This window comes from Melanotaenia boesemani, chromosome 7 (assembly GCF_017639745.1).
Source record: "Melanotaenia boesemani isolate fMelBoe1 chromosome 7, fMelBoe1.pri, whole genome shotgun sequence".
Lineage (NCBI taxonomy): Eukaryota > Metazoa > Chordata > Actinopteri > Atheriniformes > Melanotaeniidae > Melanotaenia > Melanotaenia boesemani.
This window is the reverse complement of record NC_055688.1, coordinates 23,709,521-23,823,746: the sequence shown is the minus strand read 5'-3', so window position 1 is coordinate 23,823,746 and position 114,226 is coordinate 23,709,521. Positions and strand designations below refer to the sequence as shown.

Below are 114,226 nucleotides of genomic sequence, written 5' to 3'. Positions count from 1 at the left end.
ATCATGTCAGGAAACACTAGAAATATTTGTGTCAATCAAATCAGTGCTTCCCAGTTCTGGTCCTCTGCCCACTGCCCTGCATGTTTTACACATTCCCCTGCCTAAACACTTCTGATATAAACTAATGCATTCTTAGCAAGTAAAACTAGATTATGTAAGGTGATGTGTTGCAGCATCAGAATCAAATGGGCAAGCTTTCAAAGAAATGGTTTAAAAAACTGATGTGTACTCAAACAAATTTAAGTTAAATATGGGGTTTAAATATGTACAACTTGCTTCATTCTGTTTTTCGACACATTACTGTCAATTTACCACATTCCAAATTCAGAGAAGAAATATAAACTCGTCTCCTGCTTTAAACTTGATATCAGAAATGTATTATTTTTGAAGATGAAAGAGGTTGAGCATATAAGAGACACGGAGCCTAGTAAACATTAAATCAGTGAAAGGAACAGGTTTTTTTTCTTATTTTTATTTTCCTGTCTTTTTTTATATGAAGATGTCAGGGTAAGATTATATGGCTACTAATTGACTTTTATTGACTGTATATTTACTGTATAATGACACTTCCAGCACCATCATCCACCTCACTGCCTCCTTCCATCAGCTGTTGTTGTCCTGTTTGTAAAAGCACCACCTCAGTCTGAGCACACACACACACACACACCAGCCATTCTCCTTTCAAACCCTTAATATGGAAATGACTATTTCTGATGATGCACCATCTGTGTGATGATCTTAGGGTAGTTACTAAAATAAATAATAAGGTTTATGATACATAAAATCTTTTTGATCACTTTGATATATTATCTACACTAAAGTAATTATTTCATTAAAATAAACTAATTCATATTTTGCCATGTTGAACTCCAGTCATTATGTTTCCCATTTTAGCAGAAATATGAAATAAACTTTTTCATTAAATCTAATGGTTTTCCTCTATAGTGATTAGAAACTATCTCACACACAAGCTTGATGTGAGGAAAACAGGTTAGTTACTAAAATTAGATCTTTCAATGTAAGTCTGATCATTTTGCTTGAATGTGTGGATCACTGTACACAGGATCAGGTACACTTTTCTTCTTTAGTTAAGTTTCTATTTGGAATCATGTTTAGCTTTGTTTCACATATTCACTTTAAAATGTACCATCTGTCATGTAGTAGTTTGGGACTGTGTTTAACAATAGTTTTATATGCAGTATATTGTATCAAAAAGCACTTTGTAAAAAAGCATTTCCAGGTATTGACCAGTACCATAAGTTGCACCAAAGTTTTTCAGAAGTGTAGAAATGGTGGATGTTGGATTGTACTGTATATCCTACCCAGCTGTCTAGCAATAAATGCAAAGGTTCCCCATTTAACATTTGGATTTACTTCAAGTAGTGGCATCAGTTTTTAATTAAAACTCATCTAAGTTTTGTGAAAATGTTATTTATTCTATGTCCATGTTTTGGGTCGATTCATGGGCTTGAATCATGAAAATAATTAAACAAATAAATAATAAGTGGGGAAAAAAAATCTTTCTGAAATGCATTTAATGTGACATGATTTTTTTCTTAGATTTTGGTGCTTAAACCTCACTAAATGGCTACTTACAATCAAGGTACAACTAAATGTAAAACCTACAAAAAAGTAAACAAAATAATCTTATTTTCAAGTAAACTAGGGATAAAAATTGTGAACATTCTGACTTTGAAAAAATCTTTTTTTTTCTTGTCTTGAATACTTGCAGACTGTAAAGAACAACCCAAGAAACATGAATCTCACCATTGCAGAGCCTTTGTTGTCAAACTGGAGTGTGACTGAGAGAACTTCACTGTAAGTCTATGACATGAGCAAAGACTTTGTACTTGTTGGACCTTTTAAGTGATCTCTGAAGATGGAGAGCGATGAACCTCTGACAACATAGACAATAACTTCAGGCAGCAGCCAGAAAACCTGTCACCCCTTTCCCTGGAAAACAGAGTGTAGATTTATAATAAAGCCCTTCTGTTAATAAGATTTATCTGTTCTGTTGCTGGGAAACTGAAAGTGACTGAAGGTTGTAAATGTGTTTACATCCACCGCCACCTGATAGTTTGTGCTGTAGTTGCTGTCATTGGTCTCCTAATCTCTGTCATCTTGTGAGTTTTTGACTCTCTGTTAATAAATGACTATTTATTCTCTGTATAACAGGTCTGCATCTGTGAGGATACAATGTGTGGGGGATGAACACGATTGCAAACTCAAAACTTCAAAACAAAATTTATATGCTAGAAATTCAAATATTTACTGTATTTTATTATTATTATTATTTACCCCCCACCCCCCTTTTTTTTGTTAAACTACTAAATTAGAAGAAGGAAAGACTGGGTCTCTGTTGATGAGGGTGATCATTAGTAAGACATTTGTATTTTTTCCATCTGATATTATTACTCTGTTTTATATATGCCACAATTTTAATGGACTTGGGTGGCATAATGACAGAAAGGTAAAAAAAAAAAAACTTTAACCTGTTTGGATGTCTAGGTGATCATCAAAGTGTTTTACCAGAGTTTAGAAAGGAGGATTTTCCATTTTTTTTTTTAAAAAAGGGTGTATTTTTCTTTTTTTCTTTTCTTTTTATTTTTTTTATCTTCATTCATAAGTTCTGGTTTTCCTCAGATAATAGTAGAAAATCCTTGATCCTAAATAAAGAAAGAAATTTTAATTTAATTCAATTGAAATCTGAGCTGAAGTAGGACAAAAATAAACAAATAAATTAATAATAGCGTAACCAAGAATGTGGGACATGTTTTCCTCCTTCTATGATTTAGGAAATATGCTCTGATTTCTTTTTGTGAGGCCAACAAAAATTTCCTCACAACTTCCAACTGTTTGATGTTTGGTGGATGAGCTCCAATCATTGGGACTGAGGCCTAGATTTCAGACTGGATAGTAACTGTATTCATGTATTTAAGATATAAAGTTTTATGTTATAAAAAATGCAGACTACAGGACAAAGATTCAGGAAAACAAAATGACATCAGCCATGTTCTGTACAATGCAACCCCTCTCTGGACTCAAACATGTTTTCAATATTTTTTTAAGATAAATAAATTGTTTGGAAAATTGACCTTGAACCCAGGATGTGTATCACAAAGAAAACTAATGAACAGTTTGCTACTGCAGAATTTTAAATTGTAGTCAGACTCGCCAGCTTTGTGACATCAGGCCATGCAGTTATATGGAAAGTTATATTAAAGAAGTATTTAAATAAAAGTAAAAAAGAAAACTAACAAACTCAAATACCTTTGTCCTGTCATGATTGAAGTCATTTTCTTTTGCAAGTAGACCATGTGATAACATAATACCATTTTTATATTACATTAGAACTACATACAGTTTCAATATATGCATCCTTGGACAGTTAGAAAACAACACAGTCTGTTGTGTTTTACACAAAATATCATATCAAAAACAAAATATAATTTTTCAATGCATGTTAATTTACAATTCCTTCAATAAAATGCTAAATTTAAATACTTTATTACACAATTTCTGAAAGCAGATCAAGTTTCAAATGGATCAAATATATTATGTTCATTGTTTTCAATAAAAGGAAAATAAAAAAGGAAAATGATCTTTTAGATTAGTTATATTTTTAAAAAATGGAAAGTAAAAAGTAGTTGCTTTAATGCAGAGACAATGCTCGTTTTAGATGGATTTCATCTATTACACTGTATTATGTGCGTCTCTGCGTGTGAGTGTGTGTGCGCGTGTGTGTGTGTGTGTGCGTGTGTGTGTGTGTGTGTGGGTGTGGGTGTGTATGTGATATGTTGGGACACTAAAGAGTTAGACCTCCTGCACTGTGAAAGTAGTCTGCTAATTAATGTCTGTGGTGTGGGAATGAAAAGAGTGAACCAGTTCATGACAGAAGCAGATGAAAGTACTGCAGTGTCTCCAGCAGCACTTTGAATGAGGAGATTCAGTAGAAAATGTAGAATCCAACCAGGGATATATGACACATGAAACTCCGATCAGCTGGCAGTCAGATGTTTTTACAGCTGAGGTTTGAAGTAATCATTTGCCTCTGTCAACACATGCAGCTGCTGTAGTTATGTAACTGTATCCTAATACAATTTAACCATGATGCCACTTTGAGTTTCAAAGTGGGAGGACGAGGAAGTTAACTCTTATTTATGACCAACAAGCACTGCTTTTTGATCAAGTTCCATGTTAGGAACCGTAGCTTATTTATCTACTATATCTGGCCAAGTATTTATTATTATAAAGGTTAGATAACGTCCCCTTTTGATATTTTTAATCTATTCAACTATAAATATGTGTGAAATCTGAGTAATTTCAGGGGCAGGATGAGTGAATTAAGTAAAATAAAAAATAAATTCAAAAAATGAAATGGACAAATGATTTTTTTAGGAGAATGACAACAGCAATTCTAAATAACAAAGAAGTCAACCAGCATCAAACTCAGACTATTCCACAAAACTGTAAAATCTAACAAGCTGGCTTAACTAAAAAACTGCAAACTCATTGCCTCAAAAATGTTGTGTTTTTGTTACTTTGAGTGACTGAGTACAATTAAGTAGAATGATTTGAGTTTGAAGATTTTTTATTAACTTGGTAAATCTACATGAGGTTGTAGAGTAAACTCTGTGTGACAAACTCCAGATAAATTAGAAGAGATGATTTACAAAATCTTGTTTTTATTTTCAACACATGATCATTTCAAGCTCACTTAGCTTAAAGTAATTGATTAACTCAAAACTGTTATTGCTTTGCAGCAGGAACTTGGTGTGGATATGGGTTTTGGCTAAACTGATGTCAGACCACAGAAGTCTCTTTTTTATCATTTTACTTTATCATTTTTAATTATTTATTTTTGTAATTTTTCAGCAAATTCTCTCACTTTAATTCGTACGACCTGTAAGATAAGCATCAGTACCTTTACAGATCTGTGCAGCAAATGTTTCTGGCCTCAGCTGGCATTTTACCACTCTTACCATGTCTACGCTTAATTAGCATGTGGGTATACAGAGAAATGTATATGGTGAAGAAAAGACAACATGTAATATTGCATCTGCACTGCAGCTAATGAGAATTTTTACCAAATTGTAAATTTAAACTTCAGAAATCCAACCAATCACAAGGCACTTTTCTTAAATCCTTTCACATTCTGGAAAAAGCTCTGCATCATTTTTAAATATTTGGAATTCTAATGTGTGTATAGCTAAGCTAAGAAATAAATGAGTGGAAATGATCATGCCAGGTCCACTTTGACTTCCACTTCCCTCACCATTACTTTAACATCTTAGGTGCAAAAGCTACTTTACAAGGACTTGCTTTTTGTCTCCATGAAGAAAATGTTTCCCCATATTGTGACTGTAAGCAAAAGGTAAGCAAAACTAAACAGAAGAGGGCATTTGCTGCAGAAGCAAAATGGGGGATTAACCTTTAACACACTATATGCAGTCAAGAGAGGATGCTTGTCTTCCAGAGGTGAGAGCATTAAGAGCCTCAGATATTTCATCTATCTGATTGAGATCAATATGATCGGATATTCCAGCTAACATGTTTACATGACGCATTTTCATTCTGACTGGACATTCATTTGGATCAGAAGTGCTCCATGTAAATGTATAATGTTAGCTTTGAGCTAAAAGCCGGCTATCAAAACAAGCTGGAAGAATATTTGTGTTATTTTGCACAAACAACGACGATAACTGAGGGTAAAAGAGTGAAGGACATCCAAGCTGCATCTACAGCCTGAAGAAAAAATAAATAAATAAAACATCAAAGAAACACTGAAAGACAGTCATATGGTTTTGGAAGATGAGAAGAAAAACAGAATAATCAAGGAAGTGACGCAACAGGAAGTAATGTGAATGGAATAGATGTGATTACTAAGAATTTACAGGTAAAAATCAAGAAAAAAGAGGAATGAGTCATCTGCCCAATATTGAAAAGTCCTGTCTTGAGGGGGGTGATCCTTTCTAAGAACTCTGCCCTCATCTTAACATACTCATCACCCCCTCTGTAAAAAACCTGGGAGTAGTTATATGACCTTAAAAGAGTCATTAGAGTATATCCTGCAATCATTCTGATAACAAAATGTAATGTTGGACATTTGCAAATGAGCACTGAAATAAGCCAGAAGCATTTTTATAAACCTGCTATGGACAAAATCTTACAGTAATACAAACCTTTTACCAAATTAAAAAGGCAGAAATCCTCCAAACAAGAACTGAAAACTCTTAGTTCACTGTAATATGTTTCGTAAAGCTTTTACCTGTCAAATATTTGGCAATGTAAGGTGCTCAAAATTTTGTTGGGATGAGTTTGAACATTTAAAATTGTATAAGATTAAAATCCAGAAGGTGATTTAAGTTTTAATATCAAAACAAGTGAGTCAGTTATCAGTTTATACCATTTAGAAATCAAGGCATCTCTTCCTCACCTCGTCACTCCCAGTAACAGATGATTAGCCTGTTACAGTTTATCTTACATCATGAAATGATTAGAACAGATGTGAGTGCCCCAGTCTCTCATCATCACCATGTGGTACACAACAAAACTCAGACTGAGGAAGAACAGCTCATGCTGTGAATATTAAAGTGCCTTCAAATTCTTGCCAGACCTTCACACTCAAGAAGCTCCATAGACAAAAACATGTGATGTGTTGCTGCTGCTGTTGTTTTGTATCAGAACAGCAGAGGTGTGCTCAGGTGTGTCAGTCTAATAGTACTGCATTTAAATATTTAAAAGTGTAAATATAATATAAGGAATCTGGGTTCCTCTCTATCATATATGTACAAAATGATAGTGACAATATCTGTACCCTACACATAAAGAGAAACATAAACATACTTGTGCACCATCTACATAAATATCACATTCACACACACACACACACACACTGTGCACAGTGGGAGTGCAAGTGAGACCAGATTGTATGTTCAGACTAACAGACTTTTTCACTCAGCATGCAGATGATGTTTATTATTACAACTATGGATTAAAAAAAATAAGTAATTTCTTTTTATTTCCACTATGAACAGGTCAAAGAAGTTATATAGAAAGGGAAGGGCAGCAAAGTAATGAAATCCATGAAAAAGTTATAGGATGAAGCTCAACCTTATTACCATCCAATATGGCGATGACCTCTGCCTGCTGAACTGCTGGCCCAGCGTTTTTATTTAAAAGAAAAATGAAGATCGTGCTGTGTGGGTGGCAGGTGGATTATGGGTGTGTGTTTAAGGTTGGTGGGTGGGATTTGGCAGCCAAATGTTATTGCTTCCTCCACACATCAGCTTTACAGCCGAGGTGCTGCACGTCACCTGAGACAATTACTTCTTTTGATTCTTCTTCATGTTTTCTCCCACCAACCCTGTAATCTCCTGGAGAAGAAGTGAAGAAACAACCAAGGTGGGTGTCCTGGTCCCCTGCCTGGAGTTCAGGTCCAAACCATCTCAATCCATCTTCAAAAGGAACATTTGTTGTCACCTTTTTTCTGCTCTGTTTTTTGTTCTTTGTTTTAATCAGTGAAGGGGTGCAGTTCTGTCAACTAATCGCTCAGTTTATTAGTTATCAGTCTTCCACTGTCATCCAGCGTAAACATCTCAGCAACTCATGAGCTGAAAATCAAGACATTTAGGTTGTTCTAATGATGGGTCCTGATGGTTTTGATTATTCTGTGACTTATGCTAGTATCAAGTCATTCAGACTATGTTTTGTTACATATAGACGTGGACAAAATTGTTGGTACCCTTTGGTTAATGAAAGAAAAACTCACAATGGTCACAGAAATAACTTGAATCTGACAAAAGTAATAATAAATAAAAATTCTATGAAATTTAACCAAAGAAAGTCAGACATTGCTTTTCAACCATGCTTTAATAGAATTATTTAAAAAAAATAAACTTATGAAACAGGCCTGGACAAAAATGATGGTACCCCTAGAAAAGATTGAAAATAATGTGACCAAGGGACATGTTAAACCAAGGTGTGTCCACTAATTAGCATCACAGGAGTCTACAATCTTGTAATCAGTCAGTGGGCCCATATATATGCTACAGGTAGTCACTGTGCTGGTTGGTGACATGGTGTGTACCACACTCAACATGGACCAGAGGAAGCAAAGGAAAGAGTTGTCTCAGGAGATTAGAAAGAAAAATATATACAAGCATGTTAAAGGTAAAGGCTATAAGACCATCTCCAAGCAGCTTGATGTTTCTGAGACTACAGTTGCACATATTATTCAGAAATTTAAGATCCATGGGACTGTAGCCAACCTCCCTGGATGTGGTTGCAGGAGGAAGATTGATGACAAATCAAAGAGACGGATTATACAAATTGGAACAAAAGAGCCCAGAAAACCTCTAAAGAGATTAAAGGTGAACTTCAAGCTCAAGGAACATCAGTGTCAGATTGTACCATCCGTCGTTGTTTGAGCCAAAGTGGACTTAATGGGAGACGACCAAGGAGGACACCATTGTTGAAAAGAAATTATAAAAAAGCCAGATTGGAATTTGCCAAACTACATGTTGACAAGCCACAAAGCTTCTGGGAGAATGTCCTACGGACAGATGAGATAAAAATTGAACTTTTTGCCAAGGCACATCAGCTCTATGTTGACAGACGGAAAAATGAAGCATATGAAGAAAAGAACACTGTCCCTACTGTGAAACATGGAGGAGGCTCTGTTATGTTCTGGGGCTGCTTTGCTGCATCAGACACGGTGTCTTGAATCTGTGCAGGTACAATGAAATCTCAAGACTATCAAGGGATTCTAGAGAGAAATGTGCTGGCCAGTGTCAGAAAGCTTGGTCTCAGTAGCAGGTCATGGGTCTTGCAACATGACAATGACCAGGAACACAGCGAAAAACACCCAAGAATGGCTAAGAGGAAAACACTGGACTATTTTAAAGTGGCCTTCTATGAGCCCTGACCTAAATCGTATTGAGCATCTTTGGAAGAAGCTGAAACATGCCGTCTGGAAAAGGCACCCTTCAAACCTGAGACAACTGGAGCAGTTTGCTTATGAGGAGTGGACCAAAATACCTGCTGAGAGGTGCAGAAGTCTCATTGACAGTTACAGGAATCATTTGATTGCAGTGATTGCCTCAAAAGGTTGTGCAACAAAATATTAAGTTAAGGGTACCATCATTTTTGTCCAGGCCTGTTTCATGAGTTTATTTTTTTTAAATAATTCTGTTGAAGCATGTCTGAAAAGCAATGTCTGACTTTCATTGGTTAAATTTCGTAGAATTTTTATTTATTATTACTTATTACTAACTGGGAATTTGGGATGACTATTCGTGTTGTCCAAAGGAGGAATCTTGACTTTGATAATCTGTGATTTTTTTTTTTTTTTTTTTTTTTTTTTTTCATTTTGAATCACCCTGAAGTCAGATATATTGCTCGTGTCAGCTCAGCTGTGGACGTTTTGGCCCACAGACGAGACTGGCTCCATGCTATCAGGGCCAATAATCAGTTTATACTGTGCTCTAAAAACATTTTATTTTACAATGTTGTAGACAGAATTTTTATTCCTGAAATCGGTTCACTTTAATCAACAGATCATGAGAATCAACACTGTGATGCACCAACAATCCATGTCAGCTAACGTTTCTGCAGCTCCTTTTTTATTTATTTATTTATTTTGTTTTCTGCAAAGCAGTCACTGTTGTTGTTCCTGCAGAGTCACCGTGAGCAAGGTAGCATGTTAGTAAATCCTCACAGCCTTATTAGCAGGTTTGAATCCCAAAATGTTTTATTAGCTTAAATGTGCTTCACACCTTCTTTTTAAAAAAATGTTGTTTCTTATTGTTATAATTTTCTTCACATTTTTAATGTTTTATAGTTCTCTTTCACCCTGAAGGCCTCTGAAACAGACCAATGATGTATTTGTTTTTTCTTTTTCATTATTCAAAGGTTTCCGAGAACATATTTGTGGAAGAGGACACTTATGCTTACACAGTCTTTTCAGATTCCTGTTTCTGTTCGATAGAGTTGCAACTAAAAATTTCAGCAACACCTTGAATAGCGTCATTCTTGGCCAACTCATCCTGATAAAAGATCTAATTACTCTAAAAATTTTTAAAGCAGCAAGTAAAACTCTCCATATTTGCTCCATTTGGCTCACAGTCATGGAGCTGTTACGGATTAAATTTGGGGATGTTTTTCAGCTGGAATAAACATTAGTCTGGCAATTCAACTTTTAAGGTTTTATTTATTTAAGTATTTCTTTCCCGACACTTTCATCACCGTAATAAGCTATGATTCATTTCTTTAAGTGAGGAAGAAAAGGACAGCTTGAATGCTAATGTGACACCCTGCCAAATGAGACAGAAGTTCTGGCTTTGGCTAGACAGGGATTCCTGTCATTCATCAGTCTTGTCTCTGTCCGCGAGCCTTGGGCATGTTCCGACAGAGGAGATAACTCTTTACATGGCTCTGTCTGCAGATTGCAACCAAAAAAACACAAGTTTTACATGTGAAACATGTAAATCCCCCTGAAGAGATAAGGCAGCCATAATATTCATATTCATGGATCACTCAAACAAGTGAGCTCAGACTTTGCAAATATGGACACCAGTCTGCCAAGTGATGATCATGCCAAGTTTCAAGGGCAACCACAAAGAAGGGAGACCTCTGAAATTATTACAAGCAAGCTTCAACCAAAATCTGTAGCCTAAACAATACAGAAAGAGAATCATACCTAACCCACAAACAAAACAATACTCATAGAACCCTCCATCTAATACTGAAGCTGTTTTGTGCCAAAGCGCTCAGGAACCAAGACAAAAAGGATGCAGGTTACACTTCAGATAGCCTTCAGATGACAAATGAAGTAGATATTTTAAATATTATTTTTCACAGACAAGTTCACAGACAAAAAAACACAAATACATGCTAAAATACCCACAAAATACCAGAAATATCTACTAGAAAGCAAACAAAACACATAAGACAATAACAGCACGAATCTCCCTTCTTCTGCAGCGAACACGAGGAGATGTGCGACACATAATCCGCAGACATGAAGTAATCTGAGTAAATGTGCATTTGGATTATGAGTCTGGAACGATCTAATCTGAAACACTTCAGCTGGTTGCCTGCAAATTCATAACAGAGCCTCATCCACGTAGAGATGTTACATAATAAGTATCAGTCTAGCCATGATGAGGGGCAGAAGATATTTTTCTGACGTCTGGGGCTCAACAAGGAGGTGTAGATTCATGCTTCAATCTGGTAACTTGTTCAGCAATAGCTTTAGTTAACTTTGGTTCTACACGAGTCCTGCAGCTGCTATTTATAGCTCCCTTTTGGCTGCTGCTGCACTTTTATCTGTGAACCCGATGCATTTGGTGACAGCTGCTGCAACGGATCAACCAGCAACCTCGTCTAATTTTAGATGTATAAATGGACTTTTCTGTGTTAAGTTTACCTGCTTGCATATTTTATTAAATATATAATTGCTTTCAAGACCCACTGAAACCGAATGTAGTAGTTTCTCCTGCTACTTGGCTTCATAGTATGTGAAAGATAAAAATAAAGGTAAAGTACATAATGTATACTCTCTCATTAGAAAAGTGTGCTGTTCGGTTAATTTGCTCAGCATCTTCAGAAATAGTTGGTAAAGTTGGAACTGTTGAGTTGCAGTTATGATGAAGACCTAAATTAAAACAAGCAACAAGGTAAGATGGAAGGATAAATGCTTGAGGACTTGGGAAAACACAGCTGCTCTGCAATGAGCACCTGACCACACTTAACACTAGGGCTGCTTCCTGTCTGTTTCTGTCTGCATCTCTCTCAGATCCTGTAGATGGCCTTTATTCCCAATGCAGATAGACGTCTGTTCAGTCCTTCAAAAAGCTTGCAACACATAAGCGATGATGTTACACTGACTGGGTGAAAGCTTGAGTCGGAAGAGGCCGACATACAAAACAACAAAATTAAAATAAGATTTATTTGTCCAGAAATCAAATTAATACGTAACATTAGTTGTTTATTTGTAAATTATATTAGTTGCACAGCAGAATTTTATCACCATTATTATAATTTTTTATGAGTGGGAAGCCATGAACTGCCACCATCCTCTGATGGCCAAGATCTACTTGCCAGCAATGTGGCACTGGTATGTTTTCAAAAGTGCTCATATTCTGATGGTGCAAATGCTTGAAATCCTCTGTTGGACTCTGGTTTTTAGCTTCTTTTAGATGGGTGTGTTGCATATTTTAAAGTTGTCCTCTCCGTGCAGCAGCAGTTCAATGGGGACACATCCTGTTTGCTGATGAGTTTGTGGATTTTTAGTCAACTGAAATGTAGCCGTTGCATGTAAAACAGCATCAAACCAAATTAACCAGTGAAACCAAATTCATCATGCAGCAAATGACCCCCCCAGCAAAACAACCCAATTTAAAGCAAGCATGCACACCCATCTATGCATGCACAGAAACACAGGCACGCATTTTACTTGAGAGTGAACATGGAGACTTACACGCAGCTGCTCTCACATTGTCTTAATAGCAACTGACATTTACTTAACAAGCACTGTAATGGTCTTGTGTTTCCATTTGCTAATGTCCCATATGTATTCACCCCTTCTGCCTGTCCACATTCTCTTCAATGGGTCACAGAGTGTCGTAGATAAAGGGAAATCCCACTCTAAAATATTTAGTATTTTAGTGTGCATCTAGTATTTATCAAAAATTAGATGAATGTCAGTATTTGATGAGACCACCAGCCACACAGTAAAAAAAATCAACCCACAAATTTCAGGGGAAAAGAGAAAGATCTTGCATCCTGCTTATTTCTTTTAATTTGCACAACTTTATATGTTTTTGGTATCTGTGTGGAAAACTGAAAATTTATCTGACACTACTTCCAAAAACATATTAAATTAAGGTGGACATGCTTGCATAAAAATTAGAAGCACCTTAAGAAAAACCAACCACCTTGTCTCTCCTCAGGCTATGGGGGTTGACTCTAATGAAGTCTGGGGGCTGCACACTAAGATAATCTTCCATAATAAAAAGCTTGATAGTTTTCTAATTATTTTTATATCATTCAGCAGCTCTCAACATGCAGTTTTCAAGAGGATACTGTTCGTGCAACTGCAATCAATGCAAAGCATCGCAGATCAGAATTCACCTTCACGTGTTAAAGCATTAAGCTCCCCTGAATGTGATTACAAAATGTCATATCAATATTTTGAAAATTACATTTACTTTATTTTTTACCAAAATTTTTAGGTGACATTTAAAATTGAAGATTTAGCTAAATTTTTTAGCATTCAATTAAACAAGAGTAAAATAAACAAACCCCAAGCCAAGATGCCCTCCTCAGCCAGGACTTGAAGCCAGTGAGAAGAATTAAGGTTTTTGCTCTTGAAAAGGTGAACACAAGGCTTTCCACAGATTAGAGGGCCACCGCTGAAAGGGTCCTGTCACATCTGATTTAGAAACTGGATCTAAGAAACCCAGTTGTAGACTTCAGTAGTCCAGCTGGAGTGTGAGGTTGTCAAAGGCCAGACAAATCAGGGAACCTCTTAAAAAAAGAACTACTGTTTAATTTAATCATTTTGAAATGAACTGTACAGAAGCCAGTACAGGTATGATGTGATCATCCTCTCTTTCCTGTTAGCTGTTTCCTTGTGTGTCATGACGTGTGTCCTAAGAACACAGTGTATTGTATTGCATTGTATTGTATTGTATTCTGTTTTATTCTATTCTATTGTATTGTATTCTATTCTATTCTGAATAATGTAGGGAAACTGCAGACCATAAATTAGACTTGTCTGGAGCCTGCTGTCCTGCCTCCTTTAACAAGTGATATGAGCCATGGAGGTCATGAGGGTTGGGTGCTTAATGAGGACCTGTAATAGTACATGAGCAGTTTCATATAACACTTTATCAAGGCTGTAAGTTCAGGACAGACTCAGGGAGGAACATGTTTGTCAAATGACCTTTACTAACGTCAGTGGGCTCAAGTTTTAGCAATTTGTCTCATGTTCTCTTTCAGTGTGTGTGTATGTGTGTGTGTGAGAGTGTAGCAGCCGTATATAATCAGAATGACTTTCAAACTGAATAACTTTCAGATTGTCCTGATACGGAGCCACAATTTGTGATTCTAAAAACTGACACAAGTTCACTATAGGTCTGTTCATGTCTATGCATAACACTTCCATACACACATCATAGAAAGTTATCTTCAGTAACCTGTAGCTGTGTTGGACTTGTATAAGTTTAGATGGGAAACTTTGGAAGAAAATGTTGCAAAACAAAGGCCTGAAGTAAAGGACAGCGATTCATCTCATAATTATGTGGAATCCACTTTTTTTCCTGCATTTTTATATTAAGTAACATATTAAGTAAAAAATGTTGATTTTGTTTGAAACATCTCATTGCATTATCTTCTTCTTTTATGGGTATATGATCATACTAATATTGTGTTTTCAGGTCCTATAGTGTATATTCAATATCTACTATGAAATAGTGAAATAGTGCCATCTAGTGGTGATATACAATACTTCATCAGGAATACAAATTTTTTTTTTATCTCTGCACACTACTTCATCCCTAAAAGCAGTGCCTTAACCGTTTAAAATATGAGCATGAGGTATATTGGTTATAGGTTAACCTATATATATATATATGAGGTGATAATAAATATCTTCAAGTAAAAAATTTAAAGATTTTTTCCACAGTTTATTAAGAAGATATGTGAAAGGCTTGGGAAAGCTGTTTACCATTCAAACTTAAAATAATAACAAAGTGCACTTTCAACCAGTGAATACTAAACTGAACACTTACCATAAAATTCAGTGTTGGAAGATTGTTTCATTAGAGGTACTGAACACAAACCAGGTCAATTTACTGACATCTATAGAACTGAATTATTGTTAATTAGTCTGAATCTCTCCACCATAAGACACGAGTCAAATAAACCAGTGGGAATTCTTAATATGAAGATAAATGTACATATTAATAATAGTATAACACAGTGGGAAAGGACTTGAATTCTGTTGCCAATAAATCCAAACAGGACCCAATAACAAACACACACAAAAATAAACATCTCATACTACCTTATTATCTCCTTCATGTTTCTTCACAGTTTTTAAAGGCTAAAGTCACATGTACTGTACATTTGTACACAAGGATTGTCAATTCTGTCTGCCTGAGAGAGACTTCAACATCAGTCATGTTTGTTTTAGTTCTACATGCCAAAACTGGATCTGTTAAATTCATGTGGAATCTAAAAATGTGATCTCAGGTAATTCTGACAAATTTTAGTATTAATGCTCAGTTTCTACCACTTTTTGGCTGCACAGCTGTAGATCTAATGCTGCGTGTCACCATACATGAAAAAAGGCTGGAAACAAAGAAAAAAAAAAACAGAACAGAGAATATTTTGGCTGCAGAAGAACATATTCAGTCATAAATGCATCTTGCCATCAGACAATCTTGTCTGTAACATGTTTTTGCTTTTCATTTGTCATTTCCTGCCTTGTCTTTGCTCTTGTCCCGTGGTACGCGGCCCATGTTGAAAAATTCAAGGTTTGGCCTCATGTCTGTGAGGTGGGCAAGTCTGTTGGACATGGCAAAAAAAGCAGCGATGGCTGCAATGTCCCAGGCGTCCTCGCGATCAAAGCCAGCTTCCTCCAGATGCTGAAAATGCTGCTCTGTGATGGTGTCACAGCGACACACAGCCATCGCAAAGTCCAGCATGGCGTGTTCCCGAGGTGTGAGCTCAGCATTCTTGTAGTTCACAACAACCTGAAAGTAGAGAGACAGCTTATTAAAAGCTGCTTCCTTAAATGCATTGGAGTCCTAAAAAGTGGTAGAGATGTTGTGGATTGGTGGCATGTCCACATCATCTCCTGTGGACTTCTTGCTAAGATCTTTCCACTTAAACTTCTAGTAAAATCTCTGGGATATCAGCAGGTGTACCAGATACATGAACAAGTCAGTCAATATTCTTGAGGATTTGCAAAAGCTGTGCTGGTGGGAGTTTGTCCTTTCTTCTGACCTTTCTGCACCTTTCTCTTTGCTGTTGTGGAAACATGGAGACAAAAGCAGCACTCACGTCAACACAGCAAGGAGCCATGTCTGCTATTCTCAATGTGTTGTCTGGAAAACTGTTTCTACAGGATCATTTCTGCACCACACACTGCCTCTTGCACACTGTATTCACCCCAGATCTCCTTCCTCACATTCACAGCCTGGAGAGCACATCTCTAGCAGAAAGCCTCCAGCTGTGATGTGCTTGTGTGAACATCAACTGTGTAAAAACTCTCGAACAACCATCCAGTTTCCCTGAAAACCTCTGGTGTTCATGTGTGGAAAAGGCTTTAGTTATTCAGTAAGTCTCCATAAGTATGCAGAGATAATAAGAAAAGATGGAGAACTATACAAAGAAGAAAGTGAAAAACAAATTACATTGTATGCTGGAAGTTTCCTGTATTGTAATGGAACTGTATGTTGGAGAAATCATTCTGAGTTCAAGCTGTGGAGATTCTGGGTTGCTGGTAGGGCTCAGGAAGTTCAATATAAACCATTTTTGTTTTTTCTAAAGCAAGTATTTAACAAAATAGAAAATAAAACACATATATAAGGACAAAATTTGAGAGTATGAATGAGAGAATGAGAGCCGATTTCTTTCTGAAAAGACATAAATGCCTTAACTGCATCCTACAACTCTATTATAATTAGTAGTGCAAATGTAAGTTGTGGAAGTTGCTAAAGGATTATACCTGATCAGAAAGACTGGGTTTCTTCGAGTAGATGCGATGCAGCGCGCTGTGTGAGACCACACAGTAAAGACACTTGTTGTGGATACTGGTTGCCACTACGATCAGCTCCCGGTCTGCCTTTGTTAACCTGCCTGGAGGACAATACATCCCGGAGCAATAAACACACATTCACACAACTTTTAAGTAGCATACATCAAAGCTGGTTGGGATCTAAATGCGCCATGTTGTTTCAGGCTAAGTGGAGTTCTGTTACATTAACAGGATTTTCCTCATAAATCCCCCATGCAGGGTGTTACACAAGCTTTCTGCACTGAAACAGATCCCGAAAGATTTTGTTAGGGTTAGTGGCTATGTTTTGTTTTGTTTTTTTTCCCCATATTTGTTATAGCCAAAGTTTATACTATGATACAACAAATATATATTCATTCATTCATTTGGGTCGTGGGTAAGCTGGAGCCTATCCCAGCATTTTACCAGGTGATAGGCAGGGTACACCCAGGACAGGTCACCAGTCCATTGCAGGGCCAACACAGAAGTAGACAAACAACCATTCACACTCACACTCACTCCCTACGGAAAATTTAGTGTCACCAATTAACCTAACCTAACATGCATGTCTTTGGACATACATATATATATATATATATATATATATATATATATATGAAAACATGAAATTCTCATTAAAAAAATTAACGTGCCAGAACAAACTTACTGAAACAATGTCTTATTTAGTCAAAGCTAAGTGTTTTGTCTTTCTTTTATTTTTTTATCGCTAGACAGTGTATCAAAGTGCTGATGTGGAGTGTGACTACTGTTGTTAAAAGGCTAGGTAATTTCTGAAAGAAACTAAAACGTTAATTCATTCAGTGCAAATTCAAAATGCACATCTGTCCAAACTCACACACAAACACACAAGTAGTTGGCAGTGCAATAAAGAAGAAGATATTCTATTCTATTGTGTTGGATTGCTGTAAAAACACACACCTGTCTCCTTGTTCATGAGTTCATTGTAGTACGCGAAGAAGGCTCTGAACTCTGCTGGTCTGTGAGAGAGGACTTTGAAGACATTGGGCAAAAAGCCTCCCTGTAAGAGTCGGTTTGGTAGATTATGTCAATCTGCACAGTCAAGTTAAATGCATCACTTATTATTATTTTACCTTTGACTCCACTTCCTCCATAAGCTCTACTATATCATAAGGCAAGTCTTTCTTGTAGGGAATCGGATAGCGACTGATTTTCTCCGGAGGAGGCTCGCTGGAAGACTGTCTGGTCACCGTCAGCACAGCCGCCTTTCCTCGAAACAGGCGGCCTGAGCGGAGAGACGCCTGCACACAGAGCAGGAGAGTCGCATAAATCCCCCTTGGACAGAAGCACAACGTGGAACCAGTCCAAACACCACAGAAATCTAACAAGAACAACGGCAAATGTGTTCATCAGCTTACAAGTTGTGTGAACGCAGAAGGACGAAGCAGTTTGGAAACGATGTTACACGCCATGTCAGTCAGCTGAAAACAAGACTGGTTGGGGATTAATTTTAGCCTCAGTCAGCGCAGACAGTGTATACCAGAATTATTATTAAGGAAGTCAAACAAATCCTTTAGAGCGTGTAAATAATGCTACAGCAACAACAACAAAGCTATACATAAAGCCTGCCAAGTTTAAGACGCCTACGGGTTACTCCTCTTCTCTGTAGGTTATCGTAAACAGTTTATTTCCCGTCTTGAGTTAAGTATGTTGCTTTTGCTTCGTTTGTATGTCAGATGTTAAGAGTCGAGTGAAATTGCCCAATGAAAGTGCAGCATCGAGTCACGCCTGTTGTTGTGCGTTGAATCCTCCTCAACGCCAGAGGGTGCTATGTGTGACCGACTACGTCCCTGTGGTTGTCATGGGTCGTTTATGATTGTTTATTAAACTGTTAACAGCCAGTAAGCGGCGTAAATAAATTAATTAACATTTAAGATAGTCAACAAACAAACAAACAAACAAAAAACAACAATTGGAAAAAATTAATTTAAACAAAATTCTACAATTCAATTCATTCAACGAGGAAAATTTTGAGTGGGAACAAAAGTTCGCCAACACTGGTTTGACCCGGAAGAGACTATAACGAGCAAAAAGCGACAGGCTTTAGCGAGTCTATTCAGTTTGTGAAAAGCCGTTTGGATAATATTAAAAAAAAACATATTAAGGAGAGCTTGAGGACTGCGGCAGAAATGTTTTACCATGTTAGTATGTATATTATTCTTTTAGTATTGACGGGGTAATTTTGATATAAGGATGCTTTATTTATTATTGTTTATGTAGCATGGTGATGTTGATGGTGACAGTCTTGCAGAACTTTCCTAATTTGCCTATCTTTGCTGCCTTTGTAGTGCTACAGAAAGAAGATAAATTGTTTGTGTCTTTCAGTGTTGATCTTCCGGAATATTCCCAGGATCACAATAATTATTGCTTATTGAGATGGACAGCGTTGCAAAAGTGTAACGTTGTGCTGCTCATTAAAAAGGGAAACTCACTAATAAACTCGTTCATTTCTGTTCATAGATTTCTTTGGAACACGAAATCCTACTACATCCAAGATATTTCGGTCCCAACCTACTCAACACCGTGAAGCAGAAGCTTTTCACAGAAGTGGAGGGTACCTGTACTGGAAAGTGAGTAACTGCACCTCAGTTATATAGATAATACTAACTGCACGTTTTTCTTGCAGATCAGTTTGTCCTGTTTTAATTTGGGGCTAAAACGATGAGTTTTGTGATGACAGTTTACATCATATTTCACAGTTTAAACATAAATGACAGTCTCCTTTGTTAACAATATTATTTTCCTTCTTACATAGAAAAATTTAACATTATTTGTCGATTCTTTCTATTTCCCAGGTATGGCTTTGTCATTGCAGTCACCACTATTGACAACATTGGGGCAGGTGTAATCCAGCCAGGCAGAGGTTTTGTCCTCTATCCAGTCAAATACAAGGCTATTGTGTTCCGCCCATTCAAAGGAGAAGTGGTGGATGCTGTAGTTACTCAGGTTAACAAGGTGAGACTCATTATAGCACAGGATTGCAATATAATTCAATTTCTTTTAAGCTGGAACAAGTTTGTTTTAATGATGATGATTTGCTGATTCTCGCTGTGGTCTTGCTGCCTCATCTCACTTTGTCTTCTGTTAAATAGGCAATGCTGTGTTTAATTTTTATTTAAAAGTAAGAGGTTTGACAACATTTTAAAATGTCCTCAGTGCCCTCTTTGTTGCACCATTTCTGCCCTCAGAGATCAGTATTATTAACTGATAATTATTTGACATTAATGCAACAAGTTCAAACACCAAGATGTTCAACACCTTTGGACTATTGTATGATTCACACTGTAAACCACACTTTTCTTTTGATTATAAGTTTTGAAGTCCAATCCCATTTATTTATAGAGCAGTTTAAACACAACACTGACCGACAAGCTGAACAATAAAACGAAAACATATCATATACAAAACACATATATGTTTCAATACACTAAAACTAAGTCCTAGTTAGTTGCACAGTAGAAGATTATTTGCCAGACTTAATGCCTGATTTGTGTGACTAATCCATGTTAACAGTTACAACTTTAAGGCAGACAGCTGTCTCTCTCATCATTAAATTTACACCATACATGATACTGCGCATGGTTATTCACTGTTTTGCTGAGCTGGTTGTTAAAAAGAACTTGCAGTTTCTCTTTATACCGCTTCTCTCTCTGGAGTCTGCCACAATATCATACACTGGGTACTTAGAAGATGTGTGGATGTTCTCATCAAAGTTCATCCAAATTCTGTTCAGTTTCCCAAGCATACTATGGCATCTTACCATTCTCTCTGTCTTGTTTGCTTTATGCTTATTTTCCTTTTCTGGATTTCACCCTGTATGTTGTCCTCTCATTGGCCACAGTGTGCTTGCTCACACATAATGATTGATGACCACCGATGGACCTGTGACTGTGCTTCATATCTGAGGCATTTGTCTGCAGTGTGAAATGGAGCTTAAAATCTAGTAGAGTGAACTAGATTTTAGTTAGCACATTTTCCTATATATTAATAGAAAAACACTAGAGCCCAGTAACTTGGAGCTGGCAGTTATTATTTTTTTTATTATTATTGTTTTGCAACAAGACTGTGGCAATAAAAACTGATGTTAGCAATAATTTAAAATTCATAGTGACATTAAATGAAAATAAAAAAAATTGATAATAAATTCTTGATTAGATATTATTTTCTGACGGTTTATTATAAAATAAAATTTCATGATTGTTACAACAGTGGAAATTCTCAATGTAATTAGCCAAAAAAAGACAAATATCAAATGAACATTCTGCTGGTTGCACCACAAAAAGCAATAACCAAGAAAAAGCTCTTACAGGAAAGCCCAACCCTGCATGAATAGTATGGAAAAGACAACCGCTTTTGTCAGCTTTAAGTTGGAGCTAATCTCTTCCTACTGGACAAAATGGATTCAATGTGTCTGATTTTGATTTTACAAATAATTTGATTCATTTCAGAGAAAATGATAATCACTACTTGTATGTTGTTTTTGTTTTTCCTTTTGTATAATTTGTTTTATTATATTGTTTTATTATATTTCATGTTATTTTGGGTAAACCCAATAATAGCTGAGTGCATGTGTTGCCTTGCCTTGCCTAAAATGCATAATGTGGTGAAAAACATGCTACATCTCAATAAACAAACAAAATTCTCTGTGTAAGTGCACATCCTTGAAGTAGATTTTTTCTGTAGTGATTTCTGACAAATCTTTCTGAATGTATTTTTTCTATCTGTTTCTTGTAGGTTGGACTGTTCACAGAAATAGGTCCAATGTCTTGCTTCATCTCTCGTCATGTGAGTGAGTTTATCATCTATAGCCAGACTTCATTTACCACTGTCATTTTTTGTATACAAAATTAAGTTTTTATTGTATATCAAATGTGTTTTATTTAATGAGTAATGTTCTTTTTGCAGTCCATCCCTTCAGAAATGGAATTTGACCCCAATTCTAACCCACCTTGTTATAAGACAGTTGATGAGGTATAAATCTTTTCATATTAATGATTTCGTGTCATTAGTTGAAATAACCATCTTACTAGTGTTTCCTGAGGAATATTTCCTTGTTTTTCTTAAAATTTTAAATAAGATGAGCAGTTATCTAGGAATGATAATTTCACTTGCATTAGCAATAATATTTTTAAGAAAACAAACATGCATCATAGAAACATAAATGTCATCATGTTCCTCTCTAGTTGTTTTACTTTGCTAAGTCTGGAATTTATTAATGTTTTCTTCTCTCATTTTAAAGGACATTGTAATCCAGCAAGATGATGAGATCCGTCTAAAGATTGTGGGAACAAGAGTGGACAAGAATGACATTGTAAGCGTCTTAAAACACATGCTGTAGATCACAAAACCATGTACAAAAACAGCAAAAAAAAGTTTGTTCCTGTTTGCCACACTTCATGTAATACTAAACAATCTAACAAGTTGTTCCTTTGTTTTTAGTTTGCCATTGGATCTCTCATGGATGATTATCTGGGTGAGTATTTGAATGAGACCACAATACACCTGGACAATCTGCACAGGAACAACTGTGGTTTTTATTTTTATTTTTTGTGTAATTTTTTTGTGTAATTTTAAGTGTAATTTTCTGTTGTGTGATTGGCTGTTGAACTTAACCTTCTATACTTTATTTTCAGGTCTTGTGAGCTGATTGGTCTCAGTGAAGTATCTCAACGGGGCATTTTATGATGTAGCCTAGTTAAGTCCTTGTTGAAATTAATTTTTTTTCTACATTTACAGATATGGCATGGTAATTGCTAGTAAAGCACCATAGTTACTTCAGTTTTTTTGTAATGTATTTCTTTTTTCTTTTTTGTAAACAAATGACATTTCGAAACTGATGGCAAGAGGATATTGCAGAAAAGAATATTTTAAAAAATTCTCTTCATGTAGCACCTATGGTGTAAGACTTTTTTTATGTGTTCTGTAATAAAGCATTTTATTTGTTCTTACGGTTTTGTCTGTAACTGTTTAATTATCTCGAAAATGAAAATCAAAAGGACACATCAGACTGCTACAGCTGTTCCAGCTGAAGTTTACTGATTTCTAAATGAAACCTGTCTCCATGAGGTTAAATGTGAACGCGGAAATTTCAAGAGCGCGCACGTTTTGTGGTCGTAAATACGTCACTGAAGCACGCCGTCGTTCTTTCTTTCTCTCGTCCTGAAGATGGCGGCAGGGGTGAGTAAGATGGAGATATGGGCAGCTATGGGGCTTTCTTCAAAGTTTATTGTTGCAATCCGCGTGATATCAGAACCATCTGAACTCTCTCCGAGTCCTCTGTAAAGCAAATAAGACTATCTTGATGTTTTGTGGGCTTTGTAGGGTTTATTTATGAAAAAAATGCCATGTAGTCTTCAGTATGAGGTTAGCTTTGCTATCCTTACAATGCACTGGAATGACTAGCTTTGAGTAGTGCCACGTTACCTTACTTGTTTGAGAATATTACATCGTGTGTCCACATTTAGAGACGACTTTGTCCGACTTTGGGACGGAAGTCCTTTTTATTTGTATTCAAGTATGGCCTGTCAGTTTAAAAGAGCTGCAAGTCTCCAGTTTAATAGCCAAAAATAACGACTAGTTAGCGTTTAAAACAAGTTAAAATCCACGTGAACACAACTCTTAATTGTTGACACATTAAAGTAGAATAGTTAATGCAAAGACACATTAATCAGTTTATTTTGCTGACGTTTTCATTCTCCTTTGCGTTTCTCCTTTGCACAGTCATCCATATATGGTGGAGCATCTCTATGGGGTGGCTTTATTGGTGAGGACCATTGAAGCCACGTTGCTCCTTAACCGTTTTAAGATGTTAGATTGACTCCCATTCCGGACATCTGATCCTGTTACAAAATTTCAGCAGTTTTTGACCAGATTAAATATATTTGTATATAATAGCCATTGCCACAAAGGCATTATCAAGCCACATGAGCCTTCCTTGAGGAAAATTTAGGAAATTTATGTGTTGAGTAGTTTGCTATGTGTTTTGGATTTGTAAATAGTTTTGTTTCCTTTCCTTTCAGACTCTGTTCACATATCCAGAGAACTGGCGGGCCTTCAAGGCCCAGATTGCGGCCCAGTACAGTGGTGCACGCCTCAAAGTTGCCAGTACCCCCCCTGCCTTCACCTTCGGACAGACAAACCGTGCCCCTGCCTTCCTCAATAACTTCCCTCTGGGCAAGGTGAGCGAATTAATCAATACCATTGTCGCTCAGATGTTGTCAGTTACAAAATACAAAAAGAGAATCTTATTTTTGTTTAACAAACACATTTGCCCAGAAACTGCTTGTTTCTCTCTGTAAATTTAACCAAAACTCTGTCATTGTTTATAGGTACCTGCCTACCAGGGAGATGACGGCTTCTGTCTGTTTGAGAGTAATGCCATTGCTCACTACTGTAAGTCTCATTCTGTTCCATATGTTTTGGGTGTCCATCCAAGAAACTGAGTTAGAAGTTGTTAGATTAACAAGGTTTAAATTTCCCTTCTGAAAGTTGTGGTAAAAGAGCAACAAAACATTCAGTTTAAACATGTTTGCTTTTTTTTTTGGGTGCCAATTTAAATGAAATTTAGCCCTTTTGACAGGTTTAAATGTTAAAAAAAATCAAAATGTCAATGTCAATCAAAAAATAAATGGGTATTTTTCTCTAGCCATTTATACAGTTTCATCTTACGTTTGTCCTGAAATGAAAAGTTCATGCATTAAGTTCTTTCTTTACCATAAAATGCAGAATGATTTATCAATTGGTTTTGCTGATCTTTAAAAACATGACGTTTTACTTTCCAACCACAGTGAGCAGTGATGCCCTGCGTGGCTCCACTCCTCAGGCAGCAGCACAGGTACTGCAGTGGGTGAGCTTCGCTGACTCTGAGATCATCCCACCAGCCAGTGCATGGGTCTTCCCCACTCTGGGAATCATGCAGTTCAACAAGCAGGTATGCAGCTCATTGTTTTCTTGTGGAAGTAAAGGCCGCAGTGATTATTTGTTAGGTGTAAATGAAGGTAGACGGCAGGCCAGAGTAGAACATGTTGACGTGGCTGGATTTAAAAGTTTTTTTTTTTTTTTTTTTTTTTTTTTTTTCCCCCCCAGGCTACAGAGCAGGCCAAGGAGGATGTGAAGAGGATCCTTGGAATGCTGAACCAACACCTGAACACCCGCACTTTCCTTGTGGGGGAGAGGGTCAGCCTTGCTGACATTACTGTGGTCTGCTCCATGCTCTGGCTTTACAAACAGGTTTGACATTCACACAGTGGACAAATCATGCAAACAACCAGACACTGGGTGGTTTTGACATTTATTAAAGAAAGACATGATTTTCTCCATAAGACACTCTCACTTTTCTATCCCGTGTAGGTCTTGGAGCCTTCCTTCCGTCAGCCATATGCCAATGTGAACCGCTGGTTTGTCACCTGTGTCAACCAGCCTCAGTTCAAGGCTGTTCTTGGAGAAGTTAAACTGTGTGAAAAGATGGCCCAGTTTGATGGTGAGTCACTAGCAGTAAGATCAGGAGGAGCACTCATCCAAGTAGTGGTCCCAAGAGCATACTTAGCAATTTCAAAGTACATGTGTAGTTGCTTTATATCACAATTAACTAGTCGTTTTAGCATCTGAGATTATGTAATAAAATGGCTCAATGTATTAACTTTGCATGTATGCAGCCAATTTGCAAACACAGACTATTGAGTGGACATGTACAAGAAATGTGAGTGTTGGTATATCTGGGTGACTAAGAAGCCTTTTGTAAAGCACTTTGTATAATTTAGATAAAGCTTAAAACATTAGTGAGCTGTAAGTGTGCAACATTTTAGGTTATTGTAAAATCTTAAAATGTTTTTTCTAGCCAAGAAGTTTGCTGAGATGCAGCCCAAGAAAGAGGCACCAGCCAAGAAAGAGAAGGGAGGAAAAGAAGCAGCCAAGCCCCAGGAGAAGAAAGAAAAGAAAAAGGAAGAGAAGAAACCTGCTGCAGAAGAAGAAGAAATGGATGACTGTGATGCTGTTTTGGCTTCAGAACCCAAAGCTAAGGACCCCTTTGCACACCTGCCAAAGAGGTAATATACAAGTCTCACTCCTTATCTAAAGAACACTGAAACTTTGTGGGTCAGGGCTGGGCTGGGTATCGTCACTGATTTCCTCAATCGATTCGATTCACAACAGCCCATTTTGATTCCGTTTTGTTTAAATTCGATATCTATTCATTTACAGCTAATTGTGTAACACCACCTGTTTTTCTTAAATATTAAAGATGTTCTCAGATAACTTTTATAAAACACTGGGAATAATCAAATTACTGTAGTAATCTGATCTGATAAATCTACATTAATTTTTCTTAAATTTCTTTCAATGAAGGTAGATTCAGCTTATTCAGCTGTGCGCGTTGTCGTGACGACTGTGACGCTATCGGAGCAGGAGAAATACTCCCATCTGCTTCTCACTGGAGCAACATGCTTCCATCTTCAGCTTCCTAAGAGAATTTAGAAAAACTCATATTTTTGTCTGATTTTCAGCTGGTTGACATGTTTTCGGACACATGCACTCTGTCCTGACTTAAACCTGAGTGTGCGCGCACGTGTCTGAGTATGTGCTCACTGCCGTGGACACAGATAGAAGCTATGACCTGCCGTCATGTAAATCGGATAAATAGCGTCAGACTGTTACTGTTGGATAAAAGGATGAAGTGGAAACATGTTCTAGAGAAAATGTGGCTTTAAATGACCATATTGGATTTATTTTAAGCTGCTTGCGTGACGGCGCCTGTTCGCGTTAGTTGCTAGTATAAGTGCCGTGGTCTCAGTGTTAGTTGCTAATGTGAGCGCTAAAACGCTGAACTTGACATTATCTTGGCAAGAGAAGCTGATTTTGGCCCGAGGTGACACAGAGGAAACCAGGTGTGTGTATGCAAAGATCTTGCCGAGTCACGGGAGAGTAGGGTCACAATAATGGAAATGAGGACATTTAAAAAAAAAAAAAAAAAAAAAAAAAAAAATCAGTCTCCCAAGTGTTATGACTCAATATTGGATTTATTTCAATTGATTTTTATAACCCAGCCGTAGGGTCAGTAATCTGCAAGTTCTGATTGGTGCTAATCACTAGGTTGTTTCCATGATAAGCTCAACCTCAAAGTAGGTAAAAACTGACTCCTGTGGTGCATTTGAAGCTTTTCTTGGTATATTAAACTGGAAATCTAAGTGTAGGGTGTGTGTGTGGGGGGGAGATCATAGATTGGATGGAAAAAGTATTGGATTCCACTAGAAAATTGGCCTATTTCCCTAAAGGGAAAATAGGACCCCTGTCATTGGGCAAGGCAGTGTCCACTCATGGCACCAAGTCTTAATCAGACGGGGGAAGAGAAACTCTGGACCATATTCATCCCAGTCGTCTCTGATTCAGTGAGTAAAAGGCTGGTTCATGCTGTGGCCACAAAATTCAAGAGCACAATAGCTCGCTGGTGTGCAAATGTTACTGGGAGCAGTGCTTCAGTAGTTTGTTATAAATACTTAGGTTAAGACTTTATTCTCTAAAGTCGACTTTTAATGTTGTGACAGCCAGAAACTTATTTCATTTTGGGAGATTCTGTAGGTGTGCTCCCAGAACGGTTTTAAAGTTCAACCCTGCATGACCTGATTCATGTCCTGAACTTTCTGTCCTGGGAAAAACTTTTTTATTGTTTTTGTTTTGTTTTTTGCTTTTCAAGCACATTTGTCATGGATGAGTTCAAGAGAAAGTATTCCAATGAGGACACCTTGACAGTTGCCCTTCCTCATTTCTGGGAAAACTTTGACCGGGAAGGATACTCGATCTGGTATGGTCAGTACAAATACCCAGAGGAGCTCACGCTTACCTTCAAGAGCTGCAACCTTATCACAGGTAAGTCAACCATTTTTCTATTAACACAATATGTTTATTATCCTCCTCCCCTTTTTGTGCAGAGTTTAAAAGAATTCAGAAAAACTTTGTGTTGGCCTCTTTTTTTGTTACAGGAATTATAAAATCTCGTAAGGAAAATGAAAAATGGACTGTGGGGGGGTTCTAAAACCAGCATTTGTTTAGAAAGTAAGCAAATATTAAACCATCTTGGAATGGTCACCAGGAGGGAAAGTACTTAAAGAGACAAATGGAAAGCGAATTTTTGTATTGTCCATTTTGTACATCAGTGTTTTTTCTTATTTAGAATTGAGGGTGGATCTCATGGAGCTCTCTGTTCAGTGATGGTGTTGCAGCAGCCCTAGAAAAATAACTTGTTTTGCAGTATATTTTTCTCCAAATGGGACAGTGCTGTAGCAGATATGTACCATGTGATTGAGAGCAGGATTTGTTTAGGAAAAAAATTATTGGTTGCAGATCTTCTGGGGGGAGAAAGGGATTATTTTTCTAAGGGTACACAATATTGTTTGTATTAGGTGTGCTTTGCATTCAGATGAGGGAAATTAGGAGAATAGCAGGCATCCCCTGTCATTGGGCAAGGCAGTGTCCCATCATGGCACTAAGTCTTAATCAGATGGGGGAAGAGAAACTAGAACCATATTCATCCCAGTCATCTCTGTTTCAGTGAGTAAAGGGCTGGTTCATGCTGTGGTCACATTAAACTTTAGACTTCTACTATTAAAATCTGTATAAATAATGTACACGTGCTTCAGTTTTTGGCTGCGTGTGACATTGGGTTGGCTCATCACTAAGATTTGTCACACTAAAGTCGATTACAAGCTTGAGACACGAGATTTGTTAGCTTTGGATAAAGGTTGTGACTTTTCACTGAATTAAGGACAAAGCTGTGGTGTTGATAAAATACCCATCATGTCACTGGTCTTCACAGGAATGTTCCAACGCCTCGACAAACTCAGAAAGAATGCCTTTGCCAGTGTCATCCTTTTTGGCACCAACAACGACAGCAGCATCTCTGGCATCTGGGTCTTCAGAGGCCAGGATCTGGCGTTCACTGTAAGTATAAGAAAGTGCAAACATCCCTTTTTTGTATTTATTTATTTTTTTTTATTTTACTTTTTTTTATGATCCTCTGAAGCTGTAAATATTAAAATCAAACTTTAACCTGGTCTGGATTTGGTTGGTTTTTAACATCACTTTAAAAAAAAAAGAAAACAGGTGTACATACAACAGCATTATAGAGTAAAAAGGAAAATGGGATTAGATGCTTATTATAAAACTGGAAAGGACATTTTTAATAAATCTAAACTTCATCTGATTTAATGATTTTACTCTGCTTGTAACAGACACTGAAGCAAACTTTTTTTTTTAGGAATAGACTTCCAGAAAATTAGACCAGAATGAATGAAGGCTCATTTAATTATTCTAGTGATAGTGCAGAGACCATCTTACCAGCAAATGATCTATTCTGACAGAATATCGTATCTGATAATAGCAAATGTAGTCAAGGTGCGTTGCTTAGTCAGATTTCCAGTGTAATCCCCTGTCATTGGGCAAGGCAGTGTCCACTCATGGCACCAAGTCTTAATCAGACGGGGGAAGAGAAACTCTGGACCATATTCATCCCAGTCGTCTCTGATTCAGTGAGTAAAAGGCTGGTTCATGCTGTGGCCACAAACTGGATTCAGTTTGACAATCTGCAGTTGCTGCTGGGGTTTTTTGTAGGTTATGAAAAGTAGAATGTGTGGAGACGACAGCAATTAGTTCAGGTTGTGACATAGTTCAGTAGACCCCCCCCCCCCCCTATGTGTAACAATGTGCAAGTTCAAGATCTAAAATTCAAACTGCAGATATTGTAGGTAAAAAAAAAAAAAAAGTTAACTGTTTTGGGTCTATATCTTTGGCTGAATTAAACAGGTACTTAAACTTGGTGATATTGTACTTTTGGATGCGAGTCCGGCTAATGCAAAGTTTCCCAGGCTGGGATTAATAAAGTACGTCTGAAGATTTGCTTACAGATTTAGACGCTTGGTTGTTTTTCTTTTTGCAGTTATGTGAAGATTTGTTCCTTATTAAGGAGGTTTGGTGGTTGCCTTCAAAGATTTCTGGGTCATCATTTATTAACTGTGCTTATGCACAGATTTGTATTAATTTCCACATGAAAGTGTGGAGTTCACCTACTTGCACTTAGGAATGTGCGCAAGTTATTTAGTAATGATGTTTCTAAACAGACCTGTAGCCTAATTGTCTTCCGAACTTACAAATGACACGATCTTGTTTTTATCACGCTTTCTCACAGTGCACTCCGCAGTGCACGCACCTTCAGAGCTGATATGCTGCTGTTGAGATCATAGTGACTTCTGATCAGATGATGCTTCCAAGAAGAGATCCTGTTAGATTTTAGCATGATTTGAACTAGTGTTACAGAGTTGGACTAACTTTGCAAATTATTCCAGTGCAAATAGAAATGGGTTATTGGTCACCAGGAGACGGGTCAGGCATTTCCTAACAATCACTGAGCTGAATTACACAATCTTTGTTGGATGCAGTCTTTTCTCTGTGCCCCAAATGCAACAATTTCCTCTGAAATAAAAAGGGACGGAGCTGCATCTGCAGTCATACTGGAAATGTACGTGTGCGAGTTTTGTTGAATCATGTCACTTTTCACATAGTACGTTTTAAAAGCAGCCAAGGTACACCAAAGAGCCGTACAGAATAAAAATAAAACGTATAAGGACGGAAGTTCAGTTTAGGTTTTGTCCTCTAGTTGCGGCTGGGTCTCGTCTATGTGCTGCAACACTATATTTTCTTAGTTCAACATCAATTTATTTCTTTAAAATTTATAACGGGGATCTTTCCTTGATTCTAAATAGTTCACTGCATTTCTGTCATGCAGTGTTCATCTTTTTTTTTTCCTTACTATTCACTATTGTTTTAGAGATTGTTAAATATTTCTTAGACTCTTAAAGTTTTAAGTGTGCTTTAAATCTATCGTCATTTGTGTAAAACACAGTATGGCATCATTTATGGCATGAACCATAAATTTATAATTAAGTTAACTAAACAGATGTTTGGTTTGCCTTCAAACTCTAGCATTTCTGGTTTTTCCCCTTTCCCTCACTCCTGGGAGGAACACAAAATCCATTGAGGGCGTTTCTGAATGCAAATGACCATAAATGGGTGTGAATATGGTGCTTTGGAATGTAAGATCAACAGCATACACTTGTGAGCATGTGTTAGCCTACACGTTTGATAAATTTAAGATGTTATTGCACTTAAGACAATTTTTAATTTTATTCATAGAATAGAATTAATAGTTTCTATGAAAGGTTGATAATCTGCTGTTCTGTCCATTTAAGACCTTTTTTTTTTTTTTTTTTTTTTTTTAAAAAAAAAAAAACACTTTATTGGAAGGGGAGGAGAAGATGGATCTTCAACTTTAAATATAAGTTAAGTGTTTGTGCTATATAGCAAGATTGATCCAGCCGGAAAATGTCTTCCAATGTTTTCAGAGTAGCAAAGTCCCACCAGTGTGGCAGCTGCCAACCACACCAGATGTCAAACAAAAAACAGCCGTACATGTTTTATTGGGTGGCTTCTGTTTGGGTGTAATAACACATCCGTCTACATCAACACACTTAAAAGATCAGTATAATAACATTGATCCAAAGTTAAGATATTGACTAGGCATCAGTATATTTGTATGATTTGCTTTTTGTTGTACTTATGATAGACTGTACTACCGTTGGTTTTTATAACGAAGTTCTAAAAATATTTTATGACCACGTTTTACACTATCCTGCTTTAACAACGCAGAAAAGCTACTCGTTTGTTTTTACATTTCTGACTTTGCTCATAAAACAAAGTACTTTTTTTTTTCTATTTGAATGGAAGTGATTGGGTTAAATCCAGCATGCGACATCGTCTCATTGGTCGTTTAGTCTTGAATCAAAATTGTTTCGTGGCAGTATTTAATATTGACAAACATTCTCATTGTTCATTAAATTATATAATTTTTTAAAATTAAACTTGTGATTTGCATCCCCAGTTCTGTCCTCTGAACCTTTTTAAATGAATAAATGGCTTGTGTTAATTCCCTATCATAATTTATTACACTTATACAGAATATTATGTGGCACTAAAACTTATATTAATGCCAGATTCATAAAAAGAAAAATGCAAAAGGAGGAAAACAAGCATTCCTCAATATTGAAGGACAGTCTTATTCTTATTGTAAACATGGTTACATTTGTCCTGCTACTTGAATTTCTGTAATGCAGATTTTTATAACTTATTGGTGCTTTTACAGCCCCATACATGCTTTATAAGACCTGTTCTATAAACCATAGCTGTGACATTGGGCTGTGGGATCCCACAGATGACTGTGTTAAGTTTTAAGTTTGTCCTAGATTATTTATTTATTCGTTCAAGTTTTATTCTTGGTCCTGGTGACATGCAGTCTCTCAAAGCAGCATTTTTGTGGCACTTTTCTAGATGGAATTAGTTTTTCCATGGAGGGATGAAGGGAGTTGGTGGTCTTTCCTATATCAGTTCTCTTGACTAGTCAAGGTATTTGACAAACTCCGCAAATTCTCCTCATCCAGTTTACAAAGACTTCTTTAAATAAGAGCAAGATAGGGCTTCTGTTACAGCAGGGTAGAAAAAAGTTGGAAAGGTTTCAGATGCGAGGAGATGTTCAGTAGAGAGTGTTTGTGTGCATCTAGCTGACACTGGTGAGAGGGTTATGATTAGAAAATAGCAGCTAGTGTAATGTGCTTTGTTAGGGTGGTAGTGTTTTTCACCTTTCACCTGAGATGCGTGGCACAGCTTGCTTTGCTGCATTTGAATGGAAACCATGTGATGGTTGAGCTGCTGCCTGCAGAATGGGGTGAATCAGTAATCTGATCGGTAGTTTTACATGCTTTGCTTATACAAACTGAAGTTTACACAGTGTGTTTCAGTATTTTTTTTTTTTTTCCTTTTTCTTCCCTTCTAGCTGTCTGAAGACTGGCAAATTGATTATGAGTCCTACGACTGGCGCAAGCTGGATCCAAACAGCGAGGATTGCAAGACCATGGTAAAGGAGTACTTTGCCTGGGAAGGAGATTTCAAAAATGTTGGAAAAGCTTTCAACCAGGGCAAGATCTTCAAGTGAGAGGACGCAGAGACAATCGAACTAAAGCACTCTGTTTTCCCTCTTACACTTTAAATAAGGACTTTCAGCCACATGTGCTTGCTTTGCTGCAAAAATGACTTGGAATGACGGTGTTTGAAGACGAGTGAATTTTGTCTCAGTGGCCCCCAAACTGGTTTTCTGTTGTTTGATCTGCGAAATAAAGAACTTCCCTCAAAGCCTTTTAGGGGATTTAACTTGTGTTGTGTGACGTCAGTAAATGTTTTTCATGATTTGTATTTCATCAATATACAGTTTAGTTTCCATCCAAAAGTGCAACCTAACTTTTTATCATTTAGATGAATACTTTATTCGGTCAGATTTTCCATAGAAATGTTAAGTTTTGCACCTTGAATCTAAAATGAATAGACGGTTGAAATAATTGCAGTGGATTGGTGTATCCGACCTTTTTTACTCAAGACTCAAAGTGTTTGTCATTTGCCCAGTAAGGGAAACAAGTTTCCCTGAACAATGAAATTCTGCACTGAATGCCATAAAAGCTTATAAAATAGAAGAAAACAACTTTTAAAAAAAGATGAGTAAATCTATGTACATAAATGTGCACTGATGAGCTGATATTTTATCATACAAGCAGCAGTACTGATGGATGCTGAAACTTTCAGAGCACATCTGTGAAATGGTTTTAATCTAAAAACGTGCAATTCAAGTTCCTCTTTGAGTAGAATTTGGGCTCTAGCACCAGTGGGGAAACTATTACAGAAAGTTTATATAATTTTAGAGTTTTACAGGAAATTATCAGTTACTTGTTTCACTATCCTGTAATCCCTGTAGGGGGCAGACAAAGACTTCACTTTAGTCTGTTTTGAATGGGGCGCATCCAACACAAAATTAGCCAGAGCTCTGTTAGTGCAGATCCTAATTTCTTCTGCTTAGAACCACAGATTTCTGATTTTGTAAGAAGAAGGCTGGGAAAAAAAAGCTCAGGTTATTTCCATGTTTTTTTTTTTTAAAGATTCCTTCTATTCAGATATTAGAAAAACAAAAGTGTCATAAAATTCACCCAAGTCAAGTCAAATTGATTTGAAATAATTTTATTAACTAGAAGCATTCGGAGCACAGACCTCTGCCAAGCCATCAATTTTTTTTTATCTTTTTTGCCAATGATTGAGGGCATTCTCTTTGAGTTGGGGATAATTTTACAATTAGAGCTATTTCCCCCACAGTGAAGAATTCTTCACCCCAAAATCTAATCACTTGTTCCTCATTCTATTTCCTGCGATTTGCTATAAATTACATCAAAATTCGCCCCTAACGTTTCGAATTATGTTGCTGACAGACAAACCAACTTTGCCAAATACATGACTTCCACCTTGTCACAGGTAATAACCACACATTGAATATTTAATGGTGATTGGTGGAGTATGTCCACTCTAAGCTATGGAAATACTTTGCTGCAATGGTGGGCTGATTTTCAAGTTTAGCCACTTGTTACTTTTCTAGTCCAATTTGTATATAAGCAGTTTAGTTTATGGATTTAAGAATCATTTATACAAAAGGTTGCTAAATAAACATGCATGTGGCAGCCACACCCTACCCTGAGCTGTTTTAGATCTTACTTCTGCAAGTTGGATTCACTTAAGAGGAAGGATGCATTTCTCTTAAGGGGCACATCATGCTCACGCTTCCTCTTTATTGTTTTTTTTTTTCCTTTTCATTAAGTGTTTTCTTGGTCAAACGAATATTTAAAAGGTAAAACTGGCCCTTTGTGAAGATGATTGCTTCATATAAATATTTGTCAAGACTTTGTGCTGTGCAGACAAAGCTCTTCGTTTCATTAGACACACCCAAAATAAATCATAAGTAGGTTTGTATAAAAGTTTGAAGCATTTGTTGTTCACTGTTCCCACACCTGCCCTGGCTTATCCTAGATGTTTGCTTGGTGCTTCACTGTTTGTTGTACTATGGCTACAGGTAAAATAGAACACCTGGACTGCCTCACGCAGTCAATGTAGAATTCACATGATCTTTGAGCATCAGCTTTCCATGCTTTGCAAAGTTTATTACATATAGCTGTAGTTTAACCACTTTCTCTGTTAAATTCTAAAGTTTAGAAGCTTTTGGGTGGGTGTTGGGGCTTTCTGTTGCTTCACACATCCCCACAAAGATGAGAGATGCACAAGAGAGAACTGATCCCAGAGTGAGTCAATGTCATTTTTTCCTACTTACTAAGCGTGATTCAAGATCATTTTGGCGCAACCATCTCCCACCACAGTGTTGAATCAGGGAAGCCATTTTAGTTTGTTCTGTGGTCTCATGGAAATCAGAAAATGGAAATGTTCCCACAACAGCCAAGCGCTGAAGTCCTTGAACACATGACTCACCCATCCTGTGGATCACGGTGGAAGAGGGCTGTAACTTGAGCAAATAACTTCGACTTCACCCACAGCTTTGCTGCAGTTACAACACTGCTGGTGGATAACCCTTGAATGGCTGAAGTAGCTGCGTTACACAAGATTCTTCATCATGCAACCAAACATGAGATGAATGTGAACAGGTCTCGTGCAGTTTTAATCTTTTTCAGGATAGTTTATTGAGCAAAATCAGATAAAGTTCTTGTAATATTCTGCCTCTTGTTTGTAAAGAGGAGCTTCACAGTTAAATGGCAAAACTAAAGCAAGACACAAGAACAATAAGCAGTCCTCTGCCAACAGCAACATTTTCTCTTCGTCTTGCCAACCTCCCTCCCCTGGTTTTCAATTCTCTCTTCGCCACACACTCGCTACGTTTTCCTTCCTCTCTGATCCTTACTCTGTGGACATTCTTCTATGTCCTTCCAGAAGAACGGGGGTGGGGGACTTAAAAGTACTTGAAGCGCTGGTGAGAGTTGAACACAGAGAGGGTGTGTTGTTTCGCCACACAAGGTCCCTGTGTGGCTGTCAGCCCTCAGTAGGAGCTTTAGGTATGGCATGCATGTGCCGAGCATCTGGTGGCACAAGACACACATCTGGAAAAGGGTGAGGAAGCCAGTGAAGGGCTTGGAAGAGGGAAGTCAGTCACTGAAATCCAACATGGTGTTTTCTAAATAACCTTAATGCACTGCATATGAATAACTATTTTGGTGCTTTCTTAATTTACACATAATTTACACATACATGTGTATGTATATTAGTAAAAATGATCCAGAATGATTATCATAGATATTTTACATCATGTCTGGTATAACAGGATGAATGGAAAATCATTAAATTGTTAGATATATGTACTTCGATGTGTAGCATTTATTTAAGTGGAATTTAAACTATTTATGTTACAGTACAAACTGGAAGCACAGTGTTTCTGTTCCAACCATCCAGTTTCTACATGCCTTCAATAACAGTTTTATATAATAAATTCCACAGTCTTCATTTGTGTTGTAAATGCTGCCTTCTCCTTCAGTACTCTTCTCTGCCCACAGACTGCACTACTGCTTCTATTGCATTGCATTCAATTAATTTGATTGAATTTAATTTATTTTAATTTCAATTAAACTTCATTCTATATCTTATCCTATCTTAACCACCATCAGACAAGACACAGAGTACCTGTTGGAGAGGTTACCAGTCAATCACAGTGCCCATGCAATAGACCAAACCAGAACTAGTACCCACTGTTCCACATACAGAGGTGGTATATAACATCCAGCCAATCACTGACAAGCAGACAACGGTAACTTAGTGGTCTTGTGTGAAAAATAAGAACTACTCATCATACTCGGGTGGTAACTCATGCAGCTATTGGTCATTCATTGCCTTGGCTCTGGGTTAACATGGAGAGGCTAACCACTTGCATCTCTAAGATGGAAACCCCTGGAATAGACAGACCTTTATCTAGGCAGTCAGATTTCTAGGCTGGCAATCATCATGCCAAGGCTGACAAGTTACTAAACTGTTTACTACTTTGGCTACCTGGTTTAGCTGTTGAGTTTGCACATTTTCTATTTAGCAGGAGATTGTATGGGACACTTCTGACATCTACTGTCAACTTTGATGTAACTGCACATCCATTATGAAACTTGAATTTATTTTTGATGTATTTATCATACTCAAGGCAATGGGGGAGGGAAATACAGAAGGAAGTGTTTCGCAAACCTATTAGAGATCACAGAGTCCTGAAGGAATGACTGGACAGTTGGATGACTCACATGTGGAAATGAAGCATAACGGGCAATTCAAAGAGTGTCATTGTTATCGGTTGGTTGAAGGGGTGTTTCTAGGCAGATAGAACAACAGTACACAACTACATGGTCCACCTCTAGCATTTTATGGGATTTCCCTTGAGCCCAACTCAAAGATGGTAGTTAACTCTAGATGCTTTAGATCCTTCTAACACATGCAAAATAATGGCAAAATGCATCCTTTACAGTCAGCTTCTAAGGGCTACTTGTTTTTGCATGTCTTATTGCATTGGAGGTATAGCCAGGGACATGAATACTAAACTAAAAATCCAATAAAGGAAAATTTATGACACACAGGAATTATGAGCCTTTTAAATGCATATCTACTACAGTATGTCCAAGTGCTTTAGTTGAGAAAAATTACCTTGGACATTTCTTCCCATTAGTGTATTTAAAGGGTGTGAGCTGCACATTTTTCCATGGCACTGAAACATAGCAAAGTAATTCAGTACTGGAATGGAATGAGGGAGGTCAAAGGTGAGGCTGCTGAGGGGAAATAGCTAAAGAAGGCAAGGGAAGAAGAGATAGTGTAATATCAGTAGTACCAAGCAGACATGGCTGCACCTGCAAGTAACTTTCAAAAGCTGATACAGCTGTTACTATGAGGAGTGATTATTAAATAGTATTTTATTGGTGAGTTTTCATAGCTCTGACACAAAATGTAAATGTGGGAGTGGAGTGACATAACTTGAGGGAAGAGAGGAGTAAAAGCACAGAGGGAAAACAGGCAGCCCCTGCACTTTTGGGTATGAAACCCCAGAGTTGCATTTGGCTCATGTTACCAGAATCTGGAGGTGGGGCATGCATGTTGTCAAACTAAAGCAAAACTGTAACAATGCACTCCCATGATTACTATGAGCAAAATTACTGATCACTACCCCTAAAAAATACTGATCCACTGCCCTTAAAAAAGGTTAACAATTACAACTAAAATTGTGTCTGTCCTACCTGCAAAACACACATGTTGGTTAATATGAAATTGAAAAAAAGTAGGCTTTCACTACAATTACAGTTTGGGTGTGTATGAAATTGCCTTAAGCAACTCTTTACCTTCCCATAATTGACACAAGTATCGGTGTACCTGCTTCACTTCACTTGTTTTTAAAGCGTTTTATAGACAACCTCTTGCAATGCTCTGTTTGGAAAGAGGCCGTTCAGACCTGACAGAGGTTTCTGAGCAAATAGGTACCCCAACCTGACTTCATGTATTGACTTGCTGGTGGTTTACATCCCACACATAGAAAGAACTGCAGTGTTGGGACATTTATAGCTATGACTGGAATGTACCGTTCAGGAACATATCTGCTTGTGTTGAAGTGCAGCAGATGGGAGGTCACAGGAAGGAGAAGCATCTTATCGCTTCAGTTTGATCAATAGTTCAGATCAGTAATTGGTCGTAAAGAAATAGTTCACATAAATGTCAACAAAGAGGTATTTGTGTCTCCATAAATTAACACATGTTTGGAGTTCTCTTCCTGGGGATAACATGTTAAAACTAAAATATAGCTTCACTTCAGGCATATTTAATTAGCCTTTTCTGTATTATTTTTATTTTATGTCTTTTTTTTCTGGTCAGGGGGTCATTCCCAAAGGATACATAGCAAAGAAGTTACATTCAAAAAGAAAAAGATGAGCTGTAATCTTCTGTTTCATAAGAGCAGCCTGGATAAAGCAATTGCCTAACAGTAATATAACTTAAATTGATTACTCAGTTTGCACAATGTTGCAGCAATGGCAAGAGCTAACCTGTGAAAGGTGTTCCAGCAGAGTCTTGTGTGCTGACTGTTCACAGCAAATTACACAGACAGGAAGGTTGGAGGGGATCATCCTCTCCAAAACAGTGACAAACCTTTTGAAACAAAGTAGAGTATATTTCCTTACTATATTACAAACTGCTTAGTAGCATGTGATATTTATCCACATACACACACACACACACACGCAAGGCATTACTATGGAAACATTCATGCTCCCTTGCCTTGCTTATTATGTTGCTATAGCAGCCATCCACATCCCAGAATAGTCTCTTCTTTTTTTTTTTTTTTTTTGTTCACTCCCTCGTGTTCCTGACTCACAACTTGCAGTGGAAACCACAATTCATCTGCCCCTCATTCCCCTTTTTTCCACTTGCATTGTGTTCTGTACCAAAGGAGTAGCTTGCCTGTCTGAATCATTGGCATATGCTTTTTTGCACGCAAAATCTGTGTGCATGAGTATGCAAGGGAGCACGCGCTATGGGAAATTCCAAAAAGATTAGCTATGACGAGTTGCTATGGTAATGGTAAATATCAGGCTGTGTTCCCTATGTGTTGCAAGATAGTGTATCTTGAGTACTGCATGCTGTCATTAGCTGACCGGGATTTCTTTGTAGTTGTAATCTCTCCATGGATACACTCTGCTCTCAATGGTTACCTTAGGTCCACTTTGTTTTGACAAGTCCCAGCCTGTGATCTGCTTACTTACAGGGTTCCACTGTCAAATTTGGACAAAATCACATATATGGTAATATGTTGTCTGTGATGTTATGAATAATGTATGAGGTGAAAAAGTTACAGGAAAGCTTTTTCATGATGTTGTGATCATGGGACATTATCACTGTGGATTCAGTTCCATAGATAAGATCTAGAAAATTCAATTATCACTGCTAATCAAATTCAGTTAAATTAAATTGGAGGCCTGTGATGGACTGGTGACCTGTCCATGGGGTGCTTCCTCCCTTCTTCCCAGAGCCAGATCCAGTCCTCTATGATTTCATACAAGACTAGATAAATTAGAGACAATGAAAGAATGTAGCCTATGCAAACATTTAATTTAATTTTAAAAAGGGGATTAGTAAAAGGACAAGACCAAGCATTTTTAAAGTCAGGATAATAGTCACATTTTGAACTTGTCTGCAATTTAAGAAAAGGTTTGGTGGAAAAATCCAGAGATTCTGACTTGCTAAACTCTGTTTGAATTTATTTGGAAATAAACGTATTATTACTAGAGGAAGAAAACATGTTCAGACTTTGCTAAAGTAACACTGAGCAGAGTATACCCTGAGGGCATGCCCTGTTTTTAAGTTACTTATTACCTCTGCCTATGTTTTTGGTGGCGTTATTATGTCTGTCTGTCTGTTAGCAACATACTGTAACTTGATAGGTTTTGATTGCGTTTTCAGAAAATCTCAGAAATGAAATAGGAAACAATAGATTAGATTTTGGGCATGCTCTGGATCACCACCTGGATCCAGGAATTTTATAAAGGATTTGTCACTGTGGGGAGATAGGAATAATTTTGCTATTACAGCTTCTAACTAAAAAATAATGCCCACAATCATTGGCAAAAAATGTAGAGGTAGAGGTCTGCGCTCTTTAGTACCTCTAGTTTAAATTGATTCCGTTTCTTTTTTCATACTGATATTTAATTACACAGTAAAAAGAATGCAGGAATGTGAAGCAATTGAATTGTAGTAATGTATGTAGAGAGAATTATATTATAACCTCTAGTTTCCTATGGCTTTACTGGACTTGCAGGCAAAACTCAGCACATTGTTGAACTCTTCATCCCACATTTTTGTTCACTTCTATTTCTCTTAAAGCATAATTTTCAACATCAGTAGACATAACTTTTTCCAAAAGAATACCAAGCTGAAAGCGTAGAATTACGTATGAAAATATAATATTTGACAGGAACTGCCATTTCTGGGAAGTTGGTGATAGACATATATGTTTTTCTTTTATCAAAGAAGACAGTTTTGCATATTATTTAAATAAAGTTTTGGAAAAACTTTTTCATTACTCTTGTTTAAAGCAAATAAAAAAAAGGCTAGGAACCATTTTTCCATTGCCTTCTTTCTTAGCGCGAACATTAAAGATTTAACCAGCTTGAACAGTCATGATGAAACTTGTTTATTTTCTTAAAATTCTTTTATTGTACTTTTTAGATGTGTTTGTCCTTTTTAGAATTTTAATATCTTATTTGTTCCCGTGGATAAAATAGCAGCTTTAACCTTGTTGGCTGAATCACAGTTTTAAAAATTGTATCTTGCATGTCAAACTTACTGATAATAGCTGTAAAGTAAAAATAGTGGAGAGAAAATAATGAAAATATAGTTTTCTTGTGAAAAATAGAATATAGAATATTGGCAATATCTTTAATAAAAGCTATAAAGGATAATTGACTAAATCAGGGAAATTAGTGTGTGGTTGTAAATCTTAAACAATCCTGATTGAAGTGCTGACTTCTGCAGGTGAGGCCCTAAAAAAGGTTTGATCCACCATCAGCCAGTTTATTTAAATAATGGCTGAAGTTGTTTACTGGAAACACCACAAATTAGCGTATAATTCGAAACAAGAGGACAAGCTGACTTTCTGACAGCAGCCTGTAGTTCACCAGTGACACACACATACAAGCTGTTACTTATTGCTACAGCTAAAGTTTTTAAAATGCACTGTTTGATCTGGACTTCAAAAAAGTGTTTATCAGATTTCATTTTCTTAGCACTATCATTAAAACATTTCATAAATTTTTTATGAGGATAAAGTGAAATGAGGATAAAACTACACAGAAATGAGGACAATGCCATTAAAGCCTAACATGGAGCCAAAGAAAAAACAAAAGCTTTTGGACTTACTTATTATTGTCTACCTGTGGATATTTATTGAAATCTGCCACCGTATCATCATCTTACTGTTTGATAATGTTGCACTGCTCTGCACAGGGTCAATGCCATGACTACAGAGGTTATGATGTGTCCAATAAAACAAAACAAAACAAAGCTAAACAAAACTACCACAAATAAAATTAAACAAAAACAAGAAGAGCTCCTATACCAATTATAAACAATAAATTTTGGTGCCGCAAATGTTGACTGGCTCTTTGGAGATCTGAAATCATCTTAGATTGAAAGTTACCACGCATGATCTGCATGGTTAACTTTTAACTTATCTTGCTTTTGATTATTTTAATTTATTATTTTATTATGAATTTATTGTGATTTTGGCTATTTGTTGCTGCCTTTTACTACTTTTAATGCTTTCTTTGCATCATCTGTAATGATTTTACTGTTTTATATCTGCAATGTGCTATACAAATAAAATGGCCTAGATTGTCTCTGGTCACTTAAGAATAATATGGCTTAGCAATTCATATGTTCTGATAATGTTTTCTTCTGGCATTTTAAATCAATTTACAGGAATGAAGAATGACTTCTTTGATACTTTCTCTCTGCCGCTGCAGTGTTGTGTAACACCAGCGTCTCCACTGTGCAGCAACTCATAGCCACGTCTAATGCCAAAGTTAAGACAGATTTGTTTGGAGTAAACAATAACACAATAGCCAGTAAAATGTGTGATGCAAAATTTTGTAATTTTATCTTCATAATCTCCTTACTTTTGTGCTTCTGAGAGGGGAGCCCACATAAACCATAAGCAGCAGGAAGGAAAATAAAGGGAATTACTTTGCCAGTAATATTTAGTTGCTACATTGCCATTGTGCGTGCAAGCAAATGCTGACAGAAATCTTTTTTTTTTTAATGCCAACACAGTTTGCCCCAGGCATGACTAAATCCTTCTACATGTTAATTACAGCTGTGCAAAATTATTGCACAGCATAGTAAAAAAGATAATGTTTTATTATAGTGACACTATTTGAACTCTTAAAGTTAGACCACACTGGAACACTGAAAACGGAAGAAACATTATTTTGAGCAGCTTCTTTCAAGTAGGGGTCTCTCTTTTCTTAATGCTGTATTATATTTAAAAACAGCATATACTCCTCATGATACCACTGACACTGTGAATTTAAGGAGCTGTCACATCAATCTGTTAATTATTTGACTTTGCAGAAAAAGTGTGCTTATTTTCAAATGTATTATTTATAGATGTAGTTTTTTCCCCCCACAGTTCTTGATTCAAGTTTTCTCTCCCCTTAATCTGCTCGCCTTCTTGCTTGCATGTGCTTTGTCCTCAGGGAGAACCATGCAGTGCTACAGAAATAAACAGCAACAAGTACCAGTAGTTATCAAGTATACAGTTAATATAGAGGAAAATACAAGTAGAAACACGCAATTTGAATTATTTATAGTGGAAAGAGCAGGGAGCATATAAACAGATCACTCCTTGTGCTGCTTCACTCAATCGTATATTCGTTTATCAAAAACATGAGCAGAATTGAAGTGCATTTCTTTTCATATTCTGCAATGTTAACAATGCCTCGTTGACTGTGTTTATTTGATTGTGTCTTCAGCACCGGCTGGCTAAACACTTGATACAATATATACAACGTTGTATTGTGTAAAAGAAGAAATCTAATGAAGCTTAGAAAAGCTCCTCTGTTCATGCACAATCTGATTTGTGAGCTTTTGACAGTGACTCCAGATGCAAACCGAAACGTAAAAACACTTCATAGGATTATTGGCATTTTCATGAAACCACAAATGCAGAAAACAGGACCAGTTTCACCACAAGTAGATGCTTTAAATTTCTCTGCTGTTCATGCAAACAACATATTTGCTCTGTTTTGCTGCCAATTAAAGTTTCCTTTAGTCTTTATTTTTGCTTTCACTTTAGGACAGAGGTGATGAATAAACTGAGCAGACACCATCACCATCAAGGTATGGGGCAAGCAGTTATAGAAGCAACTTATCAAACTTCACTTAAAAATTCAATTTAACATTTGCAAACATACAAAGAGAGAAAACATATAAATAATAAAACAGAAGATAAAGAAAACACGGACTTTTGCTTGTGTTTTGGAAAAAATACTGGGCCTCGTATTTTTCCAAATGATCTCAATAACGCCTACAAACAAGGCTTCTTACCCAGAACACTGCTTGCATTGTCGGAGATGAGGAAAGAATTTTATTTGTGACATTTTGTAAGTATGATACAAGAATGTTTTCTTTTGTTTTTACAGCAATTCTTAATCTCTTGGCTTTTAAGAAAACACATTTTGGTCAGTCCTCTGCAAAGTATTGCACAACCAAATGTGCTTCTCACTCCCTCTTGGCTGTGCCTATGGAAGCAAAGCCAAACAATTGCTCAATGAGGTTTGATAGGATAAAATAATCATTAAGTCCAGGTGTTGTGCCACATTTCTTTGATCGCATCACAAGTTATAGTTTTTCCCAGGCCAGTGCAATGTGACTTTCCTTATCCACTGTGAGACATTAATCACACACTCATGCGCAGGCACTCATGCAATCATATATTCAACTGTCCAAGCTCGTGTAATCCTCTGATTTTAGTCCCCTTTGCAGTCTGAGCTACTCTGTTTTCATTGTAGTCATGGGCTGTGACTCATCGTGTGTCTGAGCCAAGCTATTTGCGCTGGTTTACACTGGTTGACACACCTAAGACCAGGAAACACACCCATTCCCACATATCCTTCTATTAAACCTGAGCGACCTGCCAAAGTTTTACTTTATCAGTCTAAATTTTTCAGTTTACTAGCAGCTCCCTTTCCTCCTGCTGTAAGATTAATAGAGGAGTAACAACATCTTGTAAAAAGTCACTGCATTAATGTTAGAATATGCCCTCAAAAATGTGCATTATCGTGGTAATTATGAAAAGTGAAGATCATGTTTACTGTTGGGTTGTTAGGGGACCAAAAAACATTTGATACCAACTGAAAAGTTGTTGAGCCACAAACAGTTGACAAGAATCTCTCTGTTTACATGCAGACACATCACAGGAGTTGTCTGTCTGGAAACAGGATTTTGCTGTAAGGTGAAATTCTTCTCCGAAGGCCACAAGACACTTGCCTCAATAGCAAAAAACAAAGAATAAAGAAAAAAACAAAACTGAACAGAGCAAATAGGAGCTGCAGCAGAACACTTAGAGGATAATCCAATGTTATTTATTTTTTTTATTCAGAAGAAAAGCACTGTTTATATGTTATATCTGCAGACAGTCTTGTTTATATCTGCTCACTGATTTAAAATCTTTTTGAGGCATACAGTGCTGTGTGCTATGTTGGGAGCATTTTTTGGCTGTCCTTTAACACTGTTTATTGAAAAGTCTAAACAGTAAAGAAATTCCACATTTCATGCAAAGTTCTTTTGGGTTTCTGGTTATATTTCACATGCTTGGAATAACTCTTACTCACAAACAGGGCTTCCACTTTTGGTGCTGGAGCTACACCCTAATTTTTTTGGGAGAAAGCAAAATCTCGGATGTCTTGATTCAGCACATCGTTATGTTGTAGCATTAAAATATGTGCAACACACATGCGGGCGTATGCGTGCCACTCCCTGTTTGTGCCTCACAAACAGCACTTCCTCTCATCCGACTCTTTGCCTTGCATGTTGTTTGCTATGTCACCGCGGTGCGCATGGGTGTGGCAAGGACAAAAACAGAAGAGTTATTTCAAATTAACTAAAAAGTTTGTGAAAGAAGTGGAGAAATGAATGCCTACAGTACAACACAAGTATATATACATAGATGACATCACATCTACAAAAATCTACATTTATTCATAAATCCTATATCAATAAGTTTAAACCTTATGTGTAAAGATAAATCAAATAATGAACAAAAAATCTGGTTAATATGCAGAATTATACAGTATTAAGTTAATGGGTGATACAAATAAATGAGGAACACAAATATAGAGTGCCAGTGTGTGAAAAAACTATAGCATCAATATCCATCTAAAGTACTCCAGCAACAGTGTTAATATTGTAATACGGCAAGATAAAAAGACTTTAAATGAACACAGTGTGATCAGTGGTGTAGAAAAAAAAAAAAAGGACACTTCAGGTCATCTGACATCGCTGCTGGTAATATCTGAAAAGAAAAACAGAATGGGAGCCAGACTGTTATATTCTTTTAGTTACTGAACTCGTGTTTAATCAGACATGTTCGTTTATGAGTCATTTGCTGACCTAGTTATGCCCATAACCCCGGGCTGAAATCGTTGAAGGCACCGCCCAAAATGGCTCCCTTACAACAAGCTACCCTTACCGTGTGTCCAGCAGCATGCAGCTGTGTTCAGTTTAAATGTTTTCACTTTAATACTGCAGTTATTTTCTTTGGCTGGTCCGGAATTTGAACTGAACTGCAAAACATGTTTAAAACACTTGAAATGACAACGGGTTGGTAAAGGAGGAGCACCTGTGACAATAAGATGTTTCACATAGTAAAACGTTCATGTGACGCTAGTAGAGAATAATGCAAAGAGCCTGTGTTATCCAGACATACAAATACGTACATACATCAGTGTTTTCTTCCAAGATGGCATGGATAAAAATTAATCTCTATACTTACATAAGACAACTTTATGATTTGTTAGAAACATTTTAAACTCCATAAAAACATGAAAGTGGACGTGAAATATTGAGTATCTGCAGCGCCTTAGTTTGGGGTGGGCATTGTTAAAACAAAAGATTTTAGTAAAACTCTTGTAAACTATCACTTTGTTTTTGGTATGTAAGAAAGGGACTCACTCCTGAGTCATTTTGTTAATGATAAGTCTGTGTTACTTTGTGTGCAGTGGTTTAAATCCTGTAATAACATGTTTATGTCACTGTTTATCATATGCTGCTTACTTTGTGGTGTGTTAGTGTGTGTACTTCAGTGTCATTCTGGTATTTAAGCCTAAAAGTAAACTGTTTAGAAACATGTTTTTAGTAGTTTTATGTGTTGAAAGCTTAAAAAATGTTTTTTTTTTTTGCTACTTTTTTCATTATAAATGCATTTAACATGAAGTAAATGTACTTTTTGTTCTTCTTTTAAGTAGAATTTCTTGTATGTCTTTGTAGCCCTCTACGTGGAGCAGTGGGTGGTCCCACTGCTGAGGACCACTCCCTCACACAGGTCCCCTCCCTTGCATTCCCCCCCTTCTGCAAACCAGGAGCCCTACCCAGTTCACTGTCCAACCATTCTGCTCAGCCCGGAGGAGCAGCCACACAGAAAAAAAAGGTTTAAATCAACTCAGTGCAGAGGAAGGAGGGCGAGAGGAGGGGTCAAAAACGCCCTGGAAATCTTGTCGACCAAGAAATAGGAAAAGAGTGACAGACTCCTGACACACTACGAAGTGGTGACAGTGTGAAAGTGCTCTTCTTGGGCTGGGGAGAAGGGGAGAAGACACATTTTCAAGGATGCTCAAGTGGGTCTGAGGCTTCTTGGGCGCAAAGATTGCGCACAGGTAAATATGCACTCTTGTTTTCTTAGAGTGGAGTGATTTTTTACCTGTTGAACTTTGTGGTACTCTGATTCAGATTTAACTGTGCTGCAAAATAACAAATCAGACTTGATAACTTGGTCAAAGTTTAAACAGCTAAGTTGCCAAAGTGTCCGAGTTATCTGTCGAACATTCCTGTACAATATTAAAAACAACTTGTGGAGAGTGTGTGTATCAGTTGTGAGATCTCAGTTACTTTGTTCTTCTTTACTACATGTGTTTCTCTGCTGTGGTTTTGGTACAAAGAAGTTAAGTATAAAGATAGCTTTTTTCCTATTTGTTTTTGTTTCTGGATAGTTGTAAGAGGGCAATACGTTGTGTGGAAATAAATTACATGCTTAAATGCTTATTACAAATTACTGCAGAGCATGAGAAGTGGGTGTGTACCCACAGCCACTTGACTGGAGTTGCGCACTTCTTTTTGAACAATGGTTATTAAACATGCATGTAATTTGTACCAACTCTTCTAGAATGGATTCAAGCTCTTTTTATTATAGTAATAAGATGAAAAGTTTAGTTTTTCTTTTTCCTTAATGCACAATAGATGTCTTATGTATACACTTTAATCTGTGGTTGTTGGGAAGGCAAACTTTCTAATGGGGATGGAATATCTCCCTCACAAGATGCACTAGGTGAAAACATAAAAGAGTTGGCTTGTGTTTGTTGATGTTATGGATGATGTGTTTCTCTTATCAGTCCACTACCCTTTTCTGAAACTTTTGAAAGGGAAGGTGTTTCCGTCTGAGCCTGCAGCAACAAGTTTGGGTGTGGATTCCTCTTGTTCACCTCCCTCCTCCTACTTTTTTTTTTCTTCCCTCCCCTCTTGCTTTGCTGTCTCTTCACAGAGGCACACCCTTTACGACCAAAGAAAAAAAGAAAGAAAGAAACCTATATACACTGCAGACAGTTGTCACAAAGAATCCCTTCTAGTACTTCCAAAGGTCCTGACCTGAACTTAAACAGTGTGCAAATGAACTTTTCTTGGCGTAGTTAGTGCGTTGTCTAAAATTCTGTTACATGGAACTCTTAAAATCTTATAATACAAATTTCCTTTTCCTGAAGTGGGGCAAATGTGTTTTTTTTTACAAAGTAGAAAGTAAAAAACTATCGTGGATGCTTGGTTCTGAGGCTCGTATATATTTTATGACTTAGTTTTTTTAAAGTTTTGGACAGAGAGCGATTTGTCTCTCTCTCTTTTACCTTGGGTTTCTTAACCTGGGCTCCTTGCCAGGGTGTGCGGGGGGAGAAGATGGGAGGAAGACAGGGAAAGAGAGTCAGGGAGTGAGTTGGAGAGGGGGGGATGGGCGGTACTGGGGTGAAGAGGGGAGTTATGGAATGTAGTGGTTTGGAAAGACAAGCTAATTGAAACCAGGTTTGAGGCATAGAGGGGGGGAGCTAAGACTTTGCACTTTTGGAGAAAAAGAAAAAAAGAAATTTCAGAAACCCCAAAGTCAATGGAGATTTCTGGCTATACTGCAGTTAAAGGACATCTTTTTAGGTTTTCTTCAAACGTCTATAATCACATATACTCTGGTCTGTTTGACATGAAGCATGTGATTAAGTTGTGGAAAAAGCATATAGATGTAGTGTTTTATTGAATCTGTTGGAACTTAGATTTCACTGTGTGCAGTTGCCTGTCCTCCACCGCTCCCTCCTGCCACACCCAAAAGTCTAAGCTGCGTTCTGTTCTAGTCTGTACTGTGTTTTCAACAATTCGCTCTTAACCCACATTTAGTGCCCTGCAGCTGGAAATGTCTGGCAGGTCTCAAATTGCTCTTGTCAAGGTGATTGATTGTGAAGCAGACTGCCCAAGGGTTAAAATTTTCACGTAGAAAAGGTAGAGCTAAAAGATATTTGTGTACTTGTTTTGAGCTACACTGTTCAAAACTTTACGTTTAACTTAGTAAAACAATGGATGTTAAGTTATGCATGTGTGTTGGCTCAGAAATGCGTCATAAATATGGAAGATAACTCATATTTCAAGCTTGTAAACTGTCTGTTCCAAATTGCCAGAGGTTGAAATGCATGCCAGTTAACAAGACATAATCTTGGCCTAGGGCAGATACTGTTTGTCTAAATGCTCACACTGACTACCAGTGCAAGTAGTACTGAGTCTACATTATGTTGTCACCTAAACTAATGTAAGCCATTTTAAATTCCAAAAACTGCACAATTTTTTAATTGGTCAAATTTTTCTCAGTCAACATAGGAATTTTGTTGCACATGCCACCTTCGTGGCAAAAGGCACTTTCTTTAGCTGGCAAGATAGCTGTGACTCATGACTGTTTGGAGTCTTAACTTGTATTAAGATATTTATCACAGTGTTACACCAAACTCAACCACATCATTTTGGGCTGTTGATTGACAGCAGGGACTAGAGGAGTGGCGTTGCTCATATGCGCTAGTGTTAAACTTAAGGAAACTGGCCTCCAGCACACTTCCTCAGCCATTTCCTCATGGGTTTGTTGAGTGGGTGGTTGGAAAAAGGCGACAGCGTGGGCTGACAAAAGAAGCAATGAAAATAGTATATAGGCTGAAAGAATAAAGAGGGGTGATTGCAGTGAAATTGTAGCTCATTCCTGCCTGGCATTCATATCACTGCAAAACTAGGTGCTTGAACATCCTGAGGCTCTGAAGTCCCACCCTACAAACTAAAGTTTGGTTGCAAATAAACATTTAACTGTAGTGTGCGATTTTAGAAAGTCTTTTTAGTCAATTCAAACAGCAGCCACTCCCATCTCACCCATACAGCGTTGGTTTGGAATGTTTCACCATGTCCTCAGTACTCTGTGGAACGCACATCATTACTGTTACTTGCCTTGTTGTTGAGAAATAGTGATTTGAGAGGTATGATGAGACGATCATCACAAGTCATAACACCCATTTAAGTCACACCCTTGTGTGTACCCGTGCGTGCAATTCACTCTTGTTTATTGTGGTGGCTTGTTTGGTGGAGTTTTGTGAGCAGTGAGCCCAAAAAGGGTGTGAATATTTTCTTCCTGATAAGCCAATAACTTACACCACTGCTCTCCCAAACATCTGTTATACAGAACCATCCAAAAACAATAAATCTTATATAAACGCTGTTTTTCTGCACAGTCTACCTGCCCCACAGTGCTTATCTTGTAATGTTGCCCCATATGAGGAATGACATGCAGCATCTGTTACCAAAACTATTTGGAGTGGGGGCCGAAAATGTCAGGCAGCAGGGTCTGGAATGCAAACTTGGAAATACATTCAGCTTTGTTTAGGTTTTCTTTATCTGGTAGGAGATACTTAAGGATGGCATTTTTCTTCTAGCACATTTGCTTTCTTTAAACATATTTGCCAAATTTTTTTGCATATGCTGGTAGGTGAATGAATTTACAATGAATAAAATCTGATGTCTGAATAAACATTTTGCCACCGCGCTTGCCATCTAGCCCTCCTCATAACCCTTTTGTCCCTTTCTCCATGAATGGATTCCTGATTGTTTTAGTTAAAAACTGACTCAAACAAATTTTGATTGGTTTGTCATATGAAGCTGAGTAGTTACATGTCGTGACCTTAATAATTTGTTTAACATTTTAGTATGATGCTTATAATATCCTGTTCTAAACATCACTTTCCTATTTCCCCCTTGGGTGTTGCCAGTTATGTCAGTTCAAAATTTGCCTGCTCATTCTACATGTTGCTGTGCTGAGGGAACAAGTCAATGCATCTTGTCATCTTATTTATTACTTGGTTAGTTGCTCAATGTTTTTTGGCTCTGAAACTGTTCATGGGCAGTGGCCCAGGTTCACTTCTCTTTTCTGAAAATATTAATAAAAATGTTGTTTTGCATTTTTAATAAAAGGGTTATGACTGTGTTCTTTTTATCTAATGGATTGGGAGCCTTTTGTTTTAATGCCTCACAAATACAACTGTTTGTGATGGAGTTCTGAAGTAGGATGGAAAAACTTCTTTTAAAGTCTTTGCTCATATGGAAAAAGTCAGAGAAACTTTGTAAAAGGAAATTTGTCTTGAGATCACCACCTCTTGGTTGTCTTGTGATGTAAAAGAGAGCAAAGCAAATAAAAGCAATAAGTGACCTAGAACGTCCTTTTAAGAACATCCTGTATGACTTTAATTCTGATTTAAATAACAATGAAAGCAAAGTTTAAAATGTGCTTTCAGTGCAACTCTTGGGCTTATTTGTGATCTCGTAAAAGCAAGAGAAGAGGATTTTTTCTCAGTTTTTCCATTTGGTGTCTGACTCCTGCCAAAGTCACAATGGTTTAATCAGCAGCCGGCCAAGTTGGCGTCAGTGGGCAGGCTTTGGTCTTATACAGGACTTGTGGTTTGGTTTAGGACTATGTGGACATGGAGAACTGAAAAGAACCATTTATTTTGACCCTCATTCCTTTTATATGCGTCATGCAAGCATGTCCTATCTGCTTTTGAGGGAGGACTGAAGGCTGGGGGCCTGCTGTGTCTCTTTTTGTGTTTGTTGTACATGCTGTGTCAAACTACAATGTGCTGAGAGGAACAGAGTCGATGCTGTTTTGACAACATGACTGATTTAGTCACTGCTGTCCTCTCTCCTCCTTTACCCCTCTGCACTGGTGTCTTTTTATTTACTCATAATCAAATCTTATCACTCACTAGTGTTGCTGTGCATGATGCACTTAGTAGTGAGACGTAATCAATGCCACACTGCTCCTCTTCTCTATGCACTAAATTACTAAATTGATTGGATTTGGCAGCCAACTTGGTGGACTAACTTCAACTTCTTTGATAAGTATCCAGTCTGCTGTGACCTACTTAAGTGAAAACCAGGCATGTGCCTTCAGGAGTTTTGACAAAGGTGTAAGGAAATAATAAAGAAAGTGTTGTTTGTTGTATCAACCAAATGCACAGATAGTAAAATAGTTAAACCTGTTAAAGATATCTGCTTTTACATCTGACTGTTTATTTGAGAAAATGTGTTTTGGGGTACATCTGTAACTGGGGGGTGGGGTGGGGTGGGGGGGTGAGTCCTCAGACAGGGTTCCGGGTGGGAGGAATAAAATGAGAAAGAGGACATTTCTTTGGAGTTAGTCACTGTGGGGAGAGGCTGGGCTCCTTTCCAGCTGGCCTGACAGCTCTATCAAGGAATGTGTGTGACTGGAGGCCTGGGTGGGGTTGTGCACTGAGCTGTTCCCTCTGCAAGCAAGGCACAGAGGCATAACTACCTGACCTGCGTTGTAGAGTGTGAGATGGCATGCCTATGGCCAAGGCATGTGTCTTTATTTACCTTACCCACTGTTAGTGACCACATTTCACCTTCCTGCAACACCTTCATCTGTGTTGATGTGTGGAGTCTCAGCACAGCATTAAACAAAGAGTGGGGCAATTTCTATCTTAATTTGAATAATTTTAATTAAATATGACAATTGACAAGATATACTTACATACATTGTTATACATATGAAAATGACATTTAACGTTTTGTAGTCATTCTCTCTGCGCATTAGCGATCTAGGCAAATTCTATCTTACTATGTCGCTACTTTTACCTTTAGAGATATCCTTCAGCTGGTACCTGAATAACTCCTGACATGGCAGTCTGTTTTACATGTCTCTGTAACAAGAGCAAGGGCTGCTGAGTGTACACAGCTGCTGTGGTGCAAGTCTCTCCACACAATCATAATGACAACTATGTACTGGCTGAAATTTATCTCAGCTATTTCTGTATGAAACTCATTTAAACATTCACAAGGCTGATCAATAACAATTGATTTAGTGCAACGAATATATATATATATATATATATATATGTATATATATATATATATATATATATATATATGTTTCTTTATCTATATATTTTAGAATATGAGACCATGACAAACAATGTTATTTAGCATAATTTCCATCAAAATAATGAACTCTTTTGCTTAATAGACATAGGGTATTATGCAAGAGGAAGTTAATGATGGGGTTGGAGAGTCTGTCTTAGAAGAATTTTTCTGAGGGACATGTTCCCACCGGCAGATGCCTGTCTGCACAAAAATCAAGCCTGGTTCTGTTTGTGGAATGATTGACAAAGAGCAAGCTTTGTTTCACAATATAAGTTGACACAATAATCCTTGTAAGACCATTGGACTAGTTACAGTTAAGACTGAGTTGGCATTCAGACTAACACTTAGAATCTAAATGATGAATACAGCTGCAACAACAAAATATTGGCACTACATTCAGCTTCTATGCGTGCCCGTCACGGGTTTTGTACTTCTTGCATTCATCACTTGAGCTATGAAACCAGAGCTGAAGAATTAATGAGAACGTGTAAGAGTCCCGTCAGAACCAGTTTTGCTTCTCTTTAGCTCTTAATTTCAAGCTATATCGCTACCTATTTACTTTGAGTCTGAACGTATTCAACCCATCTCCTTTTTACCAGAGAAAGATGACAACTCACTAGTGCCTGGATTTATTTTCTTAGAGGGAGCTTCACTTAACAAGGTCAATATTGCTACCAGTAGTTGGTTCATTTTTAAAGCCCCTGAAGCATCTGATTGGTGATGAAGGGCTCACTGTGTATGTAAACTAAAATGCCATTGAGTAAGAGGTGAATGTATGACTTTATGTGTCATATGGTGGCACACCTCCATATGACAAAATTCTGCAACAATAACTCATATGTGAGGAATACCTTTTTATCATCTGTCAAGTATGTGATCAAAACATGGAATGTTATTGCATAAGAGAGTATGTTAAACTCAGGACATTTACAATGTTTAAAATCACAATAATTAAACCCCAATCCTGTTTCCCCCCCCCTTCCTTTTTTTTTTGTTGCAACAGAAGTCAAGAAGTCAAGAGCAGGAGCAGTTAACTGAAGCCCTTGGTTTTGCTTGAGCAATCCAAGGTAAGTGTCCTTAATTATGACATAACACCAGAGATCCACAAACCACATCTGTTATTGGTTAAATTAAGAAAACTTACTCCAAGACCATGTAGTCATTGTCACCTCAGAGCAATGATCTCTTATGTGGCTTGATGCCAAACAACCGTTGAAAAGTTTGTTGTGTAGGCGCCTTTGAACCTGGATGGTCGTGCCTCCACTATTTAGCTGTGAAAGGCCTTCCCTGTGGAAATCTGACACTTTGATGTTTCAACTCCCTGCACCTCCTTTTTTGCACCCCTCCTTCCTTCACGAGTGACCACCTGTTCCACTCAAACCCTCCTTATGAAGTGCCTTTGCCAAAAGCTCGCTGAGCTCACGCTCTTAAGTGCTTGTTGTCAGCAGCTGTGGGATATTTATTTCTCTTTGGTGAGGCTAAATCTTACTCAAACGTCAATATAAAAATGAGTGCAGCTACTGTTTGTCAATGACAAGACATGGAGACCCAGAAATGCTCTGTGGTTGCACTCTAGTAACAGAAGGTTTTGTCTGGCTTGCTGTCCCCACGCCCCCTTTTCCCAACACATACCAGGCCATAATAAAACATGACAGGCAGACAAGCTCGTCTGTCTCCCTTTACTCTCACTCTCTCCCGGCCTCCACGGCTTCCCTCAAAGATTTGAGTAAAAATCTAATTTGTTTGTTAATATTTGTTCACATGTACTTTTGAAGACTTCCCTAATCAAGTTTACAGATATGTGGGCTGAGAATGCTCTGGTAGAGGACTAGTTGATTGTCATGTTGTCTGATCATTCACACAGACTGTCTGCTTGTCTTGTGATTCCAAGAACAGAAGCGTATTATTCAGCTTCTGTTTACGACACAGCCCATATCTAATCATATGATCTTTTTAGATTGAGTTAATTGTCCATTGCTCGATTTCCCAACTTACTTTAAAGCAGTGCTAAGGCCTGTATCAAACTTTCCTAAAGGGGGATTCAAAAGCAACACTTTGGGCTTAGTTCGGTAAAGAAAAATAAAAGGGAGAAGGTAGGGCACCTTCTTCTGGGTGTTTGGTTTGCCCTTTGGGCAGCGTTGTGTTGCCTCTGAGTAAACGTTCTGTGACTGTTCTGCATTTTTAATTTCTGCTTGGATTCCTTTTCGTTTCTTCAGTTAACCTGCAGGCAAACAACTGTTTCATAATAATTCATCTCTTTCTCTCTCTCTCTCTCTCTCTCTCTCTCTCTCTCTCTCTCTCTCGCTCTTTTTTTGCTATTTCCTTTTTTGCTTGCTCCCTACCTTTCTGTTGCTTACATCCATCCACCACTGCATGCCTTAGCGCCTCTCCGAAGCTTGTTGCTAGGAATATATCAAAACTGTGAGAATAACAGCACAAATGACTCACTTTCAATAGTGGAGAGTCTCAGCATGAGGCTGAAATGCACAAGGAGGAAAAAATGATAAACTAAAATATTACTGATTTTATACAGTTTTACATTAAAACAAATAAAGACAGATTATGTGAGAGCTTAAGGTTTTGAATTAGAGACATCAATAAGAAGTTAAAAGTTTATGAACATGTTAAAGTTGCCTTCCACCCTTGTTCTGTGACACATTTTCAACACTAAACAGTTGCATTCTCAGTAAGCCTCTATGTGTGAAAAGTAAGAAAAAGTAAAGACTTGTCTAAGGTTTACAACATAAAAATTTCCTAATCTATTTTAAATAACTGGATGACGAGAGGTTGTGGAGGTGTAAAATGAACCACACTATGACCCACAAGGAAAAACATAAACTCTTTTGGGTCTGTTTAGTCCAAAATATGCTCCGTTCAGGTGAGATCAGAAAACCCAAATTAGATTCCATAAGAGACAGTGTCAGATGACTGGAGTGGAATTTGCTCTGCAAACGTTGATTGTTTATTTGAAACGGCTCCATTTAACCCCTTGATGTTGACACATTTCAGCTGTAATTGGTACATATTGAAATGTGACTAACGTTCAAATTTCAAGATTTATTTGGGTTAATGTAACAATTAGAAAAGCATAACAAGAACAAAACAAAGGTAAGATCAGATTGTACATTACCAAAAGTAGTTGGTGTCATCTGTGTCTTACAAACACCATCCCACTATTATTATTATCCTTCAATTGGCCATGCTTTCTGTTTTTCAATCCAGAGTCTGCAAAAGTCTATTTTAGTTAAAGCAGTATAGAGGGTTTAATATTACCTCAAAGCATTGCATACATTCTCCAGTATTCCCAATCACACAGTACTTAACAGTGTGTTATTAGTGCCTTGCCAGTTATTTGCCCTTGGGCAGGCTCCAACAAACTAGTGAGACTAAACTGCAAATCACACTAGATTCCTCAGTGACATTTTACTGAAGCTTTTATTGCATGCATGCATAACAATGTTGTTTTCTTATATTTCTTTTACTTATGATTCTGTATATTAGCAGCATCGCAAAAAAAATGTAAACATTATGAATGAAAGGTGCACATTACAGATTAAAGATTTGTTTGGAATGTCTTTGTCTTCGCAACACATTCCTTTTTACTTTTATTGATGTTATTTAGAGTGAAATAGTACACATACAAGAGTGTTTCAGTAGTAATTGTTTTCAAATCTATAAATATCCAAAGATACATTTTAAAAATACAGAATTTTTTTCCTCTAAAAGTATTCATATAATCTTGAATTTATTTATTTATTTACTTTTTAATCAGGCACAAAAGAATCAACCTTTGAGGAATCAGTGGTAAAAGTTCTGGGTTTACAGGTCTTCTATTCTTACGTATTTTTTTCAAGTATATGTAAACCAAGCCACACTCTAGGATGGTCCCTGGTTGTTAAGGCTATACCATGAAAACACAGGCAGTCTGTCCCCACAATGACTCATATCCTGTTTCTTTTGTGCCACCCATGGATAGGCTCTTACCATTTGTTTTGGTTGATTACAGGCAGAACATTTGCTGAAACCAACTGAATGGTTGGAACAAGCTGCGAGAGCAATTCTCTCACTGAAATGAGTGTTGTAACAGAGTTTTGACAGTCTCTAACAATAAAATATCATTAAATGAAAAAGAGTCTTTGACAAACACAATAATTTTTGACATACGTTGAAGTCAGTAGGCCATTTATTGGTTCATTTATTGAACCATTAAATCACGTGATAGTAATACTCTATTAAATAGCTTTGCATAATTCAAATGATAGGTTGTGGAGAGTGTGGCCTTAATGAAACAATAAGTTGTTTTAAAAATAAGAGCATGTACAGCTCAGCATATCTGACGTTGTATGTCTGAAAATGATGTAAACACAACATATTGATAGCTATAAATGGGATTATGAAGTGGAATAGCTACAGTTATGTGTTTTTTTTTATTTATTTAATCTAACTACAGTTCTTCAAAACTACTGTTAAACTATAGTGATGTGGATATGCATAGTTTCAAAACTAAAAAATAATAAAAAGTTTGATGTGAATCGTATATGTAGGCACATGTGCACTTGCTTTACTATGGGTAATTCTGTTGAGCAGTTCTACTGCTCTGTGTCTGTTTTCCTAAAGCTGGGCAGCTTTAACCATAATTGTTCTATCTATTGACTTTTAGTTAGGGTGTAGGTGCAGGATTTAGCTGCTTTCCTTAGGGCAGGGTGTGGTCTGACTTCAACCAAATTTCCAAAATATAAAACGTTCAAGAGGGAGGGTGCTGGTGGAGTGGTGCTGGGGAGATGCAGGGAGGGTGATTGTTGTCTTAAAGAGGTTTACCACCATCTACTGTTCACCTTTGGGGCTTACAACCTAATTAGTTGTGGTGCAATTTTCACCCAGGCAAATGGAGACATTGTTTTCAGACTAAAATAATACTTTGTTCAGGACAAAATACTTTCTATGTTGGTTTTGTTTGAAAATTTTGATTGTATTTTCTTCATGCAGGAAAACAATAACAGCATTTCCATCATACCAAGGCTGAAATAAAAAAAAAACAAAACAAGGTATTTTAAGTCATGATTACAAAAAATCACATTTTTCATATTTTATTATGTAGCTTTTCACATTGAACCCATTATTTACATGGCTATGTTTACAGATGGCTGACGAGGAGGACACCAGGGAGGTGCTCTTTCCAGACTGGGAAGGTCCAGACAAAACTGGCTTAACCATTGAACACTCAAGTGGTGGCGAGATCTTTGTCAGAGAGGTAAAAGGAGAGTCACCTGCAGCACGGTCTGGAAAAGTATATGAAGGTAACATTTTTTTTTTCTCCTTCAAATTAGTGGTTTTGGTCTGATTTGTTTCAACTACAACTACTCTTCAAAAGTTAACAACAGACTTTCTGGCTGCTGTCTTCATTTAATTCATAGGTGACCAGATTGTGGGTGCAACTATTTACTTTGATAATATGAGCTCAGAAGAGACAGCTGAGCTACTGAAGACTTTGAACAAACACAAAGTTGGACTGAAACTACAAAACAAAGCAGACAAATCCCCTTGCTACTCGCCCTTGAGCACACCATGTCGTTCACCAATGGGCACCCTCACGTGGGAAGGGAAGACCCACTTTGGAGGTTCTAGTCCAGATATCATTCTTGTGAGTTCCTTTTTTAAAAACTAGCCATACTATATAGGTGCTTATGAACTAATTCATAATATTCTAAGACTGCTGTGTTGTATGTTTCTATATGTTTTTAATCAACAGAGTGGGGATGATGAGGACTACAAGAGAATATACACAAAAAAGATTAAACCAAGGCTGAAGTCTGAAGACCTTGCAGAGGGAGTGGATGTTCGGACAGAGCGGCATAGCAGCACAAGCAGTGACGGCAGCACAATTACCACCATCACTCGTCGTATCACGACCTACACAGTTGATATGCCGGGTGGCATAAGTGAGAAACTTGAAATGTCAAGTCCAGACTTGAAGAGACTACGGCATGACTCTGGAGAAGGCTCTCCTCATATCAGAATTTTACATGGCAGCCCTTCAAGTAAAGTGGGAGCAGAAGAGGGAGTCTTTGAGTCAGGAAATGTAAGTTACACTGGGCCACAAGTCAGTTCTACAGAGACACACTGGGGAAGCAGGGGAGTTCAGACAACAGTCATAAGAGAGGGAAAAGACAGAAATACTGATCTCAGATTTAAAGGACTAAACTTTGGCGTAACAGGCCACAAAGACACAGACATCTCAAGAGGGAGTGGAGAGCAAGGAGGGGAAAGCATTCAGGTTTCTGAAACAAACATGACATTAAGAGACAGCACAAATTCTGGTAATAGGAATGTAGCATTAGGAGGGTTGGGAGGTGCAGAGATTGATGAAAATGGAGCATCCATTAGTGTCTCTTTACTGGGAAAAAGCACGCAGATTTCAGCTACAGCTTTGGATAAAACACAAGTGGGAGGTTCTGACACCAGTTTAGAGAGGCCAAAAGCAAAGGTATCTAATATTACCATCAGTCACCCACAGAAAAAGGGATCAGGTAGTACTGATGTCAGACCTGCTGGAGTGTATACAGATGTTGATACTAACACAAGAACACCAATTAACATAGGTAATATTACCTCAGGATTATCTTCATCGCCAGGCAATGTTTCAGTGACAGGTATGGATATAAATTTCACAAGTTCAAAGATAAAACTTGATGATGTCAACTTGCCATGTACAAAGGGAGTAATGAAAGTATCTGGAACAACCACTGATGTTTCAGGATATGGAACTGAGGCAGTGATGAGTGGCACGAAAAAGACAACAATTACTATGCCGTCATTACAAATGAAAGATATAGAAAAAACAAAGCTGGACATCAGGGAGAAAGATGTGCAAATGAAAGGCCCAAGCTACAACACTGTAGAAACAGTTGTCAGTGTAAGATCTGTAGAGGGTGAGAGTGACTTCAAAGTACCAAAAAATGAATGCAAATACAAAATGGAGGTTAAAGGTCCATCTCTGTCTGGAGGACATTTAGATGTTAACCTGAAAAGTTCTAAGCTTGATGAAAATCATGATGATACAGCATCAAAGGAGAGTAAAACAGCACCACCAAAAGCAAACATTAAAGGTACAGAATTAAATACTGAAACAAAAGAAGGGGATTTTGAAATTCTTAAAATAAAGATGCCCTCTTTTGGGTCCACAGGATCAAAAGTGGATACAAAAGTTGAGATTAAAGCAAACAACTCACCAGTTGAAAGCAGTGGCATGACAACAACAGGACCTGGGTTCAGTTTGCCATCTGTGCCAGTTCCAATGTTGAAGGAAGGAACACAAACAAAAATAGGATCCAAAGTGGACAGAGTAGATGTAGAACGTGATAAATTCAAAATCTCATCAACAAAATGTGACGAAGATGTGAACTTAAAAAGTCCCAAACTCAAAGGTAATGTGGATGAATCAGGTCCAAAAATAGAGGGAGACTTTAAAAAATCTGACATTAATGTCAAAAGTCAGGAAATGGACATTACAGGAAACATGGGTGGATTTGAAATGCCAAAAATAAAGATGCCATCACTGAACGTTAAAGGACCAACAGTGGAAGCTCCAGATGTAGACATCAATAATAAAGGGCCTAAAGTTGGAGGTAATGTGGATGTAAAAGCTCCAAAGACTCAAAAGAATGAAGTTCCTAAAATGCACATTCAAGGATCAGATATTGAAAAAGAGGGTCAAGAAGGAGGGATTAAAATGCTTAAATTCAAGATGCCATCATTTGGAATGAAGGGTTCAGAAGGTGATGTCAATCTTCCTAAAACAAATATTGATGTGGAAACACCTAATGTCAACATGAAAGGGTCAGAGGTTGAAATTGAGGGCCCAAATGGTAACTTCAAAGGACCCAAATTCAACATGCCAACAATTTCAGGACCAAAATTATCCATGCCAGATGTGGATTTTAACTTGAAAGGTCCCAAACTGAAAGGTGACATGGATGTGTCAGCACCAAAGATAAAGGGAGACATAAAAACACCAGATCTTGACATTAAGGGTCCAAAAGTTGACATTGAAGGACCAAAGGGTGGAATTGACATGCCAAAAATAAAGATGCCATCACTGAACATTAAGGGTCCAAAAGTGGAGGCTCCAGATGTGGACATCAAACTAAAAGGACCTAAAGTAGAGGGGGATGTGGATGTAAAAGCTCCAAAGATTGAAGGGAACATTGAAGGTCCCGCATTGGAACTTGAAGGCCCAGATATAGACACTGAGGGTCACAAAGGAGGGTTTAAAATGCCCAAGTTAAAAATGCCATCATTTGGAATTAAAGGTCCAAAGCTTGAAGGTTCAGAAGTTGACATCAATCTCCCGAAAGGAAATATTGAAGTCAAAGCACCTGATGTTGACATTAAAGGGCCAGAGGTTGACAATGAGGGCCCAAATGCCAAGTTAAAAGGACCCAAATTCAACATGCCATCAATTTCAGGGCCAAAATTATCCATGCCAGATGTGGATTTCAACTTGAAAGGCCCCAAACTCAAAGGTGACATGGATGTGTCAGCTCCAAAGATAAAGGGAGACATAAAAACACCAAATATTGACATTAAGGGTCCAAAAGTTGACATTGAAGGACCCAAGGGTGGAATTGACATGCCAAAAATGAAGATGCCATCAATGAACATTAAGGGTCCAAAAGTGGAGGCTTCAGATGTGGACATGAACCTAAAAGGACCTAAAGTTGAGGGGGATGTGGATGTAAAAGCTCCAAAGATTGAAGGGAGCATCGAAGGTCCTGAGTTGGAACTTGAAGGCCCAGATATAGACATTGAGGGTCACAAAGGAGGATTCAAAGTGCCCAAGTTCAAAATGCCATCATTTGGAGTTAAAGGTCCAAAGCTTGAAGGTCCGGAAGTTGACATCAACCTCCCTAAAGGAAATATTGATGTCAAAGCACCTGATGTTGACATTAAAGGGCCAGAGGTTGACAGTGAGGGCCCAAATGCCAAATTAAAAGGACCCAAATTCAACATGCCATCAATTTCTGGACCAAAATTATCCATGCCAGATGTGGACTTCAACTTGAAAGGTCCCAAACTGAAAGGGGACATGGATGTGTCAGCTCCAAAGATAAAAGGAGACATAAAAACACCAGGTATTGACATCAAGGGTCCAAAAGTTGACACTGAAGGACCCAAGGGTGGAATTGACATGCCAAAAATAAAGATGCCATCACTGAACATTAGGGGTCCAACGGTGGAGGCTCCAGATGTGGACATCAACCTAAAAGGACCTAAAGTAGAGGGGGATGTGGATGTAAAAGCTCCAAAGATCGAAGGGAGCATTGAAGGTCCTGAGTTGGAACTTGAAGGCCCAGATATAGACATTGAGGGTCACAAAGGAGGATTCAAAATGCCCAAGTTCAAAATGCCATCATTTGGAGTTAAAGGTCCAAAGCATGAAGGTCCAGAAGTTGACATCAATCTCCCTAAAGGAAATATTGAAGTCAAAGCACCTGGTGTTGACATTAAAGGGCCAGAGGTTGACAGTGAGGGCGCAAATGCCAAAATAAGAGGACCCAAATTCAACATGCCATCAATTTCAGGTCCAAAATTATCGATGCCAGATGTGGACTTCAACTTGAAAGGTCCCAAACTCAAAGGTGACATGGATGTATCAGCTCCAAAGATAAAGGGAGACATAAAAACACCAGATATTGACATTAAGGGTCCAAAAGTTGACATTGAAGGACCCAAGGGTGGAATTGACATGCCAAAAATAAAGATGCCATCACTGAACATTAAGGGTCCAAAAGTGGAGGCTCCAGATGTGGACATCAACCTAAAAGGTCCTACAGTTGAGGGGGATGTGGATGTAAAAGTGCCAAAGATCGAAGGGAGCATTGAAGGTCCTGAGTTGGAACTTGAAGGCTCAGATATAGACATTGAGGGTCACAAAGGAGGATTCAAAATGCCCAAGTTCAAAATGCCATCATTTGGAGTTAAAGGTCCAAAGCTTGAAGGTCCAGAAGTTGACATCAATCTCCCTAAAGGAAATATTGAAGTCAAAGCACCTGATGTTGACATTAAAGGGCCAGAGGTTGACAGTGAGGGCCCAAATGCCAAAATAAGAGGACCCAAATTCAACATGCCATCAATTTCAGGTCCAAAATTATCGATGCCAGATGTGGACTTCAACTTGAAAGGTCCCAAACTGAAAGGTGACATGGATGTGTCAGCTTCAAAGATAAAGGGAGACATAAAACCACCAGATATTGACATTAAGGGTCCAAAAGTTGACATTGAAGGACCCAAGGGTGGAATTGACATGCCAAAAATAAAGATGCCATCACTGAACATTAAGGGTCCAAAAGTGGAGGCTCCAGCTGTGGACATCAAACTAAAAGGACCAAAAGTAGAGGGGGATGTGGATGTAAAAGCTCCAAAGAACGAAGGGAGCATCGAAGGTCCTGAGTTGGAACTTGAAGGCCCAGATATAGACATTGAGGGTCACAAAGGAGGATTCAAAATGCCCAAGTTAAAAATGCCATCATTTGGAGTTAAAGGTCCAAAGCTTGAAGGTCCAGAAGTTGACATGAACCTCCCTAAAGGAAATATTGAAGTCAAAGCACCTGATGTTGAGATTAAAGGGCCAGAGGTTGATATTGAGAGCTCAAGTGGCAAATTCAAAGGACCCAAATTCAACATGCCATCAATTTCAGGTCCAAAATTATCGATGCCAGATGTGGACTTCAACTTGAAAGGTCCCAAACTCAAAGGTGACATTGATGTGTCAGCTCCAATGATAAAGGGAGACATTAAAACACCAGATCTTGACATTAAGGGTCCAAAAGTTGACATTGAAGGACCCAAGGGTGGAACTGACATGCCAAAAATAAAGATGCCATCACTGAACATTAAGGGTCCAAAAGTGGAGGCTCCAGATGTGGACATCAACCTTAAAGGACCTAAATTTGAAGGGGATGTGGATGTAAAAGCTCCAAAGATCGAAGGGAGCATTGAAGGTCCTGAGTTGGAACTTGAAGGCCCAGATATAGACATTGAGGGTCACAAAGGAGGATTCAAAATGCCCAAGTTCAAAATGCCATCATTTGGAGTTAAAGGACCAAAGCTTGAAGGTCCAGAAGTTGACATGAACCTCCCTAAAGGAAATATTGATGTCAAAGCACCTGATGTTGACATTAAAGGGCCAAATGTTGATATTGAGAGCCCAAGTGGCAAATTCAAAGGACCCAAATTCAACATGCCATCAATTTCAGGGCCAAAATTATCCATGCCAGATGTGGATTTCAACTTGAAAGGCCCCAAACTGAAAGGTGACATGGATGTGTCAGCTCCAAAGATAAAAGGAGACATAAAAACACCAGATCTTGACATTAAGGGTCCAAAAGTTGACATTGAAGGACCCAAGGGTGGAATTGACATGCCAAAAATAAAGATGCCATCACTGAACATTAAGGGTCCAAAAGTGGAGGCTCCAGATGTGGACATCAACCTAAAAGGACCTAAATTTGAAGGGGATGTGGATGTAAAAGCTCCAAAGATCGAAGGGAGCATCGAAGGTCCTGAGTTGGAACTTGAAGGCCCAGATATAGACATTGAGGGTCACAAAGGAGGATTCAAAATGCCCAAGTTCAAAATGCCATCATTTGGAGTTAAAGGTCCAAAGCTTGAAGGTCCAGAAGTTGACATGAACCTCCCTAAAGGAAATATTGATGTCAAAGCACCTGATGTTGACATTAAAGGGCCAAATGTTGATATTGAGAGCCCAAGTGGCAAATTCAAAGGACCCAAATTCAACATGCCATCAATTTCAGGGCCAAAATTATCCATGCCAGATGTGGATTTCAACTTGAAAGGCCCCAAACTGAAAGGTGACATGGATGTGTCAGCTCCAAAGATAAAAGGAGACATAAAAACACCAGATCTTGACATTAAGGGTCCAAAAGTTGACATTGAAGGACCCAAGGGTGGAATTGACATGCCAAAAATAAAGATGCCATCACTGAACATTAAGGGTCCAAAAGTGGAGGCTCCAGATGTGGACATCAACCTAAAAGGACCTAAATTTGAAGGGGATGTGGATGTAAAAGCTCCAAAGATCGAAGGGAGCATCGAAGGTCCTGAGTTGGAACTTGAAGGCCCAGATATAGACATTGAGGGTCACAAAGGAGGATTCAAAATGCCCAAGTTCAAAATGCCATCATTTGGAGTTAAAGGTCCAAAGCTTGAAGGTCCAGAAGTTGACATGAACCTCCCTAAAGGAAATATTGATGTCAAAGCACCTGATGTTGACATTAAAGGGCCAAATGTTGATATTGAGAGCCCAAGTGGCAAATTCAAAGGACCCAAATTCAACATGCCATCAATTTCAGGGCCAAAATTATCCATGCCAGATGTGGATTTCAACTTGAAAGGACCCAAACTGAAAAGTGACATGGATGTGCCAGCTCCAAAGATAAAGGGAGACATAAAAACACCAGATCTTGACATCAAGGGTCCAAAAGTTGACATTGAAGGACCAAAGGGTGGAATTGAAATGCCAAAAATAAAGATGCCATCAATGAACATTAAGGGTCCAAAAGTGGAGGCTCCAGATGTGGACATCAACCTAAAAGGACCTAAATTTGAAGGGGATGTGGATGTAAAACCTCCAAAGATCGAAGGGAGCATCGAAGGTCCTGAGTTGGAACTTGAAGGCCCAGATATAGACATTGAGGGTCACAAAGGAGGATTCAAAATGCCCAAGTTCAAAATGCCATCATTTGGAGTTAAAGGTCCAAAGCTTGAAGGTCCAGAAGTTGACATGAACCTGCCTAAACGAAATATTGATGTCAAAGCACCTGATGTTGACATTAAAGGGCCAAAGGTTGATATTGAGAGCCCAAGTGGCCAATTCAAAGGCCCAAAATTCAACATGCCATCAATTTCAGGGCCAAAATTATCCATGCCAGATGTGGATTTCAACTTGAAAGGGCCCAAACTGAAAGGTGACATGGATGTGTCAGCTCCAAAGATAAAGGGAGACATTAAAACACCAGATCTTGACATTAAGGGTCCAAAAGTTGACATTGAAGGACCCAAGGGTGGAATTGACATGCCAAAAATAAAGATGCCATCACTGAACATTAAGGGTCCAAAAGTGGAGGCTCCAGATGTGGACATCAACCTTAAAGGACCTAAATTTGAAGGGGATATGGATGTAAAAGCTCCAAAGATTGAAGGGAGCATCGAAGGTCCTGAGTTGGAACTTGAAGGCCCAGATATAGACATTGAGGGTCACAAAGGAGGATTCAAAATGCCCAAGTTCAAAATGCCATCATTTGGAGTTAAAGGTCCAAAGCTTGAAGGCCCAGAAGTTGACATCAACCTCCCTAAAGGAAATATTGATGTCAAAGCACCTAATGCTGACATTAAAGGGCCAAATGTTGATATTGAGAGCTCAAGTGGCAAATTCAAAGGACCCAAATTCAACATGCCATCAATTTCAGGGCCAAAATTATCCATGCCAGATGTGGATTTCAACTTGAAAGGGCCCAAACTGAAAGGTGACATGGATGTGTCAGCTCCAAAGATAAAGGGAGACATTAAAACACCAGATCTTGACATTAAGGGTCCAAAAGTTGACATTGAAGGACCCAAGGGTGGAATTGACATGCCAAAAATAAAGATGCCATCACTGAACATTAAGGGTCCAAAAGTGGAGGCTCCAGATGTGGACATCAACCTTAAAGGACCTAAATTTGAAGGGGATGTGGATGTAAAAGCTCCAAAGATCGAAGGGAGCATCGAAGGTCCTGAGTTGGAACTTGAAGGCCCAGATATAGACATTGAGGGTCACAAAGGAGGATTCAAAATGCCCAAGTTCAAAATGCCATCATTTGGAGTTAAAGGTCCAAAGCTTGAAGGTCCAGAAGTTGACATGAACCTGCCTAAAGGAAATATTGATGTCAAAGCACCTGATGTTGACATTAAAGGGCCAAATGTTGATATTGAGAGCTCAAGTGGCAAATTCAAAGGACCCAAATTCAACATGCCATCAATTTCAGGGCCAAAATTATCCATGCCAGATGTGGATTTCAACTTGAAAGGGCCCAAACTGAAAGGTGACATGGATGTGTCAGCTCCAAAGATAAAGGGAGACATTAAAACACCAGATCTTGACATTAAGGGTCCAAAAGTTGACATTGAAGGACCCAAGGGTGGAATTGACATGCCAAAAATAAAGATGCCATCACTGAACATTAAGGGTCCAAAAGTGGAGGCTCCAGATGTGGACATCAACCTTAAAGGACCTAAATTTGAAGGGGATGTGGATGTAAAAGCTCCAAAGATCGAAGGGAGCATCGAAGGTCCTGAGTTGGAACTTGAAGGCCCAGATATAGACATTGAGGGTCACAAAGGAGGATTCAAAATGCCCAAGTTCAAAATGCCATCATTTGGAGTTAAAGGTCCAAAGCTTGAAGGTCCAGAAGTTGACATGAACCTCCCTAAAGGAAATATTGATGTCAAAGCACCTGATGTTGACATTAAAGGGCCAAATGTTGATATTGAGAGCCCAAGTGGCAAATTCAAAGGACCCAAATTCAACATGCCATCAATTTCAGGGCCAAAATTATCCATGCCAGATGTGGATTTCAACTTGAAAGGCCCCAAACTGAAAGGTGACATGGATGTGTCAGCTCCAAAGATAAAGGGAGACATTAAAACACCAGATCTTGACATTAAGGGTCCCAAAGTTGACATTGAAGGACCCAAGGGTGGAATTGACATGCCAAAAATAAAGATGCCATCACTGAACATTAAGGGTCCAAAAGTGGAGGCTCCAGATGTGGACATCAACCTTAAAGGACCTAAATTTGAAGGGGACGTGGATGTAAAAGCTCCAAAGATCGAAGGGAGCATCGAAGGTCCTGAGTTGGAACTTGAAGGCCCAGATATAGACATTGAGGGTCACAAAGGAGGATTCAAAATGCCCAAGTTCAAAATGCCATCATTTGGAGTTAAAGGTCCAAAGCTTGAAGGTCCAGAAGTTGACATGAACCTGCCTAAACGAAATATTGATGTCAAAGCACCTGATGTTGACATTAAAGGGCCAAATGTTGATATTGAGAGCCCAAGTGGCAAATTCAAAGGACCCAAATTCAACATGCCATCAATTTCAGGGCCAAAATTATCCATGCCAGATGTGGATTTCAACTTGAAAGGCCCCAAACTGAAAGGTGACATGGATGTGTCAGCTCCAAAGATAAAAGGAGACATAAAAACACCAGATCTTGACATTAAGGGTCCCAAAGTTGACATTGAAGGACCCAAGGGTGGAATTGACATGCCAAAAATAAAGATGCCATCACTGAACATTAAGGGTCCAAAAGTGGAGGCTCCAGATGTGGACATCAACCTAAAAGGACCTAAATTTGAAGGGGATGTGGATGTAAAAGCTCCAAAGATCGAAGGGAGCATCGAAGGTCCTGAGTTGGAACTTGAAGGCCCAGATATAGACATTGAGGGTCACAAAGGAGGATTCAAAATGCCCAAGTTCAAAATGCCATCATTTGGAGTTAAAGGTCCAAAGCTTGAAGGTCCAGAAGTTGACATGAACCTCCCTAAAGGAAATATTGATGTCAAAGCACCTGATGTTGACTTGAAAGGGCCAAAGGTTGACATTGAGAGCCCAAGTGGCAAATTCAAAGGCCCTAAATTCAACATGCCATCAATTTCAGGGCCAAAATTATCCATGCCAGATGTGGATTTCAACTTGAAAGGCCCCAAACTGAAAGGTGACATGGATGTGTCAGCTCCAAAGATAAAAGGAGACATAAAAACACCAGATCTTGACATTAAGGGTCCAAAAGTTGACATTGAAGGACCCAAGGGTGGAATTGACATGCCAAAAATAAAGATGCCATCACTGAACATTAAGGGTCCAAAAGTGGAGGCTCCAGATGTGGACATCAACCTAAAAGGACCTAAATTTGAAGGGGATGTGGATGTAAAAGCTCCAAAGATCGAAGGGAGCATCGAAGGTCCTGAGTTGGAACTTGAAGGCCCAGATATAGACATTGAGGGTCACAAAGGAGGATTCAAAATGCCCAAGTTCAAAATGCCATCATTTGGAGTTAAAGGTCCAAAGCTTGAAGGTCCAGAAGTTGACATGAACCTCCCTAAAGGAAATATTGATGTCAAAGCACCTGATGTTGACATTAAAGGGCCAAAGGTTGACATTGAGAGCCCAAGTGGCAAATTCAAAGGCCCTAAATTCAACATGCCATCAATTTCAGGGCCAAAATTATCCATGCCAGATGTGGATTTCAACTTGAAAGGCCCCAAACTGAAAGGTGACATGGATGTGTCAGCTCCAAAGATAAAGGGAGACATAAAAACACCAGATCTTGACATTAAGGGTCCAAAAGTTGACATTGAAGGACCAAAGGGTGGAATTGACATGCCAAAAATAAAGATGCCATCACTGAACATTAAGGGTCCAAAAGTGGAGGCTCCAGATGTGGACATTAATCTAAAAGGACCTAAATTTGAAGGGGATGTGGATGTAAAAGCTCCAAAGATCGAAGGGGGCATCGAAGGTCCTGAGTTGGAACTTGAAGGCCCAGATATAGACATTGAGGGTCACAAAGGAGGATTCAAAATGCCCAAGTTCAAAATGCCATCATTTGGAGTTAAAGGTCCAAAGCTTGAAGGTCCAGAAGTTGACATGAACCTCCCTAAAGGAAATATTGATGTCAAAGCACCTGATGTTGACATTAAAGGGCCAAAGGTTGACATTGAGAGCCCAAGTGGCAAATTGAAAGGCCCTAAATTCAACATGCCATCAATTTCAGGGCCAAAATTATCCATGCCAGATGTGGATTTCAACTTGAAAGGCCCCAAACTGAAAGGTGACATGGATGTGTCAGCTCCAAAGATAAAGGGAGACATAAAAACACCAGATCTTGACATTAAGGGTCCAAAAGTTGACATTGAAGGACCAAAGGGTGGAATTGACATGCCAAAAATAAAGATGCCATCACTGAACATTAAGGGTCCAAAAGTGGAGGCTCCAGATGTGGACATTAATCTAAAAGGACCTAAATTTGAAGGGGATGTGGATGTAAAAGCTCCAAAGATTGAAGGGGGCATCGAAGGTCCTGAGTTGGAACTTGAAGGCCCAGATATAGACATTGAGGGTCACAAAGGAGGATTCAAAATGCCCAAGTTCAAAATGCCATCATTTGGAGTTAAAGGTCCAAAGCTTGAAGGTCCAGAAGTTGACATGAACCTCCCTAAAGGAAATATTGATGTCAAAGCACCTGATGTTGACATTAAAGGGCCAAAGGTTGACATTGAGAGCCCAAGTGGCAAATTCAAAGGCCCTAAATTCAACATGCCATCAATTTCAGGGCCAAAATTATCCATGCCAGATGTGGATTTCAACTTGAAAGGCCCCAAACTCAAAGGTGACATGGATGTGTCAGCTCCAAAGATAAAAGGAGACATAAAAACACCAGATCTTGACATTAAGGGTCCCAAAGTTGACATTGAAGGACCCAAGGGTGGAATTGACATGCCAAAAATAAAGATGCCATCACTGAACATTAAGGGTCCAAAAGTGGAGGCTCCAGATGTGGACATCAACCTAAAAGGACCTAAATTTGAAGGGGATATGGATGTAAAAGCTCCAAAGATGGAAGGGAGCATCGAAGGTCCTGAGTTGGAACTTGAAGGCCCAGATATAGACATTGAGGGTCACAAAGGAGGATTCAAAATGCCCAAGTTCAAAATGCCATCATTTGGAGTTAAAGGTCCAAAGCTTGAAGGTCCAGAAGTTGACATGAACCTCCCTAAAGGAAATATTGATGTCAAAGCACCTGATGTTGACATTAAAGGGCCAAAGGTTGACATTGAGAGCCCAAGTGGCAAATTCAAAGGCCCTAAATTCAACATGCCATCAATTTCAGGGCCAAAATTATCCATGCCAGATGTGGATTTCAACTTGAAAGGGCCCAAACTGAAAGGTGACATGGATGTGTCAGCTCCAAAGATAAAGGGAGACATTAAAACACCAGATCTTGACATTAAGGGTCCAAAAGTTGACATTGAAGGACCCAAGGGTGGAATTGACATGCCAAAAATAAAGATGCCATCACTGAACATTAAGGGTCCAAAAGTGGAGGCTCCAGATGTGGACATCAACCTTAAAGGACCTAAATTTGAAGGGGATGTGGATGTAAAAGCTCCAAAGATCGAAGGGAGCATCGAAGGTCCTGAGTTGGAACTTGAAGGCCCAGATATAGACATTGAGGGTCACAAAGGAGGATTCAAAATGCCCAAGTTCAAAATGCCATCATTTGGAGTTAAAGGTCCAAAGCTTGAAGGTCCAGAAGTTGACATCAACCTCCCTAAAGGAAATATTGATGTCAAAGCACCTGATGTTGACATTAAAGGGCCAAAGGTTGACATTGAGAGCCCAAGTGGCAAATTCAAAGGCCCTAAATTCAACATGCCATCAATTTCAGGGCCAAAATTATCCATGCCAGATGTGGATTTCAACTTGAAAGGCCCCAAACTGAAAGGTGACATGGATGTGTCAGCTCCAAAGATAAAGGGAGACATAAAAACACCAGATCTTGACATTAAGGGTCCAAAAGTTGACATTGAAGGACCCAAGGGTGGAATTGACATGCCAAAAATAAAGATGCCATCACTGAACATTAAGGGTCCAAAAGTGGAGGCTCCAGATGTGGACATCAACCTTAAAGGACCTAAATTTGAAGGGGATGTGGATGTAAAAGCTCCAAAGATCGAAGGGAGCATCGAAGGTCCTGAGTTGGAACTTGAAGGCCCAGATATAGACATTGAGGGTCACAAAGGAGGATTCAAAATGCCCAAGTTCAAAATGCCATCATTTGGAGTTAAAGGTCCAAAGCTTGAAGGCCCAGAAGTTGACATCAACCTCCCTAAAGGAAATATTGATGTCAAAGCACCTGATGCTGATATTAAAGGGGCAAATGTTGATATTGAGAGCTCAAGTGGCAAATTCAAAGGACCCAAATTCAACATGCCATCAATTTCAGGGCCAAAATTATCCATGCCAGATGTGGATTTCAACTTGAAAGGCCCCAAACTGAAAGGTGACATGGATGTGTCAGCTCCAAAGATAAAGGGAGACATAAAAACACCAGATCTTGACATTAAGGGTCCAAAAGTTGACATTGAAGGACCAAAGGGTGGAATTGACATGCCAAAAATAAAGATGCCATCACTGAACATTAAGGGTCCAAAGGTGGAGGCTCCAGATGTGGACATCAACCTTAAAGGACCTAAATTTGAAGGGGATGTGGATGTAAAAGCTCCAAAGATTGAAGGGAGCATCGAAGGTCCTGAGTTGGAACTTGAAGGCCCAGATATAGACATTGAGGGTCACAAAGGAGGATTCAAAATGCCCAAGTTCAAAATGCCATCATTTGGAGTTAAAGGTTCAAAGCTTGAAGGTCCAGAAGTTGACATGAACCTCCCTAAAGGAAATATTGATGTCAAAGCACCTGATGTTGACATTAAAGGGCCAAATGTTGATATTGAGAGCCCAAGTGGCAAATTCAAAGGACCCAAATTCAACATGCCATCAATTTCTGGGCCAAAATTATCCATGCCAGATGTGGATTTCAACTTGAAAGGCCCCAAACTCAAAGGTGACATGGATGTGTCAGCTCCAAAGATAAAGGGAGACATAAAAACACCAGATCTTGACATTAAGGGTCCAAAAGTTGACATTGAAGGACCCAAGGGTGGAATTGACATGCCAAAAATAAAGATGCCATCACTGAACATTAAGGGTCCAAAAGTGGAGGCTCCAGATGTGGACATCAACCTAAAAGGACCTAAATTTGAAGGGGATATGGATGTAAACGCTCCAAAGATTGAAGGGAGCATCGAAGGTCCTGAGTTGGAACTTGAAGGCCCAGATATAGACATTGAGGGTCACAAAGGAGGATTCAAAATGCCCAAGTTCAAAATGCCATCATTTGGAGTTAAAGGTCCAAAGCTTGAAGGTCCAGAAGTTGACATGAACCTGCCTAAAGGAAATATTGATGTCAAAGCACCTGATGTTGACATTAAAGGGCCAAATGTTGATATTGAGAGCCCAAGTGGCAAATTCAAAGGACCCAAATTCAACATGCCATCAATTTCAGGGCCAAAATTATCCATGCCAGATGTGGATTTCAACTTGAAAGGCCCCAAACTGAAAGGTGACATGGATGTGTCAGCTCCAAAGATAAAAGGAGACATAAAAACACCAGATCTTGACATTAAGGGTCCAAAAGTTGACATTGAAGGACCCAAGGGTGGAATTGACATGCCAAAAATAAAGATGCCATCACTGAACATTAAGGGTCCAAAAGTGGAGGCTCCAGATGTGGACATCAACCTTAAAGGACCTAAATTTGAAGGGGATGTGGATGTAAAAGCTCCAAAGATTGAAGGGAGCATCGAAGGTCCTGAGTTGGAACTTGAAGGCCCAGATATAGACATTGAGGGTCACAAAGGAGGATTCAAAATGCCCAAGTTCAAAATGCCATCATTTGGAGTTAAAGGTCCAAAGCTTGAAGGTCCAGAAGTTGACATGAACCTCCCTAAAGGAAATATTGATGTCAAAGCACCTGATGTTGACATTAAAGGGCCAAATGTTGACATTGAGAGCCCAAGTGGCAAATTCAAAGGACCCAAATTCAACATGCCATCAATTTCAGGGCCAAAATTATCCATGCCAGATGTGGATTTCAACTTGAAAGGCCCCAAACTGAAAGGTGACATGGATGTGTCAGCTCCAAAGACAAAAGGAGACATAAAAACACCAGATCTTGACATTAAGGGTCCAGACCTTAACATTGAAGGACCCAAGGGTGGATTCGAAATGCCAAAAATAAAGATGCCATCACTGAACATTAAGGGTCCACAAGTGGAGGCTCCAGATGTGGACATCAACCTAAAAGGTCCTAAATTTGAAGGGGATGTGGATGTAAAAGCTCCAAAGGTTGAAGGGAGCATCAAAGGTCCTGAGTTGGACCTTGAAGGCCCCGATATAGACATTGAGGGTCAAAAAGGAGGATTCAAAATGCCCAAGTTTAAAATGCCAAAATTTGGATTCAAAGGTCCAAAGGTAAAGATCCCAGATTCTGATGTGAAAGGAGAACATGGAGATATAAACATAAGAGGAAAGGTTGGAAGCTCTGACGAACTCAGTGCTGACGTTGGAATGACTAGTCCAAAAACAAAAGGATCAAAATTCAGGATGCCAAAATTTGGTTTCAAGGGCCCAAAGGTTGACATGCCTGAAGTTGATTTTAATCTTTCAAATTCTGATGCTGAACTAAAACCACCAGAGGTCAGTGTTGAAGGAATTGAAACAGACATAGAAAGTCCAAGTGGCAATCTTAAAGGAACCAAATTCAAGATGCCAACCCTCTCGGGACCAAAGATTTCCATGCCAGATGTGGATTTCAACTTGAAAGGGCCCAAACTGAAAGGTGACATGGATGTGTCAGCTCCAAAGATAAAGGGAGACATAAAAACACCAGATATTGACATTAAGGGTCCAAAAGTTGACATTGAAGGACCCAAGGGTGGAATTGACATGCCAAAAATAAAGATGCCATCACTGAACATTACGGGTCCAAAGGTGGAGGCTCCAGATGTGGACATCAACCTAAAAGGACCTAAGTTTGAAGGGGATGTGGATGTAAAAGCTCCAAAGATCGAAGGGAGCATCGAAGGTCCTGAGTTGGAACTTGAAGGCCCAGATATAGACATTGAGGGTCTCAAAGGAGGATTTAAGACGCCAAAGTTCAAAATGCCAAAATTTGGAGTTAAAGGTCCAAAACTTGAAGGTCCTGAGTTGGATGTCAACCTCCCTAAGGGGCATATTGATGTCACAGCACCTGATGTTGACATTGAGGGCCCAAATGCCAAATTAAAAGGACCCAAATTCAACATGCCATCAATTTCAGGGCCAAAATTGTCCATGCCAGATGTGGACTTCAACTTGAAAGGCCCCAAACTGAAAGGTGACATGGATGTGTCAGCTCCAAAGATAAAGGGAGACATAAAAACACCAGATATTGACATTAAGGGTCCAAAAGTTGACATTGAAGGACCCAAGGGTGGAATTGACATGCCAAAAATAAAGATGCCATCACTGAACATTAAGGGTCCAAAAGTGGAGGCTCCAGATGTGGACATCAACCTTAAAGGACCTAAATTTGAAGGGGATGTGGATGTAAAAGCTCCAAAGATTGAAGGGAGCATCGAAGGTCCTGATTTGGAACTTGAAGGACCAGATATAGACATTGAGGGTCACAAAGGAGGATTCAAAATGCCCAAGTTCAAAATGCCATCATTTGGAGTTAAAGGTCCAAAGCTTGAAGGTCCAGAAGTTGATATGAACCTCCCTAAGGGAAACATTGATGTCAAAGCACCTGATGTTGACATTAAAGGGCCAAATGTTGATATTGAGGGCCCAAATGCCAAATTCAAAGGCCCTAAATTCAACATGCCATCAATTTCTGGACCAAAATTATCGATGCCGGATATGGATTTTAACTTGAAAGGTCCCAAACTCAAAGGTGACCTGGATGTGTCAGCTCCAAAGATAAAGGGAGACATAAAAACACCAGATCTTGACATTAAGGGTCCAGACCTTAACATTGAAGGACCCAAGGGTGGATTCGAAATGCCAAAAATAAAGATGCCATCACTGAACATTAAGGGTCCAAAAGCGGAGGCTCCAGATGTGGACATCAAATTAAAAGGACCTAAAGTTGAGGGGGATGTGGATGTAAAAGCTCCAAAGATTAAAGGGAGCATTGAAAGTCCTGAGTTGGAACTTGAAGGACCAGATATTGACATTGAGGGTCACAAAGGAGGATTCAATATGCCCAAGTTCAAAATGCCATCATTTGGAGTTAAAGGTCCAAAACTTGAAGGTCCTGAGTTGGATGTCAACCTCCCTAAGGGGCATATTGATGTCACAGCACCTGATGTTGACATTGAGGGCCCAAATGCCAAATTCAAAGGACCCAAATTCAACATGCCATCAATTTCAGGTCCAAAATTATCCATGCCAGATGTGGATTTCAACTTGAAAGGTCCCAAACTCAAAGGTGACATGGATGTGTCAGCTCCAAAGATAAAGGGAGACATAAAAACACCAGATATTGACATTAAGGGTCCAAAAGTTGACATTGAAGGACCCAAGGGTGGAATTGACATGCCAAAAATAAAGATGCCATCACTGAACATTAAGGGTCCAAAAGTAGAGGCTCCAGATGTAGACATCAAACTAAAAGGACCTAAAGTTGAGGGGGATATGGATGTAAAAGCTCCAAAGATGGAAGGGAGCATCGAAGGTCCTGATTTGGAACTTGAAGGACCAGATATAGACATTGAGGGTCACAAAGGAGGATTCAAAATGCCCAAGTTCAAAATGCCATCATTTGGAGTTAAAGGTCCAAAGCTTGAAGGTCCAGAAGTTGATATGAACCTCCCTAAGGGAAACATTGATGTCAAAGCACCTGATGTTGACATTAAAGGGCCAAATGTTGATATTGAGGGCCCAAATGCCAAATTCAAAGGACCCAAATTCAACATGCCATCAATTTCTGGACCAAAATTATCGATGCCGGATATGGATTTTAACTTGAAAGGTCCCAAACTCAAAGGTGACCTGGATGTGTCAGCTCCAAAGATAAAGGGAGACATAAAAACACCAGATCTTGACATTAAGGGTCCAGACCTTAACATTGAAGGACCCAAGGGTGGATTCGAAATGCCAAAAATAAAGATGCCATCACTGAACATTAAGGGTCCAAAAGCGGAGGCTCCAGATGTGGACATCAAATTAAAAGGACCTAAAGTTGAGGGGGATGTGGATGTAAAAGCTCCAAAGATTAAAGGGAGCATTGAAAGTCCTGAGTTGGAACTTGAAGGACCAGATATTGACATTGAGGGTCACAAAGGAGGATTCAATATGCCCAAGTTCAAAATGCCATCATTTGGAGTTAAAGGTCCAAAACTTGAAGGTCCTGAGTTGGATGTCAACCTCCCTAAGGGGCATATTGATGTCACAGCACCTGATGTTGATATTGAGGGCCCAAATGCCAAATTAAAAGGACCCAAATTCAACATGCCATCAATTTCAGGTCCAAAATTATCCATGCCAAATGTGGATTTCAACTTGAAAGGTCCCAAACTCAAAGGTGACATGGATGTGTCAGCTCCAAAGATAAAGGGAGACATAAAAACACCAGATCTTGACATTAAGGGTCCAAAAGTTGACATTGAAGGACCCAAGGGTGGAATTGACATGCCAAAAATAAAGATGCCATCACTGAACATTAAGGGTCCAAAAGTAGAGGCTCCAGATGTAGACATCAAACTAAAAGGACCTAAAGTTGAGGGGGATGTGGATGTAAAAGCTCCAAAGATGGAAGGGAGCATCGAAGGTCCTGATTTGGAACTTGAAGGACCAGATATAGACATTGAGGGTCACAAAGGAGGATTCAAAATGCCCAAGTTCAAAATGCCATCATTTGGAGTTAAAGGTCCAAAGCTTGAAGGTCCAGAAGTTGATATGAACCTCCCTAAGGGAAACTTTGATGTCAATGCACCTGATGTTGACATTAAAGGGCCAAATGTTGATATTGAGGGCCCAAATGCCAAATTCAAAGGACCCAAATTCAACATGCCATCAATTTCTGGACCAAAATTATCGATGCCGGATACGGATTTTAACTTGAAAGGTCCCAAACTCAAAGGTGACCTGGATGTGTCAGTTCCAAAGATAAAGGGAGACATAAAAACACCAGATCTTGACATTAAGGGTCCAGACCTTAACATTGAAGGACCCAAGGGTGGATTCGAAATGCCAAAAATAAAGATGCCATCACTGAACATTAAGGGTCCAAAAGCGGAGGCTCCAGATGTGGACATCAAATTAAAAGGACCTAAAGTTGAGGGGGATGTGGATGTAAAGGCTCCAAAGATTAAAGGGAGCTTTGAAAGTCCTGAGTTGGAACTTGAAGGACCAGATATTGACATTGAGGGTCACAAAGGAGGATTCAATATGCCCAAGTTCAAAATGCCATCATTTGGAGTTAAAGGTCCAAAACTTGAAGGTCCTGAGTTGGATGTCAACCTCCCTAAGGGGCATATTGATGTCACAGCACCTGATGTTGACATTGAGGGCCCAAATGCCAAATTAAAAGGACCCAAATTCAACATGCCATCAATTTCAGGTCCAAAATTATCCATGCCAGATGTGGATTTCAACTTGAAAGGTCCCAAACTGAAAGGTGACATGGATGTGTCAGCTCCAAAGATAAAGGGAGACATAAAAACACCAGATATTGACATTAAGGGTCCAAAAGTTGACATTGAAGGACCCAAGGGTGGAATTGACATGCCAAAAATAAAGATGCCATCACTGAACATTAAGGGTCCAAAAGTGGAGGCTCCAGATGTGGACATCAACCTAAAAGGACCGAAAGTTGAGGGGGATGTGGATGTAAAAGCTCCAAAGGTTAAAGGGAGCATTGAAAGTCCTGAGTTGGAACTTGAAGGCCCAGATATAGACATTGAGGGTCACAAAGGAGGATTCAATATGCCCAAGTTCAAAATGCCATCATTTGGAGTTAAAGGTCCAAAACTTGAAGGTCCTGAGTTGGATGTCAACCTCCCTAAGGGGCATATTGATGTCACAGCACCTGATGTTGATATTGAGGGCCCAAATGCCAAATTAAAAGGACCCAAATTCAACATGCCATCAATTTCAGGGCCAAAATTATCCATGCCAGATGTGGACTTCAACTTGAAAGGTCCCAAACTCAAAGGTGACATGGATGTGTCAGCTCCAAAGATAAAGGGAGACATAAAAACACCAGATCTTGACATTAAGGGTCCAAAAGTTGACATTGAAGGACCCAAGGGTGGAATTGACATGCCAAAAATAAAGATGCCATCACTGAACATTAAGGGTCCAAAAGTGGAGGCTCCAGATGTGGACATCAGTCTTAAAGGTCCAAAAGTAAAAGGAGATGTTGATGTTTCAGCTTCAAAGACAAAGGGAGATATAAAAGTTCCTGACATTGATATCAAGAGCCCAAATATTGATATCAATTTGAAAGGTCCCAATGCTTCCCTCCCCCATGATTCTGAAAAAACAGGTATTACGTTTCCTAAGTTTAAAGGTCCTAAATTTACAATGAAATCTCCAGAACTTGAAGGGCCTGAATCCACTGTTAACACACCTGCTTTTGGTGTTGGAACCAAAGGTTCCAAAACACAAGTTAGCTTTCCAGATACTGAAGCAAGTCTTGATGCCCCTGACATAGATATTAATGTAAAGGGGAAAAAGGGAAAGTTTAAACTTACTAAAGTGAAAGGAAAAGCCAAGAATCCAGAGGTTGACATTGAAACACCAGAAGTAAACCTGGGTGATCCTAACATCAATGTCAAAAGAACAAAAGTAAAGAAGCCTTTTTTTGGAAAGCTACATTTCCCTGATGTTGAGCTGGATATCAAATCACCAAAAGTGAAAAGTGATGCATCTTTATCTTCGGGATTGAAATCATCTGATTTAGATTTGCCATCTGCTAGTTTGAACACTTCCATTGAAGGTTCTGGCACTGATGGTGGCACGCGTGTTCATTTGGAAGGGCCAGATGTGAAAGTAAAATCTTCAAGTCCAAAAATGCCAAGTGTGAAAGAGGGTCTAGAAATTAGTGCAAGCGAGTCTGGAAGTGCCACTGGAGGTCTTCAGTATCCAGAGGGTGCAATAACCTTTCCTAAAATCAAGGTTCCAAAATTTGGTATTTTATTGCCTGACGCTGAAGGCCAGAAAAGTGGAGGAAATGTTGAATCAAAACTAGCAGCTAGTGGAGATATAAACATTCACTCACCATCAGGCAGTTGCCAAGTCAGTTCACAAAATCTTGAGATTCCCAGTCCAGAACTGAGACATCGTGAAGGCAAAGTAAAGGTAAAGATGCCAAAATTGTTTGGTAAATCAAAAGCAAAGGGCAGTAGTACAAGTGATCTTCGTGGACCTGAATCAGAACTGAGTGCAAGTGGAAAGGGGAGTAAGGCCTCTAAAGAACATAGTATACATTCTGGTGAACTTATGGGAGGACAATTAGATCTGGAAGGTAATTCTGGACTCAGTGCGTCAACTAAAGGCAAGTCAGCCTCACTAGATCTGTTTAAAAAATCAAGACACCGGTCTTCATCTCTGAGTGATGAGGGGTCACTTGCAGTTAGTTCTCCTTCTGCTCACTTAGAAGCTGAAGGTGGTGACATTTCATTGGATCTTGGGAAAAGCAAGGCCAAAGGAAAGAAAGGCATGCTAAAGTTTGGCACATTTGGAGGTTTTGGTTCGAAGTCAAAGGGCTCATATGAAGTGACACTTGGAAATGACAGTGAATCAGGTATGGAGGGAAGTGCAAGTATGTCTGTACCTTCTAAAAAATCAAGACTGTCTTCTTCCTCGAGTAGTGACAGTGGTTCAAGAGGTGGTTTCAGGTTTCCAAAACTTGAGTTGTCAGTTTCACCTAAAAAGTGATTTTGAGGCAAAATAAACTATCTCATGTACACTCAAAAATATCCTCTGAATTCCATAAAATAAACTTTCAAACTTTGATTCTTAAAGACCTAAGAGGGACATGCATGGTTAAAAAGGCCTGAGTGCATGAGATTGTTTAAAATTAGTTTAAACTGTAAATAAGATTAATTTGTATTGTAATAATAAATATTGCTTTTGTACATAATACAGATTTATTGAACATATGCCATCTCACAAAATTATCACCATTAGTTGTTACAGGGTTTGTCGCTGTGTCGTGTTTCATTGTATTAAATGAATGTTTAATATGAATGGGTGTGGTATATTTGTATCTAGGGGTCTATTGCACAGAACAGACACATTAGTTATTTTGATCCATTTTTGAGTGATGATGTTCTTTATAAATCCAAGCACACATTTAAACAGTTAATTTTTTATGTATGAAAAGGTGTTATTTTTAAGCTTTGATAATATATAATCTTTGTAGAAGCATATTTTCAAAAGATAGAGCTGGTCCTTTTTAACACATTCTAAAGAATGATGGTGTATATAGCATAATTGCAAAGACAATCATTTTTTGGAAATTCTCTGAAGAGCTGCAAGTACTTTTCTGTTCATTTAAAATGTATTTGCTTACATCCAATGTCATTTACAACAAATATGAATTAGCATTGTTTATTTTAAACAGGTTTCTCAATCCTGTGTCATTTTCACAGTTTACTGATCTTCTCTATTTTGATTCATTTTGTCACTCTCTCTGTATACATCTATTGCTTACTTAAAGAAATGCCACAAATAAACTGTCACTTTTTTATGTCATTTATTTGCATAAGTTCTGTGATGATAGAAAGCTTCATAGCATTGATCAGATATGATGGAGAGTTTTATTTTTTGAGTCTGTACTTTTGTGTGCATTCTGCCAAATAAACTCAATAAAGAGATTTACAGAATAAATCTTCTTTCTGGATCAGTTGTCTTGTGTGATGTTGAAGTTGTATTATAAGAAAGGGTATAAGGTGTGTTATTAGTAATTTTGGTTCATTAAATTTTTAATTTGTATATTTAACACCTATGAATTGTCTACCAATGACAGAGACAGACATGGGACTTTATGACTGAATTTCTAAAACACTGAAAATAGCCATTTCACACAGCTAAGCAAAAAGTAATTTCACACCTTACATACACCATATGAAAAGGCTAAGTTTGTAAAAATGCTGGGAACCTATAATCATAGTCTAGATTTATTAGTTATGCAAGTTCTTGAAATTCTCAATGATCAAACTGAGCTTTATGGCCTAAGGTGAAACAGAGAAAAACAGTTTATTGAAATTCAGTGGATCCTAAATAACAAACTAGTTTTATTGAACTAAGCAACTGTCTTTGAAACATAAAGGAAACATAACTATTTGAAACTATTTTATTAAGATCATATTTTAGTAAAGCAATGGCTTTGAGGATTCTTAATATTTAATGAGAAATTTGAATGACTGAGCAATCCTATCTAAACCAAACAAAATTAAATTTTTGTCTAATATTTAATATGCTTACATTAAAAATTCTTAAAAGGCTTAGTTAACTAACTCAGGCAGTTGGGACTTTTGAGAAAAGCCCCAATAGCATCCCCTGATGCAGCCATTAAAAAATGTACATCTTTATGTGTGCGCACGTTTCCAGAGGGATGCATATAGCTATGGTAGAATAAAATCCTACTAAAACTAATACTGATTTGTCACACTCAATCGTATTTCCTTGCTTTCTCCCTGAAGAGTGTGATGCTGCGCAAATCGACCTAGCTACAGCCTGTTTGTCTGATTCATGTCACAGTGAGATATGCCAACCGATTCCACTACTTACGTCACACTGCGTGCAGGTTGAAAAAGTCTGTGGGTCAAACAGGTAGACTTACATTTACCAAACAGTAGGGTGCATTATATTTATTAGATGTTTTTCAGTAAGTGATTACAGTTAAACTAAATGGCATTCCTTACCTGTTGACAATCAGATGCCAGAACTAAAGTAGCAAATGACGATTAAAACTTGATAGTGGTTGCCTGCGTGTTCGTGTTGGACTGGACCAGCTGGGGCGGGTGGTTGCGGGGGTGTTGTATCGAGGCCAGTTTCCCTTCCGAGATCCACTTCCCCTCCAGCTCTGCTAAAAGCTCATCCCCATTCATCTCCTATAACCAACCAGTTATGGCCCAGATGTTCTAAAACTCCAGGGTTAATCCATTAAAAATAAATAAATAAATAAATAAAAATAACGGTCAGGAGCATGCATTTTAAAGTTGCGTGAACATATCTTCTTTCTAAACACAGGGGACCATTATCTGACAGTGAATTTCCAACCAACAGGATGCGTTCCCCCTGTTATAACAGACCGATGTAACAAATAGTAGGCTATTTATTACTGTTAGCGACATGATTTTGTTGAGTATAAACATGAAGAAAATCCCTTTTTTCCCCTCAGAATGGATTTATCCCCCGTGTGGACGGGACGGGGCTTCAGTGCAGCTGGATGGGGAACAGATATTGATAAGGTAAAAGGTTTGATACAACAGGTGTGCCTATTCCAAAAACATTACAATTTCTCCGTCATCAGCCTTCTTTTGTCTCCTGGTGAAAATAGTAAGTTTGCCTTTAAAATGTAACCACCTGACTGTAGAATCCATTTGACTCTTTTTTTTTTTTAAACAGAAAAACTGGGGTAGCAAAAGTCTCTGGGAGCTATAGATCTATAACTGAAGGTGATGGATCACAAGGTAAATGTGGGGTTTGGCTAAGTATTGGGAAGCTAAATGTGGGGAAGGTATTACCTGACACACTTGTAGCCTATCTGCTTGCTATACAACTATTGGCATCAAGATAAAGCTGTCCCAGTGACATCATGAAACAGCAAAATTAGCAATACTAATATATCAAGTAACCTTAAAAATATTAGTCTCTTCAGCCAAGTTATTACTTCATCATATCTTGAAAGTCTAAATGTAGCTCTCACTCCCTATAACCTTTTAATCTCCATAGAACACAAAGCTTGGATCCTGCCTCAAAGTAATGCCAATAAATAAATAGCTAGTAAATAAATTATTGGTTGATCAAAACATATTTTTTAATTGCTTCAAGCAGCTGTAATTTTAAAATGTCAGTTGCTCATTACGCTTTTTATAGTTAACAGGTTTTGCTGAATATAACACTTTTCAAACTGTGCATTCACTGTGGCAGCTGAACTGATCTTTGCATGTAAGTGATAACCTGCAGATATATGTACACTGGTACAGAGCTACACCTCCTCTGTTTGGTCAGTATAAATGAGCAAAGGTAAACTGCAGCATCCTAACTGTAATGCCATTTTTGAACCTATACAACACAGCTACTTCGTGGATAGGGCTGGAAAAAGACTGTACAGAGCTAAGGTGAGTGGCAGAATTGGGTCAAATTTCTCTATAAATTCACACCAGAAACCTTTGTTATTATCACATTGTTATTCATGACGAAGATTATTGTAGCTTGGAAAAAGAAGTGATATTTTAAAAAAGTGTTACAAGACACCATGTTTTGTGCGAACTGGTTAATAACAGTTTTTTTTTTCTTTGTAAACACATTATGCCGTTTGTCAGTCTACCTAACATCTTTACCATACCTTTCAACCTTTAACTTAGAAAGAATATTTGACTATTCACACAAATTCAAAAGTGGGTTTGCCAGAAAACTGTAAATAACATCTATGTGATGTGATAAGCAGCAAGACTACTAATCATTTGCAACATTCAGTATAGTCTTTAGTTTGCCTCTTCTTTACAGAAGCAAACTGGTCATCTTAACTTTTCTATTTGGCTTATTTTTTAGGAAGTATATACAAAAAATCTTTTGTCAAATTTCAAATTATTCTTGATCCTTTGAAATGCTAGACTATAGGTAAACATGGTCTTATTAACCAAATACACTGTATATATTGATAGGCTCTTATAAAAGCTAAAACATGCCACCACATGGTTCAACTACAATGTACATTCACTAAATTTTGATAATTCTTTTTTTCCACTTAAAATGAATAATTTCTACATCACATTTTTATTGTTTCACAAATTTTTACAAATCTACATAAAACATCTTGATTAAAACATGTTGTTTTTATAACTCATTTGGCATAAAGAAGACTTATTATGCCTAATGCACACATAGAAGGCAGCAGTTCAAAGTCTTTTTGACAATAGTATTAGAGAAACAGCTTGTGGGTTATTTCTTTATGAAAACAAAGCTTTGCCTCCAACACAGGATGCGATTCCAGTGTTCCCGGTTGCTTGAATGCAATTGTTGTTGTAGTGTAGAGGAAGGAAATGAACAGAAGTTTCCTTTAAAAGAGGAAAGTGCCCCTTTCCTTTCTGGAGGAGCAAACATTTTTGTAGTGAAAGAGGGACATTGGACAAGAGAGAATGGTCAAGCAGATCGTCTCTGTTGGCCATTTACTTTAGAAGTTTCTTTCACCATTTGAATGCGAAGGAAAACATAGCATTGTCTTTTTCAGGTAAGAAAAGAGATTATTGAATACAATTTATATTTGTAGTTATTTTAACAGGATTGTTGTAAGTTTATTTTTTCAATCCCTTAAGACAGAAAATGTTGCCAGAAATAAAAGAGTTGATTATGTATATATATATATATACATATATATATATATTAATTTATGTTTTTTAAATGTTGACACATTGTAGCTTATTGATTTGTGCCTAGATGCCATTCTAAGTGTTTGTGAATATGTGGCATGTGTTAGTGATTTTTTTCCACTGTCTATTATTAACCGGGTTGCAGCCTCGTATGTCCCTGCCAAAGAAAGCAAAGTGTACAATGTGCCTTTGACAGGCCTTATTCCATCTTTTCAAGCATAATTTAGTCAGTAATTCATCCAATGATTGTATAGTTATAGCTGAGGATGGAGGAGGATCCCATTCATGTTTTCTGTGTTTCACAGTTATACTCAAAATAATTTACAGACCAACCTTGTGAGCAAAATTTAAAATAAACATAACCATGATGTCTTTTGACAATTAGGTAGCAAATTTTGAATATCTGACAATCAAACATGTAACATTTGTAATTCTGATCGACCTTTTTTTGTAGAATTAATTTGGTAGAATCTGAGCTCATGTACTTGAGCACACTTAAAGGATATCTAAGACGACCATAAGGTATGGTCACAGAGGAGGCAGATGTTGGATGATAATGTAGTTTACCACATGGCTCTGACATCTGACATCTGACATCACATGTGTCATGCAGAGAGCAGCCAGATGGTGTCCTTGACTCCTGTACATATAAAACAGGTTACCCGGTATAATGGCTTGTTACCACACTTTAGGTCATATCTCTCTGCAGTAGGCTTTTATGATGATTTTACACCTGCACTTGACATTTAGATGGCGTCTAATATGAGTGCTTTCCTAAAGAATCCATTCTAATATGCTGGTATATTGTGTATTATTGCTAATGGAGATTTTTTAAATGTGGTTATACTTTTTACAAGCCTACTTTTACTGTTAGTGAGAATTTTTGAGGAACTGCTCTCACCTCTCCCTTTATTTTCTGTTGCTATCTTCTGAATACAATACATCATATATATGATGAACTTTAAATATACATTTAGATAAGATGATTTTATATTTGATTAAATAAAAAAGAGAAACAAAAAGCCTATAGATAAAAATAAATACAACAGTTAACAGTAGAAGGACCTATGAACAACACAGAAAAACATTCAAATGTAATCTCATTAGATTCTAGGTTCATGTGTTTATGTACAGTTAATTCAAGGAATGTGGCACCCACAGAACTGTTTGAAGGTGATCATAATGTAACCCAAAAATGTTGCATTATTGTATTTTTTTTTTCAAAAGTTTGTTTAACAATTTTCTCCAATTAATTAAAATTGTTTCCACACTGATATACCAGCAAATAAAAGCATCCATTGCTTAATAAGAGAGTGGTCAACAAAATTTTATTTGAACACAGCATACTGCATCTTAATGTAGCACACAATGAAAATTATATTATTACTTACTGCACTTACTCAAAAGATAAATACCAAATGTTTCAGGTTATTGCATTTATTTTAATTGTGTATTTGAATGGGACAGTGCATGTTAATGGGCTACAATATTGTTTTTTATATGATGGATTTAGCAGGTTGCTAATTTCCATCTGTACCATAGTACAGCATAGTACCATAATTAAGAATGCAATAACAATAATAGCAATAAAACAGTGTGAGAGACTAAGACACTGTACAGTATATAAAACACGGTTTAAAGTCCCTGTAATAAAGTGCTATATCTATCTATCTATCTATCTATCTATCTATCTATCTATCTATCTATCTATCTATCTAGCTATCTAGCTATCTATCTATCTAGCTCTGTCTCTCTCTCTCCCTCTCTGCTATATATATATTTTATGCAAAGACATTCAGCATTTTTGTCTCTAAATAATGTTATCAGCTCATCCATTTCTATTGCATCATTTGTATGTAATAATGCATTGACCTGATAATTTTTTTAATGAGTATTCATGATGTGACAGTAGTTCTGTGGAAAGTATGACCTCTGTAAAAGGTAAAAATCTAAACCGATATCCTTTCTGTAACACTATTATGACATGGAGAACATTAAGGTAAAATGCAAGAGGTAAAGTTTGACTAATCTAGTTGGAAGGATTGAACTGATCAAGCTGTCAGCAATTGTGAGTAGAAATAAGAAGCTTTATTTCTACCGGTGAATGGAGCCTATGTTCATTTAGTGTGAGTTCAATATAATTAAACATATCTTAAATCAAATTCATGTCTATCTACCCAGCAAACAACATGGGCAGTTATGATTTTGAAATACAGCTCCAGACACGATAGCAGGTTGAATCCAAATTTGCTGTGGGAGGTGGTGTAGGCAGATAAGAGCAGTTTAAGTGCAAGGTTCTCCTCTTACCAAAGAAGTGGAAATGGAACAACAAAGACCTGGCTGCATTATCATTTTCATTAATGTTCATGAAAATGAAAGTTAAGCTGGGTGTATTTTGGTTATATGATGATAAAAGCCACAAGAAAACACTGTTATTGGAGAGCTAAAGTGCAAAACATTACCACTGATACAGTTCTTTGGAGAAGTCCATAAACATTAACCAGATGTTATGTCATGTAAAAAATAGGAGGCTTCAGATTATTTATGGTATTATGGTAGAGGGACAAAACACCCTCTACCATACCTCCATCCAAATTCATACATTGCATGTGTTGGTGATGCTCTCAGAACTGATAACATGTCTCCAAATTACTGAACTGTGCATTGTTTCCATTGTTACTTTAAAGTTTAGGTCTAGAAATAATGTTACAGTTATGTTCAAATGGTGCAGTATGAACATAACATAGAGGTTCTAGCAGTAAAATGTCCAAAAGGAAAGAAAAATGAAAACAAAACAATTGTCTAATGCTCTGTCTGTGTGAAACACGGCAGTTTACTGACCTTGAAGGTTCATCAGTATGTAGTTTTTCACGTGTAATCGCAGGGGGCTTTCAAGACAGTGACGGAAGGAGAATATTTTTTCTGCATGGCTACCTACATTGAGACATTTCCCCATGGGATTCTGTTTGATGTGAGAGTAGCAGACTGCACAGATGTGTGCTGGTGTGAAATTAATTTCTCCTGCCTTTGACGACATGAGCTGATGTGTATTTTGTATTTATGAGCCATATTAATGCATCCTTTTTTTCTTGTTTTGTGTACGTATACATTAATGGATTGCAGAATCATGTAAATAGTGCTGACTATTTGGTAGTCTTCCTCTGCTTATCCTTTAGCAAGCAGTGATTTACTTTGTTAAGGTGTGACCTCATCATCTTGGTTCCATGATAACCCACCTCCCCCTCACAGCAAGAGCAGGCAGCCACGTTATCACTGACACATACAGATACATACACAGAGGAGCAGCAGAGGGTTATAGGAAGACCTTGTGAGATTTTCTCATTTTGATTCCAGAGTATATGTGTCTAGTTGTTGGAGAGTGTGTGTGGTGTGTGTGCAAGTGTGTTCATTGGAGAGACAAGCAGAGGGGGAGAGAGAAAGCGAAACAGAGGAGGCGAAGGGGAGGGAGCATGGATCATGCGTGTGCATTAACTCAGCTCCAGCGGCACAGCAGCAGCAGCAGCAGCAGCAAACAGAAACAGCAGCAGCACAGGAGGGAAGGAGAGAAAGAAAAAGACAGAGAAAGTTAAAGGGAGGGAAGCAATCTCAGGCACAGGAACAAAAACTGCAGAAAGCTGCTTTCAATCTCTACCAAAAAAAGAACAACGCAGGAGTAATTCAAAAAGGAGGAGGTGGTCATGATAGTAGTGAGACAATAACGGAAGAGAAGAGGCACATTGTAGTCAGAGAAGACTGAAATCAAGGCTGTTCTCTTCTCTGCTCTCCATGTTTTTGGGGACTCAACGTACCATTGCCTTCGTCTCCAAACCAAGAGGAGGATGTCTGTGTCAGGGAAGAAGGAGTTTGATGTGAAACAGATCCTCAGGCTCCGCTGGCGCTGGTTCAGCCATTCATCCCAAGGTTCTGCTGGCGGTGGAGGGGGTGGCGGTGGTGGTGTGGGAGGCTACATCCAGCAGGATGGCCTGGATCACAGAGGAACGCCTGTCCAGGGACGCTTGAAGAGCCACTCGCGGGATAGAGGTGTTGGAGGACTACGGAAGACTAACAGCCCAGTCCACAGCATCCTGGCGCCAACACCAGGGCCCACACCAGTCTATGTCAGGATGGGTCATCAATCATGGCATCATCAGCCAAGCACCATACAAGGTCTCCAGGTCAATGAGGAATCTTCAAAGAGCAGCTCTTCTCCCAGTGCAACAAGAAAGGAGGACACAAACCCTGACCAGGAAGATGTGAAAAGCAACGCACAGGAGCCTGCAGAGGTGGAGGCCAGAGAAAGGTATGGCTGTTAATAGGTGTTAGAACTCAGCAGGCATGGACTGAGATGTCTAATTAACCTATTTTATTTAATAGTCAATAAGCATGTAACAGATTTTGTGATGCTATTTGGGGAATTTGGCTATGGAAGAAAAAAAAATCAAAATTTCCATAATCTATCAGATGCTTATTGACTATAAAAGGTTAAATCCTACTCAGACCTGACAGTTGCTGCTACATGGTAGCTTATCCTGCATTAAGATTCATACTTAAACCTGCTGACATATTTTTTAGACTGAATGAAGAATAAATCTGCTAGATTTTAGCTTAGGATTAGCAGTCCTATCCTCCATAAACATCCTTTAATTAAGTTCAGACCAAATTATCTTCTTCCAGTTTGCCACTATGGCTCACCTAGGGACAGCTCCATCTCACTGTCCATAGCATGTTAGGCAGCAAAAACCAATAAAACATCCTTTTAATTATTTAGTGGACTGAAAGCTAGGATCTTTTTTGCCTCTTCCTTGTCTGTGTTGTGGTCCATATACCACTCACAGTACACCTTTTCTTGGTTCTTCTGGGTATTTAGCTTTTACATGGCCAACTAATGCATTTTTCCATTCAGTTAAAAATGGATAGTGGGAAAGAATCATGACATCATCTAACAGGTTGTGGACCTATAAAAAGAAACAGAAGTGCAATCATATGAATTATCTAGACAGCCACAGCTACATCCACTTTATGAGCTAAAAGCTATCATCACTAGTGGTTGGCACAGGATCAAAATGTTTTTACAAATCCTTATGCTGAACTCTCTGAAACTAGTTTTCCAGTGATAAATTCCATCCTCTGCCTCTTTATGTTGTGTTTCTCCCCATCTACCCTGTGATCCTACAACTTCTTCCATGAAGTAAACAAGGTAGAGATGTGTGTATACGTATGTTTGTGTCTGGCAAAAAACTAAAAGCATCTCACATGATAGATGAAAAGACCAACTCTCCTTTTATCTTGTCTGTGACATTCTAAGGTGATTGGTCCTTAAGCTTCACTGATTCCCGGCTGCTTTTGTTCCCTGCACCTGATGACGAAATGAACACAATCAACACAAACCTATCCTTTTGTTTTTATATAGGCCTCACTTTGATTAAATAGGCTATTCTAAAAAGACATTCTTTACCTACAGCCAAAAATGTGTCAATGTGGACTGAATGAATGCCACAGGCAGTGGATGGTTGGGCTCCCTGAACTGAACATGAATTATTCTGAGTTAAGATACGGCTTCAGAGTCAACTCCACATTCTGCTCTTCGTGTTGGCATAATTGGCAGATGTTCATGTTTTGGAGTCCCTATGTGTGAAATGTGCATGCATAAAAGATGTGCCTCACAGTAGAAATGTGTATTTCTCGAGCTTTCTGGGACCTTGAGTTCATGTTGGCCATGTAAAATAGAGCACAGCCAGCATATTTTGACAATGATACTGAATTATTAAAAGGGTTCTGCTCTGTTGGATCTATCATTGGCTCAGATATGCTTTATTATAGTGAGATTTATTTATGGATTTGATAATATTAGATTATCAGATGGTCCCATTTAAACCGTTTACAATGTAGATAAAAATGTTGTAAGGAAAATTTACAGGAACTTAATTCAATTCCTCCTTTCATATGAAAATTTGCCCTGTCAGCAACTTTAAAATCTGTGTTTCCCGATCATTTAGCATGAGAAATAGCTGAAAAGGCAGCAAAAATCTGTTTCATTTTGCACGCTTAGCAGGGAAATGCATAGGTATTAGCTTAATGCCACTTTTTAATTAAAAATCATGCTTAATTGAAATATAGCCACTCACTAATTGTAACTTTGGTGCATCTGTAGATATACTATATATCCTGAATTAGATCAGTGACTGTGTGACACATCATGGCTCACACGTTCATCTGTAGCTAAGCAGATGTGTGGATGTCAATGAGATATGTACATTCATTTACTTCACCAGCTGGGTGGCCCTATTACGTCTCACATCATAAATCCTTGACATGTAATTTGTCACAACCCCTCTGGCAGAATCAAGAAATCAGCTCTGCTGGCTGTGAAAAATACTAAAGTTTTAGCTGTTCCTCTATAGCAGAAAAATATGTCACTCATTTTTTCTGGTGTATACCCTGCCGTAGTGATTAGATTCTTTCACACAGATTCTGTAAGCCAACCATCCCATCAATCCCTTCAGGCATTTTTAAAATTATTATTTAATTTGGTTAGTAGAGCTTTTTGTTAATATTTTATATGATAAATTTAAAATAAACTGGGAAGATCAATGAAAACTACTTATCACTTGTAGCTGTACCTTTACACGCTGTGGAAAGCGTACATTACTCTGCTTTAGTTGATGATTTAAGTTCAGTTTTATGATATAAAATCACAATTTTCTGTGTTCATACTAGTTTTATAGACCTGTTTAATAAAACAAAACAGTATTCAAGTGTCACTTATCTTTGTCCTCATTTGAAAAGTGGCTAGTTGCATTTTATATGTTTTGCATGGGTGTCCAAAACTAAGTGAGTCATTTCTGTTACGATTTTTACAGTTTTAAGTACTCTTGTTTCGTCAGGATCCCTCTGAATTTGAACAACCGTCTTCATTCAAGTAGCTTCAATTTGCAGAGTTGTTAAATCAAACATTGTGAAGTAAGTACAGTGCATATAAAACCTTGTTTCCTATTTTTAATTTATTGTGCCCTTACATAACTATATACCTAGCTGTTGTGTCGTCATGACTGATCCAAATAAGCCCTCTGTTACATTTCACAGACAATATATGATACAAGTTAACCCGAGTGGAATAGAAACCCTGACCTCTCTCACATATACACTAAGAGAGGCTTGAGTCAGCGGGCTGTTAGTTTGAATGATATCTCAATTCCCTTGCCACGCACTTGGAAAAGAAATACCACCACCTCCTCCCCTGTCAGCAGTAGTAATTCAGATATTTGTTGAATGCCTCATAACGGCACAAGGCTCAAATGGTTGATGCATGACACATCTAGTGGACACCTTGTTAAGATGCCATAAATTGTAAAACCATATTCTTGCTGTAATCTGAAATTTACACCTTGAAGGATTTGTGGATTTTATGATTTTTGTACAATAAATTTCACACATTGTTTAGAATAAGTCAGCATTCTGAATAGCAAAAACCTTTTGTGTGCGCTACAGTTGAAGTAAAAGCGGAAAAGCTTTGAGCAGAGGTGAATCAACATGCAGCCACATTAAATGCTGGACACATCCTCTAAATTCTGCTTAAATATGGATCAGTCGCCTTTTATCCTCCCAAATGGAGCCAATTCAAAGAAAAGAATCCTTGACATGGTTTCCCATCATGAATTTATTAGCAAGAGCCATGACATTACCCAAACAGCGTCCTCAAAGAGCTGAATGCACATTGCATTCCAATAAAATCAGGAAGCATGTACATCTGACATCAAACACAAAATATGACAGACAAAAGAAAAAAATGTTTCACCAGCTGTAGGAAGTTATCAGAAAATTGTGTCTTGGTTTGTTACAGTACACATAATTAAAGATGGGCGGTTGTGGAAATGCTAAATTATCAAGAGATTGTCCAATCAAAAGAACCAAATGGATATTTGGTTCATACCCTTAAATGCGTGTCATAGGGCTTTCCTCCATCCTACTATCACTACGTGGGGCAAAAGGGAAACACCCCTCATTTAAGCATTTAGAAGCTTAAGGTATAATCAAGTGCTGCATTAAACAAGCCAAGAAATCATCTTCAGGATGAAGGATGGGAGCGAAGAATGGCAAAACTATGCATAGCACTTTTAAAATGGGAAAACAAAACAAAACAAAACAAAAAACAAAACAAAACAAAACATTATTTGTAATACATCACCATAACTGTTTTGGTGTCACAAATGCCATTTTGCTGGCCTGTATTAAAAAAAAAAGTGAGACTGTGCTTGCATTTTTTATGCAAGCACAGTCTCAGAATCATATAGCTATAGGGAGGCAATGATACAGAGGCTCTTCTTTACAAACAAACAAACAAACAAACAAACAAAACAAAAAAAACAAACAATTTTTTGATTAAACACAACAAAACCAGAAACAAGAAAGACACATCATTCACCAAGCACAGCAAAATGTCTAAGGGAAAAGGCATTTCATTCAATTCACAATTCAGTTATTATGAAATTTTGTTTGTTTTGCTGTACCTGTACATGTATGTGTTTCTGTGCCAATAACAGAAAGCAGTTACAACAGGTGCAAAGAGTTTTTCTCAACTTGTTACCAATTATGTAGCACCAGGACACGATGTAAAAATTTGTAATAATATTATTTTGAGCAGGACACTGGGGAGTCCCTAGTATACCTGGGAAAAGAAATAATTTAAAAGTTTGGTGATTCATTTTCAACCCAATATAACCATTACAACGACACCGTCTTGCATTGGACAGGATCTCTTTTGAAGGAACAAACGTGGTGTACATTCAACCCAAGGGCTTGAATAAAGTTTAGTTTCATCAAAGTTTAAACTATAAAGAATCATCATAATTTTATAGAATCATCACAGAAATTTAGAAAGGTGAAAAGTGAAGCATCATGCTTATTTTTACTATAATGCTTTCCCTTACTTGTGTTTGAATAGAATTATTAAGTACCTTGTCCAGGTTGATGACGTTAACCGTTTACTGTCATTAAAGCCTCCATGTGGATTTTAATTAAATGAATAAGGAATAATGTGGAAAATCAAGTCTCAATGAAAAGAATTAAAAACATGACATTTATATGCATAAACACAAATTCCAACACTTCTTCCTTTGAACATTGAAGGTTCTTTTAAATACTACCCACTCTTCTCAGTGCAAATGAATCTGTAACTGAAATCAAATGCAAATAAATTATGAACAATGAATCTATGACATACAATATGAATGTTAACATGCTATCAGTAAAGTAGCTAGATCTTTTCTGCACACATGCATGCATCTCCTTGAAGACACTCATTGACATAATGCAGCCCCTGGACCTTCACTGTAACCATATTGTCTGTTTGCAGCACTTCTCAGAACTTTGTTGGTAGAAGTTGCAGCAGCTGTCATGGTCACCGCAGAAAAGATATAATGTCAGTTTTAATTTCCATTAAAGCTATTGCAATTTTCCATTATACCCACTGACATAAAAGGGCTTGCTGACTGCACTTTGTGGAGACCAAGTTTGCTTGGTCCCTGTTTGCAGCCAGAGGTCCAAAGTCATTACCAGTCCTAAGCAGGTGTAACAGTGCAACAATTACTTCAAAGTAATAACATCTGTCATAAGTCCACGGAGATAGGAAAAATGCAGAGGGGAAAATATATTTCTGTGCAGAATATTCATCTCACTTCCACTTGCCAGGTCAAGTTATTACAGTCAGTGAATGTAGTTCCCTCAGCATAAAGCCCTATAGTAGTAAAGTGTCTTTCAAAGTACACACACATAAAGGTCTCATGGAATACACAGACTTGGCACATGCTGCACAGGGCTTTGTAGGAGTTGGATTCTCAACCCAACTCGAGCTGCTCAACAGCCTTCTGGGGAAAATGGCTGTTATAATCCATTTTGAAAGATACATTTCCCATTTGGCCCAGGCAGGAACGACTTTTCTTCTTATAGGGATGGAGTTGACACTGGTTGGAATAAGACAGATTTTCACCAACATGTCTGACATTTACAGCTAAGAGCTAATCTGGGCCGAGTTAGACATCTTCTAACCACTGATCTATTTATCTACAATAACTGCTTTGTATTATTATTCATGAGTGCCAGGTTTTTTTGTATAATGTAGGAAAAAAAAAGCATACAGAGTTTCAATAGAGCAGCTTTTTTTAATAAATTATTTCTGGTCTTGATGAAATTGTGAAATACTGCAAAGAATTTTCATTACCTGCCCTACATCGAATATGCAACGTTATTGCAGTGTCTTAAAAGCAATTAGTCACATTGTGGCAAGATGGCTCTAGGAAAGTGTGAAGAGCAAATGACAAGACTTCAGGTGATATGTGCTCACTAAAGAAAATCTGCTGTGGGATAAATAAAGCAGGGTTTTAAATAAAGCAAACCCCTCTATTGTGGTTTGTCTTATTTAGTTTTGTAGGTAAATTTATCTTGTCCTGTTTTAGTTTGTGTACAACAAATTAAATCTATATGGCCACTGTGACTCTTTGTGAACTGCTTAGTAATGTGGTGTAGCAACATTGTCCCCACAGCAGTTTCCCTATCTCATTGTGTTTTAGGGTTTTAGTGCCTCAATGAAATTGGGCTATACCTCTGATGATCCAATCCTCTTCTAGGAGCAAAATATACTCCTCAGAGCAAATTTACTGCTCCTGAGAATGTGATACCTAAGCAATTAGTGTCGGAGAGATTGGTAGGCATGAAAAATCCCTACAGCATGTCTTGGAGCCAATACAAAAGCAATGGATCTCAGTTTTATGGCCCAATTGCTTATTCAGTCTTGTTTGGTGTTCCTTTGCAAGACTCTGGAGTCAGTGGGGAATATCACGACAGGGCAATAAATTACTCCTGCGTTTAGCATAAAGTCTCACAATAAAGATTAGACTATAGGATACTGCTGCAGTGCAATATAAACAATTCCCAAGGGAGAACAGGTTGTTGCTTTTGGTAAACAAAGAGGAGAAAGTTTCACGCTTGGCTGAAAACTTTATAATAGTGTGTTAAACAGGACATCAATAAAAAAGCACCACCCTCTCCGTCTTTCCTGTAATATCAATCTTAGCGTGTGCCAATACACGGTGCTGCCAAGCAGTTTATTTGCATTGACAAATCTGTAACTTTACCAGTTATTGCAGCTTTCATATCAGCATATGAGCAGTAATAAGTAGTGCTGCTTTAAATAGCAGCAGCATTTTTCTTTCATGAGCTCTATCAGTCTTCACACAGTAGAAGGACCATGAGATGATGGTAAATTTCCTGGGAGAGACGGCTTGGGTGTTTATGTAGCTTAACAAACAACCCTAAATGTCAATAAGCATACTTTCTCTGTGAAGGACACCAGAGTGACTGGCTTGCATTATTTGTCATGAGTGTGAGGGATTACTAGGATGCCTGTAAAGCAGCGTGTAATCTAGCAGCCTGTGGGGACAGGGACTCAGCCTTGCCACAATGCTGCAAGAAACAGGCTGGTTCACTTGTTAAGTCCCTTTTCTTTTTTTTTCTTTTTGGAAAACACACATGCACGCACAGATATGCAGAGGCACACGGGAACAGATATAAGCCATGAACACATTCTTTCTGGAAAGCAGTTGTGTAGATTGTGGGGCTTGTTTGTTCCCACTGGACGACCGTGCTTAGTGAGCTACTTATGTTCAGAGTTTAGTCCATAACAGTTTAAATTTCAGCTTAGACTGACAAGAAAGATGCAGATTCACCACAGGGAGGAGAGGATTCAGGGGTGCCCTGTACCAAAATAAGCTCTTTTGTGTCCTCAGTAATTTCCTGCTTATCTAAGCGTGTACAGCTTTAATTTGTTCTTGCTTTATACTTGGACATGAGGAGTGAACATAATGAATTTGCTTAATTAATTTGTCTATATTAATATTTCCTGATTCATTCCACCCTCAAGTAAAGGTAATTCCTCATAGTTTTTTTGTTTTATTTTATAATCTGAACAGGCAAAGGGATTTAAAATGCAACAAACATTATGTAGTGTTTTTTAAACTTACGGTTGCAGAAGACACTGCATGCCATGTTCTGTGAAGGGCAAAAGAGGACTGATGTAATGCCTCTTCTCCTCCCTTGTTTCTTATCTTCCACAGGCTGGTTCTGAGCAATATTTCTAGAATGAACACCAACTCCTCGGATGAGTTTTTCCAGGCTGCAAATCATGCAGAGCAGACGTTTCGTAAAATGGAGACCTACCTCCAGCACAAGCAGCTGTGTGATGTACTCTTGATAGCGGGAGATCACAAGATACCCGCTCATAGGTTGGTGTTTGCGCTTCTGTCTGCTTTGATTCCATTAATTACTCCTGCATCTACTATAGATTAGAGGTAAAGCAGCTCATCTGGATGTGTTCATTAATCTGGAGATGCAGGCGTTAAGGCTTTGGTCTGCTCCAGAGTTTGCAACAAATTTTTATCATCTTGAACCTTATGAGGAAAAAGTCAATGATGTTTGAAATGCAAAGCGAGTATCCTCTGATTATCAGATGATAGTTGACCTGCAAACTTCATGTTCACAGATTAATTTGTAAATATCTGCACTTCTGTGATCTATTTACACCTCTGCACATCCTCATGTCCTCATTACTTCTTATACATGAAAGAACACGGTGATCTGCTGCATAGAGGTGTCAATATTTGGGCATCAAGTTCTGAACTGAGCAAACCACAAAACATTTCCTGAATTCTTAGAACCACTGCGTGCCTCTGCATGAAGGCTATTTCACCATATTTTCTTAGTTTATTTTACAAATGGCTCTTTCTGGCTAAGAAGCTAGTAGTGTCACTTTTTAATGCAATCTTGCCTACTTATATTCTTTACAGTGAGACATAATAAATAACACATGTATAAAAAATAATTAGAAAAACAACAACATTCGAATAGTCTCCTTGCAGTGCTATATGACACCCCCTCCCATTCATGATGGAATGAAGTGAGACATATAAGCTAACAATATTAAAATTCAAACTATTACAACTTTTAGAAAAAAGATGTATGAGAGATAAAATCATTTTTCATCTAATGACAACGTGGAGTCATGCAATAGAAAATAGAAAGGATTGCATTTCTTACAGGGACCTCAGATTGCATAAAATCTCTCAAGCCGCAGCAACACAAAACAGCAGCTAAATGGAATAATTGCACAATTAGAGTGAACTTTTACTAAAAAGAAATGTCAGTTATTGAACTGCAAAACTATCTGAAGACATGAAGCGCAAGGTTGAAACAATTCCTCATATAAATTTTCATATGACCATGTAAACCTATGTAAGAAGTATTTATCTAATGTATTTCTTCCTTCATGGCAGACTGGTCCTAAGCGCTGTTTCAGACTACTTTGCCGCTATGTTCACCAGCGATGTTAGAGAGGCAAAGCAAGAGGAGATAAAGATGGAGGGAGTTGATCCTGAGGCCCTCAGATCCCTGGTTCATTTTGCCTACACTGGTAAGTGCTCATAAATGCATTTATTAGCTTGTCTAAATTGTTATGAGACTTCTGAAATCCTGCATGATTAGAATGGATCAATAAGACAATTCATTTTTGGGCTTTTATTGGACAACACTTCAAATTAAAAATAGTTCTATTTTACCAGGCAAATTGACCTTTAGAAAACCCCCTACCATGTGTTGTAAAGCAATTTTACTGTTTTAAATTTGGAAAACATCATTATGTTGACAAATGACTAAATATAGCTCATGGGTTCAATGTGAAATCATTGCTTTGAAATCAAGAGGAATTATTCTTCATTCTCAGTATTTCCACTGTTAATACTAAATGCTTTTTGCCATTTTCTTGCTTGAAATATTATTCTCCACCAGTGTTTTAATTATTGTGGATACTTTCAGTTATGATATATAACCTGTATCTTCTTCATCCTGACATTGCAGGTGTCCTTGAGCTGAAAGAGGAGACCATTGAGAGTTTATTGGCAGCAGCTTGCCTCCTCCAGCTTTCACAAGTCATCCAAGTCTGCTGTAGCTTTCTAATGAAACAGCTACATCCCTCCAATTGCCTTGGAATACGATCCTTTGCAGACGCCCAGGGCTGTGTGGATTTGCTGAATGTGGCTCATAACTACACCATGGTAGGCTGGTGAACACAGCCAGACCATATGTCTGTGGTGGCCTGAATTATTTATATTTAATAAGGGTCTTTATTGCATGTAGATGGGCAACTACAACAATGAAAGCAATTAATCTTTATGTATACCTGAAAGTTGACTACATTATAGTTGAGTTAATTAACTTTATTTAACATAATGTAGAGTACTCTCATTTCTTAACAACTATTTTGAATAATATTTTGCTTGCATCGACTCCTAACAAACCTGTGTATAGAAAAGTATAGCATAGAAACAACCTTGACTTTGAGTAGTTTATAATGTATTTAAATATTTCTCTGTTTTTCAAACTAGTAATTTAAATAACCCAAAATAAGCTGTAAAGGAATAAAATATTACAGCCTTGGCTATTTATAACTCCTAATTTCAGCAGAGGTGATGTGCACATTTGAATAGATATTGAAACATTTCATGCACACGCTTTATGTAATTTGGTTGTGTGCTGTTAGGTTAGACACATTGCTGCACACTGATTAGTGCAGATGCAATTCCAATATATTTCTAAGATGGATATTTGAACTGGATTAAGATTCACCCACATATTTGTCATATTATTTGTTTTGCCAGTCATGCAGAAGTGCAGAAGTACAGCTCGAGGCAGGCGTTATCTCCTAAAGGACATCTGCTCACCCAGTTTACATAGACCCCATCCAAGAGCAGGAGGTTAATCTAATCATCAAACTGCACAAGAGGGCCAGCTTCCTGTTCAATCACTTCTGTAATGAACAGGGGGAGCTGTGGGCTTCCTGGTACACCATCCGCTGCGTCCTGAGTGGAACGAGTTGTGTTTTGATAAGCTTGGTTTTCCTTTTTGAGCGAGACAGCCAAGATCTGCCTCTTAACACCCTTTTCCTTTATAGAGCAGTTGCCTCTTTTATGCTGCAGCACATACAAATGTAATGTTAGATTTTGCAAATGAGGTGTATTTTAGAAAGTTAACATTAGCAGTCTGTTTTTGCGAGCTCTGCAGATTATTATCTAAAAGGTTTTTTTTCTAAAGTAATCCTCTCAAGAGAAGTCCTCTTTTAAAAAAAAACAAACCAAAAAACAAACAGACAAAACCCCACAGATATAATAATCTTACTGTTTTATAGTAGTTAAAACAGAAATATTTCTTATTGCTGATCTTTTTTCTAAGAGGTTATTTCAATAATGACAATCTGAAGACATGTCCTGTGAAATGGTCATGAATGGAAGTTCACTTAGGTCACGGTTTCATCGTCAGCTGTTCAAGTCCAAGAGGTGGATGGAATTTCTGCCCTCAGCTTCACCACCAGAGATCAATAGATGTCCCTCAAATTCATTAAAGCTCTCCATGTTAAGCTCTTAAAACCTGCCCTCATTAAGATCAGACCAAAGATCCTGTGATTTGCTGCAAGCTGACAATCAATAGCTTAGTTGTTTTCTGTAATTGTACTGAATGGACTCTATAGTGAGAACAAAGTTAGCACGGCAGCTTGTTAATTATTGCTCCTCTTTCGTCAAGGAGTAAACTGGAAAAATTACAACCAAATATTGCTCAGTATGTGTTTCAAGTGTTTTACTGCTGGATATACTATAGATGCATAGAGGCAAGACAGGGTTTTACACAGTACATCATCTCTAATGGGAGTGCCTAGAGACAAAGACCTTGAAGAGGTAGCCATGCAGTGCTGTCATATTGACTGGGCTTCTGGCCAATAAATGGAAGATTAATCTTTAGAAAGGCAACAGCGACACAACATTGGTGGGGTTGCTTTGGTGGTATGCATGGCCTTGCTTTTCTAATTAAATAGCTTATAAAGGCTTATTGGTATTATTTATGATTAGCAACGAAAGTGTTATTAGCTTTTGAAAAAGGCTTTTTAAGGGGATGTTTAACACCAGATTGATTTCTGTTATTTGAATTTCTTCTTTTGAATGTGTGCAATGAAACAATCATTTTTAAAACATCTTTTCTATCTAAAAAGACCTGAAGAGTATTTCACTCTTGTTATCAGTTCTTGTAGATAGAGACTCCCAAAATGCCACTATTTAACCTCTTGTAGAGATTTTCCTTCCCCTCTCTGTTCCTATGCTACGTGGTCCTCATAGGTATAGAGCCACGTAGCCTCTCTCACACACACTGCTGCATCAAGCGTACTCCTCGGCTAATAACTGATGATTATCTGTCTCCTCTGTGTCTCCTTTCTGTTCCAGGAACACTTCCTGGAGGTCATTCAGAACCAGGAGTTCCTGCTGCTCCCCACAGCGGAGATTGTTAAGCTGCTCTCCAGCGATGACATCAATGTTCCTGATGAAGAAACAATCTTTCAAGCTTTGATGATGTGGGTGAGATATGATGTCCAGCATCGACAACAGGACCTCGGGGTGCTTCTGGCTTACATCCGCCTGCCTCTTCTCCCTCCACAGGTGAGGAAACTGAGGACACACATAATAAGGATTGTAAGGCTTATAATGTCAAGCTGATATATGACAGGTATTTATTGCCAGGATATTTTAGTAGCTTAAAAATGTATATATTTCTTTAATGGTGCATCTCACAATTTTGGAGCATTATGCCCCTGGGGAAAAAAAAAGTTTAAAAAATGTGCCATTTAAATTTACATAATATCCAATGATAAGCGTTTTTTTAAAGATATTGAATATAAAAATGTTCATATAATTTAATTCTACTTTTACTCTCAACTTTGCTACTTTTTTTAAAATAATATTTAATTTCAAATAAATGCAGAAAAAAACAAGAGCAGAAATCCCATGGCTCTATTATTTAAACAAACAATGAAGCAGCTGCTTTCATAGAAAAAATAAATAAATAAATAAAAAAGTTGTTGAAAATATGATCTCATGCACATGTTATTTTGTCCATCGGTTTGGGAGAGGCTGTTTTCTGTGAGGCGCATAAACAACAGAAATGAATCATTGTTTTTGCAAAGCTGGAGCTGCTTCTTTTTACTCTGTTTTGGCAGAGCAGCGCTGCTGACATTACTTGAAGGCATGGCAAGATCAGACAACAGATACAGAACTTTTAACTCATGAATATTAAATTTGGGAAGAAGTTCTGTAACAGCAAAAAAAAAAAAAAAAAAAAAACTATTTGAAAGGAATTTCTTAAGCTTCAGGAATTCATGGACATTTCAGACTGATTACAGGTGCAAATATAATAAGACTAAAGCAATTTTGTGAATATGTTGATTAACTTAAGTGATATAAATACACAGTACTTCCCCACTTGATGGTAATGCTGAGAGGAATCCCCTTATTATAAGTAATGTGTTCTTTAAGAGAAAAAGGAGCTGATGTCTAAGCTCTTCTGCTCGGCATTCATATTAAATGAACATATCTGTAATGCTAGTTTTTTAGTTTTCACAAACTTTTGTAAAAGCTACACATGTTTTTAAAGCATTTCCCCTGAATTCATTAAAAGGTGATTTATGTAACCTCCTAACATTTGGCATGTTTCTGAAACATTCTCACTTTTTATGCTGCTAATTGATGTGATGCCTTGTGATGCAGCTTCTTGCAGATCTAGAAAACAACAAGATGTTTTCTGATGACCTGGAGTGCCAGAAGCTTCTGATGGAGGCCATGAAGTATCATCTGCTGCCTGAACGACGTCCCATGTTTCAGAGTCCAAGAACAAAACCTAGAAAGTCCACTGTGGGTGCACTTTATGCTGTGGGAGGGATGGATGCTACCAAAGGTATAGCTGATGCAAACTGGCTGCCAAACCATCAGCAGCAAGTGTTGCTTATGTCAAAATTTAAAACTTGCTACGTTATTTTTTTTTTTAATTTCAGGCTCTACCACCATAGAGAAGTATGACTTACGGACAAACACCTGGGTCCAGGCCGGAGTCATGAACGGACGGAGGCTGCAGTTTGGTGTGGCAGTGATAGACAACAAGCTGTATGTAGTAGGAGGGAGAGATGGGCTCAAGACATCTAACATGGTGGAATGCTACAATCCTGTCAACAAAATGTGGTCCACCATGCCTCCGATGTCCACACATAGACATGGACTTGGTAGGTGTCTTTGGCAGACAATTGTGCCTAACAAAATTCTTTGTTGTAGGGCCATCCATTATATAAATATTTTTAAGATGTTAGTATTTTAGAGTTTAAGGAATTAGTTTTTTTTTCTAAACCTATATTAGGTTTTGTTATTGGTGAGTTCGTAGGATCTTTACTACTCTTGATTACTTAATCAATCTATGTAATTGCAGAAATTAGCATAAAATGCCCAAATACTTTTTTTTTTTTATACTTTTACATTTTTTGCTTTCACATGGTGTTATGTACTGAAAAAAGCAGGGTACTTGCTCAGAAGTGTCATAAATGATATTCAGCAAAAAAAAAAAAAAAAAAAAATCCCACATTTCTTTGATGCAGACCTTTGATATTTTCCTATTCCCCTATCAAAGCTTGGCAAGCTGTGCTGGCTCTGCTTTCCCTTCCCATGCCCTGCCCAACACGTCTCATATCCGAAGCGTTTTGATTCAAAGTTGAAACAGGTCCTGCTAACAGAACAGGGAAATCTTGTTAAAACATTCATCTCACTCACCCAGTGTGGTCAGAGGTATCAGCAAGTCCAGGAGATCACACTGTACAGATTACCTGGTCGGCCTTTGATCTTCCCTGTAGCAAATGTCTCTTGCTGCTTTGCTTATCGTGTGCATATTTCTAGTTGGAATATTTTTTAACCTTGTGTCTAAAAGCATCCCTGCATAGCTATTTCCTGCTGTGGACATTGTGGGTGAAAACAAGAAAGAGTTTGTGCTTTTCATTCTAAAACCAAGCATTAGCAATAAAAATGAGCTTCTTGATAAGAAGACAGTGATATGTCACTAAGCCTCTGAAATGTGGCCATGCCCTCATGTTCCTTAGAAATAACTGAACTCTCACCTTAGGAAAAAAGGGCTGTAAAATAAAAATCCATTGTGTTAAAATATTCCCACATTGTTGCCAGTTAAGCTTTCCTCTGTGACTTGGAAATGAGGAATAACAAAGCTGTTTTATAGTCTTCCTGTTTACTGAGTAGATTCAGGCTGCTGCATGACTCAGATTGTTCGAAATGAGAGCTGCACCTCTTCCTCATCTTTCTCTGAGAACAGTTGGAAAGCATTATTTCACTGATGATTCATCAGCATTTGGTTTGAATTACCCTGTGCTTCTTGATCAGATAATGAAAATAGGAATTTCTGTTTCATGTAGCCTTAATAAGGTTTATGGATTGTTATACTCCATGGTAAACTAACCAACGGCCATAGAACAGTTGCACAAAATTAAAATGCAAAAAATTAAAAGATTTTCCAGTGATGAACATGATTGGCACAATTCTGTGTTTTTTTTCTTCCTCTAAAGACCAAAAGCAGAAAAAAACACATGAATACTCAAACATAAAGTACAAGTAATTTTACTTAATCACCTGCTTCCATTTGTTTAGGTATTGCTGTGCTTGAGGGTCCCATGTATGCGGTTGGAGGCCATGATGGTTGGAGCTACCTAAACACAGTAGAACGCTGGGATCCGCAAGCCAGACAGTGGAACTATGTGGCCAGCATGTCAACTCCGCGGAGCACCATGGGAGTCACAGCGCTCAATGGAAAGTGAGTTAATAACCTACTAACCGATACGCCTGTTTTTTTGTTGTTGTTTTTTTAAGCATGAATCACTTTATTTTTCCTTCAATAATATTCTAGCCTCAACTAAAATAAAAGCAAATAAGTTGAAACACTTGTTAACTTCCAAGGCATTAAATGGGCTTGCTCCTAAATACCTCTTTGGTTTATTGACTTGGTATGAGCCTTCCTGAATCCCTAGATCTATAGATTGAGCCCTACTGGTTACTCCCAGCTCACAGTTTGTGACAAAGGATGATGAAGCATTTGGTGCATGAGCCTCACTCTGCAGCTTTCTGCCTACTGAATCAGATGCACCCAAGAAAACTACAAGATTTATTGATTTGCAAACTCAATAAATTTGCAAGAATGCATTTTTTTTCCAAGAAAAAGACCATAAAGTAATATAATTATAGTTGTGTAATTCACAGTGCACAGGAAAGGCTAAAGTGCATGCTTATTGCACCATTAGTTGGACAACATTATACTTCTTAAATTAGTTTGTGGTCTGTGTGAGATACATTTTAATGTTGCTGTGAAAAAAGGCTCTTCTGATTGGCATGGTAGCCATAAAGTGTAATCTAGACCCTCTAAAAGCAAAATACTTCATGTGTTTGTATGCATTGCAATACAGTCTTATTGTGAATTAAGGAAAGAAGCAACCAGCATCCAGTCTAATTAAAGAAAAGAGGCTGCTGCTCAGCTGCATGCAATATTCAGTGTAAAAGTTGGTGCTGAGTTATTTTTGCAGTTAGGTCAAAAATAGACAACAGGGGAACTGTTTCTCCAGCCTTTACTCTGTTGATGTCGGTCCTGTGAGCTACAAGCTTTTAAAACACTGGTGTGATCCATCTAGAAAAGAACACCCTTTGAAAAACATGATCTACTGCTCATTCCTGTATATTTTAAAATCTTTCATGTTATCTCTGTATTGAGACTATTTTTACAAACAGCTGCCTACTGAATGTGAGATATTGAACCATTGTGTTTAATCTCTCAGACTGTTTGCGGTTGGTGGCCGTGACGGCAGCTCATGTTTGAGGTCGATGGAGTGTTTCGATCCACACACCAACAAGTGGAGCATGTGTGCACCTATGGCCAAGAGAAGAGGAGGCGTGGGTGTAACAACATACAACAACTTCCTGTATGCTGTGGGTGGACATGATGCCCCCGCTTCCAACCACTGCTCTAGACTCTCTGACTGTGTTGAGAGGTCAGTACGTGCTTCTGTTTATATCTCTGTTAATGGCACTCTGCTCTGGGTTAACTTTCTCATCACAACAAAAGGAAGGGGAACTTGATCTCCACCCTTTTCCTCCTTACTGAGACATGTCGGTATAACCTGTTATTCAACAGAGCTGATCAGGTTTTATACGATTTTATGTTTTGGTGTCTGGCACCATCTGGTGGCCACAACATCCACCTGCAAAATAAAATAAAATAAAATAAAATAAAATAAAATATAAATATAACCAAGATTTTCCTCATCATGTTTTTCCATCATCTGTATAATTCTTCAGCTTCTTAATCCCAAATAATAAATACAACAAAAGGAAACATTATTATCATTTAAGTTTAACTTGATGCATTTAGTAGTTGTACTGTAAATGTCAGTTTCCAAATCCGCACAAGTCATAGATCTGATGGAAAAAAAGGGGTTTGAATGACGTATTTTACTCATTTTAACTCATATATGAAGCCAAAAGTCCAAGTAATGTATATCTACCTCTTTATAGTTACTATAGACCTATTCATTAATGGCTTTTTCAGTTGCAGTTATCCTTCAAATTATTACCCAAAACTACAAAAAAATTGAACATTCAATATTTTATTAACTTAATCAATCACAAATTATATAAATTGTAAAATGTTTGTATTTGTGGTGAAAAGAGTTCACCCCTACAAACACCCATTTGTTGTCATTTTCCTATGAAGATTCAGGCGGATAGATGAAATATATCAGTTCGGCTGGTTGTTGATGTTCTGCATTTACAGGTATGACCCAAAGACAGACACGTGGACCACTGTGTCCTCTCTCAGCGTTCCCCGGGATGCAGTGGGGGTGTGTTTGCTGGGTGACAAGCTTTATGCAGTGGGTGGATATGATGGCCAATCATACCTGAATACTGTTGAGTCCTACGATGCACAGAACAATGAGTGGACTGAGGTAATTACAGCAAATAGTACTGATTAATCACTGCCGTTACAACACAGTTACACATTCCTTTGACGATAACTATTTTTGTATGATGAACATAAAAATATAGCAAAGCTAACTTTTGACATTTTCAAATGATTAAGACAGAATTTGCAGCTGCTCTATAAGAACTAGCTTCTTGAAAGATTAAGGCTCCAGTTAACATCCCTCTGGAGTGTAAATTTTTAGAAGTCACTGAAGCTTATCAATATGTTATTATGGCCTTTCTTTTTTGCATTAAGTTTTTTTTTCCAGTCTTGGCAGTGTAACCCTACTATATGCATCAAGGGAAATGGGAGTTTTTGGAGACAGCCTCTGATGAAAAGCTACATGTTAACCTCTCTGTCTTCTTATAGGAGGTCCCGCTCAACATCGGAAGGGCAGGCGCCTGTGTGGTGGTGGTGAAATTGCCTTGAGGGTTCTGTCTCACGACAGCATGAGAGACAAATGAGAGTGCGGCTGAGAGGAGTGGACAAACAAAGCAACAGATCGAGGACACATCCTTTGAGAGTCATGTTTTCATTATTTTTTTCTTTAACTCTGTACTCCAGATTTTTTCAGAGGGAAACGCAGACTGAGTCTTGCCCATAAACCATTGTTTCTATCATTAGTGGACATATCTACCCACTAGGGACGGCTTGTACTGAAACTGGAATGCGCTGCACATTCTTCACATGCTCAACTGATCAAGACTTTACATAAACTTGACTAAGCCGCAGCAGTGTGTAGTTTTTAAGAAAACTTATTTGAATGTCCTCAAAACAAATGTAATACTTACATTTTGAGTAAATAAGCTTAACTTCAGGTTAGTTTACAATTCTACACACATTTCTTACTAGTGCCATCTCATACAGTATATTTTTGTCTTTACATGTTCCTTTTTATCTATTATAATGAGAATTGTTGGAATAAACAGAAGTAACTATACACCAGTGTCTTTTTTATCAAAGGCAGGTCTGAACAGATTGTTACTCCTTGGCGATGAAGACCATTATGATAAACTATGAGGGTTGATGAGTTTGCCAAGGCTGCTCTGAAGTACAGGAATGAAATCAAACATTTTTTTAACCTGTAGCTACAGAACACCAAAGTTATTTGCTTGTCTTAGATGTCTAGGAACACCTTAAATCAAGGTTTACAAATTTGTGAATCACAGAAAATATATCATATTGATATTTCACATTGCTGTACAGACTTGATAACTTTCTGAAGCCACATTTGTGTGAATAGATTCATGCTTAAACAAGCGCAGTTGGATGGCTACAATCTGTATTATCCATTCGGCTTTACTCTTGGAGATGCTAGCTGAGCTAATGTTTTATTTGGTTTTTATAATGGTCTCTTCTTTTTCAAGGACATAATACTCCTTTGTTGAGATTTTCAGTAATACAACTCATTTTTTGAATTATTCATGTAGAAACAACAAAAGTAAGTGGAAGTAGATGCATTGAGTCTGACAGCTATTATTATACATTTTTACATGCAGCATTAAGACACCTGATTTCCACAGAAATTTCTACATTTGTAGTTTGATGTTCTGCAATTGAAACAATGCAAGCTTGTTCACAATGAAAACAATTTGTAACTGTAATTATGACATTGTTTCTGGGGCCAAATGTTACTTTTAATGTTTTTATCATAATTTTGTACAGCATGCAAACCAATAAATAAAAGATTTCAGTCTTCTCTGCATGATCAAATCCATGTTTAGGGTCGTGGCTCCCACAGCGAGCAGATTCTGACTCCGTTTGTAGTTTTACTTTCAGTAAACAAAAACTGATTCCATGACTAAACAGGATTGGACACCAACTTTGATGTCAGCATTAACCTTAGTTCTGTTCTCACTGTGGTACCCACTTCTTAAACCAAGCAAACATGTTTGTTGATATGGCTCTGTTTTTCTACTCTCCCGTTAGCAGACTGAGGACCAACTGCTTTCTGCTTGCATTTTTCTCTCTCTCATTGTTTACTCTCCAAATAGCCTCCCCTGACTTGTTTGGTAAGAGTTTGATTGTTTTTGCTGACAAACTAGTGGATTATGGGTCCATGCAAAGATTTAATTCAGAAACCTGTTGGTGTTTTCAATACACAGAATTCAACAAACATTACAGCAAAGTCACTTTTGTGCGTTCCGTGTTTCTAATTCTGTAAAGAAAAATTTGCTTCTCGAAGATTGCGGCTGTGTTTATCTAAACCTCATGTCACATCTCAAAGAAAGTCAATAAAAACTTTCAGCAGCTATAACAAGAACATTTTTTCTAAGAGTATCTCAGTGATAATGGGAAAAGCATACTTGAATTGTAAAAATATGGGAACATCGTGATGAGTACAGTTTTATTTAAACTGACCCTGAAGGACTGTTATAAAGTAAATGTTGCAAATATAAGTCTTCTTTTCCATTCATGTCTCTTACACTAATTTAATGCAAATTAGCTCAGTATTACCCCATTTTAAATTCCACATCTGCTCGCATAAAGTGCTTTGCAGAGTCAGAGGTTAGCAGCTTCAGCTTCGAACACACAGTGATACTCAAAAGACAATCAGAGCAACATAATGAGGCAATGAAGCATTGCCTCAAAGCAAAATATGTCAGGTTTCCAAGTCTAATTTTCGATCCAAAAAAATCTCTGTGTTACAAAACCTCACTGGAGAAATAAAGAAAAAAATATTAAGCAAAGAAAGTGGAGTAATTATACTGTTACTATGATCTGCAGAGATTCCTGGAGGTCACTATTACTCACTGATCATTTAGAAGAAAAGGAGACAGCAGCATCAACTCCTTTAAAATTCTAACCAAAACTAAAGTGTAGAAATTTATTATCCTCAAAATCCTGTTATGTGATCCTTTTAGGAATTACATTTCTGAAAACAAGTCCATTTAATTGTAATTCTCTGAACAAAATGTAGGGTTTATAGCACTTCTTTATCATTTTAGAGGTAATAAACTGTATTTCAGAGAATCCCTGCACTAATTCCAGTCCAACCAGACCATCCTATTTTGGTACAAAACACTCAATATTTCTGCAATCTGTGAATTTTCTTCATAAAATATAACTTCGCTCTAAAGTAAGACTAACTAAAAAGTTACTGATTAAACTCATAAGTTAAAGATTTTGTTAGAAGTATGCAGGACCTTTGATCTTTTTTCATCATTTTCAACGTTTCATGTTTAATGCTGACTGAATTAGCGTAGAGGCTTTTGTTCCTCACCTTTTTTTTAAATCCAAGAACATTTGAAGATTAAAAAAAATCTGATTAAAAAAATAAGTTGCCGTTTTTGAGGGAATGGGAAATGAATTGCATGCATTTTTGGTAATGACAAAAAGTGATTTGGTGCAGAAGTTCAATTAGCCACCTGTAAAGTCAAATTTAAATGTCTGCATGCACAAAAAAAAAAAAAAAAAACACAAAAAAAAACAAAAAAACAAAAAACCAAAAACCAAAAAGCCAAAAAACAAACAAACAAAAAAACAAAAAAAACAAAAGAAAAATCCTATTCTGCTTCTCCTTGAGTAAGTCTTCACCAGTGTCCCGAAGACAAACTGCAGGCTCAGGTACAGTGACGTAATCATATCATAAATTATCAAGAGAGGGTGCTGTTGCACTGTCGAGGTTGTACTCACCACAGTAAAAGGCAGATCAAAATCTCCAATACCATTACTGTTCATAATAAATATCAGCTAGCATTAAGAATGCCAAGGACAAATACTTGAGCTAATAACTCTGCATAATTATTGAGACATGATGATGAAATGTTGAGAAATTGGATGTTAAGGCATCTCATTCTCTTTCTTTTAAATGAGCATCTTGCTGAGTTTTTAAAGGAAGCCTGGATCCTGAATGGAATTAATTCAGATTAAAAAGATGAGTTGTAAGGTTTTAAAATGATTCTGGCATCATAAAAGTTTGAACATTGTCTTATAATTATATAACAAAGCTTGGCTGACTTTGTTTTATTCTTGCTGCACAGTAAGCATTTTTGGGGAGGAGTTGGTTTTCTTTTCTTTCATTTTCTATAAGTGAAAAAGCAATATTGCCTGGGATTTTCTTATTTTTCTTGCAGTGAACAGAATTGGAAAACAATGGGAAAAACAATGCAAAAACAAAGCAAGATTTAGAAATTTTGTACTCCTGATTGTGAGGCAGAATAGATGTATGAAGTCCGAAGCATTCTTATTTAATGTATTTCAGGATTAAGCAGGGATTAAATTTTCAAAAACCACTGTATTACAGAAATAACATGTTTCAGGCACAGAACTTTGGGTTTCACCCCACGTCTCTACCAGATAAAAGATAACGCTGAATAATTGTTTGCTGTCAAAACACAGCCTCAGAATCCTGAACAGATCATTCAGCACACTGTTCACTGAAGAATGAATGGATTTCTACTTTTTTTTTTTTTTTTTGTAAAGGATTTGTACGGTTTATATGTCAAAACTCGGAGCTTTGGGAAAGAATGAGAGTAAAAAAAGCATGCAAGAGATCTTCACCGCAGGAACTAAAGACAAATGCCACAACAAACTGTCAACTTAGAATAAGATTGTCTCGTCATGCCTGCTAAGTAAGCCTGTTATGGTGGCACTTTTGACACGTTGAAGTGGAGAATAAAGCCAGGTGCAATGTGGTGTCTTCTTTTCCCAGGATGGCAAATTTTTATACTGTGAGATTTTTCTTACGTGACCGGCAAAATATTTAACACGTCAAACATCTGTAACGAGTGAGATGTGTGTTGTGTTTCCATTCAGCTGGGAATCCAGGTGAGCTCAGGAAAAATCACCTGCACTAACAAACTAAAGCCTTTTAGTGACACTGACAATCATAAAGTGATTGGCTGAACTTTCATGTGTCCAGCACTGATACAAAGAGTGACAGTTGCTTTTCCTGTCTGATCAAAGGCAGCCGACAAGTACTGCTGAATGTTTCTCCCTCCATCCTCCCCCCGAACCCTGTCTCTGTCTAATCATAGTTGAATACATTGTCATCTCATTATCTTTGAAGAGGGGGAGAGATCCCTCCCGTATGAGTGGGCACCGTGTCTCTTGCCCTCAGTGGAGCCCAAAGATTGGTGAAGCGCATTCTTGTCTCATTATGTTGAGTGAGAGATATCAGACACATCCCATCTGCCCAACGCCTTCCACACACATGCTGCCATGCTTCAGCCATGCAAGCTGGAACTGTTCAGCTGCGGCTCTATAACTCAGCAATGAAAGCAATGAGGCTGATATTCTAAGCGGGTTTGGATGCTGATATTAACTACGTCACTGGTTAAATGATCTCTGCTAGTACTAACGGGATATAGGCTTACTTTTGATTGGATTAGATGGCAAAGGGAGCCATCAAAGCGCTGTTGACTCTTTGACATCTATTAAGCTGCATCTTGCATCATCATTAATATTGCAAAATATCATGTAGATCATATCTAAATATATTTTTTTAACTGGTACACCAAACGCTTTTACCCCCAGGCAAATGAAATGAAAAAAAGCAGAGTTTTAGCAAAAATACATATCATTACATCACAAATTTGGAAGCATAAAAACTGATATGCCATTGGGAAAAGTAGGGAAAAAAATCAGAACTACTTGTGTGTTTGTTTCATAATGAATGTATAGTGCTCAAAGCCAAAAGCCAGCAACAACTTGTGACACAAATGCTAAATTGGTCCCAGATTCTCTTGACTGGCTTTAACAGATGTCATGGGCTGGTTGCCAAAACATCTTATTGTGGACACAGTACAGTGAAACCACAACACTGATCTACATGATGGATGTCAGATCAAAATGAATCCAGCCATGGTTTTACCAGCTTTGAATTCATGCATGGGGAAGCCTGTCAAGGGCGAGAGATGATGTGGACACTGGCTCTCACTGTTTGTCAAGATTTTACATCCCTCCCCCTTGCTACTCATTTGAAGCTAGTCATCTGCTGTCTAGCAGCTTGCTGCCAATACGCCTGAGAATCTAGATTCAACATTTGTGGACTTCTTGCAGGAATGAATGCAATTAGACCGCTTTGTGGGTGCAAAGCAACCCTTTGCATACACCTTGCAATCTATCATTTTAATGGGCCTCAACTTTCCTGGGAAACACACTTAAATTTGGCAACCACACTTCGTATATTCCTTGTTTCATGTGTCTAATTCAAACAGCAAACTAGTGGCCCACCAATCGAATGCATTTTTCACAGGCACTTCGCATCTGTGGTAAGATATGTAGAAGAAAGAAACATAAAACTAAAAGGAGACTTTTGAAAGCTGAGGATCAAATATTGTTTTGAGATCAAAAGAAATAATGAGGAAACATCAAGACGTGAATAAGATTATGTGTGTTCAACCGGCTTCAATGACATTTGTTGTTTGTTTTCTGACAGAAATATGACATGACAACAAAGTTTTATATCCTACTCAGTTCTTAAGTCTCTGTGGTATCCTTAATTCACACAGCATCACGTCCATTTCAATAACACGAGAACTAACATGTTGAAGGACGCCCATAATGTACATTTTTACTGCTTTTGTTCACTGATAAATCCTTGCAGTGGGAGGGAAAAAAGCACCTAACGTTTCTTGCATGCCATCATTGTGCCTCCTCATACCCTGTATGATCTGTCTCTCCGGCACATTACTGCAGCCCGTGCAACGACCACTTACGTATTGCCTCCAGAGCTAAATCACTTCCTTTGTCAGACACGACTGCCTTTCTTTCCCAGACCCATGGCTTACTGCTATTGTTAGTGAAGATGAACAGCCCACGACAATTAAAGGTGTGGACCATTACTTCTCCTGTAAGGAAGGTTAAACCTGATGCTTTACAGCCAGAAGGAAACACCGGTGTATCTTCATCTGTCATCTGGAGCCATAATGGAGGGCCTTGGGCTGGATGAAGAGCCAACAAATGTCCACTGCTCAGCACACTTTTGGGTCTGCATTATGCAGCCATGTCGGAGGAAAAGGATAAAGGGTGAAAATATGAAGAAATAAAAGTTTGTAAAACTTAGTTAAACGAATGCAGTGAGTT

General features: G+C 38.1%; 5 protein-coding genes across 11 annotated transcripts; 4 read left to right on the top strand and 1 right to left on the bottom strand.

Moving 5' to 3' along the window:
• Window positions 1–14,675: 14,675 nt before the first annotated feature.
• On the bottom strand, window positions 14,676–18,579 carry si:ch211-175m2.5 (uncharacterized protein LOC568697 homolog). Of its 2 annotated transcripts, XM_041989773.1 has the most exons (6): window positions 18,184–18,579; window positions 17,899–18,066; window positions 17,726–17,825; window positions 16,739–16,869; window positions 15,428–15,761; window positions 14,676–15,032 (listed from the first exon to the last, which is right to left on the bottom strand). In XM_041989773.1, the coding sequence occupies exons 1-5, from the start codon at window positions 18,235–18,237 to the stop codon at window positions 15,474–15,476; spliced, it is 741 nt and encodes a 246-aa protein (XP_041845707.1). In that variant the 5' UTR covers window positions 18,238–18,579; the 3' UTR covers window positions 14,676–15,032; window positions 15,428–15,473. The 2 variants fall into 2 exon arrangements, with proteins under 2 accessions (XP_041845707.1, XP_041845705.1); XM_041989771.1 differs by having other exon boundaries at window positions 14,676–15,761; window positions 18,184–18,578.
• A 171-nt stretch (window positions 18,580–18,750) lies between these two features.
• Window positions 18,751–22,773, top strand: polr2g (RNA polymerase II subunit G). The gene is made up of 8 exons (XM_041989774.1): window positions 18,751–18,966; window positions 19,286–19,395; window positions 19,621–19,780; window positions 21,560–21,610; window positions 21,731–21,796; window positions 22,065–22,136; window positions 22,265–22,298; window positions 22,459–22,773. The coding sequence occupies exons 1-8, from the start codon at window positions 18,955–18,957 to the stop codon at window positions 22,470–22,472; spliced, it is 519 nt and encodes a 172-aa protein (XP_041845708.1). The 5' UTR covers window positions 18,751–18,954; the 3' UTR covers window positions 22,473–22,773.
• Window positions 22,774–22,929: 156 nt separating this feature from the next.
• Window positions 22,930–33,070, top strand: eef1g (eukaryotic translation elongation factor 1 gamma). Of its 2 annotated transcripts, XM_041989769.1 has the most exons (11): window positions 23,010–23,103; window positions 23,546–23,588; window positions 23,845–24,003; window positions 24,154–24,217; window positions 24,613–24,755; window positions 24,911–25,054; window positions 25,175–25,304; window positions 25,662–25,869; window positions 27,513–27,685; window positions 28,632–28,756; window positions 32,697–33,070. In XM_041989769.1, exons 1-11 carry the CDS (start codon window positions 23,012–23,014, stop codon window positions 32,853–32,855), a joined length of 1,440 nt encoding a protein of 479 aa, XP_041845703.1. In that variant the 5' UTR covers window positions 23,010–23,011; the 3' UTR covers window positions 32,856–33,070. The 2 variants fall into 2 exon arrangements, with proteins under 2 accessions (XP_041845704.1, XP_041845703.1); XM_041989770.1 differs by lacking the exons at window positions 23,010–23,103; window positions 23,546–23,588 and adding an exon at window positions 22,930–23,002.
• Window positions 33,071–46,927: 13,857 nt separating this feature from the next.
• ahnak (AHNAK nucleoprotein) lies at window positions 46,928–81,582 on the top strand. 4 transcript variants are annotated; one of them, XM_041989764.1, is made up of 9 exons: window positions 46,930–47,175; window positions 54,015–54,078; window positions 57,998–58,056; window positions 58,152–58,308; window positions 58,426–58,652; window positions 58,761–61,112; window positions 61,593–63,086; window positions 63,645–73,053; window positions 74,890–81,582. In XM_041989764.1, the coding sequence occupies exons 4-9, from the start codon at window positions 58,152–58,154 to the stop codon at window positions 80,613–80,615; spliced, it is 19,365 nt and encodes a 6,454-aa protein (XP_041845698.1). In that variant the 5' UTR covers window positions 46,930–47,175; window positions 54,015–54,078; window positions 57,998–58,056; the 3' UTR covers window positions 80,616–81,582. The 4 variants fall into 4 exon arrangements, with proteins under 4 accessions (XP_041845700.1, XP_041845696.1, XP_041845699.1 ...); XM_041989766.1 differs by having other exon boundaries at window positions 46,928–47,175; window positions 58,761–61,221; window positions 61,384–73,809; window positions 74,011–81,582; XM_041989762.1 differs by having other exon boundaries at window positions 46,929–47,175; window positions 61,593–73,053.
• Window positions 81,583–85,028: 3,446 nt separating this feature from the next.
• Window positions 85,029–108,896, top strand: klhl4 (kelch-like family member 4). Of its 2 annotated transcripts, XM_041989767.1 has the most exons (12): window positions 85,035–85,140; window positions 89,113–89,579; window positions 97,387–97,554; window positions 98,602–98,738; window positions 99,182–99,378; window positions 101,593–101,805; window positions 102,910–103,096; window positions 103,194–103,418; window positions 104,839–105,001; window positions 106,014–106,226; window positions 107,009–107,180; window positions 107,567–108,896. In XM_041989767.1, the coding sequence occupies exons 2-12, from the start codon at window positions 89,119–89,121 to the stop codon at window positions 107,624–107,626; spliced, it is 2,196 nt and encodes a 731-aa protein (XP_041845701.1). In that variant the 5' UTR covers window positions 85,035–85,140; window positions 89,113–89,118; the 3' UTR covers window positions 107,627–108,896. The 2 variants fall into 2 exon arrangements, with proteins under 2 accessions (XP_041845702.1, XP_041845701.1); XM_041989768.1 differs by lacking the exon at window positions 89,113–89,579 and having other exon boundaries at window positions 85,029–85,140.
• The last annotated feature ends 5,330 nt before the right edge of the window (window positions 108,897–114,226 follow it).

Coding starts and splice junctions, on each gene's coding strand:
- ahnak (XM_041989766.1), top strand. CDS start 58,152: ATGGCTGACGAGGAGGACACCAGGGAGGTGCTCTTTCCAGACTGGGAA. Junction 61,222..61,383: donor GATTGAAGGGAACATTGAAG/GTCCCGCATTGG, acceptor TTGAAGTCAAAG/CACCTGATGTTGACATTAAA. Junction 73,810..74,010: donor GAAAGGCCCCAAACTGAAAG/GTGACATGGATG, acceptor CTAAATTTGAAG/GGGATGTGGATGTAAAAGCT.
- klhl4 (XM_041989767.1), top strand. CDS start 89,119: ATGTCTGTGTCAGGGAAGAAGGAGTTTGATGTGAAACAGATCCTCAGG. Junction 89,580..97,386: donor GAGGTGGAGGCCAGAGAAAG/GTATGGCTGTTA, acceptor TATCTTCCACAG/GCTGGTTCTGAGCAATATTT. Junction 105,002..106,013: donor GTCACAGCGCTCAATGGAAA/GTGAGTTAATAA, acceptor TTAATCTCTCAG/ACTGTTTGCGGTTGGTGGCC.
- si:ch211-175m2.5 (XM_041989773.1), bottom strand. CDS start 18,237: ATGGCGTGTAACATCGTTTCCAAACTGCTTCGTCCTTCTGCGTTCACA. Junction 17,826..17,898: donor TGGAGGAAGTGGAGTCAAAG/GTAAAATAATAA, acceptor CGACTCTTACAG/GGAGGCTTTTTGCCCAATGT. Junction 16,870..17,725: donor ACTCATGAACAAGGAGACAG/GTGTGTGTTTTT, acceptor ATTGTCCTCCAG/GCAGGTTAACAAAGGCAGAC.
- polr2g (XM_041989774.1), top strand. Junction 19,396..19,620: donor GAGGGTACCTGTACTGGAAA/GTGAGTAACTGC, acceptor TCTATTTCCCAG/GTATGGCTTTGTCATTGCAG. Junction 21,611..21,730: donor CTTGCTTCATCTCTCGTCAT/GTGAGTGAGTTT, acceptor TTCTTTTTGCAG/TCCATCCCTTCAGAAATGGA.
- eef1g (XM_041989769.1), top strand. CDS start 23,012: ATGGAGATATGGGCAGCTATGGGGCTTTCTTCAAAGTTTATTGTTGCA. Junction 24,756..24,910: donor TCATGCAGTTCAACAAGCAG/GTATGCAGCTCA, acceptor TTTCCCCCCCAG/GCTACAGAGCAGGCCAAGGA. Junction 27,686..28,631: donor GAGCTGCAACCTTATCACAG/GTAAGTCAACCA, acceptor TGGTCTTCACAG/GAATGTTCCAACGCCTCGAC.